At 34.9% G+C, this 144,179-nt stretch overlaps 4 protein-coding genes across 6 annotated transcripts in view; 2 read left to right on the top strand and 2 right to left on the bottom strand.

Annotated features, from left to right (window-relative positions):
• The window catches only part of LOC136029867 (rho GTPase-activating protein 21-B-like), a gene marked incomplete in the record, with an annotated part of 199,960 nt that extends 179,193 nt beyond the window's left edge, over window positions 1-20,767 (top strand). The window contains 6 exon segments of the mRNA XM_065708329.1: window positions 384-662; window positions 3,061-3,208; window positions 9,600-10,153; window positions 13,060-13,156; window positions 14,409-14,515; window positions 16,359-20,767. Coding sequence (XP_065564401.1) covers window positions 384-662; window positions 3,061-3,208; window positions 9,600-10,153; window positions 13,060-13,156; window positions 14,409-14,515; window positions 16,359-16,853 — 1,680 coding nt within the window.
• Window positions 20,768-37,493: 16,726 nt separating this feature from the next.
• LOC136029866 (uncharacterized) lies at window positions 37,494-70,690 on the bottom strand. Its single transcript, XM_065708328.1, has 7 exons — window positions 70,634-70,690; window positions 64,463-64,513; window positions 58,012-58,186; window positions 52,058-52,217; window positions 47,296-47,497; window positions 42,918-43,044; window positions 37,494-37,833 (listed from the first exon to the last, which is right to left on the bottom strand). The coding sequence occupies exons 1-7, from the start codon at window positions 70,644-70,646 to the stop codon at window positions 37,647-37,649; spliced, it is 915 nt and encodes a 304-aa protein (XP_065564400.1). The 5' UTR covers window positions 70,647-70,690; the 3' UTR covers window positions 37,494-37,646.
• Window positions 70,691-70,693: 3 nt separating this feature from the next.
• On the top strand, window positions 70,694-113,826 carry LOC136029865 (U6 snRNA-associated Sm-like protein LSm4). 2 transcript variants are annotated; one of them, XM_065708327.1, is made up of 5 exons: window positions 70,694-70,808; window positions 92,349-92,390; window positions 98,335-98,433; window positions 101,232-101,418; window positions 113,673-113,826. In XM_065708327.1, exons 1-5 carry the CDS (start codon window positions 70,806-70,808, stop codon window positions 113,753-113,755), a joined length of 414 nt encoding a protein of 137 aa, XP_065564399.1. In that variant the 5' UTR covers window positions 70,694-70,805; the 3' UTR covers window positions 113,756-113,826. The 2 variants fall into 2 exon arrangements, with proteins under 2 accessions (XP_065564399.1, XP_065564398.1); XM_065708326.1 differs by lacking the exons at window positions 92,349-92,390; window positions 98,335-98,433; window positions 101,232-101,418; window positions 113,673-113,826 and adding an exon at window positions 80,591-82,434 and having other exon boundaries at window positions 70,731-70,808.
• Window positions 113,827-131,700: 17,874 nt separating this feature from the next.
• LOC136029859 (uncharacterized) overlaps window positions 131,701-144,179 on the bottom strand; it is a 57,462-nt gene continuing 44,983 nt past the window's right edge. For both annotated transcript variants that reach the window (XM_065708314.1, XM_065708315.1), the window contains 3 exons: window positions 142,550-142,740; window positions 137,711-137,895; window positions 131,701-136,515 (listed from right to left, as the gene is read on the bottom strand). In XM_065708314.1, coding sequence (XP_065564386.1) covers window positions 135,504-136,515; window positions 137,711-137,895; window positions 142,550-142,740 — 1,388 coding nt within the window. In that variant the 3' untranslated portion in view covers window positions 131,701-135,503. The remainder of the gene's footprint in view (window positions 136,516-137,710; window positions 137,896-142,549; window positions 142,741-144,179) is intronic.

Genomic DNA, 144,179 nt, shown 5'->3' with positions numbered 1-144,179 from the left:
AATTTTTTTTAAAAGTTTTCCCTTGGGGACATAGTAACTGAAAATTTAAAAACCCGTTTAAAAAAAGCCATCAAGTGTGGAAAAATCACCACGAAGCTGATTCAGGAATTTTAACTATTAGTTTGATTAAACTTGATGATGAAGTTTTATGTGAAAACAAATTTGTTGGAATTTAAAAAATAATAGCCTGAAACCCCACAAAAATAGTGTCGAATTAAATTGGAGACAGTAAGTTTAGAATCGTAGCCACATAGCCACCTTTTTTACATGGGATGTAGAGGTTTGCCTTTTTTTCCAATTGCTGCTAGTGGGGCGCTGAAACATCATAAAGAGGTGTTTTAGCCTTTTTTAGTATTCATAACATATTTTTATTCGTTTTCCAGCTACTTGACGATAAACGTAGGTCATCAGTATCGAGCACTCAAAGTAGCTCAACTGGTACTGGTCATGGTAGTGTACAGTCTCTCCCTGAATCTGCAATATCTACATTGGTTGGAAGTACAACGAAATCTTCTCAGATCAGTGGAACGGGCTCGATATCTTCGAGGAAAGAAGGCTCCGTAGCGCGAATATCACAGCTCTTAGCCTGGGAGTTTGCCCAGGGTCAGAATCTTTCGGCTATGACTTCGAACAAGCTGAAGAAACATGAGGCGGATCTCAAGGTTTTTCTCTTGACATCTTTTTATTTGAATTACCAACTGATTACCAACTTAATTAGAATTACGAGCTTCATTAGAATTGCCAACTTAATTAACAAAGAAACATGACGTGGATCTCAAGGTTTTCACTTGACATCTTATTATTTTAATTACCAACTTAATTACCACTATCAACTTGAAAACCGATTAACTACCAAGTTAATTACCAAAAAAAATATGAAACAGATTTCAAGGTCTTTTTCATGACATATTTTTATTTTATTTACCAACTGATTATCAACTTAATTACCTTTACCATCTTAATTACCTAAGAAACATAAAGTGAATCTCAAGGTTCTTCTCTAGACATCTTATTATTTTAATTACCCACTGATTACCAACTTAATTACCACTACCAACATAAAAACCAATTAATTACCAAGTTAATTACCAAAGAAACATAAGGCAGATCTAAAGGGTTTTTTTTTTGTTTTTTTTTTTAATTCCAAGTATTCTTGTTTTATTATATTAAGTTGACTGTTTGATTCAAAGAAAGGAAGGGTTTTTAAAAAAAGAGGCAAATACGATTTGCTTTATTTTTTTATTACAGAAAACAAAAGATATGCAGAAATGCAGATCTCTGCCATATATCCAACATTCCTTATCAGAAAAAAAACTGAATAAAATGTAAAAATTACTTACAATTAAAAATTAATTCCATAATACTACAAATTAGCAGAATTGTTGCAAGGAAATTTTGTCCATGGGGATGCAAGTGCTACCAAGAGTTTTGTTTTCTATCCAAGATGATTACCATTACCAAAAGAGCGTTTTTCATTTCTCCTTTTGGATTTCTTTTTTTATCTCCTTATCTCCCAGGGAGTTACCTGGATACGCTCGGTTAATTGTAGTACAACCATAATTTAATGATAAAGAATTTTAGTAGTTAATCACATTTTTGCCTCCTGAGAATATTTACATTTCTCACAGTTCTTGCTCAATTACTTTCGCAGCCTCCATCCCTGTCGCAACTTAGGAGAGTTTTAATCTTTTTGTTATTATAATATCCCTAACGTACACGAGGTGATGGAGAAACACATAAAAAAAGAAATTTTTAACAAAACAAAATTTGGCCTAAAATCACTTACACTTCTCAGTTGTTTTTTTCAAAGTGTATCATATATATATATATATATATATATATATATATATATATATATATATATATATATATATATATATATATATATATATATATATATATATATATATATATATATATATATATATATATATATATATATTATATATATATATATATATATATATATATATATATATATATATATATATATTATATAATATATATATATATATATATATATATATATATATATTATATATATATATATATATATATATATATATATATATATATATATATATATATATATATATAATCTGGTGCAGCAAAAACAAATAAAAAAGATAAATACAAAAAAATAACAATCTGCGATAAAGAAAAAGAATCGACCAAGACAAAATAAAAATATTAACTTGAACATTTTACTTTGTTTATACATTAATTCAAATATGACCCAAATCTGGTGTCAATGTACTTGTAAATATTTGCAAAACCTAGACTTTTTTAACAGAAGAAATCAAATCATCGTTATTTATGGCATTGTTGCCCTCACCCCTCATCCCCTTTAATATCCTACCTAACATGCTACTATGCAAATTCGGTAGCAGAGTGATCTAGATGGCAGTTATGCTTCTTTTATAAGTTTAAGCTCCTTTTCACCTTCCTACTACATTTTATCTTTAGTTTTCTTATGATAAATAGGCAATTTGGCTTTTGTGCTGTTGTCAGGGGATTAGATTATGGAAATATATGCTGACGATTACGATGGTGATGACCGATATTCTTGCTGCACATTTTCAACATCTAAGATTGAAGCATCAGAAAATTTTCTTATGGGGGTAGGGGTATCGAAACCACCAAAAAGTGGAGTCATGGAGGATTTATAATGTTTCAAGAGAGAATGGGTCCTCTGGAACCTGTTTGGACCATATTTCTTGAACAGTTGCCTTAAACAACCTGTAACAGAAAAGTGAGATATCGCAAGCGAAGCTAGGATCATATTTAAAGAGGGTCAGATTTCTTGGGATGTGGCTGAAAAAGTGTTGGGTTTCTGAGCAATCTACCAATCCAGTTTAAGATTCCTGCGATAACAGGAGACGCGTACAAAAAAACGTAGACTGCTATGAAAGAAATCGTTACCATGTTTGGAATGAGAGGGGGGAAGGGGGCTCCAATGAATCTACCTGCCTTAGTACCTAGCTCACATCTATGCTATTTAACCGTTTCATTGTAAATAAAAAGGGTTTTTCATGGGGGAATAAACTTTTCGTATTGTAGGCTGCCTTAGAAAGTGAGCTTGAGCGTCAGAAAAAAGGCGCCGAATTGCGTTTACTTGAAAAAAAGCAGATAGAAGAAGCTTTTGAAAAAGCTAAAATGGATATGGAATCAGAGGACTACTTAGATGTCATTGCTGATGACCCTGCAGGTAAATATCTACGTTTAATATTTCTCATTCTTTATTTCTCCTTTCTTTACATCGTCTTCTTTTTTTATCTCCCACTCTTTCTCTCTTTCTAGTAACTTATTATTGGAATGTTTATTCCAAAGGAAAGAGATATATTTTACCCTGGGTGAAAGCCTATTGACTCTCTCTACGTGACATGTCTTATACCTTGCTTAAATGCAGGATGAAATGGAATTATATCACTTTAAGGATTATTTATTACTGTAGAGTGCATTATAATATATATTGTACCCCTAGTTTTCTATACGATAAATTAAAAGGGGGTGCTCCACCTGGGAACGAACCTTTTGATTTTTGCATTCTATCGTCTAATTCAAATTATTGCATTGAAGTGTTTGCCTGTGAAATATCAGCAATTCATAGCTGAAGGTCCTGTCTATGAGCGACTTTGTTTAGTAGAATTAGGATTTCGAATCGCTTAGTCAAAACAGCTGTAATAAACACAAAGAAAGTGGAATGGAGTAAATGTAAATTACTAAATGTAATTAAAGTAAATGTAATAAAGTGTAAATGTAAAGTCTAAATGTAAATTTAAATAAAGTGGAATGTAAAGTAAATGGAGCGTTGTTTTTACAACTACATCGTAGAATATTTCATTAACTTGTTATAAACACTTTAAAAAATGCAACCAAAGAGTTACTGAATCTCTTCATGCAATTATTTGGCGAATCGGCAATGAATAGTTATAGAATACAGAAATTTACTGTGAAAAAAATAGAAAAAAAATATAAACAAAAAAAATAGAAAAAAAAACTTTAACGATGGAATTGGTGCTTTATCACGCACACCAGCTTCCAGATTAAAAAAAGATTGTAAAATAAGATTTTACAAACCTAGTCCCTCATTATCACTGAAATTCTCCAAACAAATTTCTACGTACGAGTCTATATATATAAAATCACTTCGCTTCTAAAATAAGATTTTACAAACCTAGTCCCTCATTATCACTGAAATTCTCCAAACAAATTTCTACGTACGAGTCTATATATATAAAATCACTTCGCTTCTAAAAGTTTGATTTTGACTGGCTTAACGCACAGGCCTAGCTTCAACTTTAAATCCCTCCAAATGATAAAATTCTGTGATTTAAAATAATTTGTATTAAAATAATATATAATAATAAAAAATATATACGAACTTGATTGCCTGAATCCAATGTCCAAAATAAAAAATAAACATTAAAAGATCAAAATGCACACAATTATTCATGAAGGCTAGAAAGCAGACGGAATTAAGCAAGTCACTTACATATAACGTATATCTTCAGATATGAAAACTATTTCCTCCTTTTTGGCATTGGTTGGGGATTTAAGATTCTTGAAAGTTTGTCGCTCATTTTTGGAACATACACTCAAAGATTGAAGTTCTTCTTATCAGCCTTTAAAGGGATACTATCGACTGGACATGTGAGGCTAATGCATCTTTAAAAAAGCAACCTAATTTCTTCATGGAGTATGCATCTGACTTTAGTTTGTTTTTATGTTTTCTCTCTTTCGAGTGTCCACACGGGATGACAGGTGGTAGTAATATACGATATTGCGAACTTAAGCAAAAATTGGCCAAAGTAGACCAACAGCTGTAATCAGATCTCACTTAACCAGAACAAAGTCCTGGTTGAACTTCGTTGAAGTAAGGATACTAGGGCTGTTTTAATTTTTTTTTTTTTTTTTGAAACATTTTAAGTTTTAATTTTCACATTTTGATGTATATATTTATATATATATATATATATATATATATATATATATATATATATATATATATATATATATATATATATATATTTCTGGTGTTATGCTGAAGACGCCCCTTGGACATAGAGCCGAAATATTCACTGAATTGAATTCCACTGTCTTGTCAATATTTCAGTTAAGAGTCAAGCTAAATGCAAAATTACTATGCCATCTATTAGATGGTGTTAATGCAAAGGTGGGGTTGTGATTTTTTCAGTAGTTGTCAGTTAGTTAATATATTCTTGTTCGGGTCGCTGGGTAGTGTAACTCATATTAACCTGACAGAATAGGGAAAAATCTCTTCAAACAAAAATCATGGAAAGGCGTGATTCTGGTTGGTATATCTACCTAGAATTGAATTATTGAAGCGAAAACTGCATATATCTTAAAACGTACATTAAGAATTATCTCGTGTACAGAATTTGCAGATGTAGAAAATTGGAGATGTGAGAAATTGGAAAGGAATAAAATCAAAATAGTCAAATTAAAACCCCCCTAGTTCTTAGACTAGAAATGTCCAATAATTGTTGCAGTAATTATTTTTAATCTCTTCGCTTCATAAGTACAGAAATCATTCCCATTTGATTTTGAGAAGAATCCTAGTCACCTTTTTTCTTAAGAAGCAACAATAACGGAAACTCTTTTCTCATAGTTTTCGGTCAAGTTTCTAAATTTTGAACTTGCCCCCTCCCCTCGACCCTATTGACATTTCTGTTTGGAGAACCCATTCAATGCTGCATTTAGTCTTTTTGAGAAGTTCAGCGTCATCCATGTTAGCTACAGCCTTACCAATCACGTCTTTGATTTTGATTATTATTCAGCCATAGGTTCTAGTTCCCTTATTCTTGTATTTTTGCATTTATTTTCTGGCTGTTCAAACATACATATGGGTGTGATTGCTGCCTAAAATGTGTTTTCTTATGTTTTTTATTTTCAAATTGTTTCCCCTCCTTCTTTTTATTACGGATAATTTTTAAAATTCCCAATTTTAGTTGAATGGTCTCCACACCGATTTTCTTGTTAAAGATCGTGATGTGATGCTAAAAGGTGAAGAGGAGCGTCTTATGATGAAATATTTGTTTTCTTTTATTATTTCATGATGCGGTTTCCCCATGGTTTCTTGGGATTTCTGGAAAAAGTAGGACATTTATTAAGAATCTAGATACATGTGTGAAGCCTTTTTCGGGGGATTTTACAGCATGCAATTATCCGGTCAAGTCACTGCCCAATTATTAACCCATTTTCTGTCTAACATTTTACCCTCTTTGAAGTAATTAGCAATTGTACTGTTTTTTTTTTTTTTTTTTTTTTTTTTTTTTTTTTTTTTTTTTTTTTTTTTTTTTTTTTTTTTTTTTTTTTTTTTTTTTTTTTTTTTTTGTAAAGAGAGTTTGCTTTCCACAGCAAAATAGAATTATTTTTGATATTAGGGCGTTTATCCTCCCTTTTCAGGATAAAGTACAGCTTTTAATGGATCAATTTTGGAAACTATCATTTGTCATTAAAATCTACGTTTTTGCAATAGAAGAACTATCCCCCACAGCACCCATATTGTACTGTTGACCCTAAAATTTCTCTTTCAGTGGGAAATAATGGATTAATCACTGGTTCTAAATTGCTATGCACATAACCTGAGCCTAAAACGTACTTTTGAGGCTTCAGTCTTCTTCCCTCCATCCGCTACAATACTAAAGATTAAAGTTAATCTGTATTTTCCGATATATGTGGTTTTTGCATTACTAAATAAAAAAAAAGTGTTACTTTATATCTGCTGTTTCGAGGGTATTGCCCCCCCCCCCGAAAAAAATTTATATATATATATATATATATATATACTCCCATCATATATATATATATAAATATTATATATATATATATATATATATATATATATATATATATATATATATATATATATATATATATATATATATATATATATATATATGCTGGCTATAGTTTATGAAATGGGAGTTTTTTTTTTGTTTTGTTTTTTAAATATAGGTATATAAAGTCAGAATATTCGTCAGGTTTTATACATTATCTATACAAATAAGATTCTTTGCTAAGTCCACTATTTTATTAAAAGTTTCGCCCTTTTTCCAGTTTTTTATTTAATTTTTATTGCAAATTGAAAGGCAGCGTTGTATAAGGAATTATTTAGTCTAGTGGCATTCTTTTCAGTTCGTCTAGCGTATTATTTCATTTCCAATCTGTGTTCGTACTTGGTAGGGAGGAAGAGGTGAATGTCCAACTGTAGGAATTTCAGTCCAAATTATATGGCAACAAAGTAATTAATTAATGTTTCCTTATTTTTAGGCTAGAAACTTATCATCCACACTCATATAATCTTTACTCATTGGAATTCTTTTATTTCTATTTAGGACGAATTGTAACGCATTTATCTTTTGGCCAAAAGTAATAAAAGTGCTTCGATTCCGGCTGTATGATATACTTTTATTCTTTAAGCACGAAATGAAAGCTATAAACCCAACTAATATACTTATAATGTGTCTTGTGTTTTGTCCATTGTGAAAGTTTGACATTGTGATTCATCTTGCTTGGGATCGTTCAAAAGGTTTTGTGTAAGATTTTTTGGAAAAGTCATATTAACATCGCATCCTCTCAAATAAAGCATGTTTTAATTGTTTGAATTCGTTTGCTACTTTCTTTCTTGGTTTCAAAGATATTTCGAATTTTTGTTTTTGTTGTTTTTTTTTCCAATACGCGTCCCTTTTTTCTCAGTTACAGGAAAAGTTATAAATCGGATTTTTTATTTATTGTTTATTAGCTGTCTAATAAAACCTTCCTTTTAAAAATAAATCCATCACAATAAGAGTTTAAAAAAAAATGCCCTTTAAAAATATAGCTTGCGTAACATACCGTCTTTTCAATAATCGCTGCGAATTTTGAGAGGCTTAACCTAATGTTAGCTACATCTTCTGAAAAACTGTTGCATGTAGAGCAATCACGAACCAGCTTAAATTATTATTCTGGTATAAATATGCAATTTGTGTGCCGGCATCATTTTAATTACTATGAGCATATCGATTTTATTGTAATTTTATGATCCAAATTTCACAATGCAGTTTTTATTATCAGACCTGAAGAGCCTTTTTTTGTTCCCAATTCAAATGCTCCAAAGATCTCAGGAAACCTTTGCTTGTTAAATACATAAAGCTTGTGAAAACGCGTGCTGTCTGTAGTCTGGTTAAAATTAAAATATCAAATTGTAACAACGTTTTGTTGTTCGTTTCTTTGAAGAAACAGATACAGTCATTCACGTATAATTCATCTTAAAATGAACACTTCATGAGACATATTTCTTTAAAAAAAAATGTGCCTGTATGGTAGAGGCTAATGACAGATATATATATATATATATATATATATATATATATATATATATAAATATATATAATATATATTTATATATATATATATTTATATATATATATTTATATATATATATATATATATATATAAATATACATAATATAAATATATTAAATATATAAATATATATATATATATATATATAAATATATATATATATATATATATATATATATAATAATAATATAAAAAATATAAAAGTGACATAATAAACGTAAAATATAAATATGTTATAAAATGAGGTTAAAAAATGACATTATATAACAATGGACTCTCGAGTTCTGAAATAGATCCGGGTTTAAATTATGCAGTTTAGATTATCCAACCAGACAAATCTATTTTGGCTCAGGTGCTTTAGATGCCGTAGGAAACCTTTGCTTGTGTCACATGAAAAGAGGATGGAGCTTGAGAAAATGCGTACTGCCTCTGGTTTATTATAACATAACAGGTATGTGGCTCAAATGAAGAGGATTAGAATAAAGCCAAACTTAACAGGGATTTTTTTCTGCAGTTCGTATTTTTTATAAACCTTTAATAGCGCATGTAAATATACAGATTAAAGTAATTCCTCTTTTTCACTTTGGTTAAGCTATGTTTAGACTTATATACAACTTTATATAGGCTTATATAGAGACTAAAGATTAAAAATAGATTATTATCATAGTTTATATTATAGTGTTTAGTGTAAAGAGTAAAAGAGAGAGCACTTTTCCCTGGTAAAAAGTTTTCTTTCATCGGTTTTTGTCTGGGACATTTTGTTAGCCAGTCACAATATTCCTTAAGTGCACCCCCGAAAAAAGGGCCAAGAACCCTGTCCCTTTGAGATCTAATTGGTTAGCAACTAATAAGGATGAAAAAAAAAACTAAAAGTGTCACAAGATTTTTTTTTGGAAGTAAACTCTGCTTTACCGTGCTAAGTGCATATCGATTCTTAAAGTGCATATCGATTCTCTGTTGATTTGTCTCATTTTGTATTGATGACAAATATAATCAAATTTTCATTTCGATTTATTTTTAAGAGAAATTAATTTTCGTCGGATCAATTTATTATTCATGAAAAAAAAATTGAATTTTATAAAATTTTATTTTTCCTAGCTCCTGTGAATCGATCAGCGAAATCAGAAAAAGATTAACAGAAATAGGAACGAAACAACAAATACATGATTTACTTGTTATCTTGTTTATGCTTGGTTTTTCCTGTATTTATTGTCTTTATTATTTTTCAGCTGTGAGGGTAGCAGCACCTGACTTTACCCAGGGCCTGAAAAGTCTGAGCCTTCAAAGTGACGAGGACAACCCGCCAACCACCACCCAGTCGTCCTCACAATCTGACTCCTTTCACTTCTCAGATAATTTAAAAATTCCGGATAAGTTCAGCCAATCCGCAGATCAAGTGATGCTCTACATCGATGAAGATCTGTCAGAGAAACGTAACCAACCGTCACCAGCAAATTCTTGCCCATTGTTGTCCCCAAATGTGATTCCTGATAGTCGTTATACCCCAGTGCGTAACATTGGATCCTTTCGTTTTTGCCCGAACGACCAATCAACGCCTGTGGAAAAAGAGAACGTTGTCTCACCGAAGAGATCTCAAATACCAGTGCAAAGCAGAAGTGGCCCTCGGAGAGTGGTTGAGACTAGAATGATGTCTACCAGTCTACCCCAGCCTTTGAGGACATCACAGCTGCGAAGGACTACCACAGCGCCTTTATTAGACAGAGTTTGTGCAGATAGCAGCTCTAGTTCTCTCTCAGCTGCAGCATCGCCCTTGTCATCCAAGGTAATTTATAGCAAATATTTTCTCCTCTTGTTTTGCTGACTGTTTCATGATAAGCAGAAAAGAGAGTGCAGTGTAGATGTAAAAAGTAGGGTAAACGCAGATGTAAAGAAAATTTGTTAGATGTTTTTCAGGGGAACTGACTAGGATAATTTTATGGACTGGTTCCACTAACCCTATTAGAGCCAACGCTGTAGCGTTGGCTCTATTAAAGAGCCATAAGCCTTCAATGTATGTTTTTCTGAGAGCCACTTTGTGTGGATAAGGTGGTCGTAAAAAACTTCGGAGGGAGCTCATTCGACTTGAAATTGAAAATTTGTGTGCCATTTTTGACAGTCAGAAGTGATGGAAGGGTGATTATACTCCCTCCCTCGCCATTGTTATTCCGGTCCCCCCTCCTTCTCTATAACTTCCGAAGACATTACGTCAAAGTTGAGATAGCCATTTGGTTCAAAACCATCGAAAGTTCCAATGGAATGTATATGGGAATGACATAATCCTCCACAAGCCCTGCAGTAAGAGCCGTAAATAATGCAAATTGTCAATTATTTAAACATTTGTTTTATTATGGAAAAGGGAACTGGTGCTATGTTTAAGAAACTTCTAAGGGTAATAAGTTGAAACTGACAACATCTAGGTTGTCAAAAGGATACATCTGCAGTATGTCAGGTACAGTTACGGGTATTAAGTTGAAACTGTCAGTGGCTGTTGACAGAAACGTTGAACTGAATTAAAAGACGCTGTATCCAAGCAGGGTGTCAAAAGATCGTATCTGCAATACCTCAGGAGAAGCTACGGGTATTAAGTTGAAGCTTGGTGAGAATGTTGAAGGGGATGTTGAACTAAATCGAAAGACATTATATGCCTCCATTGTGTTTTTGTATTTTTAGTATCTCAGGAATAGCCAAGGATATTAAGTGGAAACTTTAGGAAAAGTTGAGGTGGATGTTGAACTTAATTAAAAGATATTATGTGCGTCCAGGTTTTTAAAAGGCTTTATCTGCAATATGTCAGGACTGTAAGGAACACAGTTTGACATAGTCTCTTCTAAAGTCCAAGGACTGATATGCCTTCGTAAAATGTATTACGATTTTTAAAATTTATTAATTCCATATAAACATTATCGCCTTCTACTTCTATATTGCCCCAAAGCAGACGTCCTCAATGAACCATCATCTCTTACCCAAATAAAGTCGCAAAAACTTAACTGTCTTAACAATTTATAGAGTTCTTAAATCCTGGTATTTTTCGGCTTAGATATATATATATATATATATATATATATATATATATATATATGATAATGTTTTCATCTGTCCTTGAACTCCTTTTTCTGCCTGAATAAGTTCCCCCTGTGGCTTTAGAACATAAGTCTTTTACAGTCCTATGCTCTCTGAATTTCGTAACCCAACTAACAATCGTTGATTTTGGTGGAAAATTGCGACAATGGAAACGTTTTCGAAACTGAATCTGTACACTGGTATGATTTTGTCGCAAAACAGGTCTTCAGGGAGAATAACCTCTGCTGATTTGTCGAAGACATTTTGCACCTATAGCTGCAAACAATCATCCATAGGTTTCACCTTTCACGTCCTGCAACAGAAAAGACATTCGTAAAAAATGGATTTTTTATCGAATAAAATCTAGGTACGCATCTTTTTGGTGTATATATATATATATATATATATATATATATATATATATATATATATATATATATATATATATATATATATATATATATATATATATATATATATTTCAAGAGTGGCTTCGCCGCCGGGCCTTGGCACTCGGCGCGTGCCAGGCTTCTGTGTATGGACTCTCATTTTCGCTTGTTTTCTAACCGCAAACAATTTGAGACAATTTGCTGTCTTTTTATACTGATTCTATTCTTATATATTTGATTGTACAAGCAAGTGCGATTTCTAACAACAATATTTACTAAACTTCAAACTTTTGGCTTTCTTTATTAAGGTTTATAAATTGTTGTAATCTCATGTTAAAATAGATACAAATATTTTTGCAATTACCAGCCGCCTGACCCCGACACTCGGCACGCAGCAAGCTTCTATATATGGATTATCATTGTCGCTTGTCTTCTAACCGCAGTTGATTTGGTGTCTTTTCATACAAAAGTCTTTTCAAAGATATTTGTTTATTAAATCAAGCTTTGTTTCTAACAACGATATCTACTAAGCTTCAAACTTTTGATTTTCTTTTTTAAGGTTTTTCTAATTGTTGTAATCCCTTGTTAAAATATATACAAATATTTTTGCCATTACCAGTGTTTTGCTCTTTACGCAATTTAATGTCTTTTCGTACTATAATCTATTCAAAGAAGTTTGATTATTACCACAAGTCCGATTTCTAACAATGATTTCTATTAAGCTTCAAACTTTTGTTTTCTTTTATAAGGTTTTTGAATTGTTGTAATCGCTTGTCAAAATATATGCGAAAATTTTTGCAATTAAAAGTTTTTTGCTCTTTAAGCAATTTATTATAAACTTCTCCATACATGAAAATCTTGTCAAAACATCTTGTGAAAATCTTGTCATATATATATATATATATATATATATATATATATATATATATATATATATATATATATATATATATATATATATATATATATATATATATCCTTAAACTATGGCTGACTTAGGTAGACTTTTAGGAAAGACTAAGCGCTGCACGGTTAAGGTCCAAGACACTCACACATAGGCGCCCAATCCGACGTGGTGTATACACATTGAACATTTTAGGGTCTTCGCATTGCATTAAATAATAATTCCATCTGTAGTATAGGCTGAAGGGGGAGGCTGGTGTGGTAATGGATTGGCTTGTCTGAAAGAAATATGTCCGTAGGGTCATTAAAGTGTTTCTAAATGCTTTTATGATTTCAGATTGTGAGGCAAAGCACTTTCGATTCTGCAAAAGTTACTGGTGCATCTCAAGACAAAGATTTTGCTTCCAAAGACGATTGTAGTCCCTCCGGAAAAGGTCAGTTCTATTTTATTTCTTTTTAATTGGCATTTTTCCCATTCCGTAGGGTATTTTTCACCCTTAAATGTCCAAAGGTAGAATAAAATAATTGCATAGTGTATATGTTTTTTGTGGACCCGTCGAGAGGAGCTAATAAAGAAAAAGAAGACTGGATCGAATGACGTTTAAAAAGAGGCTAGAATAAAATTGCTTATTTGTAATATTGACAATATCTACAGTTGGATCTTAAAGTAAGCCAAGTCCTAAAAAAGCTAAATAATTTCTAAATGAGGCAAAGTTTCAGCATTTAATCAGCGCTAGTTCAAACTCATTCTTAGGCCATATTGAATGAATATTGGGTCATACAGGGTTTGAGTTAAATGAGGTTGGGTTGAACGGGGGTTGAATTGCATGGAGCTTGAGTTGAATGGGGATTGAGTTATACGTGAATTAGGTTAAACTGGCTAGATCAGTTGAGGTGAACGGGGTTGAGTTACACACATAACAAACACGAAACAAATCGATTAAGAATTGGCTATTATAAACTAATCGTAGTGCTAAATCGGTTGAGGTCGAATGTAGGGTGACCTTTTTAGCCAGCATAAGTAATACTGCGCAATAAGAAAAGACTTTTTTAATTTTTTTTTACATTTCTTTATATATATATTTCCATCCCACTGTGTCCTGCCTATCGTCTTTTATCTCTGGAAGGAAAAGATCTTAGTCAACATCGAACAAGCAATTTATGAGTTCTTTTACATTTGTGCTTTCATTTGTTGTTTGTACGAATAAATTCTGAAGAATAATATACTATTACAAACTTTTCATAGGGTTAGATAACCCAAGATTGACACACAAACTAACTCTCCTCTGCTCCACCCTAATGCCTCGCAATATGTTTTCAATCTTTTTAAGTATTTTCTATAGTCTCTCCAAGCCCAATAAAGGACACCCTTGCTCTTATCATCGTGTGGAAGAAATACATCTTATTCAGCAAACTTCTGAGAATAGCCTAGGATTACGTCCAGGCATTATGAGGAGGGGGCGTCCGAGATACAATTAAATTGGAAGCCACTCGGTAAATCCAGTGGATAGGGATTTTTGAATGAAGTTAGATTTTGTTATTATAGTATTTAGTTCATAACAGGACATACGTTCGACTATCAGCTATTACCCTTTCAATATAAAGGCTACACAGTTGATGAATATGTTAGGATTTTTCTTCTTTTTTTATTATTTGCGGAACAATGATTATATCTTTGTTTTTTAGGAGAAAAATTTTATGGAGAAAAAGAGCTGATCGTCCGTCAAATAGAGACATCTCATCAACAACCTGTTCTCGAAACGAGTTTAGATGAAAAACTATCTTCCTACAAGGTAATGTATTTATCCTTAAATGAAAGCAATGCTGTTGCTAGGGTGCTTATATTCTTAAGGATCCAGAGAGTGCATCCTTGTACATGGTATGCGATTATTTATGGAGAATCTAGTGTGAGGGTATTTAGAAAGATGTTTTAAAGATCCAACTATTAAGAATGGAAACAGGCGCTAGTGTAGAAAAGAACAATCACGGGGCAATTGTTGCGTAGGTTAAATAAAGCAGAATTCTGTCGCTTATCTACTATGTTCATGCTGGATTTTGACTTAAAATTATTCTTAAAAACCAAAAAAGAATAATGATTTCATTATTACAAAGATATTTAAACTTTTATTTAATGTTTTTGGAAATTTTTGTTTAATGAAATCGCCAGACACTACTCGGTCAGTGGCGGCATTAGTTTTTGATCTATTACTATTCATAAATAACCATGATCTAGCGTTTCTTGTTCTTTGCAACATGTACATGTATAGCAGCTTGACGTTCTCCTTGTCAATAATACTTCAGAAGCACAAGGTAATCTTCTCTTTATAACATTACTGTGTAATGACAGTATGAAGAAATAACGACAAGTTCCGCTCAAAGAAATTAAGGAGAGTAAAAAAAGACAGACAGAGAGAAAGAGAGAGAGAGAGAGAGAGAGAGAGAGAGAGAGAGAGAGAGAGAGAGAGAGAGAGACAGACAGACAGACAGAGACGTGGAGGGCCTAGTACGAGCATATTTTAAAGATATTATACCGAGTTGATGTAAAGCTCTGTTTGTGAATTACTCTTAGTAAGTACAAGAGTTTCAAACATTTCTTTTAGTATTGCTTTGTAATGGCATTATAAAAAGGTTTTTATAAGATAGATTTGATAGAAACAAGGAGTGGAAGAGAAAAAAAAGTTTGCTCTTGAAAACTATAAATTTTTGACAGCAAATTCTTTCTAAAAGCTCTTGATGGTAAAGTGCCAACTCTGTTTGGCTGTTCTGTATTGGTTGTTTTATTTACCTCTCATTCTTAGAAGGGGGTTGTCAGGGCTCTTGAGAGCTTGTAAACTTATTTAATGGGTCCCTTTTCTATCTTGTTTGCAACGGCAGTTTCTGTTTGTTCTCAGGGAAAAAACAATATAAAAATATTTAATGAAACAGGTCAATTTGATCAGTAGTTTGTCCTGTTCATATGCTTTAAGTTTTTTTTTAGTCACCTTGAATCATATTTCCCAGAATGAAAGATGCAGCCCCTGTGGGAATTAAAGTTGTTGCATGGAACAGTAGTACTCTTGACATAAGTGTCCATGTGGCTAGGGCAGATCGTACTTTCCTGACCCCCCCTCCTCCTTTTCGTAAATAGGTTCTATTCATGCCTATTGCTGTAATTTCTGTGTGTTCTATTTTTTACTATTTTTTTAGTCCCGCCTTTATTCCACTCAGCAATGTTATATTCGTGTTTTAAATTTATTATTTTTAGCGTCTAAGAAAAAAGAGCTATTTGGCTCTATGATTCCTTTCAACCACATAAAAACCTCTTCTTGGGGTTCATCATTACCCCTTCATTTTATTCAAGAAAGAGAAAATATTGAACTCTTTCTTCTTGGAAACGCTCCTTTTTGGTAATTATTTGGTAAAATCGTGCCTCATTCATAAGAATATTTGGATCACATAGCATGTAGATGGTTTCTTTTTGTCATTCCTAGAAAACCAAAAATCCTCACTAGCCTACCTCCTTCCTCTCCCAATATGTCAATTCTATTTGCACCCATGATGGCAATAATGGTCATTTTCAATTTGTTTAAAAAAAATATGTAAATCATATAAGCATGATTATATAACCCTCGGTCAAAAATGTTTCTTTTTTTGTAGGAAAACCAAGATCCCGACCAAACTCTGTTGAAATGTCTTTCTCTGTCAGAAGATCGTCGACGACTAAACGACGTCCGAAATCGAGACCCAAAAGTTCGACGTTCCAATTCTTTAACAAAAGATGAAAAAACAGAATCGAACAATAAAGCTCGTGAGTATCACCGGCGCACCGACTCAAACCGATTGCACGAAAATCGACACTCCCGCAGTCTAAGAGTCCGTGGTACAAGGGACTCAGGTCTAAAACGCAGACACACAGTGGGTGGAACTCGGGACTTCGATAAGGTTCGGTTTCGTTGGATGGTTTACGAAAAGCCTAATACGGAGGAAAAAGTTTCTGCCTGGGATCAACTTCAACCTTTAGTGAACGATGAGGATTTGAATATCGATCGGACTCTTCGGGCTTGGATGAGAAAAGAGAGGTTAAGGACTAGTAGCCCTGAACTTATGAGAAAATCGGACACAATTGTACCAGAGCCGTCAGCTGAAAGCTAGTTCGTTTATCTTTTTTTTTTAAGTGTGCAATAATCTTTGATTTTACGGATGACAGCACTTATTTTGTTGCAATTTTTAACTGCGAAATCATGGTGGTCTATAGTTTTAAAGCGATTTTTTTTTCTTTTATATGTTGGCCGGGAAACATAGTAACGTATGTAATATGGTATTGAAAAAAAAAACAACAACACAGAATTGACTAATAAAAAAAATGTTAAAGTTTAAAACTTATATTACAATTTTATATAAATGGTAGTTATCACATGGGTTGTATCCATTTTAATAAACTAATGTTTGAACAAAATTGCTGAGGGGGTGGCATCTCTCTAAAAAACCACAAGAGAGTCTACTCCATCCAATTACTTCCAGATCTTGTTTATTAGTTAAATTTGCTAATTTCAATTAATGGCTCCCGTTACTATATATATATATATATATATGTATATATATATATATATATATATATATATATATATATATATATATATATATATATATATATATATATATATATATATATATATATATATATATATATATATAACATTAAATGTTAACGCCAATGGCGTTAACATTTGGCGTTAAATGTTATGGCGTTTTGCAACGCCACTTAAAGAAGTGACGTTGCAAAAAAAGGAAAAATTTGAAATTTGGGAGGTTATTTTTGAAATTTTAATATTGTTTTATATGACCTTGTTACTAACATGGTTGCCCAACATATCTGAAGAAAATTCTTTTTAAGTTCTTAAAAAAGTCATTATCATAAGTGTATGTAAGTCTTTTTCTTTGAATTTTTTTTACTCCAGGAGGCTAGAGGTCATAATTGTGACCGTCTGTGCAAGTAAAGGCTACTCTTGATAAGTTAGGATAATTTTGTCATTTATGCAACACTCATTAATAATATCTATTTTAATTATATTTCTTATTGTTCTAATACCTTGTAAAATGCCTTACTCTTTTGAGGCATTTTGTTTTTATATTATACATCTTTTTTGGAATTGACCTGCAAATCAGGGAATAAACCAGAAAAAAAGAATCTTGAGTATGGAAAAGAGTGGGACTCCAGGGCATTTCAAAGAGGTCAAGCTTTAGTTCGGCTTCTTCAGGTGAGTGTCGTTACTGACAGATGGCTGACATGGTAGGAGAAGAATCGTGGATAGTGACCCCCCCCCATTCTCATTGAAAAGTAATTTTTTCCAGTTGAGATATCCAAATTAAATGGAAAATTTTAGAACTAATTGCCCTTGGCAGGATTGGAACCCATCAGACATAGGGTGTCTATCCTTAGACTAGAACAGACGACTCCTGGCCATTTTCCGGAGCGTTTTAATGTAGACTTTGCCGTCCACAAAATAAAAGAATCAGTAAGTTGGGATCTGTTTTATATGGCTTTATCGCCACTCATCTTCTCCTTGGAATATCGAGATTTTTAAGTTTTTTCAGTAATTCTTCTATGTTTCTATTCTTCTATCTGTGTTAATTTCCTTCTATAATTTGTTAATTTTCGGTTTTGTGCTCTCCATCCTTCCATCAGAGGTGATTATTAGGGAGAAAGGAGGAGTAAGTGTCCTTTGGATTTAAAAAGAAAATACTTCTTGTATTCTCGTTAAAAGTATCGAAAAAAATCCTCCCTATATTAAAAAAAGAACCCTTTTTTGTATCCTCAATAAAAAATTTCTAACCACATCCCTTCACTTTAGTGAATTGTTACCTCTGTCCCACCTGAAAGTAAACTCTGGCAAAAATTTCTTATCAGGTGTCTGAAAGGCTAAGTCGAGTTTCTCTAGAGATTGCTGACTGAATGAATACATGAAAAGAAAGGCTTTCACTTCGATTCTGGAAAAGAAAGGCTTTGAAGAGAGTTATCGGGCTGTAGGGAATTCAAGTTGTGCCCTGATTCGGGGAAGACTGGGTAATATATGGCATATTTCTACAGATTTGTTAAGAACAGAATGAGAGATTTAAAAACAGTTGAGTTCTGTGTTTTTCAAAGTTTAATTGATGAGTCATTAAAGTATAATCAATATTTACCTGATTAAAGTCAGTAATTTAGAATTACATAAAGAGCTAGGAATTACAGCTAATTAATCAAAGCTACTAATATTACATTACATACAAATTTAAACTAAAGTGAATTGCAATTAATAAAGTATAAATAAAGAGTATTTAAAGTTTGCTTTTGGCTAAGATTGTAGTATTGAATGCCATTTTGTCAAATACAGCTTTTCCAAGACTTAATTATTTTTTTTCACTAGATGTTTGCTAAAATACATTTTTGTTACTTTACGGTATTTTTTGTCAATATACGGGGGGGGAAGGGTTACCCACTCTGTCACCGAGTGTAGGTTTCGATGTGTCTCTTGTTCCCCCCGATGTGGCGCGTTTCCGCCATGCCACGTCTCTCTGGGCTATGCATGGCGCACTTTTCGCCACTCATGGCACGTACCACGAAATATACACGATCTTCGAAAGTGTGTCACGCCTCGGTTTTTGTCAGGTTTAGAAGCTGCTGTGGTGATAATTTTTATTTCAAGATTAGCCAAACTTTGCTCTTGGCATTTGGCTAAAAATATCATGACAATTAAGAATAATTAGTTTTTTTTTTCTCTTACATTTATTTTGATTGTTATTCATTGTAGATAGTATTTTTTATTCATTGTTATTCATTGTAGATAATTATTTAGACTTGGAGTTTCATAAGCCAAACTGCTTAAAACTTTTATTTTTGTATATTTTTAAAGTGGTTTTGTAAGAAAAGAAAGAAATGAACTCTTTGGTAAAAAAAAAAGGTATATTTTTCTTACTGTCTCTTATTAAATAGTCGGGAAATGATTTGATTAGCGAAATAGATCTTTTTTTTTAATCTGGCTTAGATAATAAGAAGTCATCAGAAAATGTGGATGAAAATTAATTGAACGCCAAAATGATGTTACAAAAAAAACTTTGATAATTTTAGTTTAATTTCTTGCTATAAAAAATGTTAAACGCAAAAGCAATGCTTAGAAGAATACAGTTTTACTTCAAAACAAATATGCAATAACACAGGCTATAGAATGATAAAGGCGAAATAGATGATGAAAACTAATAAATTTATTCGTGTTGTGTTGAATGTGTTGAAATTTCCCCTTTGCCAAATCAATATTCCATTTATTACCCGAGACTTGTTATGTCTGACTGGTATTCTAGCTTAAGAAAACTACCATTTTGAATTGTCTTCGCAAGAAAAAAGTGCAAAATCTCTTTGTTTTAGTGAAGAATGATGGTTTTTCCTTGGCTATATGTTAGCGAAAAAATTTCCGCTAAAGAAAATTTGCAAAACCTCTTAGTTTTAGTGAAGGATGGTGGTTTCACCTTGCCTATTTGTCCTTTGTCCTGCCATTTATATTCAAGCTGATGATTAAACCACAGAGAAATAGAGAGACTACTTGCAAAGAATCCCGTAACGCAAAAACTTTATTTTTCTACTTGCTTAAAACTTCTGTTTTTAAACCAGTCAGGTTTTTGAAAGCTGAGGTTATTTGTCCCTTTAGTAGTAAGAAATAATGGGATTGGCTTACAAAAGTCCGTCACAGATGTAAACCAATGAAATTAAAGCACTCCTTTTACCGCGGAATTATACAAAAATAATCTCTCTGTTTCTCTTTGCTTAGGCCATTGACTGTGTGCTGAGTTTCCGGTGTTTTTTAGCATTCCAGCTTATTTTATTTTTGTTTCATTGTATATATAGAAAATGTTTGAACTTGCAATTCGTATGAGCAAACTGTGATTTTGAATTTCGTTTTAAAGTGGTTATTGCTCGTACATTGCCCATTAGCCCTCAGCCTATGTATGGCTTATTACAAGCCTTTTATTATTATTTTGTCTTTGTAAATAGCTCTCATTTTTGCCGTCCAAATAAAGAGCGTTTTTTGAAACCTGTTAGAAATAGATTCGTTAGCTTATTGTTTTGATTTGTTTTGTCGGGTCTTACTTTCGAAATTTATTGTTTTGATTTTGCCAAAGTGTGGGTCGAACAACAGATATAAAAAAATGAAAAGAAATGTCTTTGCGCAATCTCTTTTGTGAAATCAGAGTGAAAACTTCTGGCACCCTTCCTCAAAAAACGAGATTATAAGCCCCCTCCCCCCCGTTAAAATTAACTAAGGTATGCTTACCAAACAATGTGTAAAATTCGTTGCCTTTTAATGAAGTCTACTGAATGTACGCAATAACTATAGTAAGACCTACTCTCTTGCCTGCAAGCAAAAAAATTTTAGTCTCTCATGACAATCAGAAACCAGATGATCCTGATAGCAAAAGTGATTCAGAAAGATATTGGTTTCAGCACACCGCTGTTTTATGGCCGTTCCTAGCATTTGTGGCGCCTATTACAAAATTATTTGTGTTGCCCTATTCCCGAATCAAACATAATAAAAAACTAGAAGGCCCATTTGCAACCTCCCCTTTGAACGGTCCTGGCTGTATAATCTCATGTGATTGACCAGATGTGTCTGACAATTACAAATTATATATAGTTAAACTCACTTGTAGAATTACTTATCATTAGTTAACTCTATTTATCTACCTTTTGCGTTTTTTGGGTGGGGTGGGGGGTTCAAACCCCTGTGTGTATTGGGATAAAAAGTAAGCGAATGGCGTTATCTTTGGATAGATTAAAAACTGTTTTTCTCCTTTTTTTTGTCCACTTCTTTAAAAAAATTGTTATCTTATATTTTATTGTCAATTCGTTTGACCGGCTCTCCAGAAAGTTTTATTAAAAGCAAAGAATACCAAGTCCTTCAAAAAAAAGTATGAATAATAATTTTATTAATGTTTGTTTTTCTGTGATCTAGCAAATAATTTTTACTAGTAATTTCTAGTGATGATTTGAAACGTTGTCGAAAAAAAAACTTGATAAATTTTTAGTGAATAATTTGAATATTTTTATAGCCAAAAACTTCCTATTTAAGTAATAATTTCACAGGCCTTTTGTATGCTATAGCTCGGCATTGCATTTTAAGCTTCTTTGGAAGTTTGAAGTGCTGTTTAAATCTTTTAACTTTTAATTTTTGCTCATTAATACCTTTCTGCAAATTATTAGTGATAAATATTTGTATTTCAGTGAGCTAACAGAAAAGTATTAGTAACAATTGGGATGGGAGACCAGGCCCATAAAACAGAGCTTACACAGCTGCAAGTGTAAATGAGAGGCAGAGACAATTATTTTGTTGTTGATTGTCGTACTTTCACTAAATTTGTGGTCTTTATAGTTCAGACGATATTTCAAAAACACGCTGAAGTTGACTTATTTTACCATCAACGATAACTCTTAGATTCAAGCTACAGAAAAACCTATTGTGAAACGAAATAAATGTTGTAAAATGTAATAGATTGTCTTTCGAGATGGAAATTCGAGCCGTTCTAGACGAATGGTTATCGCACTTACTCCTGCCGTTTACCCGTGCCAAATTAACCAAACACTCGGAAAACTATAGGTTCCATCACTATATTAGCTAACGCCAAATTAACCAAACTAACGCCAAATTAACCAAACTAACGCCAAATTAACCAAACACTCGGAAAACTATAGGTTCCATCACTATATTAGCTAACGCCAAATTAATCAAACTAACGCCAAATTAACCAAACACTCGGAAAACTATAGGTTCCATCACTATATTAGCTAACGCCAAATTAACCAAACACTCGGAAAACTATAGGTTCCATCACTATATTAGGTAACGCCAAATTAACCAAACTAACGCCAAATTAACCAAACTAACGCCAAATTAACCAAACACTCGGAAAACTATAGGTTCCATCACTATATTAGCTAACGCCAAATTAACCAAACTAACGCCAAATTAACCAAACTAACGCCAAATTAACCAAACACTCGGAAAACTATAGGTTCCATCACTATATTAGCTCTATAACTACCTACCTTGGTTCTACTGCCCTATCAATGACGCATGGATGGATAATGGATAGACATATCTATTAACAAATGAAATAACATCATTTTTAAACAATCCTAATAAGGGGGGTGTTAATGCCAGGTTTGCTTCTCACTCAATTGGACTATCTGTCTTGGCTTTTTCTTCAATTAGCCATCACTTGATGACCACAACTATTCCATTTTAATTCAAATTATCCATTATATATTAAATGTTATTAAATGTAATAGATAGTCTTAGAAAATCGAGCCGTTCTAGCCGAGTGGTTAGTGCATTGGACTTGAAATCGTGAGATCAGGGTTTCGAATCCTTGTGCCGCTGGCTATTTGGTTTGGAACGGGGATCAATGGTGTGAATGTGTAAGTTCAGCCAAACTCAACCCAGCTATAAATGGATACCTGTAGAAATCTCTGGAGAAAACACGTGAAACGTTGGATGATTTGCCCCCAACCCGGCCGAAGGCATTGAATCTGGAGATTCAATCAAGCAACGTCGATCATTGGTCAGCATGCGAAAAAGTTTAAATGGTGTCTTGGAAATAACCATCCAGAATGGAAAAGCAACACAAAAATAGATAGCCTACTATAATCATAAAAGCATGGGAGAAAGAATTATAAGATTAGGCGGAAATCGACCAGATTAGCATGTTACCCATAGGCTACATCCCTCTTGAAATTACCTAAAACTTGAAATTTTTTTATTTGAAGTAAGCTTTGGAACACATTTTATGCTGTCGTCGAAATCTCCCACAAAGAGCCCCGGATAATAAAGCGGCTCTAGCAACTATTATTCTATGCCATTACGTGCGCAACCTTTTCAATGGTGTCAATATCAAAACTTTTTTGAGGGGTGGATAGAGCCTTTTTTGTCCAAAAATTATATATTTCAAAGCTAAAATATCATATATTCCTAGTTTTCCGAGATAATTGAAATGGCTAATACTCTCCCGCGGAGGCAAATGGTTCCTGTAAATTTCTGTTATTTCAAAATTTGGGTTTTCCAATTTTGTTTTCTATTAATATGACTATTATAAAAGGGCGCATATTTCCACTAGCAATGGGCCATATTGAATTTTTAAGAGTTGGCATAAGTTCACCTTGGGTATTATATGATTGTAGATAGGATTGATTATGTAGTGAAAATACGATGGCAGGTAGATAAAGTTTATCATTTTTTAAGCACTGTCTATCAAAGTGGTATTATGATTTCAGGAGAAAATATACAAATTCAACAAATTTCTATAAATTCCTTTGTAATTTGCGTTACTCTTTAAGAAGAATCATAATTAGTTTTGCTGCAAAGTTTTAAAATAATATTAGGCTACTTGTAATTCAATAAATGTGACTGCTAATCTTCAAAGCAAGACAAAATTCAGTTGAAATGTTCCGACCACTTTATAGTTCAATCTCAAAACGATATAGGATTCTTCCTGAGAACCACAGTCAAATTGAAAATTTGTGGAGCGATTAATTAATTGATCTACTAATGATATAACGGTTCATGTTAAAATAACAAAGAAATGTGATCCCAGAAATGTATATTTGAAGTTTCGTGCTCTACTAATGAGAATTAAAACTGATTGACTGCTAAAAAAGACACAGATAACTTCGAAGACCCCACTGCCTTTCCATGACAAAAGTAAAACAGTTCAAAATAGGAATGATACCTTTTTATTGACAGTGAATAGATATAAAATTATTTAACTGTATATTTCGAACACATGTACAGTGTTCATCATCAGCAGTGGTCGCGAGTACACTGTATATGTGTTCGAAATATCCAGTTAAATAATTTTATATCTATTCACTGTCAATAAAAAGGTTTCATCCCTATTTTGAACTGTTTTACTTTCGTTAAGAAAGACACGTTGCTTCTTATGGCTAGAAAAGCAGAAGCTAGAAATTTCCACACTTTTTTTTAAAGGAAAATTCACTGCTAAGACTGAGTCCCTACATTGCCGAAGATTTTGACTGAAACAAGCCAAATGGCTGTCGGGCGACAAAATTAGCGCAAGACTTAAAGGCGGTTTTTGCGACTTAGAAAGTAGATCTTGAATCACTTCCCATATGTTACCGCGGATGAAGAGAGACAGGAATAACTTTCCATTGGGGTTTTTGCGAAAAGGAATCAAGACATGTCATAGAAAGTGGAGCTGGAAACCACATAAGGCAATTTTCAAACAGGCCAAAGAACCTAGCTACATTTGTGAAAAACATTTTTGAAGAACGAATGAAGAGGGCCAGTACCTGCTCCAAAGTACAGGTAAGCTAGATATCCCATAGCAAAGGTACTCCAGTAGTTTTCATACCCTGAGCACTGTCTTGGCTTTCCACTTTCTCATCATTGCTTTTCAAGGGTGTTTGAGACCTGCAACCGAGCAGTAGAGTGTTTCTGGGAATATCACAAAAACCACCCTTTGAAAAATAAATGCTGAAACCTATCACAAAAACCACCCTTTGAAAAATAAATGCTGAAACCTGAATTTATGTGTTGTGGTAATGTAAGATTTCAAAGAGGCATTCAACAGTTTTGTATCCGTGTCCTTATAGTTTTGCTCATCATTCTGGAAGCAGAAATTAGGTAATGGCAAATCTATGACAAGAGACAAGCATCGGAATCGTAGACAAGAGAGTTGAAAGTTAATCAAAGGAAATTGCGGAAAAAAATAGAAGAATTATAATGTTCAAGGGCGGGAAAGAGGAGTGGGAGTATACTGGAAGCCTGCCCTTCACAGAAATGCTAAACAGATGTCAGTAATATTGAAAAAACAATTTAAGAAAAAGTCTGACCTCTGCAGCGTGAAAAACGAATAAGAGTCAATAAGTAAAGCCACACCTTCACAAAAAAAGGTAATACCACCTTATATTACATATGAAAATTAAAATAACTCATTTCAAAATTACACACCTTAAAAATCTCTCCCTTTACTCAACGGCTATTTAACATTTTCCCCCATCTGTCTTATCGTCCCAAAATCTATGCCGTTCGGTAAACGTTGAGAAATCTCAGCCTCTCTATCTAATACGCCGAAGGGCTCAAACCTGAGCTCCTTCGAGTCTTTGCAAATACCGACTGACTTAAAAGACCTCCATCATCATTCGCACACGTCCAGCGTGAATATAGACCTTCACTATGACGATCTTTATTCAGGTTTTTTTTCTATCCCCAATGAGAAGAAAGGTAGTTCTTAATGCCACATCCTCTCTTTGGTACTTTATATCCATTCCTGTTTTAAAATAAATTTGTTTTCATCAAACATTTTTACCCAGCAATATGGCCATAAAGATGTCAAATTTGTTGGATTACTCTACTTTTTTTGTGATTCTTGTCCAATTGAAAACCATATACGTTTTCTTCGTGTTAGCGAAATTATATTCAATAAAATGGTTATTTCTGTGCTATATTACGCATTTGAAGGTTGGCTACCCAAAGTTTCAAAAGCATAGAGACCTGGATAGGTTCTACTGCAAGTGCCTTCGGTATACTGTCGAAGGTCATACGATAGAAACTTATTATGAATGGTACGTCTGAAATGGAGCAATGTTGGAAGAGTTCTTTAGTTTTTTTTTTCTTTCCAATTGTATCAGTAGAGATTTATATATATTCAAGTTTTAGTATGCTAAAAGTCCATTGGAGGTGGCTCAGGATCAACTACGCCCGGATAACTTTATTTGGGGTGAAGGGAAAAAATTTGATAAAAGGATTAAAATCGGTGAATTAAATGGAACTTTTGACTAATATAACTGCTGACAGCTTGTTGCATCGCCGAACATCTGAGGCTCGCATACCTACGTACACTTTTTCTCCATCTCACTCAGTTCAGAACTTCAATTTTTACTCTTTCTCATAACTTTCCTACTTCTTTTAAAGATTTTCTTATTACATCGCGCCATGTTAATCGACCTTCTGCTTCTCACTTGGCCCTAGCTAGATTATCCAAAAAATTTCCACGATCTATCATCGTTCATCTGTAAAATGTGACATAACAAATTTAGCTTTCTTGCGCAATAGCCCTGGCAGACAGCACACACTCTCATACGGAACGTATGATGATGGAGAAAACTTTATGGATCTTGGGAGGTGGCAAGTCCCAAATTTTGTGTCATGCCTTTTCTGTGTACGTGCGCAAACTTATAGGAAGGTTAAAGGGGTCATAAAAGAAGTTTTTCGCGGGAAATGTGATTTTTTTTTTATAGAACAAAATAAATGCTTAACTTTGCTTAGTCATTTTCTCCTCCTCTGTTATTTGCATATTTTTCACAGAAATTACAATTTTTGTTTTATAGAAAACAGTAAAAAAGCACCAGTTTTATCTCTGAAAAGTTGGAAAACTGCAAATTTCACTTTAGTTTCGAAAAAAAAATTCAGACAATAATTTCGCTTCGATGCCTGCTTTATCATGAAATAAATTACAAAGTAGGATCCGACTGCTATCAATTTTTGGGGTCTGATACCGTACCGGTATATCAGTAGCGTACCGATACGATATAGTCTGCCAATAAATTCTCCTCCGGAAAAAACCCTACCAAAAGTTTAAAGCCCCCATTCTCTGCCCATGTTCATACTCACTTGTTTCTTCCTGGTCTGTTACTTACCAAAGAACAGTCTCAATAATTCACCGTGGATTTCAAAATTAGCCCATTAAACAAATACCGTTCGATCTTCTTCTGATTAACAACTGCCGAGAAGAGTTCTGGGTTCTGAGTTCTGAGTTCTTTATTTAACATTAAAATCCATAAACAAAAAATTACTTCAAGACAATCTCCCCCATAAGGCTCCATGACCGGGAAAGAACAGGGGAGAAAAAAATACCAACAACAAAAAAATATAAACAAAAACCAAAAAACAAAATTGAGTCGCCCACCTTAATAATCTCCAAAAACTGACAAGCTAGGCAGGGGGCAGCACATGATTTCACCAACTCAATTAAATATCTAACTCAATCCAGAGACATCAACTCCAAGGGAAACCAGAATAAAAAATAAAGAGACAAAAAACAAAAAAAGAAAAACAAAAAACAACAAACAAACAAAATTATTTACTAGCTAGAAAATCTCTAACATATTTTTTGAACATACCAAACGAGTGGCAGTTTCGTACGAACTCTGGGAGCGTTTTCCAGATCCTGTTGCAAGCTGTCAGAGGGTTGAAGTCAGACCTCACTGACGGTGTGTGAAGAACCAGTAAATTGTTGGAAGTGCGGAGATGATAAGTCGATTGATCAGAAACAAAAGATATATTATTACATAGGACAGCAGGAAGATGGCCGTGCAACTGTAAAAAAAAACGAAAGAAGAACAAGAAAGAAAATAGAGAGATTTCAAATCAAGCAAGGGTTTAAGTGAAAAATGGTTAGTTTCCTGAATAAGAGTCCTTGCTTTATCATAAAGTTTTGAAAGTGGCTTCAGAGACGAGGGAAAAGTTGACATCCAAATAACAGAACAATATGAAACATAAGACTGAACTAGGCTGCAGAACAAGAGTCTAAGAATCGACCCTGGAAATATATATTTGAGCTTTCTAAGGATTCCGAGACTCCTGGAGACTTTCATTTTAATCAGGTCAATATGATGCTTGAACGAAAGATTTTCGTCAAGCAAGACGCCTAGGAATCGAACGTAACGATCCTTAGGTCTACTTAGAGAACCTCTTGATACATTTATTTCATTTAAATCAGGACAAGCCTTTGAGACTCTGGAGAAAATGAGAAAACATGACTTTTCGACATTTAAGGCAAGATAATTTACATCAAACCACTGGATCACTCTTTCAAAAAGGGCTATCATCCTTGAACGAAGATCAGACTCAGTTCTACCAGCTGCGCAAAGAGTACTGTCATCAGAAAAAGCAATAAGTGTATCCGGTAAGGACAAACTCTTGTCACAGCTAGTGACGGATACTGGTTGACAAAGACGACAGCAAATGTTAGGTTTTAAATTTTTAACCGCATTAATAAGGTCATTGACGTAGATTAAAAAGAGTATCGGCCCAATGACAGATCCTTGTGGAACACCAGACTCTATTCCAGAAGGATTAGAAAGGTCCGGATGAACCGAGATGACTCGACCAGATAAATATGATAGAAAAAATGAATAAGCATTCCCTCTTATACCAATATGGAACATTTTCAGAGGAAGAATCTTGTGTGTTAATGAGTCAAACGCTTTTCGAACATCAAGAAAAAGAGCAGCAGGTATCAAACCCGAGTCAAGAGCTGAATTTAAATAATTCAAGAGAGTTGCACATGCATGCTCAGTTGAATGTTTCACCCTAAAACCAAACTGAAAATCATGAAAAAAGTGTTTAGAATTAAGAAAATCAAGAAGTCGAGAAAGCATAGCTTTTTCAAAAATTTTACTAAACACTGATAAAAGAGATATGGGACGATAATTTGTAGGATCATTCCTTGATCCACCTTTAAAAAGGATGATAACACGAGCACGCTTTAGAGCACTTGGGAAGACACCATTTTCAAAAGAAATATTGACAAGTCTCGTGAGGGCACACACAATGACAGGAAGAATGAACTTGACAAGCTTAGTCGGAATACGGTCTGGGCCAGAGGATGAAGAACCCCTCAAACAATTGACGAGCTCCATTGAAAGAGCTCCATTGATTACCGAAGTTATATATGAGAATGCCATCTCTGTGGTTCTCCCCTTCCTGAAGCCAAATTGAATTGGATTTAACAGATTATGCAGTTCCAAATGATCGTAAACTCTAGTGTTAATACACTTTTCCAGCACACGAGAAATAACAGGTAAGACTGAGATAGGCCGATAATTTCCAAGATCATTCTTATTACCGCCTTTAAAAACAGGGGTAATCTTAGCAATTTTCAAGCAATCAGGAAACGTTCCCCGTTTCAAGCACAAATTAATGAGGGAAGTAAGAATATCAGCAACAATAAGGAAACGCTATTTTTAACACCAGAAGATTGAGTGAATCACTACCTGCCGATGTATTTTTCATCCCAAAGATAATTTTCTTAAATTTTTAACCGCATTAATAAGGTCATTGACGTAGATTAAAAAGAGTATCGGCCCAATGACAGATCCTTGTGGAACACCAGACTCTATTCCAGAAGGATTAGAAAGGTCCGGATGAACCGAGATGACTCGACCAGATAAATATGATAGAAAAAATGAATAAGCATTCCCTCTTATACCAATATGGAACATTTTCAGAGGAAGAATCTTGTGTGTTAATGAGTCAAACGCTTTTCGAACATCAAGAAAAAGAGCAGCAGGTATCAAACCAGAGTCAAGAGCTGAATTTAAATAATTCAAGAGAGTTGCACATGCATGCTCAGTTGAATGTTTCACCCTAAAACCAAACTGAAAATCATGAAAAAAGTGTTTAGAATTAAGAAAATCAAGAAGTCGAGAAAGCATAGCTTTTTCAAAAATTTTACTAAACACTGATAAAAGAGATATGGGACGATAATTTGTAGGATCATTCCTTGATCCACCTTTAAAAAGGATGATAACACGAGCACGCTTTAGAGCACTTGGGAAGACACCATTTTCAAAAGAAATATTGACAAGTCTCGTGAGGGCACACACAATGACAGGAAGAATGAACTTGACAAGCTTAGTCGGAATACGGTCTGGGCCAGAGGATGAAGAACCCCTCAAACAATTGACGAGCTCCATTGAAAGAGCTCCATTGATTACCGAAGTTATATATGAGAATGCCATCTCTGTGGTTCTCCCCTTCCTGAAGCCAAATTGAATTGGATTTAACAGATTATGCAGTTCCAAATGATCGTAAACTCTAGTGTTAATACACTTTTCCAGCACACGAGAAATAACAGGTAAGACTGAGATAGGCCGATAATTTCCAAGATCATTCTTATTACCGCCTTTAAAAACAGGGGTAATCTTAGCAATTTTCAAGCAATCAGGAAACGTTCCCCGTTTCAAGCACAAATTAATGAGGGAAGTAAGAATATCAGCAACAATAAGGAAACGCTATTTTTAACACCAGAAGATTGAGTGAATCACTACCTGCCGATGTATTTTTCATCCCAAAGATAATTTTCTTAAATTTTTAACCGCATTAATAAGGTCATTGACGTAGATTAAAAAGAGTATCGGCCCAATGACAGATCCTTGTGGAACACCAGACTCTATTCCAGAAGGATTAGAAAGGTCCGGATGAACCGAGATGACTCGACCAGATAAATATGATAGAAAAAATGAATAAGCATTCCCTCTTATACCAATATGGAACATTTTCAGAGGAAGAATCTTGTGTGTTAATGAGTCAAACGCTTTTCGAACATCAAGAAAAAGAGCAGCAGGTATCAAACCAGAGTCAAGAGCTGAATTTAAATAATTCAAGAGAGTTGCACATGCATGCTCAGTTGAATGTTTCACCCTAAAACCAAACTGAAAATCATGAAAAAAGTGTTTAGAATTAAGAAAATCAAGAAGTCGAGAAAGCATAGCTTTTTCAAAAATTTTACTAAACACTGATAAAAGAGATATGGGACGATAATTTGTAGGATCATTCCTTGATCCACCTTTAAAAAGGATGATAACACGAGCACGCTTTAGAGCACTTGGGAAGACACCATTTTCAAAAGAAATATTGACAAGTCTCGTGAGGGCACACACAATGACAGGAAGAATGAACTTGACAAGCTTAGTCGGAATACGGTCTGGGCCAGAGGATGAAGAACCCCTCAAACAATTGACGAGCTCCATTGAAAGAGCTCCATTGATTACCGAAGTTATATATGATAATGCCAACTTTGTGCTTCTCCCCTTCCTGAAGCCAAATTGAATTGGATTTAACAGATTATGCAGTTCCAAATGATCGTAAACTCTAGTGTTAATACACTTTTCCAGCACACGAGAAATAACAGGTAAGACTGAGATAGGCCGATAATTTCCAAGATCATTCTTATTACCGCCTTTAAAAACAGGGGTAATCTTAGCAATTTTCAAGCAATCAGGAAACGTTCCCCGTTTCAAGCACAAATTAATGAGGGAAGTAAGAATATCAGCAACAATAAGGAAACGCTATTTTTAACACCAGAAGATTGAGTGAATCACTACCTGCCGATGTATTTTTCATCCCAAAGATAATTTTCTCTACTTCACCACGAGAGAAGGGTCTCATATACATAGAAATATCAATTGGAGTCTTCATAAAAAAAACTCCAAGGGAGGATCATCATCAGAAGCTACTATACGGGAAGAATAAATCTACGCCAATATTAGCAAAATGTTTAGAAACAGCATTACATATCTCTTCGGGTTTCTTCGTTGGTAGGCCATTCTGCATTACTACTTAATCGGTAATAATAGGGTTCTCTGTCGATATTACACTTCTAATTATTTTCCATGTTTTTGCAGGGTTATCACAAGTCTCAGTGAATTTATTTACGAAATATTTTTTTTTTTTTTTACATTTCTCAGTAATTTGTTCAGGGCATTTCTATAATTTTTATAAATTCTTAAGCAAATCGCTTCGTTTCCATTATTTATGGAATTCTTATAAAGTTTATCTCTTTTATTAATACAGCGCAACAAGCTAGGCGACATCCATGGTTTCTTAGGGTTATTTTTCCTTGATGGCGAACGAACCATTATACATGCTTTTGTCACTAACAAAATTAGTTTATCGTAAAATCTTTGAAAACTCGTATTTATATCATCCGTAAGGTCTATTAAATTATTCCAATCAACTTCTGCAATTGCCTGCTTAAATTTTTGAAGGTTACTCTGGCTAAACACTTGTATTGGACTCTTGGGAATTATTGGTGCTGGCCTTTGGGGAATACAGAGATCAAATCTTGTTGAAATCTCAAAATGATCGGATACATCTGTAATAATAACTCTTGGAGCTGAAAAAAACAAATTTGAAAATCTATTGTCAATTAGCTTTGATGATGAGGTGGTTACTCGTCTGCATATATTTATAGTTGGAAACAAACCATAGAACATAAAAAGCTGCAATAAATCCATAGAAACACTCGCATCAAGCTCATTAAGGTCAATATTAAAATCCCCAAGCATTATAAATGGATATGAACCAGTTGCTAGTTTCTCCAGCTGCTTATCCAAAAGATGCATAAAGATTGGTATGGAGCCAGATGGCGGCCTATACAATATAATAACAAATGCATCTTTACGTTTCAGCCTAAGCTGAAGAATAAATGGTTCAAAAACCATTTCTTGGTATACTACTAAGTCATTTCTTACCAAAACCTCAATATCGCTTCGAATATATGCACCGTTTCCTCCATGTTGCCTAAACAGTCGATTCCTATTGTAGAATCTATATCCTGGAATATTTAAAACAGCGGAGTTGTGGTCATTCAGCCAGGTTTCAGTAAGACCGATAACATGAAAAACCGAAATATCACATACCTCATTTAAAAAATTAAACGAAGAATTTGGCCCTTAGCAATTAAGAGGGAAAACATTGGGGCCTCTCGCATCTCCATACTCAGATTGGATTCCATCTTTAAACAAATATTTGGAACTAATAGATTTATATTGCCCTGCTATCCCAATGTCATAGCTCCGATGCAGCTGCTCCGTAAATATACCCCCAAAATCTACATTAGAAGCTTCCAAAGTATTAAGACGGCTACTGCTCCGGGAATCACGATCATAATTATCCATTGTCATTAAAAACAAAATAAACCTCGGTACATGGTTTCAATAAAGATAACAAACAGACACAAAAAAGAAAAACAAAAATGATCCACTTAATAACACTAATAAAAAAAAGAACAGGCCATGAAAATATTGCCTGTAACCCGTTCATGTAAAGCTCAAGCTAACGCAACGGCTCACAACTTAATAATAACCACAAATCACAACTTCGTAAGAATACTTTAAAACTAACTTAACAAAACTTCAATAAGACTTGATCATCAAAATACACAAATTACGGTATCAACAGATCCTTTGCATTGTACCGAAACACTTTAGCTACAGTGTTATCTTTTTTTACACAAATAACAGGGGGTAAGGTAGGGGGTACCCAGCATTCCACTCCTTTATCTACTAGACATTTACGGATGGCCAGGAGTTCCTTGCGTACAATACGCACACGAGGCGTAACGTCATCACCAATAAAAACATTATTATAAGTGCTGAATTTTTTTCCTTTAAGTTTCTTCGCATTTTTCAGAAAAGAAAATCGAACTTGTGTATTGTCTACTTTAATTTTAACAAACTTTATAGAGCACTGGATAACACTAAACGACGGCAAATTTTCGCTATTTAATGATAATCCATGCACCATCACTTCTTTAATCAGAGCCTCAGCATCCTCGAATGGTACTTCATTCAATCCTCAAAATAATACATTGCACATTCTACTACGATTTTCCTCCACAAAAGATTGGCTGACTACCGAATTTATTTCCTCTTTACTTTTATTAATAATATCCGTTTGGCCCTCCACAATATTCTTCAAAATCCGAAGTTTCGATTTAACTGTTACAAGTTCATTCTCCGGCATATTATTTTTATTTAATTTTTAATTTTATTAAATAATTATTAAATTATTTATTTTTATTTAAATTTATTTTTATTTTTATAAAATAAAAATTTTTATTTTTAAAAATTATATATAATTATATAATTATATATATAATTTTATAAATTATAAAAATAAATAAAATTATTAAATAAAAATAAAATTAAATAAAAATTCTCCAATAAAAATATTATTTTTTATTTTCAATCGTTGTAACACGATTAGTCACTGCACTAATATCTGATTTTAACTCCAAGAAATTATGTTGGAGCGCCTCAATGTTTGTATTTATGGATTGGACCATTTCCAGTATTTTAATAATATTTTCAGCATTAGTTCTCTGACAGTCAGTGAGAACGCTACCATCAGAATTATTTGTCGAATTCATCACAGGGTCCGATAAGTCCGCTTCGGTTCTGTTACGTTTACCGCTGCCTTTCTTTCCCATGTAACAGTATGAAAATAAGACTATTCGCCTACCTTTATATGAACTATATTTACCCACGCTAGTTCCTAGCGTGCAATGAACATATGCGTTAAAAAGGAACGTCTTATACCAAAAGATATTTACAAAAATATGTTTCTTAAAACAGAAATCGCTGGCCAAAAATTACAGGAAGAAACTCCTTCTTATCCAATTATCATTTAAAGTTATCTCATGCTATCACGAATATTCACAGAGTCAAAACATTACATAGCATTCGTTGCGTTAGTTTCAATGCAGTCAAACAAGTTCACTCATTGACTGCTGAATGAGAACAGATTGAATCTTGGATCTTTCTCCCACGCAAGTGAACATTCATTAAACAATAGCGTGTGGTTTATAGTATTCTTTTTGGTCGCTTTGTACGTTCTTAAAGTCACCATATATTTAGAACTATTGCTACACCGGGTGTGTATTGACAATTATTTACTACAACTATACTTTGACTTTATTTGACTCACCTCTGCCGCTCTCTCCACCGTGGTCAGACTTAGCTGGTGGCTCTGTTCCCAAAGACTGGGAAAGCAAAAATTACGTGAGGAAATCTGGTGCCGTCTTCTGGACGAGTTGCGCCGAAAAGAAAAAATATATCGACAGATACCGATATTTTTTCCCGTTACCCGATAATGACACTGATCCTCATATTAGCCTAATAATATCGATTTCCGATGTATCGGCCGGGCCCTAATACAAAGTTCGATATTTTCGGCCGCAGTTGAAGTAGAAGACCATTTCATACAGCCCTGTAGAAAATACTGGATCGAAACAAAAACTTGTCCTTAAAGCCGTCTCAGCCGAGTGGCTGGCTCACTAGTTTTGAAATATTTTGTCCTTGAAAACAGGGGTTCGAGTCCTGGTGTCACTAGTTATTGGTTTGGAATGAGGATCAGTGGTGTGACTCTGTAACCTCAGTAAGAGTTTGCCCAGCTCTAAAAGATTACCTGGTGAATTCTGGTGAATTCTGGGGAAGTTGATATCAGACTCCTCGCAAGAGTCAATTGATTTCTGTTGCATTTATAGACACAAGTTGTACCACCGTTCCTTTTCTCTTATTAAATAAAAAAACAGTTTTTTCAACTGAAAGTAAGGAGCAACATTAAAACTTAAATCGAACAGAAATTATTACGTATGTGAGGGGGTTCGCTCCCTCATCAATACTCTGCTCTTTATGCTAAAGTTAGAACTTTCTCCAATTCTGTATGAATGACCCCTGAATCACAAACACCATTTAATTAGAATAAATAGCCCTTTTGAAATTACTAAAACCACTTTAGCGTAATGAGCGAGTTATTGACGAGGAGAAGAACCCCCTCATGTACATAATAATTTCTTTTTGTTCGTTTTAAGTCTTAATGTGGCTCCTTACTTTCAGCTGAATTTTTTTTATTTAATTTCTGATTTACATATCATGGAAATTCACCTCACATGAAAAATTTCCCCATGGGAAGATCGCCCGACGTAACCCCCTTCCCCGCACCCTCCCCCTCCACCAGGAAAATCCCTCCTGAAAACGTCTGTATACTTCCCAATATCTAATACTATATGCGTGGGCAAAGTTCATAACTTGCAACTCTTCCCCCGGGGACTGTGGGGAATGAAGTCATCCTCAAAGACATAGTTAATAGATTTTCTGACTATGCTGAATAAAATGGCTATCTAAAAATTTTGATCCGGTGACCTTGGAAAAAATGACCGATGGAGGGGGCCTAGTTGCCTTCCGATTTTTTTGGTCACTTAAAAAGGGCACTACAACTTTTAATTTCCATTCGAATGACCCTCTCCCGACATTCTAGGACCACTAGGTCCTATAATGACCTAGAAACCTAGGTCACCCCTGGGAAAAAGAAACAAATAAACACGCATCCGTGATGTTTCTTCTGGCAAAACAAAATACAAAATTCCACATTTCTGCAGATAGGAGATAGAAACCTCTACAGTAGGGCTCTATGATACGCTCAATCTGATGGTATGATTTTCATTAATATTCTATGACTTTTAAGGGATGTTTTCCCCTTTTTTTGAAAATAAGGAAAATTTTCTCAGGCTCATAACTTTTGATGGGTAAGACTAAACTTGATGAAACGGTTGATAATTTTGACAAGGGTTTTCTGATATGCTGAATCTGATGATGGGATTTTAATTAAAATTCTACGAATTTTAAGGGGTGTTTCCCCTTTTTCAAAAATCAGGCAAATATTCTTAGGCTCTTAGCCTTTAATAGGCAAGACTAAACTTATTGAAACTTATATATTAGAATTAACATAAAAATTGAATTCTTTTGATGTATCTATTGGTATCAAAATTCCGTTTTTTAGAGTTTCGATTACTATTGAGCCGTGCCACTTCTTACTTACAGTTCGTTACCACGAACTGTTTGATTACAGGCTAGCTCCCTGCACAATGTTCAGAACGAACAAAGTACTTTAACTGATATTCGTGTAAATTTTCACTTGTTCAAAATGTACCATTAATTTGAAGAAAAAAAAACTATCATTTTTTTAAGTTGGTATTAATTTGAATAAATAAAAAAAATATTTATTTTTGGGTAAGAAAAACTTTAGGAAGGTGGACTGCGTTTAAAGATTTTTTTTTTTTTGAAGAGAATAGTGACTTTTTAGAAAGAAAATAAGAACATCTCTGTATCTAACCATTCCCGCCTCATTTTCTCTTTTCATTGCCACCAATACGAGTATTAAATTGAATAGCGAACAGTAATAACAGCAACAAATTTATTTCCAAAAACTTGGGGTAAATAACAGAGATCTTTCAGAAGTCCAAACTAATGTCGAATTGGTATAAAACAAAATATTGAAACTCCAAAGAAAAACAAACAAAAAAACAAAAACAAGAAGCGACAAAAATATAACACTATTCAAGAACTGTTTTAATAATACACCCAGAAAGGACAGCAAAGTCATTAGGCTCAATGCCAACTGTTTGCCATAGTGACTTTTCAATTGAATCAGCCAGCCTGGGTTTAACCGTCATCGCCGACGCATGAATCACACCAGAGGCCATCAAAAAATGATCACGAATCACAACTTCAAAACTTTCCCTAAAAAAAAGAATTTAAGACAGAAAAAAACGGGTACAATTTAAATAAAACATAAGAAAAAACAAAAAGAAGCAAATTTACAGAAAGAAAGCAAAGGTTCGAAAGGTTAAATCAATATCAAATTACTGAGTCCAATGTATGTTACACCAACACATCTTTTTAATGTGAGAACTCTGAAGAGCAAAGACATACTAAAGCTATACAGATAGCCGTCAATTGTTTTTTATATTCGCGGGATTGGGACTTAATTTACTCTTATGAACAAATAAACGTTCAAATGGTGATAAGTCTGTTTATTTAGAAAGTGAAAACGGGTACAAAAGTCATATATATTTTTATCACATATACAGCAATCGTCATCAGCAGAAATACTAACGTGTTAAGATATAAACTAACATATTTATAAAAACAAAAAAATTAACTTCTGGATCATTGAGTAAATTTTTCGGAGAGTTCAAAAACATGGCTCATTCAAAGTCTTGCGATATAAATTGAGATGTAAAGCATATCTTTATATTTTATTATAAATAAAATATAATGTATATAATATTTATTTATATCTTATTTAAGGTATTACGCCGAGATTTCCTCTTTTCTGATACCAAAATATTTTCACTGGACAACGAAAGTAATTGTGATAAAACTAAATACTATCGAGATTCAGAAAAGAATCAGATTTCTATGTTCTTATCTACATGTTAAGATATCCCCCCTTACTCCAGTCAGTCCCCCCCCCCTCCTGTGCCTGCGCATTTGTTCTAGAAAAAATATTAGAAGCAAAAAGTCCAACTTTAGCATAAAGAGAGAAGAGTCGATGTTATTTAATTAATGTTGTTTTTTAATACTGTACCAAAGGTTACCCTAAATGTTAGGAGAGCAATCGCTCCCTCAAACCTCGTTCTTTACAGTAAATTCTAACTTCTGCAGAAAAATGGTTCGCGGAAAAAAAATGTCATTCATTGTATTTGTTTCTTAAAACAAAGTATAATTTTCCGAAATAAAACTAAAGTCTGCAATAAGAGAGGAGCTTACGCCACCTCAACACCCGTATTGCACACTTCATCCTTTATTCATATAAATATTTTTACCAAAGAGGAGAGGTCAGAGGCAAAGTTTGTAATCATTTCAATATTCATTCGATTCAACTGAGGCAAATCTCACAGAAAGTTAAAGAAAAATGTCAAAAATATTTTTTGAGGACCCCTCTGCTCATGAAAGAATCTGTTGGCCAATATCCCAATAGATGATGTGCATCTATGCAATACTCTATAACCGTACATTTGTATGCAGTGTATACATGCTAGGGGACCTGTGGTATAAGGTACGCCAGTATGGCTTCTGAAACTAGAGAGCTATATAAGTGCCCTCTTAGTAGTTCTTAGAATACTTGACCAGTAATACTTGGGCCCTCTTCAGGACAAATTACTGTTTCACAGAGCAAAATATACAATTAATTACTTTTCTGTCGTGAGATCTCTTTTTACTTAAAAAATGAATCATATCTTAAAATTGTAACTTAAATGGGCTTTCCTTCATTAATCTACGTTTGCCCCTTCTATACAATCATCCCTCTGAAGAAAAAAAGCCACCCCCAAAAACCATTCCAAACCCTACTTCTCTGGTAAAACAAGTAATTTCATAACTTGTAGATAGTGGATTTCGGATCCCCGTCGAATTTTATCGTGGAATTTTGATCAATATTACCTCCCTGTTTGGAAGAGTTCACAGCTTTTTCTAAAATTGCCCTTATTTTCACACACTAATATTGAATGAAATTTCAATAACTAATAAATATTGGGCATTCAGGATGGGCATAAACAACATATCTGCTGTGGTGTATATTATTTATACATATGTGTCGTATTATATGTGGCGTATACATATGTGGCGTATTTATGGCGTCTGTATTATGGCGTAAGTTTTATTATCAAAACTTTGTTCTTTAGAGTTAGGTTTCTTCTTTAGGGAAATTCTGTTGCTACAAGTTGTTTGTTCCAAGGCTATCTTAAATTCTAATTACTCGAGCCGTCCTAGCCGAGTAGTTAGCACTCCAGAATGGAAATTCGAGGGTCGGGATTCGAGAACCGGTGTCTCTAGTTATTTCATTTAAAACAGGGTCAATGGTGTGACTCTGTAAGCTCAGCCAGAGTCAATCCAGCTTTAAATGGGTACCTAGAGAAAGCTGAGGGGAAAACACGGTAAACGTCGCATGATTTGCCCCCAGCCCCGCATTGCACTCTCGACCGAAGTCACTGAATCAGGAGACCTTTCCGGTGCAACACTAACAATGGTCAGAATGTGAAAAAGAAATTAAGTAAATTATCTTAAATTCGAAGGTGGCTAACACTCACTCCTTGAATCCCGTATTTTTTTCAAGTTGAACAGTTGTACAAAAACATGTCGAGAATGATAATCACCCCTAAAACATTGGAACCTTTGAACGTTCTTCAGAGAGGAGAGGTAGGGTAGGCTAGGTCCAAAAAATGGGTTTTCAAATTATTATTTCCACGGTTTTTTCAAATAGATGTTCTTTATAGCAATTTCAAACCACCCCTCTCCCTTTTAGGAAGATAAGAATATGAAAGAAAACTTATGTTCATTTGAAATACTTTTGCGATAAGAGGGAAAGTATCACCTCCTATCCCCTCATCACAAGCTTAGTCCAAAAGTTTTCATCAGAATGAAAGGAGACTGGAGATAACAATCCCCCCCCCCCCTGTTTTATAAGAATATGAAAGAAAACTTATGTTCATTTGAAATACTTTTGCGATAAGAGGGAAAGTATCACCTCCTATCCCCTCATCACAAGCTTAGTCCAAAAGTTTTCATCAGAATGAAGGGAGACTAAAGATAACAATCCCCCCCTCCTGTTTTTTTTATATTTATCTTAAGATCCAATGAAAGTTAGAAAAGTTAGTGAACAAGATACACATTTTAAGGTTTCCCAAATCTACCCAGCCACACATAGAGAAAGACCTAATAGATCCGCTTTCCAGGAGCTGATGCCCTATTTACATACCAACGTACGTTGTTTTATGGAAGGTGATCCTCATATTTTTGTAACGAATTACACAGAAATGAACCTCTTTTTTCTCGAGGTCCTGTTATCCAAAAGTTATACTTGTTCAGTCTTGTTATACAAATTTAAACTTGTCAAGTCTTGTTATACAAAAGTTAAACCTGTTAAGTATTGTAATACAAAAGTTAAACTTATTAAGTATTGTTATACAAAAGTTAAACTTGTTAAATCTTGTTATACAAAAGTTAAACCTGTTAAGTCTTGTTATATACAAGTTAAACTTTAGTGTAATGATGAGGACATTGAGGAGGACGGCAGCTACTTCCTACTTACAAGAATCCTGAATATGAACTTAAAACAAACATGGAAAAATTACTGAAATGTAAACAGTTAGCGAGATTACAACTTGAAACGAACAAAATGATCCTGTATATAGCCTAAGGGAGGGGGAGGGGCTACAACACCATCAACTATCTAGTCTTTAAGCCAAAGCTTGACTTTAGCCCCAATACAACATGTATTTTTGCATAAGAGCAATATGACAAAAACATAGTTGTTTTTTTTTTTTTTACAAAATTTCCTAAAAATCAAAGGGGTGATTTATTCACCTTTTCTTTAAACGACACAGTTTTTTGGTTCACATGTTTTGACATTCCATCGGCAAATAAAACAATTACAATAACCAACCAAACTAAAATGCTTTCAGTAAAGCATAGGTCAAACTTTAGCATAAAGAGCTGAGGGCACCAGTCCTCCCCATATTGCAGAATAGTTTTAATCTTAAGAATAGTTTTAAGTTTTACAGTCAAGCTTTACTCTCATTTGAAAAAAAAATACTTGAAAAAACTGAAGTAAAAGAATAACCAGGTAGAAAAGTAAAATGCTTTTTTTCTATAACAAATTCCTCATTACTATTTATATTTTTTTATTATATCAGCCGTAAAGTTACTATTACTTCATTAACATTGTGTGTTAGCCCTTTTTTGTTCTTTCAATTATTTCGTTGTATTGCAATTACTAATTACCTTCAGGTATCTATATTGTTCGTTTTTTTTCATTTGATCTATGAAATCCCCATTTCAATTATGTCATATCCTTTATTATTTCAGTTTATCAAGTATTTCATTATCATAAATATTCTTTTCAGTTTATCAAGTATTTCATTATCATAAATATTCTATTTAATTCAGGTAAATAGATCTGGAGCAGATCCTAAAGAAAAAATATACATAACCTTTTACCAATTAACACAATGATAGTAAGCGGTACAAGATGTATGTTTCTGAGTGTCATTAAAGAAACCCCATTAGAAGCAAAATCGGTATCACTTTGACACCTTGAACAATATATACGGCAAAATACGATCTCGATAACTTTCAGCTTTATTTGATTTAAGGTCATTTACTTCGTTCTTTCACAAATTTTCCACGTTATTTCGCGAGTTTTATATTTCCAATCAAATTGTTAGTAATTGTTTATATTTTAGAGCACGAAGTTAAATTAGATTGAACTTAAGAAATAAACTTTTTGCATGCTGACCACTGGTCTGCGTTGCACCGGTCCCGATCTTCTGACTCATTGCCTTCGGCCGGGAGTGCAATGTGTGACTGGGGGTAAATCCTCCAACGCTTCTCGTGTTTTCCCACCGGATTTTTCCAGGGTACCCATTTAGAGCTTAGTCGACTCAGGGTGAACTTACATAGTCACACCATTGACTCCCGTTACAAACCAAAACACAGGAGATGGCAGGAACCTAACTCCTGTAAAATTAAATTGGCTTTGGTATTATTTACAATCCTTGAATTTTTCGGAGAAGTCAGATAAAATCTATTTGATATGATGGAAATTGTTCTGAAGGTCACTGGCTGGTAGTTTGTATTTTATAAATTATATAGAAACAGACCTACCAAACGATATTTGTATAAGTGATTTTTTGTTCAGACTTAGACCTTTAGTTTTGTAGTCATGTACATTCTTAACAAAAATGCCTATTAGTAAAAAAAAAAAACTGACTGTAAACACAAATAAAATCGACATGATAGTTTCAAAGAAACATTATCCTTACTTAGCTTCTTGACTGGGTTCAACGCCTTCCCCAACTAGCTCGGAAAAGAAGTCACGGTAGATCTTACTCTTCTGAAATTGCACCGAATCTAAATACTCTACACCCATGTTATAAATCTCCTTCAAGTCTGAAATATTCAAGCGAAAAATTACAAAGAAGAACTCTTAATGAAGCGATCTTCACTACCTATTCTTGGATCATAGACTTATAGTTAACCACCAAGGCTTCATTCAATTTTAGCATTAGAGGAAGGAGGGGAGGGCAGGTAATCGAAACGATAAAACATGAAAAGAAAAATTTGATGTTTTTGCTAGTTTTAAAAAAGCATTCAAACGAAAAAAGGTTATGATACAAAGACAATACAATATATAAAACACACATACAGGACAAGCCACGAGACGCTTCTAAGGTCCAAAGAATAAAGGCCATTATCATAAATAATCAAAAAAAAAATTTATTTATAGAAAACATATTGACTGCAACTTTAGATTTGTCGTCAAATTGGTATTTGAGGTTAAGGAACTTGTGCTAAGCACATTTGGAAGAGCTGTCTCCCCAATTTACCAATGGTGTCAGAGGGAATAGGTACCGGATAGACATTACCTTAGACCTTAGTTCTATCTGTGCCGCAAGGGGCACCCTGGGCATCGAGTAAGAGCCTCTAATCATTCCATTGGTTTGCTGCAACTGACACATCCTCACACTCGGGTTAGATAAAAGTGTTAAGGCTGCGTAGATCAGTCTAGATAATTATGACTGATAGAGCTAGACTAGAATCTTTGGTTCCTATTCAAAACATGAATAGGAACCAAAGGAACCAACTTTGGTTCCTTAAGCTGTAAGAGCTAGCTCCATCTTCCTGGAAGTGAAATTAGACTTTAAGCAACCATAATTAGCATTTCAGCAAGCCCCATTGGATATGTCAAAGGATCGTCGCCACTTCGGCAAAGACAATTCCCTTATGACAGGTGCCCATTAGTTGCCAGTGAAAGATCATTTTCAGAAGTCACTGGCCATCCATTCGTAGGATATGTCCTACGTTTCTCCATCTAAGCACCCTGATGGTGTTGATCACAAGTGGTTGTGTAGTGACGTCTCGTATTGACTAGTCTGTAACTTTCTAGGTCCAAGTGATATTGAAAATCCTTTGGAGGCACGTATTTTAAAATGCTTGAATTCGTCTTTCTTGTTGTTGGTTTAGGTGGCAGGTCTCCAAAGCATAAAAGAGTGCAAGCAGTACTTTGCTGAAAGCCAAAGTTTCAGGCGGAGAGAGAGATTTTGAGACCGCCATACTTTTCGAAGTCTGTTAAAAGCGCCACTTTCCTGTTCAATTTTTGCCGAGACTTCTTGTGCCATTGAGCCAGTATTTCTGACCAGTGACATTTAACAATTTGAATTTTAAGCTGGAGGATATAATTGTAGAGGGTAAGGTCCGACAATTGGCAGGATATATGATATGGATGAGTAAAGTTGTCACTAGTCTCCAATTAGTTGTTTCTTTGTTATTTTTTTTTTGGGGGGGGGTGTGTTAAAGCAAAGGGCCCTTGTGGCCTGAGCTTCAGCTGAGTTTGGTGAGTCCGCCCTAGCAATAATAATTTCAGCCCATTAGCTTGAGAAAAGTGTTATATATCATATCGCTGGCGGAAAAAAGTTAGGAATTTGTGCTGATGATAAGAAAATTGCATTTTACAATACCTCAATCTTAGAAAACCCTTATTTGTACTAACGGCTGCTAGTCTCTAATAACAGTTGAAAGACCCAAATTTATTTTACTCTTCTCTTTCTGCACTGGGCTCTGCAGTTACCATCAATAAAGCGCCTTTTATCACTAAGGAATTGAAGCTTATGATAGGAATAATACATTTTACCATACCATAGTCTTGAAAAACCATCCTTGTAATTGCAAATGATCTTTTCAAAGACATTAATACATTTTGCATTCCCACCACTCTATCTTGAAGAATTTCCATTATGCACGAAATTGTGTTTTACTGTCCATTAATTTTTCTTTCTTAAGCATAATTTTTTGCAAATAAAAGCCTCAAAAAAACTTATAACTAAGTATTCCTACAAAGCACGAGATCGACGTCACACACTGCTGCACCACACTAGCTTTAATACCGGTCATAGATTCTGGGGAGGCACAAACATATACATACACTACACACATTCAGGGAAATAAGCAAAACTTTTTGGATTCCCCATTTCCTTACTATAACTCGTTAAACAAATGCTTGTTAAATCATTACTGAATCCTGAATTCAGGAACGATCCTCATCCTTATCAAATCAGGAACCTCGTATTTGTATTTCTTTCATAGCGAACTCTTTGTAATTAGATAAATACCTTTACATGACACTACTGGGAAAAATTCTGTAAACCATCCCTAAATAGTACATGATTAATTTTTTTTTCTTCTTGTTTTTACTCCGAGTTACAGGAAATTGAAATATAATCTTTGCACACCATCTTCTGAGTTACCACGGACATTGTTATTTTCTTATGACCCCCTTCACAGCACTAATTCGCGTTGAATCTAGGAGCTTTTACGCCGCTGATTAACTTCCTTGCATTCAGGATTTTCTTCTAGGGACGCACCAATTCTATTTCCTCTGGAAGAAATCAGCAAACAATTTCTGAGGAACGAAGTAAACACTTCTAAGACCACACTGGATGTACATGGAGCTTGATAAAATGTATTTCTTTGTCTCGTTACAGCCTAATGATTTTTGTTTTTTTGTTTGTTTTTGGTTGAGTCCCGAGGACGACTTGACGGAGATCCTTGATAAAATACGTAGTTTGCTTGAAATCACCCTCGTTTCTTGGTTGCTTAATTTTTTTTTTTCGTTTTTTATCAAGCTTTAAAGGATGAAGTTTGTTGGAGGACCATTCCAAGTCTGACTAACCCGTTTTGCAAATACTCAGTGCGGGATATCTCCTCTTAGAGATAGTATAAGCCTGTCTCTTCTTATAGGCCTAATTTCATCCTCTAGAACGTTGTAGCTTTATTACTGAATGACACATATTTAAGTAGCAGCAGATAGAAGAGGCAAAATGAAAACATAATTGAAATTTATGAAAAAATCATAAGGTCTCAAGGGGGTTAGGATCTAAGGAGATTGGCTGCTGAATAATGAATATGGCCCAAATTTTGAGAAAAAGTTGCCCTGATAAACTAGCAAACTCCATCGATTCAAATATAAAATACAAGTTCACTAGTCAATTCAGAAAAATCATTTCTTTTCAATAAAATTTCCAATCTTGAATTAGCCACACACAAAGAGTGCTCAAGTCTGGAAGACCCGATCATCCCGAAACTTAACAGTTTTTTTTTATTTAAGTATTAATCCAAACTAAATTGCCTGTGATTACTGCTCTAACGATACTGTTGTAATTTAAAATCTATGTATATATACAAAAAAGTTGTATGTTTGTTTGTTTGTACGCATATGAGGTCGTTTTAAGTATATAAACCTTTCTATATGACGTCATTATAAGTATATAAGGGGGCGATTCAAAGAGAAATTTCAGTATAAATCCTACAATGGCAGAAGACACAGCCGAGGAAGCTGCTCAAAGAGTTAATTCAAAGAGAAATTTTAGTATAAATCCTACAATGGCAGAAGAAACAGCCGAGGAAGCTGCTCAAAGAGTTAATGCCAAAAGGCTAAGGACACGGGGAATATAAATGACGACACTCAAAGAGTGTCAGCATCAACAAAGCTCAAGGGCAATCGTTAGAAAAATGCAGTATAGATCTGAATACGGATTGTTTTTCCTATGGACAATTATATGTTGTATGTTCGAGAGTCAGTAAAGCTGACATTCTATTTATATGCACAGACAATGGGACAGCAAAGAATGTTGTATATTCGCAAGTTTTACGTAGTTAAAAACATATATATATCTATCTATAATCACAGGTGGGACACAGGGACACAACTACAATGGTGCGTAAATAATATGGCGCGTAACGACTTACGCGCGCGGGGGGGGCTTGGGGGGCGCGAAGTGCCACACCAACAGCTAGAACCGGGTATAATTTTGAGAGTCAAGATTTTTTCAACAATGGTAGAATAAGGTTTAATAAACTTTTATCAAAAATCTATCCATAGAAAATAAAATAAAAAGCATACAAAGGAATAGAATGCCAACAAATAAAACAATATTGCGTTGAGATACAACTTTTTATTTAGGTACGCTATATTTTTTTTCGTTTTATATAAGCGTTTTTTTTATACGATAATTTTTTTTTCAGCTAATTATAAAAATCTAACTTATAAAAAAACTCTTTTACGGCCAAGTATTAGCAAACACTAGAATCCAAAAAAAACTTGGCAAAGACGACACATTTAAAAAAAAAATCAATCAGAAATACCGTTAGAAGTGACTCCACCAAGATTTTCCATTTGCATAGCAACAGCACCAAAAGTGATATCATAAAAATCTAGGAGTGATGGAGCTTTCAGCTTAAACTTGAGCGTTTCTAATACTCTGATCTCAGATTTGCCAATCGATGCCATTTGAAACTGCTTGGGACCTTTATTCACTATACTCAGAGCATCCGCTTTTGTAACACACTAAAAATAATAACGTAAGCTTTTCTAAGAATTCTCAATGATATTTCCACCATTTATATCAAATATTTAATTTGTTGGCAGATTAGATGTCAACATAAGGGAGATACTTCTGCTACTGGGCAAATGTTCAAAGGCCATTATTTATCTATAAAATGGTAAATTTTGCCATGTTTTATAACCTTTTTCGTAACAAACCTTTCAATATCTTTTCATTTTCACCTTTTAATTTTCTAAATTTACTTTCAAATTCACTAATCTAGGCTTCAGACATAAAAAAATGTCACATCTCTAGATACAGTTTCAAATTCACTAATTAATTAGTTACTTTCAAATTCACTAATCTAGGCTTCAGACATAAAAAAATGTCACAACTCTAGATACAGTTTCAAATTCACTAATTAATTAGTTACTTTCAAATTCACTAATCTAGGCTTCAGACATAAAAAAATGTCACAACTCTAGATACAGTTTCAAATTCACTAATTAATTAGTTACTTTCAAATTCACTAATCTAGGCTTCAGACATAAAAAAATGTCACAACTCTAGATACAGTTTCAAATTCACTAATTAATTAGTTACTTTCAAATTCACTAATCTAGGCTTCAGACATAAAAAAATGTCACAACTCTAGATACAGTTTCAAATTCACTAATTAATTAGTTACTTTCAAATTCACTAATCTAGGCTTCAGACATAAAAAAATGTCACAACTCTAGATACAGTTTCAAATTCACTAATTAATTAGTTACTTTCAAATTCACTAATCTAGGCTTCAGACATAAAAAAATGTCACAACTCTAGATACAGTTTCAAATTCACTAATTAATTAGTTACTTTCAAATTCACTAATCTAGGCTTCAGACATAAAAAAATGTCACAACTCTAGATACAGTTTCAAATTCACTAATTAATTAGTTACTTTCAAATTCACTAATCTAGGCTTCAGACATAAAAAAATGTCACAACTCTAGATACAGTTTCAAATTCACTAATTAATTAGTTACTTTCAAATTCACTAATCTAGGCTTCAGACATAAAAAAATGTCACAACTCTAGATACAGTTTCAAATTCACTAATTAATTAGTTACTTTCAAATTCACTAATCTAGGCTTCAGACATAAAAAAATGTCACAACTCTAGATACAGTTTCAAATTCACTAATTAATTAGTTACTTTCAAATTCACTAATCTAGGCTTCAGACATAAAAAAATGTCACAACTCTAGATACAGTTTCAAATTCACTAATTAATTAGTTACTTTCAAATTCACTAATCTAGGCTTCAGACATAAAAAAATGTCACAACTCTAGATACAGTTTCAAATTCACTAATTAATTAGTTACTTTCAAATTCACTAATCTAGGCTTCAGACATAAAAAAATGTCACAACTCTAGATACAGTTTCAAATTCACTAATTAATTAGTTACTTTCAAATTCACTAATCTAGGCTTCAGACATAAAAAAATGTCACAACTCTAGATACAGTTTCAAATTCACTAATTAATTAGTTACTTTCAAATTCACTAATCTAGGCTTCAGACATAAAAAAATGTCACAACTCTAGATACAGTTTCAAATTAACTAATTAATTAGTTACTTTCAAATTCACTAATCTAGGCTTCAGACATAAAAAAATGTCACATCTCTAGATACAGTATAAAAGGATAAGATTGTCAAATATACCAATTTGAGGACAAGCAAACTGGCATTAAAATGTAAAGGTTTAATTTTTACAAGAAAAAAGGCGAAAAGGATCAACACCATTGTAATAACAATAAAAATAGAATATTTAAAGTAGAGTTTTGAGCTGCTTGAAATTTTCGTTAACTCCTCGAACGTTAAGGGCACATCTCCCTCTTCAGACTGTGATGTGGCTAGACCTATTAAAGATTCTATCATATATTACTCTTCGCTAAATGTTACCTTTTCCCTAAATCTGAATAATGACCAGAATTTAGCTTTTGTGGAAAATGTGGAGCAGATCAGATGGAGCAAAGTAGATCAGAATGTGGAGCAGACCCGGGACTAGGGTTAATATAGTTGCAAAATCCGTAGCTTCTATTGAAAAACCACTTTAAAACCACTTTAGAGTCAGCAAAAAGTAAAATAGCTCAAATAAAATGCTTAAGACAGTTAGTACAGTTTTGCAGAAAGCAGCCAATCCTCCTCCAGCTAAAAGGAATTAAAATCATCATCTTTTTTGCTGCGTTGATTTTAATTATGCACTAAACATTCAATCTCGATGTGAGTCATTTAAATTTTTATGATGAAACATTCTAACCACAAAATGAAAACTGACTCATCTTAATTTTTACTTTATACTAACTTTTCAAGAAACTGGACAACGTCTCGCCTGGCCCAGCATCCATAGTTTGGCAGTCTTCTTCGGTGTCAATTTGCTCTGTAAAATGATATCAGCATGGCAAAATCAGCAGTGGGTTTTCGTCACATTTAAGCCCCAACAATTTGGCCTGATATAAGCCTTGATCCTAGGCCATCAATTTTCCTTACTGCCACCTGGGCCGAGCTGGCTGGATTTAGAATCCTTTGTCCGAGAGGGCGAGGATTCGAATCCTAGCGTACCCAATTATTTAGTTTGGGACGGGGTCAGTGGCGTGACTCTGTAAGCTAAACCAGAGTCGACTAAGCTATAAACGGGTACCTAGAGAAATCTGAGAAAGGTAAACAGGAAGGGTGTGCAAAAGCACAGACTGGATGCCCCCCCCCCATTGCACTTCCTGGCTGAAGAGCCAAGAAACGGAAACAGCACCGCCGGTAGGGACTGTGAAGTCCAATGCCGTGTTCTTTACCTTTTTACCACCTGACCATCACTTGCAGTTGAAGAGTGGTCTAGCCTCGAGCAAAGTCATGAACTAGGTTAAGGCCCTTCTAGGAGCACAATTTTGCTTCAGTACTCATTGTTCATATTGGCCGATGAAAAAAATGTCTTCTTATGAGTAAATAGTGAGTTCTCCATCAGCAAAGTTTTTCAACTGAGTTCAATCATATAGACGGTATTTGGAGCTTCCTGTTTACAACGTGACTCAAATGTTCTATTTGTAGTGTTTTAGGATAGGTAATCAAAGGAGTCTTTTGTTCACAACAAGTGTCCAGGAAGAATTTAGAAATGTCTTTTTCAACTAGAAATACCTGCCAGGATTCTATAGTGACATCGATTGGTTATCTTTCTTTACACCTTTACCGTCTTCCGTATTAACTTGGCCTTAGTGAGGATGTCATTCTTTTTACGATGAATGCCTCCAAGACAGGGGGTGGAGTTATACTATCTCAGATATCACACATTTCCATCAAATTTCAACCAGACATACCAGTAAAAATTAACGTAGCAACATTGATTGGTCATTTACACTTCGCAATTTATCGACTTTTGCAAAAACTTTGGCAGGGCTATTAATATGTCAAGTGTCTGCTTTCCAAGACCTTATCCTTATTCTATCGATAAACAATTGCTGTCATCAATTGCACTGAACTAAACACTAATTTATCCTAACCAATTTGCGCTAATGATGGTGCTAATACCGTTTTTCTAAAACGGATAAATGACCATTGCCTAGTTATTTCTGTCCCTATTATTTTGTATTTTTGCAGTTGCTTGACTTGTATATTTCTGAGCTAAGTATAGTTATTGGTTAAAATTTATATTTCATCTTTTCAATCAAAGGTTGCCTAAGATTATTTATGAGGTTATAGAAAGGAAACATCATGTCACTAGAGACTAGAACCCCTGAGAAAACACATGAAAAAAAAACAAAAAAAAACAAGACCTGGGTATTTAAAGTCAGACAAATTGTATCAAGAGCCTATTTTATTCTCATTGAAGGAACAACTAGATTCTGAGTATAAGAAATATTATAACTTGGAGCCGTAGTATATTGTGCCACCATGGAAGATAGCATACGTCTTTTAAGTCTGAAGTCATCAATTCAGGAAAAGGTGTATGATACACCCCCTGCAGCTCAAGAAGTGAAATTAGGTTAATCCTAATAAAATATACCTAACTACGATAAAAATATAATACTTTGGAAATAAATATGGGCTATACATTTGCACATTAGGGGGTGGGGGTGGGGGGTCGGGTAAAGTACAGCGGGTCTGCATGCAAAATGTGTTAGCTACAATTATTCTGATACTATGAAGTAAGAATTGTTTTCTGACTTAACACAGTCCAAATACTTTACCCCCCCCCCTAATGTGCAAATAAATAGTCCAAATTATATTTTCCCATCTATTCTGTCATTTCTCTTTGTCTTTTCTCACGCTAAGTTGGAAGAAACTAGAGGAAGAAACCGGTTTACAGTGCGTCAATGCATGAACAACTTGAGCTGCAAGGGGTACATCATACAAGTACCCACGAAAATGCCGGGTAGAGGAGGGGGGCAAATTTGTTTTTCTTCGATTTTAGTCAATGGTGATCCAAAGAAAAAAGAACAATTTTGTAATCTAATGAGGGGGAGGGGCAAAATCTTAGGGGACTATTGCCCCTCCCCAGATTGGCGCTGGTAGCATAAAAAATTACAAACATAAAAATACATTTACCCGAGAAGTGCAGTTCATTTTCGATGCTATTTGGACACACGAAACTATCCTTAATAGCGTTTGCTCTTGGCTTTTGCAAATGATATTCCTCCATTCTTCTTTCTTGCAACTTGAACTCTGAACATGGGCATTTAAAGTTATATATAATTCTGACATGAACCTAAAAAAAGGAGGGAATCTGTTAGAAAAGAATTAAAGTTGACACAAATATGAGATATGCTTTCCCTAGGGGAGCAGCCTGTAGGACAGGGGAGGAGCAAATGTGTCGCCTTCTGTCAAAACGTAGCTTTAAGTTCGTCTTAGAGGATTTTTCGAAAGAGCAATAAGTTTTACAAAACTCATTGCATGAATTTAATAAAAAGAAGAAGTCTGTGTTTTGATGGCCATTACCAGAAATTGAATTCCCCCTATAGAAGTACAGTTTGCATATTAAATAATATACAAATATCACCTAAAATTGAATATTTTCACAAAGAGCTGCTAAGAAAGCTTGGGATCGGAGTTAATCCTTTTTGTTTACAAATTTAAGCGTTGGAGCAACATACACGTTAAATCACAGAAATCCAAATGATTTTGATCTTTTTCGAGTCCTGCTTCCTCCCTCCAAGTCAGAACCTAAACACGATAATAGATATCATTATATTTCAAGATATTCCCTGTTTCCCAAATCTTCTGAACCTTATTTTTACCCTCCCCTCGGTCTTTCGACCGGATTGATTTTTAATTTAAATACTGAATACCAATTTTAAAATATTTTAAATCCCTATGTGCATCTTTGGATTTTTTTTTAATTCTTTCGTCTTTCCAGCAGCATAATCCACCAAAACCTCATATTTTGAAGAAATTTATCTCCGGACTTGATTTTTTTTTGCAACAATTATATATTAAAGCATGTATACATGAATCAGGAAGGGGGTAGGGGAATTGGAAAAAGCACAAAAAGAATCGAATTATATCAACAATACATGGTTATGAGGGGGGGTAGGATTTCAAAAATCTTGAGATTTTGTGTAGGCGCTGATTCAAAGGCATACCCCCAGAAAACATACTAGTCATCGAGTATTTTGTCTCGGCTAAACCATATACTGACTGTTGCTTTCCATAGCTAATGCAACTGCTGGATTCTAGTTTCCCGAACTATAATATAACTAATACTACTGCTACTAATAACTCACTGCAGCACCAAGCCGCCTGAGGCCAACACAGCTACGCACGCTCCTCCTCCAACCTAATCTATTTAAAGCCTCCCTCTTTACACCCTCCCAAGAAGTTCCCCTTGCATTTAAATCTTTATTTATGACATCCTCCCAACCCAGACAAGGACGACCTGCTTTCCGTGTAGCACTAGATGGTTGGCCAAAAAGGACAATCTTCGGTAATCTGTCATCCTTCATCCGTAGAACGTGGCCTAGCCATCTCAACCTTTCTTTCATTATAGCCCCAGAAAGCGGGATTGAACCACACTTTTCGTACAACCTACTGTTTGAAATACGGTCAGTCAGCCGGGTACCCAGAACAATCCGTAAGCGATTTCTCTGGAAAACATCTAGTAAATTTTCATCTGCTTTTCGGAGTGCCCATGCTTCAGAGCCATATTTGACCACTGTCATCACTGTAGCTTCCAATATTCTAATCTTGGTTTGTAGACTTATCTTTCTATTCTTCCAAACTTTTTTTAACTGTGAAAAAACACCCTGAGCTTTAGCTATTCTACTTTTAACATCTTCACTGCTCCCACCATCTTTACTAATAATACTACCAAGGTAACTGAAGCTCCCAACCTGATCAATCTTTTCGTTACCTAATGTCACCTGTTCATCTTCACTTATTCCTAGCCTTAGTGACTTAGTCTTCTCAACATTAATTTTCAAGCCTATTTTAGCACCCTGAACTCGTAAAACCTATAAAAATTCATTCATTTTGCTCACACTTTCATCTAATATGCTTACATCATCAGCATAATTTAAGTCCAGGAGCGTTCTTCCTCCCCATTTGATTCCATGGTCTCCAATTGCCTTTCCTGTGCTCCTTAAGACGAAGTCCATCAAAATGATCCATATAAAGGGGGATAGAACACAAACCTGCTTAACTCCTGATTAATACAAAACCAGTTGCTAACCTCATTTCCTACCTTAACCGAAGCAGTATTATTCTCGTACATAGCGCAAATCACTTTAATGTATTTTTCTGGTATACCATATAACGATAAGACCTTTGTTAATGCTGTTCTATCAACAGAATCGAAAGCTTGCTCATAATCGATAAAACTAAGGACCAAAGGTGTTTGACAACGAAGGGACTTCTCATTTATTAACCTAAGAGCGAAAACATGGTCGAGACATCCTCTACCTTTTCTAAAACCGCATTGTTCTTCCCTTAAAACTTTGTCTCAGCATCTCTCAGTCTAAAAAGTATCATATTACTAAGTAATTTGCTACCTACTGAGACAAGACTAATGCCTCGATAATAACGACACTCACTCTTGTCACCTTTCTTATACAGTGGTTTTAATTAAGGTTTTCCTAAATCATTGGGTACTTCCCCTTTTTCAAAAATCATGTTCATAATCTTCAGTAGCTTATTCCTAACCTCAGAGCCACCATATTTAAGAAACTCATTAATCATACTATCAGCACCTGGGGCCTTATTATTTTTTAATCCTTTTAGAACTGTCGCTAATTCTTCCTCACTAAACAAATCTTCCTTCACATCCAAGGTATCACAAACTTTTTCATTTTCATCTATATCTTTTCCTGCAACTGTATCTCGGTTTAGCACATTCTCAAAATGTTCCACCCATCTTTCTTTAACTTTTTCCTTATCACTAATTGTGGCCTCATTTCTATCTTTAACTGGGACTAGTCCGGATTGGCTACTCCCTTTTAATTTATTAACATGCCAGTATAATATTTTACTATTATGCCGTCTAGCCGCATCTTCCAGATCCTCAGCAATTTTATCCATGGCCTCCACTTCACATCTCCTTAGTTCATATTTTAATGCTTTCTCCACTTTCTTTACATTCCTTTTGTTTTCATACGACCTATCACTCAGATAATTCTTATACAAACCCCTTCTACTCTCTATTAAACCTAAAGCTTTTTCACTAATATTCCTAGTTGCAGTCTTAGCACTCTTCCCTAGGACACCATCAGCAACTTCACAAATTGTTTTTCTGAAATTATTCCATCCATCTTCCACATTGTCAAATTTTAAACCCTCAAGTTTAGTACTCAACTGTTCCTGGAGTTTTTTTTCTCAAATTTTCATCCTGAAGTCTACCAACATCATAGCTTTCCGGGAAGGAGTTACCCTTCCGAAATTTCAGCTTTAAATTAACCTTAGACACTAGTAGATGGTTATCTTTACTTTTAACATCAATAACGGCACTCCTATACACCCTAGTATCTTGTATTGATCCTGCTAGTCTTCTGTTTACAATAACATAATCAATAAGGTTTGCTGTCTTACCTTCACGTGAATGGTATAAGTGTCAACTTATGGGCCATTTTGTGACCAAACACCGTATTGGTTATAACTAGGTTGTTATACCTAAAAAATTGCAAAAGCCTATAGCCATTACTGTTTTCTTTTCCTACACCAAATTTACCTAGACTAGGATACCATCTATCCCTATTTCTACCAACCTGGGCATTAAAATCTCCTAGCAAAAACACCATATTTCTACCTGGTACCCTGTCTATTTGCTCCTGTAACTGTAAGTAAAATTCATCTGAGTCACTAGTATCTCCATCAGTTGGTTCAATGGGGGCATATACTACTATAACTGATACCCTAAACTTTTTAGTCATAAAATGAGCAATTAGTATTCTATTATTAATACCTTCCCAGAACTGGTATTATATAACTCCCAGATAGTTACAATATAACTATCTGAGCAGAACTGTTATCACAAACTACTCCCTCCTTCGAACCCAAAAATTTTAATATTAAAATAAATGACAATGATAAAAAGTTCCCTTTCCTATATTGGACTGTAAAATTTCATAAGAATCCCCCTAAACCACGGTTTATTGCTGGAGTAGCTAAATGTCCAACCCACATTGCTGCTACTGACCTCTTTTTAATTTTAAAGGAAATTGTAAATAAACTTAAAACCTATTGTTCTGGTATTAAAAAGTTTTCGAATTTTAATCCATATTGGAGTGTTAATAATTCACTGCAGGTGATAGATTCTTTAACAATGGTTTCAGCTAAAAGAATTGAGTCTTTCGATTTTGCGACAATTTATACTAATTTATCACTTGATGTAGTGTTAGATAATTTAACAATTGTCATCAAGAAATCTTTCCTCTTATCTAGTAAAAGGTTCTTAAAAATAGACACTTATAATAAAAAAGCTATATGGACAAATTGCTTTAATACCACAGTTAACTTGAGATGTTCCAGCTTGGATATGATTTTTGAGTTATTAGAATTTGTTTTATACAATACTTATATAAGATTTGGTGGTGATTTGTACAAGCAAATCGTGGGAATTCCCATGGGGGGGAATGCCAGCCCATTTATAGCTGACTTGTTTTTAAGTCAACTAGAATATAAATATATGATGGATAAGAATAATCCAAATAATTTAAAACACGTTTTGTCGAATAATAAAAGATATTTAGATGATATTTTGGTCTTATATTGTAAGGATTTCATTGATATTTCCAAAAACATGTATCCATCAGAGCTTACTCTTGAACCTAGTCATGGCGCTGGTCATGAAGATCATTTCTTAGATTTGAATATTAATATTTGTGATAATAATAAATTAAGTTTTAAAATGTATAATAAAACGGATGATTTTGATTTTGAAGTGATTAGTTTCCCATTCCCTGAAAGTATTATACACTCAAATATCACGTATTCGGCGTTTTTCTCACAGTTACTCCGTTATGCAAGGATTTGTAGTAAATATATTGATTTTAAAAATAGATGTAAAATCTTAAGCCAAAAATTGATATCAAGAGGTTTTTCTGCAAATAAATTAACTTGGCAATTTAAAAAATTTAGTTTTCATTATAATGAACTTTTAAATAAATATCAAAAGAATTATCTGGAAATACTTAAAGAAATTTTCAATTAATTTCGGAGGTTCGACAAATGATGATGCAGCGCCATTTATTTTGAATTGTGTTTCTAATAGAGCGGATTTTTTTTAAAAATAGCCACATGGTAAAGATGAATTCTATAATTGTTTAGTTCATTCAATTTTTTATTTTGCAATGTGTTAATATTTGTGATTTGGTAAAATTTATCATATTTAGTTACCTATTGTTGCTAAAAAGAAGGATATATTAACAGGATAAGCTTGTTTTGGTGTTACTTGGTTGTTTTACATTTGCTGTTTTTTTTTTCAATGGCATGTATTTTGGGGGTGATACCTGACACGGGGATGCCACGGATATTCTGTGGTAGCCACAACACTTGGCTGGGTAGAGAATTTAAAGTGGCGAAACCCTATAGGCAAGTGCATTCTCCTGATGAGCCCTTGTGTTGGGTTGTTGCCTCTGAATTAATTGTCTTTATTATTTTTTCTATTGTTTGGTAACTGACGACTTATACTTATTGACGACATGACTGCCTGTCCATGGATTATTCTTTATGGTTGATTGTGTATGGCTATGCTTTTTGACCTATGTGATTGTATGGATGAGTAGGGTTAACGCCTCATTCAAGTGCTGGTCTATAGTAATCACTAATTTAGGAAAACAGTCTTCCTTTTCTCCTTCTGTCTCTCTCTTTTTTTTTTTTCTTTTTATGTGTTTGTGCTGCTGCATTGGTGATTTCTCTTTTCATGATATATATATATATATATATATATATATATATATATATATATATATATATATATATATATATATATATATATATATATATATATATAGAAGAATAGCAATCTCCTTTTTCACTTTGGTTCAACTACAATCTCCTAAGGCCATTTTTACCTTTCATATATCTCCAAAGTTTGATACCATACATCTCTGGGCTGCTTCAATCTATCACATACAGCGCAAATGAGCTTAGAAAGATCGTCAGTATTGTCAAAACGTAATTGGTTTTTCTGCTGTTCGTCAGAGATTTGCTTCCATAAGGATACAATCCAGTCGTCAATGTAATCACCTAAATGAATTGCTCAGGACAATAATGGATACTAATCGCAAGCCTAGGTGAACAAAGCATAAATATTATTTAAGAAGCAATTGACCATTAAGTGAATCAACAAGTGGCTACTCAAGAAGCTTTGAAGACAGACGGCTATAAAAATCAACGTCCACTAACTTGACTAAATAATTAAAAAAACTCAAAATTCCAAGATCAATTTCTCATGTCAGACAGAAATCGACCCATCGACCCATGTGGTTCAAAGTTTTATGGTTAAATTCCACCATTTTTTTCTGTGTACCAAAATATTTATAAGTAAAATTCAGAGGTATTAGAACAAAAAAGACTTTTGATTAATATTTGAGTTCCGCATCTTTAAATTTGATTTCCTCAGCGTTTATAATACACATCTGACACCTTTGAAAGTTTTCACCAGATTCGGTTAAAAGACTTCATGCGAGGGGTTGGTACAACGGTACATAGCTTAGAGATCCCTGATAGGCCTACAACTCTAATTCTCATGGATGCAGTCGTTTTTACAAAACATATGCAGAAAAAATACTGATTTATTTGCATTAAATTTGGTTGTTCAGAACATTTAAAGGCTTGCAGAGGAAAAAATAAAAAAAGTGCAATGTTAAGAATAAATAAACTAGCCAATGTCGCTTCGAGTGTTCTTCCTTTTTTAAGGAGAGAATAACAAGAGAGAAAACCTGCTAAGTCGTGCTGAAGTACTGAAGCAGCAGTAAGAGTAATAAACAAACAGTACTGAAGGCAGGGTAGTCTACTACTTAACAGTCCTAAAGACAGATGAATGTTTTCAATTTTTCCAGGGAATTTAATTGAGGGGGGACAACCCCCTCTTAGATCCACAAAAATACCTCTTTCAGCACTTTAATAAAAAAAAACTCGCCCCATCCCCATATTAATACCCTCCTTCCCCCTCTCCCTCCTACATTCCCGTGAATCAACAATCCCACAACTTCCTATTTGGAATTTTGGATACATTTATGTTGATGACACCAAATTACATGCAACTAAATTTTCAGCCAAGATTTGAGTACAACAAAGGTATGCTGCAACATTGGAATTATTCAATTGTTTCATGGGCCACCTGACAAGGAAGACACCAGGAAACCCCCCTTGGACTAGACTTTTCCGGAAGAACCCTTTCTCATGTAAAACCTGTGGAAGGTGTAGCAATAGTGAGAGACGCACTTCTTCGATTAACCACAGTACTTCAGTCCTTGTCTAAGAGAATTTTGAAAGATTTGTCCTCAAACCGTTTAGGATAAGATCAGAATTATTTTTATTGACAGAAAGAGACTGAACATCAGGCTCCCAAAATTTTAGAAGTACCCTCCCAGGATGTTAAAGTCATCTATAACTTCACTTACCTAAGGTTGATAGTCTGCTCTGATGGTTCACTAAATTTTGATATTACAACCCTTATTTCCAAGGTGTAAGATCTATTCTCTCACTTCTTCAGAAGGATTTGGTATCATCCCTGCATTTTTTGAGCAACTAAGGACCAAATATATAGAATAATGCCTCAGTCGCTAGCATGATAAATAGGCACGTCTGAGACACGATCATTGAAGCCCTTGTTATGCAAAGGATAGACTTACATTGGCAGTAAGATTGACTTGGAACTTCTGAAGTATTGTGTCTTACCAAAGCAGCTCCATTCACAAGGGGCCATCTCCACGCGTTACCTCTGTTGGTAACACTATCTCACGCGTGTTCAGAGCAGGCTCCAAATAGAGTGATCTACGACTGCAATAAAGCCCAGCAGGAATAGACATCACTTAGGGAGGTGTTCTCACGCAAGATAGAACGAGTATGCCAAGAAACAAAAGCTGAATCATGAAATCCACCCTCAAGACGCTCAAATCCTATCAATTTATCATAAAGACTAAAGACAACGAACGATGCATAAACCTCTCTACGTCAGTGGTCTACCATAACAGAAGGAGGGTCAAGCCAGGGTACCACAAAATTGCAGAGGACCCACTAAAGCACAAGACAATAAATGCCTCAAATAATGTTGAAACATCAATCAGTCACTTCATAAAAGCCTGCTGAGCAGGAATTTGAAGCCTAGGAAGTCTCTTTGAATATGAAAAAAGTTCTTTTAATCACCAATTTATGCGTGAAGCTTCGGACCATCTTTGAAGTCTGGAGCTGCAACCTTTACCTTTACTAACCTATGCATCTTCTTAACCTTATCTGTAAAATTAAATGGAAACCAGACTGAAGTATTCTATTCAAAAATATACTGAGACAAGGTATTTAGAATTCTAGAAAAACCAGAGCTAAGAGCTCATATGGCCCTTGTGACGAGGCAAGAGAGCTAAGAGCCAAGAGCTCATATGGTATGAGCTCTAACAAAATTCTAAGAATCATTAGATTGATTTAAAAGGAAAATCAGAGGCTTAATGCCGGTCAGGATTTAAAATAAGAGCTCTGAGTCACGATGTCCTTCTAAATATCAAAATTCATTAAGATCCGATCACCAACTCGTAAGTTATAAATACCTCATTTTTTCTGATTTTTCCTCTCCCTTTAGCCCCCCAGATGGTCGAATCTGGGAAAACGACTTTATCAAGTCAATTTGTGCAGCTCCCTGACACGCCTACCAATTTTCATCGTCCTAGCACGTCCAGAAGCACCAAACTCGCAAAATCACTGAACGCCTCCCCCCAACTCCCCCAAAGAGAGCGAATCCAGTACGGTTACGTCAATCACGTATCAAGGACATTTGCTTATTCTATCCACCAAGCTTCATCCCGATTCCTCCACTCCAAGTGTTTTCCAAGATTTCCCCCTCCAGCTCCCCCCACCATGTCAAAAGATCTGGTCGGGATTTGAAATAAGAGCTCTAAGACATGAATTCCCTCTAAATATCAAATTTCATTAAGATCTGGTCACCCTTTCGTAAGTTACAAATACCTCATTTTTCAAAATTACCCCTCCCCCAACTCCACAAAAGAGAGCAGATCCGGTCTGGTTATGTCAGTCACGTATCTTAGACAGGTTTTTATTCTTCCCATCCAGTTTCATCCTGATATCTCTGCTTTAAGTATTTTCTAAGATTTCGCCCCCCCCCCCGCCAATGACGCTGGATCCGGTTGAAATTTAAAATAAGAGATCTTAGTTGCAAGGTCCTTCTAAATATGAAGTTTCATGAAGATCCGAACACTCCTTCGTAAGTTAAAAATACGTCATTTTTTTTCTAATTTTTCAGAATTAACCCTCCCCCCAACTAATCAAAATGAGCGAATCCGTTCCGGTTATGTCAATCATGTTTCTAGGACTTGTGCTTATTTTTCCCACCAAGTTTCATCCCGATCCCTCCACTCTAAGTGTTTTCCAATATTTTAGATTCCCACCCCCCCAATGTCACCAGATCCGGTCGGGATTTAAAATAACAGCTCTGAGACATGATATCCTTCCAAATATCAAATTTCATTAAAATCCGATCACCCATTCGTAAGTTAAAAATACTTCATTTTTTCTATTTTTTTCCAAATTAACGGACCCCCCCCCCCCAGATGGTCAAATCGGAAAAACAACTATTTCTTATTTAATCTAGTTCGGTCCCTGATACGCCTGCCAAATACCCCTAGCTTACCTGGAAGTGCCTAAAGTAGCAAAACCAGGACCAACAGACAGACCGACAGACTGACAGAATTTGCAACTGCTATATGTCACTTGGTTAATACCCTTCAAAGTTAAAAATTTAAACATGAAAATGTCAAACTTAATGAAATACATTTTCAAAGTTAATAGGTAAAAACTTAAAAGTTAACGAATGCACTGGAAAGAAAATAACAAAGCACTGAACAGCATTTGTTAGCATCATGGAGAGCTTCCATAAGCATAGAAAACCGATTTATAGGCAAAACATTTTAGAAGCATGAACCAAAAGTAAAAATTAAACAAAAAAATCAAACACTCAGGTCTTAAGACAAAAAAAGAAAAAAAGCTCAAAATTACATCCCGCTGATAACCTTATATTAATATTAAATAAAAAAAAACAAGTTTTTTTAACTGAAAATAAGGAGCGACATTAAAACTTAAAAGGCACAGAAATTACTTCGTATATGAAAGAGGCTGCTTCCTCATCAACGCCCCGCTCTTTACGCTAAAGTTTGACTCTTTCTCTCAATTCTTCTTTTTAAAACAGTAAAAAACTTTAACGTAAAGAGCGGGGCGTTGATGAGGAAGCAGCCTCTTTCATATACGAAGTAATTTCTGTGCGTTTTAAGTTTTAATGTCGCTCCTTACTTTCAGTTAAAAAAACTTTTTTTTTTTATTTAATTTCTGAACGTTTTGAATCAATGCATGTTTTGATTTTGGCTCTCCGCAGAGGAATAATCAAAACGAAATTTGCATATTTTTTTTTGGCTCAATGGCTTTCTCATAATTTTGATCGAATGATTTTGAGAAAAAAAGAGCGGGGGACGAAGCCTAGTTGCCCCCCGATTTTTTGGTTAATTAAAAAGGCAACTAGAACTTTTAATTTTTTACGAATCTTTTTATTGGTAAAAGATTTACGTAACTTATAAATTAGCTTACGTAAAGAACTTTTGTATTCTCATGTTTTTATTACATATATGAGGGGATTCGCCCCATCGTCAGTACCTCGCTCTTTACACTAAAGCTTAAATTTTATCCCAATTCATTAAGAATGACCCCCTGAATCACAAAAGCCGTAGAATAAGTAGTTGAAATTACTGAAAATACTTTAGCGTAAAGAGCGAGGTATTAGAAGGAGGTGAGCCCCTCATATGGGTAAAAATTTCTGTTTGTTTTAAGTTTTATTGCTGTTCCTTACTTCCAGCTGAAAAACCTTTTTCACTTTTATTTTTTAATTGTTTTTTTTAAATAATGCTGGTAAATCCTGCTCTCCCTTCATGGAAATTTTCTTCTCCCATTACAAATTCTCGAAGGAAAGTTCCCCCAGCATATCCCCCTCTTCTCAACCCCTCCCCCAAACCAAAAAAATCCTCCTGAAAACGCCTGTATACTTCCCAATAACCATTACTATGTGTAAGCACAGGTCAAAGTTTGTAACTTGTTGCCCCTCCCACGGGGACTGTGGGGGAGTAAGTCGTCCCCAAAGACATAGTTATAAGGTTTTTCGACTACGCTGAATAAAATGGCTATCTCAGAATTTTGATCCGTAGACTTTGGGAAAATAATTAGCGTGGGAGTGGGCCTAGGTACCCTCCAATTTTTTTGGTCACTTAAAAAGGGCACTAGAACTTTTCATTTCCGTTAGAATGAGCCCTCTTGCAACATTCTAGGACAACTGGGTCGATACGATCACCCCTGGGAAAAAAAAAAAAATAAAAAAAAAAAAAATAAAAAAATAAACACGCATCCGTGATCTGCCTTCTGGCAAAAAATGCAAAATTCCACATTTTTGTAGATAGGAGCTCGAAACTTCTACAGTAGGGTTCTCTGATACGCTGAATCTGATGGTGTGATTTTCGTTAAGATTCTATGACTTTTAGGGGGCGTTTACCCCTATTTTCTAAAATAGCGCAAATTTTCTCAGGCTCGTAACTTTTGATGGGTAAGACTAAACTTGATGAAACTTATATATTTAAAACCAGCATTAAAATGCGATTCTTTTGATGTAGCTATTGGTATCAAAATTCCATTTTTTTAGAGTTTCGGTTACTTTTGAGCCTGGTTGCCGTTTACTACAGTTCGTTACCACAAACTGTTTGACAATCGTTACCACGAACTGTTTGACAATTACAATCTAGAAGTTATATGTCCAGATGGCCATTTTCAGTAGACTATATTACTTGAAAAAGATATTCCTTAAAGTCACTTTGTTAAAGAGTGTAACTTAGTTAATGATAATTCTAGTCTCCTATGCTGAATAATTTCATTTTTTGCTGTTCTGTCTAGTTGAAGAGTATAGCTATGAAACTTGCCTTTTTAATAATGGAATTTTCCTAGTTTATATCTCTTTTTATTACTAATTAAGTCTTTTGAGGAGGAAACATTTTTTGCTACTTTTAGGTAATTATCTATAACAAAAAGCTTGGCAATTACTAGTGGTGGCTGTACCCCTTTGTAATTGAATAATTTCTGTTTATGTAGAAAATTTATGATTATTATAGTTCCTGTTTTTCTTAAATTTGTGAATACATTCAAACAGAAAAATTTGTTCTTCTTATTTTTAGCTTTTCTGGAACTGTCATACATGAGCATATTAGAATAATAGAAATAAGAGATGAAAAAATTATAAGAGCATAGGAGAAATATGCATACCATAATCCCTGTATTTCTTCCAGCTTAATGACTCATTCCAACTTTTTGAACCTAAAATCACAAGAAAAACTAAGTCAAATTTTGCATTAACACAAATGGTTCATACACCAGGTAAAAACAATTATACCTGCTTTTTTTATACCATGGGCTCAATCTTGTTAACTCTAATCTGCTCCAATTATCATTGAAATTACTATAAATCTGGAGAAGACAAAGGTTGTACATTCAATTTGACTGCCAAAGCTTCACCTTATAAATATGTATATTTGTAATTTCTATAAATATGTATAGAAATGAGCAAGTTTAATCATTAGTATTGTCTGCCTTGGAAGCCTACTTTTTTCAACTGATAACAACAGACATGCTCTTAAAAATCCTTCCAGAGATCAATGTTGCCCTTCAAAACAAGTATATTTGAAAAAAAAAACTATGGCTACTGTAGTTTTACCTAAGCTTTCTTATATCTCCGCTTGCGAGTCCTGGATTTCAGAGATCAAGGACAGACACAAAACCCTGTATTTTAACCAATACCCTGACATCTTTAAAATCAAATTTTGATGGAAATTAAACAGCATTTGTGAAATAGTGCATAATGTTTTTTGACGTCAGACAATGATACAACAATCTTTGTTAACCTAAATGATTCAATTTGAACATTCAGGCAAATTCTTCAAATGACACTTGCTTGATAATAAGTCAGATTTTTCAAAAGACTCTCTTTAGATTCATCAACAATACAGATTCAAATAATTATTTGACTGTGCTTTCAAAAATGCATGTCTACCTTTTTCTATTATAGTGAATATTTGAGACAGAAATAATATATATATATATATATGTATATATATATATATATATATATATATATATATATATATATATATATATATATATATATATATATATATATATATACATTATGTGCATATATACATTATTTGTGTCTCAAATATTCACTGTAATAGAAAAAGGTGGACATGCACTTTTGAAAACACAGTCATACAATTATTTTTATAAAAATTATAATTTATAAAATAATAAACGCCCGTGAAAATTATAATCTATTTATATCTAAGTAGCAAGAAAAAAAACAAAAAAACTATTGGGTATCTGGTTACCAAAATATTACATCAGCAATGTTTTAGGCACAGCAACCTATATCTAGCTGAAAATTTCAAGGATGAGGGGGGGGGGTGAAACGACCAAAAATTTCGACTTAAGGAGCAGGACAGAGATACAAGCGCCTAACAGATATACAATGCCTTCATGGTTAAGAAGCAAGGTAAAAGGAGAGACACAATGTTTAGCTGGATGACCAAAACAGCATATCTACAATATCCAGGGAACAGCTTAGGTTATCAAGTTGAAACTATCAAGGAGCGTTGGAGGGGGGTGGCGTGCATGAGTATATTATGGTCTCCAGTCTGTATAAATTATTGGCATTATAAGACCCTGTTAAACTTGGTACCAAGATTATCAAAACAGCATATCTGCATTATCTTAGGAGCAGCCTAGATAGGCTGAATTAAAATTTTCCGGTGTTTGAGGGCTAAGGGGACATCGAATTTGAATGAACTGAGAGGAGGGGCAGAGGCTAATCAAAAGAAGCCATGTATCCAGGTTATCAAAATGATATATCTGCAACATCTTGGGAAGAACTTGTAGGGATTGGACTGAAACTTGTAAATGGAAAGGATGACTGAGATTTTCAAATCTTTTGGGAAAGTCTGGCAGCAGCTGGCTTGCAAACCAAATTGGGGGGAAGCCTTGTAAATCTCAGGTGAAATGCTGTCCTCACCAGGAGACTTGTCTTTTGAAGTTCCAGATGGCTTTGATGGTTTCATCAAGGTCTGACAGAGACTTGTTCATGTTGTGAGGCTCTTTTGAGACACATGTTAGAGTGTTTTCCAACTCAACTGGTGCAATCACATTAGATTTAGAAGGTCAATAAAATGTATTTCCCATTGTTCCACTTTTTGCCCACAGTCTGCTATGGTAATCTCTTGTTGATCTTTGATAGTGCTGAAGACACTCAACTTCTTTAAGTATTTGATATGTGTTGTGAGATTCATTCTTCTCTTTGGGGCCACTTTCCTTTTCATATTGACAAAGAAGGGTCTTTGCTCCAAAAAGGGTATGGTTGCTTCCTGCTCTGGAAGCAACCATACCACTTCCTGCTCTTCCTGCCCGCTTTTGTGTTGGAAAAAAGAGTTTGTAACCACAAATTTGTGGTTGTGGTTGTGAGCAAACTAGATGTTTGCTTGCTGTTTTTGCATTCCTGTCTGTATGTGTAGCACCCAATGATGTCATGTACTAATTGTTTAATAGGTCCAACATGGCCATTCCTATCTCTTGCTGCTATGAGCTAGCCTTGCATTTGGCATCTCTTCATTATTTGTTTAAGCTCCATGTAGAATAGGTCTTTCTAGGCTTCAGCAGCCTCACAAGTTGGAGAATATACTGCAATGATAATAATATTGAAAAGTCTACACTTTAAACAGGTGACAGCAATTCTTGGGCTAATAGGGTCCCACACAAGAAGCACATGTTGAGCTGTAGTACTCACCATAAGCCCCACTCTGTGAAGCCGAGAACCTTAGTGTACTTCAGAGTTCAAAAATTGGTATAGTACTTCTCATCTGATTCTGCTATCGATATCTCTTTGAACAGGATACCTCTGATCCTTGTTTCAGAAGGCAAATCATATCTCCCTTATATTTGTACAATTCCTAAGCTATGACTTGTCAGGTTGTCTCTGCTTTCATTGATCTTACATTCTGGAAGAATACTCCAAAAACCTTTTTCATCCAACCGATGTGGACTGTAATGGTTTTCTCATTTATCAGCCTCACCACCATTCATAACAGTGAGGGCACATCACCTAAAGCTGGGAACATCATAGTTAAGATAATTTGCTCATTTATTGGCCTTGCCACCATCCTGATAAGTGAGGACATGCTGCTTAAAGCTGGGGACACCATAATACATGACAAATTCATTTTTCATTTGTAAGTAAAATGGGAATTTCTTTTACTGTAAGCTCCCCAGATTCATGACACCCTGTGTGTGTTAGCATTTGACTGTGCCAGGCATGTGGCTTGTCAAAAGTTCCACTAATCTACCCCTTTGAGGTACAAAACTTGGACTTCCTGTTAATGGTTAAGGATGGAAGAGCTTGACCAATAGCTTGGAGTACCTCACAACCAGGACTGTTTGTCTTCTTTTCAGTCTGTTTGGACCCCTTTGATCCTAGCCTAACCATCTCTGGATTCAAACTGTTCTGTCTTTTTTTTTCTTTGTTGGCAACAGGACACTGAATAATTATAAATAGGTGTTTAAGGCCTTGAATAACAGCTGATTTTCATACCTAATTAGTTTTTGATGCATATTTCCAATTAACATCATTGTCTAAAAACTATAGGCTGTATAAAATAACAAAGTTACCTTTCAAGGCCTCATTAAGGGCTCAAAATAGAACTTGTTGCAGAAGCAATTATTGAATTTGGAAAAGATTATTTGCTTTCTTTCCAGCTAAATTATGTAAATATTTAGCCTACTCTATCAGGCCAGAATTTACCAATAGGCCCACTAAGCCTGGTCCTATGGATGCAAAATGCCAGAGGAACAAATCACTGAGCAATTTTTTTCTTAACAAAACTGGACTGAGGTGTTTTACTGTTAAAGTGCCAGGTGCACTCCACTGCTGTGCAGATCGACATCCCAGAAATTAGAAAGCATGCAAGTGAGCTATTTAGTTTTTATCATAAAAATTCTATAACCATTGATTGTAGAAGAAAGCTTACATTTGAAACCCTTCTTGGTGAAAAACACTGATGAAGAAAAAAAAAATGAGTCTAACTGATGTTAGCAGGGCTTTGCATCATTTTAATGCAGTTGACATATATCTAAACATTGACATTGTCCTAAGAATGGTAGTTCTTCACCCATTGTTGGGTGAAGAACTACTTAGATCTTCAAATAGCCACAATAGATTGACATCATTATCCCAGCTCTCTATTGAGGAAAAGCTGACTCAAGAGATAATGTACAATGACATCATAGACACCTTCACATAAAATAAAGCAAAGAGGAAGGCTTTATCAATTCTCTTTGAAGATAGAAACTCCTACTTACAAAACAATGTATAATACACACATGTATTTATGTGATGCTATCTGACCAATGAATACTTATTTCCAACCAATACCTTGTTTAATTATCTAATTTACTTAATACCCCAATGCACAAATATTTGATTATCAAATAATTATTGTAAGTGATCTTATTTTAGTAGCATCCTGCCAAGCTTGCATGCTTATTGGTTTAGTGTTGGTTTTGTTATGTGCTTATGTTGTTATATTTACAGGCGCTTGGGTCATACTAAAGAGCTAAATCAACTTGAGATTTACAAATTCTACAATTTTGTAATAAAATAAAGATTGTTAATGTTTGATGTATTAAATAAAGATTATTTTCTTAAGGAAAATTTACCATCCCTTCTATAATACAAATATGGAGTGTCAAAAACAGGTGGGCCAGAAGCATCAAAGCTTTAAATCTGGCTCTTTAGTGTATCAACTGCTTGTATTTAGTTTTTTAATATCTGGTTTTGTCCACCATAACAGAAAAGAACTTCATTTCCATAGCCTCCTCAATAATATGGTGCCATATCTTACTTTCCACCATAGAAATAAAGTCATTTTTGTGGTCTGGACTTGAATGATACCTAAGCCTACCTTCTTTCTAGCTTAAGTAATCAGGTTCAATCTATTTGAGATGCAACAATAAGTTAATTCTCCAGAAGCTTTTATTATTTTCACTTCTATCACTTTGACTATACCCATTTTTTGAAAAAAATTTGAATATTTTTTGTTTACACAACTTTTTTTTCACTTGTAGGCTAGGCTATTAGGATAATCGGCTATAAATACTGACTGGGCTCCTGATTTGATACACCTCCTGAAATGAGGGTTAAGACAGCACTAAGAAGATCACTCCTAGTAAATGACACCAGTGGTGTTGAATAGGGATATATTAGTAGCCTACTTTTTTGTCAGGCCTAGGCCTATAGTAGACCTATTGTGTTTGTTTATTTTGAACTGTTTGAAGTCAACAAAAGCAAGTAAAATAGCATCACTGTGCCATCAAATGGTAATTTTTAGTTAGAAAATTAATCAAGCCTGGTAAAAATTTGACACTTGTCTTTGATAAATGAGGACCATTTATTTAGACCTAGCACCTATTCTAGCCTACTTAAAAAAAGGAAAAGCTTCATGTATGAAATTTCTGAGATCTATCTAAATACAAATATTTCTGGTAAAATTCTAGTTAATTGACTTCTTGTTATCTCAGAAAGGGTTTAGGTTAGGAGAATGAAACTTTTAGGGATAAATCTACTGACTAAAGTATGTCCCAGGAAAGTATTTTGAAGCAACTACCTCTACTCCTTCTCCCTCTTGAGGGCCCTGACCTTTGATGACTTTAAACATATGTGTGTTATAAAAATGAAACCTTGCAAAATAGATCTTCTGCTTAATTGAAGTACAACAAAATTGTTTTCAGCTTCACAACTTTGCTCAATCCCAATTTATAAGGTTTTAAAGATATGCAGTTACATTTCCTAAATTTTGGAAAAAAATCATTAATATGGCTCAAAATTCTGCTCAAATAACAGGAATTGCATTTTCATAGCTAAAGGCAGAGAAAAAGCAACTAGTAACTGAAAATTAAGGTAAATGTTGTTTTGTCAAAATTTCAATAGGTATATACATGTCACGTAGGCAAAGTTCTGTGCCCTCTAGAGGGAGAAGAAGTGGAAGTGGGTACTTTAAAATACCTTCCCGGGACATACTTTAGCCTGTAGACTCATCCCTGAAAGTTTCATTTTCCTAACCTAAACCCTTTCTAAGATATCAAGAAGTAAATTAACTAGAATTTTACCATATTTCTAAATGTGAAGAATTAATTTCCTTTGCTCAACAGCATTTCTTTAAAAATGTCAAAAAAAAATAATTCTGAAAAGCAATCGTTTATGCTAGCCTAAGTTAACAAATCAATTTTAGTAAGACTGGTGCAAAGAAAAACTAAGGGAATCACTAAGACAGCGTATAATATTAAAGAGCTAATCAATTATATAAAGGTGAGTAGGATTAACATGTAGGCTATACTGACTTCTAAAGCTCATTTTTTTTAATTTGAAAATGTCGCCTCTATGTTACCTGACAGAAATAGCTAATGCTCTCTATGAAAAAATTCTTCGGCTGCACTAATTTACATAAAATATTGTCTGCAAAGTTCTATTTGAATTGGCTCCAGAATTTTTCGAGTAACTTGGGCCTTAAAAATGGTAAGTCATGCAGTATATCCATTTTATGAATATCACTTGAAAAAATATAGGGTCTCTTTTCAATAGAATGGCTGTTAAATTTATATCCACCTTCCATTCTTACGAAAACAACCTGTGTTACATTGTGTTTCTCAATCCAGCTCTAGGCATAGCCTAGGCCTATAGGCTATTCAACAAGCTTACCCTTGCTGAATCTTGATTTTTAAGGCTTTTAAAGATTATGAACTGAAAAAATATGGTAAGTTTGAAGTTTGCAACATAATTTAGTGGTAAAGATGGAATAATTTACATTACTGACATATGCTACAAATGAGATGAACATAGACCTAGCCTACCACTTGATGGCTTTTTTTATGCCCTTTCTAAATATAATTATTGGTTTACTCAGAAATTCAATTTTAGGCACAGAATGGACCCTTGAAGAGGATACATTTTTTATTATTTTTTGCTTTGTAAAAGAGTTAGGCCTAAAACATTGGTTAAAAAACTTAGGCCTACTATTTGATTTTTGCTAATGTTATGTAATCCACAGGTATTGATTTATTATGCTCCAAGTGAACAAATTTTAGGCCTGGCCGATTAACTAAGTAGGCTACTTAGATAGCTCAGAAACAAACCTATCCCTATAATCATAATTTCATCCTGTTGATTCTTTATTTTGTCACCATCAACTCAATTTCGGCCTATACATAAACCAGTTTCAACCAGATTCATACTAACACAGTTATATAAAGAGATAAATACATTGGTAAAATTCTTATTGAGTGACTTCTTGCTATCTCAGAAAGGGGTATGGTTAGGAAAGTGAAACTTTCAGGGATGGGTCTACAGGCTAAAGTATATCCTGGGAAGGTATTTTAAAGTACCCACCTCCACTCCTCCTTCTAGAGATGCCAGAAATTTGCCTACATGACAGGTCTATACCTATTAAAATTTTGACAAAACGATACCTTAATTTTCAGCATCACTCTTGTTTATACTTGTGTACCTGTAAATTGAATTGACTGATAAAGTCACAAGTCACAACCCAGAAAAGACAGAGGAAATATATAATTCATGCTATATTTGCACATAGGGGGGGGGGGTTAAGGGTAATATATTTTTGAGTTGTAGTTGAAATCTGTTAACTGCAATTATTCTGGATGTACTGAAGTAAGAATTATTGTTCTAAACCCTTTTGTATAGTCAAAATTACAAGGAAAATGTTAATCTTTGAGGGTCCTAAAGGGCTTAACAATGGAATTTTCCAAGTACAACAACTAAAATGTTTAAAAAGAGCATAAAAAGGCATCAAATGGTACAGGCTACTACTTTGTATGTCATTAATGTAAACTGCTCTGTCTTTACCACTTTAGTTAGGATAAAAAATAGATATGAATGATATCCATACTTTTTGTTCATTTCCAATGTTTTTTTGAACAATTTTATTGTAATCACTGAAGCTGAACTGAGTTTCATCAAGTAAAAAAAAAAGCTACTCGTTACCTGACAATATGGAAAACAACAAAGAAAATATGATTAAGGTTATATATGGGACCATAAGAGGGAGGGAAGTATTTTGTGAAATGTGACTAGGAATAGCAAAATAGAGTGAATGCCCAAGAGCTCTTTTTGAGGCCCTGCATGTAGCCCCCTTAATGTTGTAATATAGCATAGGGTTTAGTTCATAATCCAGTGAGCACAGTTTTAGGCCAGGTTTGCTCCTAAGTTTCATTAGTGGTAAGTATAAGTTTTTGGTTTACAAAAATGTTCTTAATTAAAAGAAAGTGAAAAATGTTTGCTAAAAGATGTGCAATTTCACTAAAGTTTATCCAAGTATCATACCAAATTTTTGTCCATTAGATTCAATGCATGAGTCATAGCCTTTTGTGCTTCTGCTCATTGGTGTATTTAGAAAGGGGGAGAAGTCAGGGGATCTGGCCTATCCTATCTTCTCTTAGAATTAGCATAAGAGTCAAATGAAATATGAAACATGGCTTACAATTATTTAGCAATGAAGGTTACAAGAGTTGAAAACCCATCTTGTAACTTAAGGCTATGAAATATTGTTAAGTTTTGATAAAATGCAAGAATATGAATTGGGTTATTTTTTGGTCATGATATGAGAAAAAGGCATCCAAATCCCTGTGTAAAAAAAAAAAATATGATTAGTAGAAAGAGAAGAGGAGATAGGAGGAAGGCCTATGGCTATTTTAAACAGAAAACACAACTAACAGAGCCAGACAAAACACCTAATAGTCACCAGATTGAAAAATCTTCTATTTGGCATTCCTCTAAAAAATATTCAAATTTTTCAGTTCAAAAATTTATAAATTAAATCAAATTTCAAGGTAATTTGCCTAAGACATTAGAACAACTTCTAAGCCAAAACACTAATAATCCGTTTCATGACATTGACCAACATTCAGAAGTCACCTCAGCCACTGCATCCATAATCACCTTGCTTGACATTTGTCTGGAGTCCTCTGATAACTACAGCCAGATTTCTGATGCTTGAAAGCTGGACTTGATGTATAGGCACTGGAAAGCAGGAAAAGATTATGAATTTCCTGAAGTAGTTAACTAGAATGTTGAAGGTGTAGTGACAACACATCATTGTTTTCAAAAGACATGGTTCCAAAGTTATCCATTGTAGGTTTTCAACCCAACCAAAAAGGTGAATTCTATAAACATTGCTTCCTATTTGGAAGATCTGTAAAGACCAGTAAAGGTTCACAACAGGTGCTTGGAAGCCTAGTTTTGAAGCCATATAACCTTAAATATGCTGTCATTGACTTCGAGTTTCATGGTATTTTAGTAGAAAAATGTTTATAAAAAAACAAGAAGGAAAAAGCATTCCATTTGACCAGCAATTGATTTTTGAAGATTGTAAATAGAATATTAAAACCAAAGAAGTGTTAAAACCAATTAGCCAGGATATTCTATTTTGTGGTTTTCATGAACTAGCCCTATGGGGCCTTTGTGAAAAAAAAGTTATCTCCTTGCAAAGAGTTTTGAAAATGAAGAGATATTCACAGTATTGTTGTAATTGATGATGGATTGCAGAGCCACATATTTGTGAGAGCACTTTGAATGATCTTCTAATAGTCCAAAATATACATCTCCTCTAGTGATAAATGATATTGTTGATAGTGTAGGTATTGTCATTTGGAACACAATTTTGAATAGAGCAAATTGCAGTGTTATTTGATATTGGTTGATGAGTTGATGTTAACTTGTGAGTGATGTTACCTCAAAAGAACAGCTTGTTCTTGTTGCCGATTTCTATTATGGCTATCAAATAGATTTTTTTTTATTTCAACACTGTGAATGACTTACCTGGTATAGGTCTTGCAAAGTAAATTATCAGACTCTGAAAATTATCAGTTTAGAAAAATGGAAATTATCAGGAAATTATTAGTTAAATTGTCAGTTTAGATTAGACATGAACAAGTTAGTTGAAATCAGCTTTGATGGAAGTAGTGCCTTGTCCAGTTTGTGCAATAGCAGCCCAGACAGCTGAAAGTGTTGAACTCTGATCACACCAAATCAAGTCCTTTAAATTAATATAGTAAGAATTCTGCTATCTTGCTGTTAGAAAATCTGGAAAAGCCAGAGAATATTGATTTTTTTATGTAAAAAAATAAAATCAGAATTCTGTTGCAAAAGCCAAAAAGAAATAGACAGAATTTCTGTCAACAAGGTAATGACAATTGTTCTTGTATAATCTGAAGCAGTACTTGTAGCTGACTTTTAAAGGTATAAAAACTGCTATTGATGCTATTGTGTAGAAGATTTGGAGAAACTGAGAACAGAATTAGTTGAAAGGCCTTCAAGGAAGCTCCATTATGGAATCTTCTTCTATTACAACAATGCGCTGATGCATTCATCATGTGCTGCAAAGAAGTTTTTAGCCCAAACCAAGTCCCATCTGACTTTTGAAAATGCCTTATTTTTACAGGATGTATCTGTACTTTTTGGCCTTTTTTCTCCTTTCAAGCAATTTGTGGTAAATAACTGTAAGTAAGGAGCAACACAGCTAAATAGTAAGCAAGACTTTAAAAAGTGGAATTTTGATATCAATAGATACATCAAAAGAATTGGCTTATTGTGCTGATTCAAAATCTATAAGATTTGTCAAGTTTAGTTTTACCCATTGAAGGCTATGAGTCTGAGAAGATTTGCCTGATTTTGGAAAAAAAGAGGAAACACTCCCTTAAAGTCAATACATGTTAATGAAAATCACAACACCAGATTTAATATATCAGAGAATCCTACCTTAGAGATTTCAAGCTCCAATCATCAAAAACGTGGAAACCAAAAAGAATGGAGATCCCCTGAAGCCCCTGGGGAAAGGTCCCTATGAAATTTGCCCATTTTATACATATATCATTTGTTATTGGGAAGTATGCATATATTCTTTTAGGTGGGGGAGGATGAATTTTCTGCTTGGTGGATTCTCTAAAGGGATAATTTTCCATTAGAATTGAAATTTTCAGGGGGGAGTGAAGTTTTCAGTGAAACTGCACTAGGGGAATTGCCAGAATACAAAATTCTTTTTATTAATCATACTTTCTCTTTGTTGACTAAATTTTACATGTGGAGATGTTATTTCTAATTTTCTGGGATTCAATTGCCTGGAGCTTCTTCCTTTGGAGAGGAAGCCAGATTTACCAGTGCTATTTAAAGAATGATCAGCAATTAAGTAAGAAAAATAAGTTTTTTCAACTAAAAGTAAGGAACAATGTTTAAACTTGAAACAACATAAATTATTACATAGGCCTATATGAGGATATTAAGTAGGAGGGGGGGTACCTCCCTCATATACATAATAATTTCCATTCGTTTTAAGTTTTAATGCTGCTCTGTACTTTTGGTGGAAAAACTTGTTTTTTTTTTATATTTAATTTATTAAAAGGGTCAGATTTTTTTCATTCTGTTAATGCCTTTGTAAGCTGCTGTTAATTTGAATAAAATTTATAAAAATAAAACATTCCACCTGCTATGCAGAGTATAAAAAATATAGTCAATCTCATAAGGGTTAGAGCCTGGCACATTAATAAAACAAACTACAATACCACTAAGTACAAATAGCAAAAACTAGATAAAAATAGATAGACAGGAACTATAATGATTAAAAAAAAGAATTAAGAGAAAGTGTGACCTTTTAATACTGTTCAATATAATTAGATATGACAAAAAAAAAGTTTAAAATCTTCAGTAAAGACTTAAATCCTCTAAAAATCTGTTAAATCTACTGTGCCTAAGCATCTTAAATCTACGTATCCAAAGACAAGCTGCTCTTCTAAAAAAAAGCCGCAATAAATGGATTCCAATCTGAATATCAGCATTGAAATAATGCCAAAATTCTAGTTTCACCCCAATGTCTTTGTTTCAATAAAATTGGAAGTTTGTTTCAATAATATATATATATATATATATATATATATATATATATATATATATATATATATATATATATATATATATATACATATATATATATATATATATATATATATATATATATATATATATATATATATACATATATATACATATATATATATATATATATATATATACATATATATACATATATAAATATATATACATTTATACATATATATACATTCAACAATCTAGATAGGTCAGAAGTTTTAGAAAATTTGTTAAGAGCCTCAATTCTAGAAGAAAAGAAATCTATGGAGTGATGTCATTTTTATATACATCAATATTGCAACATCAATGTCACACTTCTGTGGAAAAATTGAAGATTTTTGTGCATGGAGAAGTTTACATTAAAGTGCTTAAAGAGCAAAAAAACTGGTATTTAAAAAAAAAAATATTTAAATCTATTTTAACAAGGGATAACACCAATTCAAAAATCTTAAAAAAGACAACAAAAAATTTGAAATTTCGTAAAATCACTCTTAAAAATTGGACTTGGTTTAATAATCAAATATATTTGAGAAGATACGCTATGAAAAGACATTAAATTGCATAAAGAGCAAACAACTGGTAATTGCAATAGTATTTGTATATAATTTAACAAGGGTTTACACAATTCAAAGACCTTAAAAAAGAAAACGAAAAGTTTGAAGCTTAGCAGAAATCATTAGAAAAACAACATTACCGAATTTCTGATACAAGTAAACGCAGCGTCTTTTTATGTCACTTGGTATTAATAAAGTGACATACAGCAATCGCAAATTCTGTCGGTCTGTCTGTCTATCAGTCTGTCGGTCTGTCTATCAGTCTGTCGGTCCTGGTTTTGCTAGTTTAGACACTTCCAGATAAGCTAGGACAATGAAATTTGACAGGTGTATCAGGGACCCAACAACAATAAATTAGAAATAGTCGTCTCCCCGATTCGACCATCATGGGAGTGGTGGGGGGACGGTTAATTTGAAAAAGAATTAGAAAAAACGAGGTATTTTTAACTTACAAACGGGCAATCAGACCTTAAAGAAATTAAATATCTAGAAGGGTATTGTGTCTCAGAGCTCTTATTTTAAATCCTGACCAGATCTTGTGACATTGAGGGAGTTGGAGGGAGAAAAATAAGCACGAGTCCTAGATACATGATTGACATAACTGGAAAGGACCTGCTCTCTTTGGGGGAGTTGGGTTAATTTTGAAAAACTAAAAAAAGCGGTATTTTTAAATTACAAAGGAGTGATTGGATCGTAATAAAATTTCATATTTAGAAGGACCTAGTAACTCGGATCTCTTATTTTAAATCCTGACTGGGTCAAGTGTCTTTTGGGAGAGTTGGGATATATATATATATATATATATATATATATATATATATATATATATATATATATATATATATATATATATATATATATAATATATTGAATGCAAAATTAATAATCACAAGACTTTAGGTAGCCACATCAAGTGATAAAATTGGTATTAAAAAACATTCTAAAACACTTGTTGACTAGTAATCATTTTTTTTTGTTTTTAAATTTCCATTTTAAAAACTAATAATGAAAAACGTGCTCAAAAGGAAAGCTAATTTTCATCAGCGGTATAATTAGGAGGAGCTCAAACAAAGGACTGTAACCTAGAGGACTGTATTTTGTAACTTTCTTGCAGTAAACTTTCTTATTTCTAATGCTTAAATGCGGTGGCGGTTTTTGGCCTTAGCAGGGGGCGGGGCAGTCCCAGTTTTTCTTACAGCTGACAGCTCTTTTTATTTATATTTTTACACTCATGTGGCACACCTTACCCCCCCCCCCCCACCCAGATTGTAGGGCCTTAAACTGCTCTTGCTGAAATGAACTGTTTCTTCTGGTTATTTTATTGGCCTTTGTATTTAACTGCTCTAATGGATTCTAAGTACAATTTAATTCTATTCGAATTCTAAGTTTAAATACCAGCGAGGGCGGGGCAACCCTTCTTGAAGATGGACAATCTGTGAAAGAGTTCAAGAGATTATGTTTTCTAGTTTAAGAGCTGGAGATTCAGAACATCTATTTTACTGGTCATCATCTTTCCCCAGCTACCTTCCATCAGCTCAAGATGACTGTAGATATAAGAAAATTTTAAATATTGGTAATAAGGTTCTCTGATATGTTTAATCAGATGGTGTAATTTTCATTCAAAATCACTCTTTTTTTTTAGATGTTTTGCCCTTTTTTTTAAATTAGCATTTTTTTTGCACCCACAACTTTTGATGGGTAATTTTGAACTTAATGAAATTTACTCTTCTCGAATGATGAAAAAAACTGATTTTTTTCGCATATATTATTCTCTGTTTTGTATAGTTTTTATTGCTTCTAAGCATGAGTCACTCTTTACTCACAGTTCTTTGACATAAACTTTTTGAACAGTTTTTGTAATCATTGCATATTTTCTTGTATAACAGGCCTATTAAAATTGCCAAATTTAGATTTGACATGTTAATATACAATCAGGGACAAAGAAAGAAAACTAGGACCTCTAGGAAAGCAATTCTAGAATTTTGAGATTTCTTTAGGTTTTCCTCCAATATATTGTATTTTCCATATATTTTGCCCATCTTTAAAAATTGTGTCCCATTTTTAGATATATGCCCCTCTAAGAAGAATTTTTACATGTTTCCCCATTTGTAGCTGTGGAATGTTCCACTAAAGAAAAATAAGCTAACGTGTAATCAAGATACATACGAAAAATAAAGATTCTTATAGATTCTTTGATTATATAAGTCGATATTCCATACTCTTTACTATCTCTCACTCGCTTTCCAGTTTTTAAGTACTGCTAAGCAATGAACTAGATGCTGGTGTGAAAATGGAGCTTGATGCTATTTCAAGTAAATTTCAGTATTATTTTATTTATTAAAAAGATTTGACCTGACCATTGATGTTTATGGGTCATTAGTTCAAGCCAAAAATCAGTGAGAGAGAAAGATGGGTTTATTAATATAAATAACAAAACAAAACAAGCAAATGGCCCGAAGCAAAGCTTGTTTGGGCTTACAAACCCAATACACATACAAATAAAAACAATCCGAAAAAGAAGAAGAAAACAAAAAAGAAAAGAAAAGGAAAAGAAAAAAGAAAAGAAAAGAAGAAGAAAAAAATTCAATTACCCTGCATTTCAATCGATATGGAATTACACTTCAAAAAAGACAAAACAAAAAGAAACTAAAACCACTTGACCAGTATTGCCTAAAACAAAGCAAACATCTTGGCTCCACTTGAGGTCCACTCAACTATCAAAACCAAAAATATTAAGGCAAAATAGCTTTAATTCCCGCCGAAATTCAAGAAAACTATGAATTTTTCTCAAAGTCGTAGATAAAACAATTCCATGCATGAGGTCCTAGATGCCGAATAGAAAACTGAGATCTACGGGTAATAGCAAGCGGACGACGAATTATATCGGACTGTCTTGTAGAATGTGTATGAATATCACTTCCTAATTCAAACATACTTTTAAAACATATTGGTAAACAATTTTGAAAATATTTATGTATAGACAGGCTTCGATAAAAAGTAATAAGTCCTTCTAAATGCAAGATTTTGCAATCTATATACCTCTTTTGTGCTGAGTCCTTAAAAGCTACACCACATAACACTCGAAGTGCTTTATTATGCAAAACTCGAATATGATGGAGATGAGAAGGAAATGTAATACCCCAAACATTACCACAATATAGCAGATAAGGATGAATTAAGGAATAATACAGTGTTCTTAAAATATCGCTTGGAAAAATATACTTCAACTTTCTTAAAATGCCTTATAATAAATTTTATTATAATAAATAATAAGAAAAGTGATCTTTATTTTGGTCCAATACTTACCTAGTAAGGTGAAAATGCAATTGCTTCAGTTTTTCCTATTTGAAAAAAAAACTAGTCTAATTCAAACAATAGATGGACACAGTCATGTCCAGAAGGTGTCTCATGCTGTTTTATTCTATTATCATAAGGTCAAAATGCAATTGAGTCTTCTTTGCCCATTCCGCAAAACAGACCTAGCTTAATTACAAAAACAATATATCCAAATTCACAATCTAAAAAGCATCAAGGAGAAAAAAACTATCTGTGTCTCTAATCCTAGTATCGACATTTCTGCCTACATTTTATATCGGTTTTGCAAAATTTTCAGAGGGGGGGTTTAAGGTGTTTGGAGAATGTATTCTTCTTTTGTTTTGATTGTTGGCGTGATCCAGCCTATAGTTCTGTAAAATTCTATTTAGAATGCTTTTGGTCAATATTTGTAATGCTGTGTTCCTATGTTTGAGTGTATGTTGTTGCATTGCTTCGAAATACAGTCGTGACTTTCGTGGATTCATCTTTCAGGCAACATTTCATGAAGATTTTGATGACTTTAATACAAATAGTAAAGAGTGGCAAAAATATGGAGGAGGGTGTATTTCATCATTGTATAATAACCTTGGATCAGACGCTGAGACTTTTGTTCAATGCAAAGATAATAAAGAACAGTATACGAGGTTTTTGCAATGTCACGATGCTTGGTATCCAGTTCCTGAACTGTCTTTTCAAGAAAAGTCCTTGGAAGAAGCTGAACAATACAAGTCTATTGGAAATAGCTATTTTGCCAAAGGTGCGTATGAAGATGCCCTTGGCTTGTATAAACAGAGTATATTAAATGCCCCTAAAAAGTCTGAAACTTTGGCAATTAGCTATGCCAATAGAAGCGCAGTATTTTTCAAATTGGAAAAATTTGAGTATGCCCTGCTGGATATTGAAGCTGCAATAAAAGAAGATTATCCTGAGGATAAACTTGACAAACTTCTATTAAGAAAAGAAATGTGTTTAAAAGTAATTTCAGCAAGGAAACCTATAAAGAAAAGCTTTGATAAGTATGAGGACCCAAAGGTAACTAGAGCAAACTTAATGTGTCCTGCATTAAGTGATAAGGTACAAGTTCAAGTTTCTGAAAAAGCTGGACGGTATCTAATTGCAAAAGAGGATATCCCTGTTGGTGAAATCATTTTAGTGGAAGAACCCTTTGTGCTTGTCCAAATACGAAGCCTTTATCGTATAACTTGCCACTATTGTAGTTCTTTAATTGAAAGAGCAGTCCCGTGTGATCTTTGCGCCAAAATAGCATTTTGTTCCGAGAATTGTAAAAATTCAGCCACATTTCATAGTTACGAATGTCAACTGCTGGATTTACTGTTTGATAGTGGCTTAGGAAAAGATGCGTTCATTGGATTAAGGCTTATGACACGCTATAGCCCAGATCGAGTCATGAATGCCTTAAAAGATGGCGTATATTCGGCCATCTTGGAAGCTGAATATCATCCTGAATTTAAAGAAAGAACAGAGGAAGCAAGAATTGTTATCACCTCAAAGTTTTTAACTGATGTTCTGAAAAAAGTTAATTTTCTCAAAGACAATGATGAAATACATGTTGCACCTCTAATTATGCAGTTCTTAAGGTCCATTCGTTTTAATAAATTGACAGTTGATAAATTTCTAAGCCATGATCCAGAGGAAGAGATGTATGACGTTGCTGTAGGTATGTACAACACGTTCAATCTGATTAATCACTCATGTGACCCAAACGTCTTCAACTATTTTCTACGAAATAATGTGATTTTAGTTGCAAAACGACCTATAAAAGCTGGAGATGAAGTTGCATTTTGTTATGGACCAAGATACCCAGCTGTGCCAAAAGATGAACGGAGAAAGGAACTACAACGCGACTTCCAGTTTTTTTGTGAATGTGCTGTTTGTACGAAAGATCCAGATGTCAAAATAGTTCAAAATCTGAATTTGAAATCCTTCACTCAGAGAAGGCTTTTCTGTTGTCCTTCTTGTTACAAACTTGGACTCCGAATAAAGCAGGACTCAAGGACATCAATATGTAAAGAATGCAATAATAGTATTAATCCAAAGGCATTACTTCATCAGTGTCAGAATCTTATTAAAAAGATTGAAGGGGTGAATACTAGAATTGGGGATGTTTTTGATTTTAAGGATGTGCCAGTCTTGCTTTCTTTAGTTAAAGATTTCGGTGATGTTGCCGGTTGGCCCTCAGAATATGGACTAAAAGCTGAAGAAATAGTGATGTATCTAATCCGGAGACTTGGAAGTAGTCAGGAAATCAGTGCATCTGATATTAATTAAAAATTTTGTGTCTAGAAAGAAAATAATAGATTGAAATGTTTTAATAATGTCTGTATACTATAGTATAAAGGTGTGCATGGCTTTAAACCTAATAAATGGGGAGGGTACTTCTCCAAAGAAGCAGAATTGAAAAACTCCTGAAAAGTGTATTTTTGGGACAATATTTATATAGGGGAAATTAAATATTTTTTGAAGGGGGGGGGGGATTAAATATAGCTTGTATGCCCGAATAGCTTGAGGTCTTTTTCTGTTTTTTTTTTTGAATTTCTTATTACCGAAACCTACTAAAAAATTTTTTGTGTTTTTAGTTGCTTCCGGAATCTATTTGCCAGGATACCTGTAAAAATACTGTAATTTTTTACTTGTCATGGTACTGACTAGTATATTACTGTTTATTTTATAAAAACGTGTGGCTTATTTGCTGATTAATTTTAAGTTATTACATTATGTAGATGTATGAATATATAGTTGTTGAAAGAACATTTTTTTTACATTCGTTCGGCTTTCTTTTTTTTTTCTTTTTTTTTGGCCGAACAAATTTTCTCAACAGACATAACACGTTGTGTTGTTCAAAAGTATATGTTAAATCAATGTCATTTATCAGGAAACTCCGCGTAGAAATTGTACCTCTTTATTGGGATTTATCAGGAAACCTCATCATTCTTGTCATTTATCGGGAAACTCCGCGGAGAAATGATACTTCTTTATTGGGATTTGTCAGGAAACTTCATCATGCTTGTCATTTATCAGAAACTCCGCGTAAAAATTATACCTCTTTATTGGGATTTATCGGGAAATTAAATAAAAAAACAAGTTTTTTTAAATGCAAGTAAGGAGCAACATTAAAACTTAAAACGAACAGAAATTACTCCGTATGTGAATGGGGCTTTACCTCCTCAACGCCCCGCTCTTTACGCTAAAGTTTGACTCTGTCTCTTAACTCTATTTTTAAAACAATAAGAAACCCAAAAACACAAACAAATATGTAACTTGAATTGCCAATAACGTTCCTGCAAATTGAACACCCTTCACCAGAGTCTGTATAATAGGAGTGACTAGGGTCATAATGGGGTAATGGTGAGCTTACCAGGAAAGATACAGTAAATCCCAGAATTTGAATCTTACCTTTTTGCCACTGGTGTCATTTAGGGGTACTGGCCTAGGGGGGACCCACCATGATTTTAGGAAGGACCTCAAATCAGTTGTCACAATTTATATTGATTTAATTTGAAGTTTGGAAAAACATTGTGTAAAAAAGTTTCCTCAGTTAAAACAAATATGTTTCTCATAGAGCTTTACTTTCCAACAATATATTGTGAGCTTCATTCCCAACCAACTTTCATTATAATAAAGTAATTGACCCGGGATCCGTAATAAAATGATGCATGTTAGTTACGTGATTCTGAAGCAGTGATCCCCTCTATATATATATATGTACTATGTACTGTATATTTCTTTGAGTCTGTTTATGTGTTCTAACTCTTTTCGAATTTGTGTGTGACACCAGCCTTCTCTGGTTTTTGGATTTTGCACGTTTTGTACGACAATGGTCTTTTTGCATACCTAGTAGCCATTGACATATTATTGTTAATATACGCCAGATCGTATGGAATTTCACAAGTTCCTTGTGCTTTTTCTTTTTTGCTTCCAGTCAACATGCTGAATTTGAAATTTGATTTCATTCAAAATGGTTGTTTCATGAATTTTTTTTTTTAATTGTAACAAAATCTAGCTTCTTTAATTTTGAAAAGATCAGTGTGAATTTAAGACCAATTATTTTTTTAGATTTCAGGAATGATAAGAAAGATGGGAGAAATATATTATATAAAAGGACAACTCAAAGGATCAATAAAAATCTTGAAGTAAGGTACTTAATCTCACACACGAGAGATTATAACAAAATGAGAATATGGAGAAGGACAAGATTTATTAATAAGAGAGTTAAAAGAAATTGTACCAGCAATCAATTACCAAATATTTCAACTTCATAAACGAAAGGCTTTATCAACGAGGGGGTGGGGGCTTAGCTTAAACCACCTTATAAAAAAGAGTGAGAAAAACATGAAAAAAACATAGCAAATAAGAGTTATAAAAAAAACCCTGAGCATTAAAAAAACTCAGACCTAATAATTGGTGTCAACTCAAGAAACTTCAGAATGGAGGGGGGAGGGACAAATTTACTGTTAAAAATCCAGAGTGATGCTGAAAATTTGTTGTTTGTTGAATTTATCTATGAAAATACCAAGCCAGTGTCATGAGCGGCCACTTTTCAGATGGGCAAGCGTTGTAACTAGTAAAATTTATCAAGGTAAAACTGGGTATTTTGCAGTAGTTTTACAAGCCTCCGTAAAATTTGGATTTTACCTAATTTACCTGTTTTACGTATTTTATCGGTATTTTACATATTTATGGCACTTGGTATTAACCAAGTGACATATAGCAATCGCCAATTCTGTCGGTCTGTCTGTCGGTCCCGGTTTTGCTACTTTAGGCACTTCCAGGTAAGCTAGGACGATGAAATTTGGCAGGCGTATCATGGACATGACCAGCTTAAATTAGAAATAGTCGTTTTTGACCATCTGGGGGGGAGTTGGGGGCTGGTTAATTCGTAAAAAATAGAAAAAATGAAGTATTTTTAACTTATGAGCGGGTGATGGGATCTTAATGAAATTTAATGTTTGGAATGATATTGTGTCTCAGAGCTCTTATTTTAAATCCCGACCGGATCTGATGTTACTGGGGGTAGCTGGAGGGGGGGGGAAACCTAAAATCTTGGAAAACACTTAGAGTGGAGGGATCGGATGAAACTTGATGGGAAAAATAAGCACAAGTCCCAGATACATGATTGACATAATCGGAACGGATCCGCTCTCTTTGGGTTAGTTGGGGGGGGGGGTAATTCTGAAAAATTAGGAAAAATGGGGTATTTTTAACTTACGAACGGGTGAACGGATCTCAATGAAATTTGATGTTTAGAAGGATATTGTGTCTTAGAGCTCTTATTTTAAAGCTTGACCGGATCTGGCGACATTGGGGGGGGGGGTTGGGAGGGGGAAACCTAAAACTTGGAAAACACTTAGAGTGGAGGGATCGGGATGAAACTTGGTGGGAAAAATAAACACAAGTCCTAGATACATGATTGACATAAACGGAACGGGTCCGCTCTCTTTGGGGTAGTTGGGGGGGGGGGGGTTAATTCTGAAAAATAAGAAAAAATGACGTTTTTTAACTTACGAAGGAGTGATCGGATCTTCATGAAACTTCATATTTAGAAGGACTTCGTAACTCAGATCTCTTATTTTAAATCTCAACCGGATCAAGCGTAATTGGGGGGGGGGGGGGCAGTTGGGGGGCTGGAAATCTTAGAAAATACTTAAAGCGGTGAGATCAGGATGAAACTGGATGGGAAGAATAGAAACCTGTCTAAGATACGTAACTGACATAACTGGACCGGATCTGCTCTCTTTGGTGGAATTGGGGGGGGGGGGGGGTAATTTTGAAAATTGAGGTATGTGTAACTTAGAAAGGGTGACCAGATCTTAATGAAATTTGATATTTAGAAGGATCTTGTGCTTTAAAGTTCGAATTTTAAATTCCGACCAGATCCTGCGACATTGGGGGGGAGTTGGAGGGGGAAACCGGAATTTTTGGAAAACGTGAAAATTGGGGTATTTTTATCTTACGAATAGATGATCGGATCTTAATGAAATTTGATTTTTAGAGGAATTCATGTCTCAGAACTCTTATTTCAAATCCCGACGAGATCTTTTGACATTGGGGGGAGTTGGAGGGGGAAATCTTGGAAAAACACTTGGAGTGGAGGAATCGGGATGAAGCTTGGTGGATAGAATAAAAAAATGTCCTTGATACGTGATTGACAGAATCGTACTGGATTCGCTCTCTTTGGGGGAGTTGGGGGGAGGGGTTCAGTGATTTGGCGAGTTTGGTGCTTCTGGGCGTGCTAGGACGATGAAAATTGGTAGGCGTGGCAGGGAGCTGCACAATTTGACTTGATAAAGTCGTTTTCCCAGATTCGACCATCTGGGGGGCTAAAGGGAGAGGAAAAATTAGAAAAAATTAGGTATTTATAACTTACGGGTGGGTGATCGGATCTTAATGGATTTTGATATTTAGAAGGACATCGTGACTCAGAGCTCTTATTTTAAATCCTGACCGGCATTAAGCCTTTTATTTTCCTGTTTAAATCAATCTATTGATTCTTAGAATTTTGTTAGAGCTCATACCATATGCTCTCTTGGCTCTTAGCTCTTCTCGCCTTGTCACAAGTGCCATATGAGCTCTTAGCTCTTGTTTATTGGTATCTTACATATTTACGAGGGCGTGCAATTTTCACAGCACAAAAGCGCAAAGAGGCTGGCAGTAACAAGTTTGGATACGATTTTGTTCTGCGTATAGCTGTGTTGCCCAGTTTAAGAGGGCGTCTGTCTGACTTCAGTCTCTTGTCAGAGCAATAAAATCTATCATAATACTGGTAATAATAATTCTGAAATGGTGCAATAGTAGCTGAAACAAAATTATATTAGTTCTTTGAGCTGTTAAAACAGAAAGGGTTTTAGGAAGGATTAACACATGACAACCAATAAAAAATAATAGAATTAAATAGCCGAGGAAAATGAGGGTAATGTATGCCAGTGGACAAAAGAAAGCGATAGAATTAAGCGAAAATGATAGAATTAAATATTTCGTCAGGGACTTTAGCCCAACCGTCTTCAGTGCTCAAAACAAGAAGGAAAATTAACCTTTTGAAGTCATTTTTAACAAAGCAGAAAGAAGAATGAATCAAACAAACCATAATAAATGAAAAGTAATAAATAAAGTCATAATAAATAATAATAAAGCCATAATAAATGAAAGACTACTCAACAATAAGATTGGGCAAGAATTCTCTGCTTAGAGATTGATTAGGAAATCCGGCTCCCCCTTCTCTCCCTTCCCTCGTGAAAAATTCACCCACAGAAAAATCATCCCACATGCCCCCCACCACTCCCCTCACCTGACAAGAAGCTTGTCTACTGACCTAATTTCACTAAAAGTTTGGTCAGACGATCTTAATTTAAAAATGTCATTTGAATCTTTTAATTTTAAGTTATTTTAAATTGGGTTTATAGGAATATATTCAGTATCGAACAGTTCGTTTCGTTTTAACGAACTGTTAGTAAGGAACGACCCGGCTCAATAGTAGCCGAGACTCTAAAAACCGTAATTTGGATGTAAATAGATATATCAAAAGATTCGGCTTATTATGCTGATTTCAATTATTTAAGTTTTATTAAGTTTAGTCTTACCCATCAAAGGCTACGAGCCTAAGAATATTTGCCTGATTTTCAAAAAAAGGGGGAAACACCCCCTAAAAGTCATATAATCTTAATTAAAATCCCACCATCAAATTTAGCGTATCAGAAAACCATACTGCAGAGGTTTTAAGCTCCTATCTGAAAAAATGTGGGATTTGTATATTTTTTTTTTGCCAGAAGAAAGACAGCGGATGCGTGTTTATTTTTTATATATATTTTTTTGTTTCTCCCAGGGGTGACCACATCATGAAGATGGTCCTAGAATATCGGAAAGGGCTCATTCTAACGGAAATTAAAAGTTTAGTGCCCTTTTTAAGTCACCAAAAAGATTGAAGGGCAACTATGTCCCCCTCTCCCGCCCCCTTTTCCCCAAAACCGTCCAATCAAAATTTTGAGATAGCCGTTTTGTTCATCATAGTTGAAAGACCAAATAACTATGCTTTTGGATACAACAGCCCCAGGGGATAAATCTTTAATTTTAAAAAATGCTCATTGTTTACGCATAGTATTTGTTATTTGAAAGTATGTATGTGTTTTTCGGGTTGGGGGACGAACTTTCTTCTGGGGGTTTCCAACAGATTTCAGGGATATACTTGTTATGAGAAATTATACACTGAGGGAACTTGGCAGAATTCCTAAACAATATTATTTTTTTATGTCTTTGTTTCTCTTTTCCGTCTTAGTCTTACGCCTGGAGTTGTTAAAGGTAATTTTCCGGGATGAATTTTCACCGGGATTGAATTGTTTAGAGGATATTTTTGTGGGGATGGGGATTTCTCCGTGGAGGTGGGGCAGATTTCTTTGTATCATGTAATAAACGATCAAAAATGTTTTACAAAAACAAGTTTTTTCAACTGATAGTAAGGAGCAACATTGAAACTTAAAACGAACATAAATTTTACATATATGAAGGGGATTACCCCCTCCTCAACTCCTAGATTTTACGCTAATGTTTGAATGTTGTCCCAAATCTTTACGAACGACTCCTAATACAAAAGGGAAGTTTAATTAGAACAATAAGAAGCTTTTTTTTTAAGTGCTAAAAAACTTTAGTGTGACGAGTGAGGTGTCGAAGAGGTGCCAATCCCTTTAATATACGTAGTAATTTCTGTGCGTTTAAAGTTTTAATGTTGTTCTTACTTTCAATTGAAAAAGCTTTTCAGTTTTTTTTCAAAACTTTCAGTTTCTTTTTATTTAATGTCAATTTAAAGCAAGGTCTCTACTCTGAGATTTCTTTAATTTTAATTACCATCCTAAAAGAATGTGGGAAGCCATTTGCTTCAGATATTGAAGTCGCCTCACCACAAAGAACTAAATGATTTGGATTTTCAATGACGTGGAGGGCTAAAGCAAAGTCAATACCCTCATTTTTATTTTAATTTTCAAATCCCTGAGAAATTTTGTGTTCATGCCGTCATTCCCGGGAGCTGACAATTGCCCTTCTCTCCAGAAAATACCTTGGTAGAATTCCCCCTCCCCCACGGAAATCCCCCATTATCATCCGTATAATTTCATATCTTCATTAGAAGGAAAATTGAAATTTCTACTCTTCTGTTGAAGTCAGAGGCAATTCTGTAGCATTGCCTATAGTAAAGAAATGTAAGTGTTCAAAATATTAATATTTGATCATTACTGTTTTTTCAAAGGCTTTTCATGGGGAAGGGGTGGTCGAATAGATTTTGGAAGAGGCTCAGTCAATTCGAAATCGAAAGTTCCAATGTCCTTTTCTAAGAGTTTGCCTGCTTTTCATCCAATTGTTACCGAATGTGTTGTTACTTACTACAGTGTCTTAAAGAAATTCCTATTCTAGTTTGACGGCCCTTGTGTTTCAGCAGTTGTTTTGAAACTGTCTTCAGACAATCACAGAATTAGTTCTAAGGGAGTGACGATAGGAAGTTTCAGGTAGAACTTGATATGTTATCCTCAGGGCCGTATCCAGGACTTTCGTTGGAGGGGGGGGGGGCTTCTGAACAGACACAGTTATCTGAACCAGAATCTAAGTCTTATAAAGAGGAGCTAGATTTGCCAGTAGATTATGTTGAAGACGGTCGTAATGACTGAAAGTTCTGCTTTTATGATCCAGCGCTTAGTTAATCAAAGTGTTACAAACCACTTCTTTTCTTCAATATGGTGCTTTATAAACAAATGAATAATAGCATGTATATGATATGAAAAAGGTGACTGAATGCGGCTATTTAAAAATGTAAGGTTGTTAGGATAGCGTTTCGTAAGTTTAAATGCAGAAATAAAATTGCTTATGTGATTTTAATCTCAAATAATGGTATTTTTAAATATACAAAATGGATGTCCAGAATCAGGCACTGTCCAAGTACCGACGTATTAATCTAGGCACAAGATTACTAAAAGGATAAACTATACTATTAATTAAATTGTTGAAACCCCAGATAAAGGGGCATTACCTTTTTTAAGCCCAGGAAAATCAGAATCATCAAAATATTTGATTAAAATATAAAAGTGATGGTTAAAAACAAAGGCTCAACTGGTCTTATAGCTACAGGGCAACTCTAAATCACCAATTTAACCATATATTTCCTAAGGAATATAAAATTTTACGGTAATTTTACAGTCGCAAGATTGTGTGAAAGCAATTGCACTGCATGTAATTTATATTAATTGTCATACTCATAGACGCATCAAGAGCTGTATTGTTTCATTGCAAATAGTAATATACGCTACCACCTGTTTGTTACTGCTCAGAAAGCCACTGGCATAACTGTTCTTCATCTGGAGAAATCTTCTACTATAAAATGGTTATCCTGGAATAGATTGGTGAACGAAGTACTGACATGTATTTCGGCCGTTTTATCAAACACCAGAACATTTAGTGACGGAGATCGGCAGCTCAGGCCCCAGACATTTGAATTTATATTTATAAAAAAAACGTGGCGAAAAAAAAAAAAATTCTGCTGGGAATTCTGTCTGAGCCACTGCATGAGGTAGACCTAGTTTTCTCTAGAAGTACTGATCTTATTGCAGGTACACGAGATAAAATCAGAGACTTACCAACAGATGATGATTTTGATGAAATTTTTCATAAAACAAAGCGTTTTCTTGTGAGTGCGGCCTCACTAAAGGCATTTTGCAAATTTTTCAGAATTCTGATTCCTCATGTGAAAGACCAAAGCATGCATAGCCAGTAGGTTCCTCCTTACATGACTTTGTAACCATGTCGACTTTGGGAAAAAGAAAGCTTGCTGAAGTGAAAGAATCAGCTAAAATGCTTTCAGATGGGGATATTTTTCTCATAGTGCTCTTTCACTGTTTGGAGACAATCTCTGCGTTAGATGTGACTAGCTAGTGCAGCTGCGCATTACAAAGAAGCTTATATTGACACAATTCTACTGGCCTAACAAATGGATCTTGTGAGAAGATATATATATTCTTTAGCCAATAAGCCTAAAGATTTTTTAACTTTGCGATTGTCTGAAGGCAATGTTAATACTGTATTCCAAAGTTTTGAAAATTACGCAAGTTTCCATTGCTCTGTCTATCACAACAGGTAGTAATGAGAGATTCTTTTCTACACTAAGTCTGATTAAAACCTATTTAAGATCAACAATGGGCGACGAAAGGTTCAGTAATCTGATGTTGATAAAAAAAAAAACAGTTGTGAAAATGTTGGATTTTGATGCTATAGTATGTTTGGGAAAAATGGGACCTTGTCAATTCCCAATGTTGCAATAAAATTGTAATTGCTTCTTACTATTATTAGTTGATTTTGAGAAAGGTCAGTGCTAACCACTGAAGAAATATTGCTCTTCAACAACTTTGAGTCGGCCACTTTAGGGGACCCACAGAGTTGCCGAGTCCCCCCTCTTAGCTCAGAATGAAATGACGCCGCTGCTTTTTGCTACCGTCAACACTGGAAAGTTGGAATTATTTTTGATTTACAATGCTACACCACGTCAAAAGTACAGATGAGGCTCCGAATGAGTCTATTGAGCAATAAGAACTTCCGGAATAGTTGCTGAAACTTCCTGGAGTATAGTTAAAGAATACCATATATATAGAATAATTTATCAAATTCATATTTTTCAAAATACCAGAGGAAACTATAAATGAAGTAAAATATTGCTGGAATTACACATTTTTAATGGTTTTCGGAAAATTACTTACAAGGTGAACATACTGTATGAATGGGAGAGGGGCACAGGGGCATTTCCCGTCAAAATTGTCGGAAGACATCCTAAGGAAAATTTGACAACTTCGACGTTAAAACGCATGTAGTGGGGTTTAATATCCCTGAAAATATTTTTTATTTCCCTATTTGCTGTATGATGAAGACGAAGTGGTAATGCGTCCCCTTTTATCTGTTTCGCGAGGTATTGCAAACATGTTTAAATGAAGTGTGAAAGAAAGGTTGTTTTCTTTCAGTGCCCACTATTTATTGCTTTTACAAAACAGAAGCACAGATCCCTTTGAAATATGGGCTCCATAAATTTTAGTATTTTCTGGGAGAACTAATTCCAAGGAAAGGTATTACTCACCTAACCCCCTCCCCCCTGCCCTATTATTTTTACTTGGATTTTGTGTTCGTATTGACATTTTCAAAGTTTTGTTTTAAAACCAAGGGGGAGAGTTTGACACTAAAATAATCAAATTAATCCTCCTTTCTTTCTTTGCAGTTACCCCTGTCTCTTCTCAAGGCAGCGCAAAATCATCCAATGGTAAGTAATTCAAATGATTAGCGTCAATCTTCAGTGGCATAAAAATAGAAAAGAATATGATATGTTCTTCACGTCTGTAAGAGTTTGAAATATTCAATTTTCTTCTAAATACACTTACTATGTAGAAAAATTCAAAATTTGCGAGAGATGGGGAAAAAGTAATTGTTCTCTCAATCATCTGTTTATAATGCATTTGAAAAGGAATTTTTCTCTAGAACATGTAAGGACAAAGGCTAATCGGAGCGAGTTGATGATGTGAAAAGGATCAAACAGTGAAAAGGTAAAAGGTAAAAAGGATCAAACAGTGAAAAGGAAAAGGTGTGAAAAGGTAACCAACTGTAGTAAGGAGCGACCCGGCTCAATAGTAACCGAAACTCTAAAAAATGGAATTTTGATACCAATAGTTACATCAAAAGAATCGTATATTAATGCTAATTTTAAATATATAAGTTTCATCAAGATTAGTCTTACCCATCAAAAGTTAGGAGCCTGAGAAAAGTTGCCTCATTTTAGAAAATAGGGAGAAACACCTCTTAAAAGCCATACAATCTTAACGAAAATCACACCATCAGATTCAGCGCATCAGAGAACCTTATTGTAGAAGTTTCAAGCTCCTATCTACAAAAATGTAGAATTTCGCATTTTTTGCCAGAAGACAGATCACGGATGCGTGTTTTTTTGTTTTTTTTTCCAGAGGTGATCGTATCGACTCAGTAGTCCTAGAATGTCGCGAGAAGGCTCATTCTAACGGAAATGAAAAGTTCTAGTGCCTTTTTTAAGTGACCAAAAATATTGGAGGGCACCTAGGCCCCCTCCCACGCTCATTTTTCCCCAAAGTCACCGGATCAAAATTCTGAGATAGACATTTTATTCACCATAGTCGAAAAACCTAATAACTATGTCTTTGGGTGCTACTTACTCCCCCACATTCCCCGTGGGAGGGGCTGCAAGTTACAAAGTTTGACCTGTGTTAGGCTTATTGTAATGGTTATTGGGAAGTGTATAGACGCTTTCAGGTAGATTTTTTGGTTTGGGGGGAAGCGTTGAGGAGGGGGTCACGTGGGAGGATCTTTCCATGGAGGAATATGTCATGGGGGAAGAGAATTTCAATGAAGGGGGTGCAGGATTTTCTAGCATTATTTAAAAAAAACAATGAAAAAAAATGTGAAAAGTTTTTTCTACTGAAAGTAAGGAGCAACATTAAAACTTAAAACGAACAGAAATTATTAAGCATATGAGGGGTTTACCTCCTCGTAATACCTCGCTCTTTACGCTAAAGTATTTTTAGTATTTTCAACTGTTTATTCTACGGCCTTTGTGATTCAGGGGTCATTCTTAAGGAATTGGGACAAAATGTAAGATTTAATGTAAAGAGCGAGGTATCGACGAGGGGTGAACCTCTTCATATACGCAATAAAAACATACGAATATAGAGGTTCGTTACGTAAGTAAATTCGTAAGTTACGTATATTTTTTACTAATGAAAACGTTCGCAAAAAATTAAAAGTTCTAGTTGCCTTTTTAAGTAATTAAATAAAAAAAACAAGTTTTTTTTTAACTGAAAGTAAGGAGCGACATTAAAACTTAAAACGAACAGAAATTACTTCGTATATGAAAGAGGCTGCTTCCTCATCAACGCCCCGCTCTTTACGCTAAAGTTTGACTCTTTCTCTCAATTCTTCTTTTTAAAACAGTAAAAAACTTTAGCGTAAAGAGCGGGGCGTTGATGAGGAAGCATTCTCTTTCATATGCGAAGTAATTTCTGTTCGTTTTAAGTTTTAATGTCGCTCCTTACTCTCAGTTAAAAAAAACTTTGTTTTTTTTATTTAATTTCTGAACGTTTTTGAATCTATGCATGTTTTGATTTTGGCTCTCCGCAGAGGAATAATTAAAAAGAAATTTGCATTTTTTTTGGCTAAATGGCTTTCTCATAATTTTGATCGAATGATTTTGAGAAAAAAGAGCGGGGGGGGGGAAGCCTAGTTGCCCTCCGATTTTTTGGTTAATTAAAAAGGCAACTAGAACTTTTAATTTTTTACGAATCTTTTTATTAGTAAAAGATTTACGTAACTTATAAATTAGCTTACGCAAAGAACTTTTGTATTCCCATGTTTTTATTACATATATGAGGGGGTTCGCCCCCTCGTCAGTACCTCGCTCTTTACACTAAAGCTTAAATTTTGTCCCAATTCATTAAGAATGACCCCTGAATCACAAAAGCCGTAGAATAAATAGTTGAAATTACTAAAAAATACTTTAGCGTAAAGAGCGAGGTATTAGGAGGAGTTGAGCCCCTCATATGGGTAATAATTTCTGTTTGTTTCAAGTTTTAATTCTGTTGCTTACTTCCAGCTGAGAAAAACTTTTTCATATTTATTTTTTCATTGTTTTTTTAAATAATGCTAGTAAATCCTGCGCTCCCTTCATGGAAATTTTCTTCCCCCATGACAAATTCTCGATGGAAAGTTCCCCCAGCATATCCCCCTCTTGTCAACCCCTCCCCCCAACCAAAAAATCCTTCTGAAAACGCCTGTACACTTCCCAATAACCATTACTGTATGTAAGCACTGGTCAAAGCTTGTAACTTGTTGCCCCTCCCACGGGGACTGTGGGGGAGTAAGTCGTCCCCAAAGACATAGTTATAAGTTTTTCGACTACGCTGAATAAAATGGCTATCTCAGAATTTTGATCCGTTGACTTTGGGAAAATAATTAGCATGGGAGGGGGCCTAGGTGCGCTCCAATTTTTTTGGTCACTTAAAAAGGACACTAGAACTTTTCATTTCCGTTAGAATGAGCCCTCTTGCAACATTCTAGGACAACTGGGTCGATACGATCACCCCTGGAAAAAAAAACAACAAACAAACAAATAAACACGCATCCGTGATCTGCCTTCTGGCAAAAAATACAAAATTCCACATTTTTGTAGATAGGAGCTTGAAACATCTACAGTAGGGTTCTCTGATACGCTGAATCTGATGGTGTAATTTTTGTTAAAATTATATGGCTTTTAGGGGGTGTTTCCCCCTATTTTCTAAAATAACACAAATTTTCTTAGGCTCGTAACTTTTGATGGGTAAAACTAAACTTGATGAAACTTATATATTTAAAATCAGCATTAAAATGCGACTCTTTTGATGTAGCTATTGGTATCAAAATTCCATTTTTTAGAGTTTTGGTTACTATTGAGCCGGGTCGCTCCTTACTACAGTTCGTTACCACGAACTGTTTGATCAAAAAGTTGGATGGCAACTAGGCCTGCTCCCTCGCTGCTTTTTTCTTAAAATGTTCCGATTAAAACTATGGGAAAGCCATTTAGCCAAATAAAGTTAATATGCAAATTTCGTTTTAATTATTTATGTGCGGAGAGCCAAGATCAAAACATGCATTAATTCATTAATAAGTTACATTAATATTACTTTAATATTACTTGCAACTTGATGAAAAAATTATGCCCGACATATCATCGCATACGATGGGTGCCTGTGAAGACCCCTTTATCACGATATAAATGCTCGGCGAGTGATTGTGGCGCCTTACTTTGCAGTTGAAACATGAAACTTGTCCATTGATCTGTTTAATTAAGAGAAGATAAAGTTTTATTTTTAAATTGGCGTGCACTAGCAAACTTCGCAAGATTTGTATGTTTTGTGAAAACAAAATTAATGTGATAAAAGTATTAGTTGTATTTGGTAGCAAAATACACAAAATCAAAAGAAAACAATATTAAAGATCAGTAAACTAAAATTAATGCGACAAGAACTAAAAAATTTGCAAAAAAGAAACAAAAGGTCTGTTTAAGATAAAGATTGTTGAAGGTGAGATATCAACTAACAGTTAGAGAATGTATAGATTTAAGAGGAGGTAAAAGCAATTTCAAGTCATATATTAAGGCATATTGTACTATTGCTCACTTATAAGGTAAATTAGAAGCAGATATAAGAGATGATGTCCGTTAGCAAGTTTCAGGAAGATCATTGGTCAATGTTGCCATCAACTCCATGTGGCCATCAGAACAGCTCCATATCCTTAGAACTAATATCCTAGGGAGTGTTCATACGTCATCCTGGTAAATCACCGTGAAAATGTCTTTTTAACTTTTGAAGTGGCTGCTCAGAGACAGAGTAAGCTTTTTGTAGCAGAGTAAAAGAGGGTTTGTATTGCAATGTGTACAGTGGTTTCATACATGATAATGTACAAGGTAGTGGCCGTTAAAAATATTGTTTTGACTTTGAATAAGTAAATGCGGGATATTTCGAAAATGCACAGTTTCAATTTAAGCAATATCACCATCCCAGTTTTAATATTCCCAAATTTGTAAAAGAAAAATTTTTTTCAATAGAAATTTTATATATCTATGTTCTAATTTCTTAAGCTATACATACATTTTAAAATGTTTTAATTTATATCCATTTTGAATTTTAAATATAAACCAGAGAAACCAAATTTTAGAAAAAGATGAGTTGTGAAAAGTCAAGACGTCACTATGTTTTCGTCATACACGCTGCGTATATAAGTTATTTTTCAAATTGTTTTCAGTTCCGTTTCGTGTAGTCACTATTGTAAAAAAAAGAGGACAAAACACTATATCTTCGGTTCTCACAGACGTGTCTTTTCTCTGACGCAACACCGTCCAGTTTTAATTTAGACAAAGAAAGAGCAAACTGTTTTAGTTGAACGGTGTGTTACACCCTTTAGCTGAAACTATGGAAATGATGCTGTAATAAGAAGGAAGACGAAAAACAGGAAAAATAAACCTTTAAATTCTTTTGGTGTGATCAATAGGATTTGTTGTAGATAATATAATAGTGTTGTAGTTTTACCCCTTTTCTTTTTGTGTTCTTCAGAAAAATGACCCCTCTTCCTTTCTTAATTATATTTGCCTAAAGTATTATTTCAAAAGACAATTTAAAGTCTCGTTGCCAGGGCAGTCACTTCGCAATAAGTAAACTTTTGGGATAAAATCTGGTTCTGTCTGTCTAGACTTGGCCATTGATAGCTAATTTTGTTCAAAAACTTTTTGATTTTGAAGCTCTCATTTATAGAATTGGCCAGGAAAAATCTATGGTTTACCCCTACACCAGGTTTCTTGTGGAAGAATAGTGATTTTGTTTTTAATCCGTTTTCGGAGTTTGTTTAGTTTGTTCCTAGACCTTAAAGTCTACGTTATAGAGTTGAGAGTGCATGTTTTGTTGAAGTTGACACTTGGAGGAATAAAAGTGAGCTATTTTCTCCAACTGAGTAAGATTATTTTTCCCTGAACCTAGGCAGGATAGGAAAAGAGTTTGCGAGAAGTACCGTCAGTAAAATATAGACAGGTGGGTCCGTTTACCCTCCAAAGAGATAGTTAGAGAGATATCAGTGGTGGCACAGAGTGTGGTACCCTTGGCCAATAATTTGGCCCTTTAAAAGATAGTATACATTTCAAATGCACACTGGTTGCAATTTTAGTGTCCAAAGAAACTGTAGATCTCTTATTTAATTGCTCGATCACGTACTAGACTCAAGCGACACCGCCAGCGGCTGTGTTAGAGATCAAATAGCTGGTAGCCCCAAGGCATCCGGTACAAATAGTGGGGGCTCACGACCATCCCACATCAAACAGTGGTACCAGCGGTGGTCCCATCTTTCCACAAATCAAATTAGTGTTTTTATTATCAAATGTAAACGTTTGCACATTTTTAAATCCGTGTGTTCTTTAGCGGCTCCGCTAAAAAGTGTATATATTGATCGTTATGATGAACAAACTGTATACATTTTTGCAAGAAAATAGACCTCTGTTGACCGAGGAATACGGTGATAAAAATGATAATTATTACGTACTCAGAAAATAAAAGGAAGGGGTTAAAGAGAAGCTCGTATTCTGTTACACTGTTGCATAGGCTATTCTTTTTGGTTTTCCTTACACATTATATCTTCTTTCTCTTTTATTTATTTTTTTTCAGCTTGTTGAGCTTAAAAATGGCGAAACATACAATGGTCATTTAGTCAGCTGCGATAACTGGATGAATATCTGCCTTAGAGAAGTAATTTGTACATCTAAGGTAAGTTTTTTCTTCTTTTTTTAAACTGTTTGATATGTAGCCTCTTAGGTATGTACACGAATATTATAATAAATGAATAACTAATATTCTTCTCTAGTAGGTTAATAATGCAGTTTCTCAATGTTTTAGTAGCTCTCAACCAAAATCCCTATAATTTGCCTAGTAATCACTTGTACCTTTTAAATCTGTTCTCAAAAGGCAGCAAGCTATTATCTTGTCTAAATTATTTTCTTTTCTTGCCAGGGGGGTGGGATCGAAAGTTTCATATTTCAGAAGGGAAACTAACTCAGGAGGATTTGGGTATAAGACCAGACATAAGTCTAACGGTTTGATCTACCATTTCCATTAACAAGATTCTTCTTTTTTCTTCAACCTTATGCAGTTTTTACGGCCATTCACCGTCCTCCTACTTAGGACTCTCCAGAAGGATCCTGTCCCAAAATCAAAACTTGAAAATCTTGGTCTAAAGGAGGAAATATTTACCTTTAAGATCATCCCCCCCCGTCATATCCACCCTTCCCGCGAAAAGTCCGCAACTTTGAGTTTTATCTCTGTGAAGGGAATCTTGCCAGTATCTTTACTGATTTATATGGGCAATATAAATATTATCTGCAGGTTAGGTTATAGTTACAGGTCGGTCCAACAAATTTCGCGGTAGCCGCTAGTGCAAAATTTGTTCATTATCTCTAGGATATTCCTCGTGACTGATTTAGATGCCAGCCATGTATAAGCCGGAAGATTCACTAATTTTAAGAGTTGCAAGGACTGTTGAATACATGAATAAGTAAGGACTAGACTTAGTAGTCATTTAGGATACAGTCACACACCTCTTCCCCCCTCTAAAAAACGAAGTTGAAAAGACGTAGAAAAACGGGGATTATTTGATGACAAAGAGGGAGTTATGGTTTTGTCCAACTCCCTCCCCTAAAAAAAACCTCAGATACCCCATGAAATCTGGCAATATGAACGTTGGTGCTGATCTCCAATGCTTGACGAAATTTTGACGGGCAAAAAAAAATTCAGATTTTTTTTGTTTACAATGCAGACGAGCTTACTGTATCAACCTTTGACACCACTGATAGCTGCTGCCATCTGTTAAAATCTGTTTTGAAACGACTGCTTCCACTAACAACTTGCCGCAGCACCAAGCTGCCTGAGGCCAACACAGCTACGCACGCTCCTCCTCCATCCCAATCTATTCAAAGTCTCCATCTTTACAGTCACCCGGGAAGGTTCCATCTCCCTTAAATCTTTCTATATGACATCGTCCTACCCCGAGTGCGGACAACCTGCTTTTCCGTTTAGCCCTAGAAGGTTGGCCGAAAGAGATAATCTTCGGTGATCTGTCATCCTTCATTCGCAGAATGGGCCCTAGACTTCTCAATCTTTCTCTCATTATAGCCCTAGAAAACGTTTCGTACAGCCTACTGTTTGAAATACGAAACGATTTGTTGAATTTATTTAAAAAAGCAATAGAAATTGCTAAAGAACTTTTTCATTGATGAACTAGCTTTGCCTTGGATCGTAGGGATATCGCGGGAAATAAGAATTCAGACGATCCAGATTGCAGTTTTACTGCAACACTCTGATTGTTCCTGAAGTTCTGATTGTTCTGATGTTCTGATTGTTCTGAAGTTCTGAAGTTCTGATGTTCTGATGTTCTGATGTTCTGATGTTCTGATTGTTGCTGATATTTTGCCATTTCACTGACATTTTGGTTAATTTTGAAATAAAATCAATCATTTTCGCAATGTCTCTCTAACACAAGAATTTAACTACCTTGCATTTTCAGTCTAAAGCGCTTGTGTCGCCATATTAGAAAAACATTGATTTTTTCAGTAAAACCTTAGCGTTTTCTGACCAATCTGTTTGATTACGATGTTAATACTGTCTTTATTAGGATTGTGCGACCATCCGGTGTGTGTTAAATCGTGTGTCAGATAACCTTATGGCGTTTAATGTATAGATTACATGATTATGAGGATTAATTAGGAATAGAAGATCTCGTAGGATTAAGTTGCAGGATTTGTATAGATGAATCTTTAGTGAAAATGGGAATTCCGTGGTAGTATTCTAAATGAATAAGATCCTAAGTTTGGGATTGCTTCAAATTACTATAGAGATTAAATGAAGATCAATTGTATACTCCACAGTTCAGGAACTATTTATGGACCCCAAGACCGAATTCAGGACCACAATTCATTCACATTTCCGCAATCATTCCACAATCCACAATTCCGTGGTAGTATTCTAAATGGATAAGACCCTAAGTTTGGGATTGCTCCAAATTGCTATAGAGATTAAATGAAGATCAATTATCTACTCCACAGTTCAGGAACTATTTATGGACCCCAAGACCGAATTCTGGACCAAAATTCATTGTTTCTATTAGTTCAACAACCCGTGATTCTTCATTAAAGCTGTAATGCTTTTATTATGAAGCGTTTCACGAAAGGAAAAAAAAGAACATTTCCTTTCAAGAATTGGTGTAATCTCTGATAAACCCCCTCCTCTACTTCGAATTTCGCTTAAACCCATCTTTATCTCTCATGACTAGAAAGAAGAAAAAAACTTGCTTATTGAATAATTGATGTATATTTTTCCGCACTTCATAATCCTGGATTTAATTGAAGTTAATAATAGACAAGAAATTAAGAGAAAACGTGGAATGCTTGCTGAGATTGGCAACTCTAAAGAGCAGTATCAAATAAAACATTGCCTTGGAGGCGGGAAAGGACCCCTCCTTTTCATTTTTTCTTTATGCCGTTATGTATTTCTCAGCTGACAATCTTTTCCAGGATGGAGATAGATTTTGGCGAATTCCTGAATGCTATATCCGAGGTAGTACTGTCAAATATATGAGGATACCTGACGAGGTAATAGACTCAGTTAAAGATGAAGTAGTTGCTGCCAAAAAAGCCCGAATGGAGGCCAAAGGAACCAGAGGAGGTCGAGGTGGAAGAGGAGGGCAGAGAGGAGGCCGTGGTAACTATTTTATTTGTTTTTTTTCTTAGCGATTTTAAGGCAGAAATTAATTTATGATGTAAGGGGTTATGAAGTAAGGACTTTGTGAAGTAAATGTCCTAAAGTAAGGGCAAAGAAAAAGGAATTTCATTCACAGAGAACTGCGAAAGAAAAAAAAATATATGAAATTAGTAGTTGTTAGTTGCTGAATAAATACATTCCTCGGTTCCATTCCAAATCATCAGTATCATCAACAGCAGCTACGAGGCAAAGAAAGCAAAATAATTATTTATCTGCTGCTCTACTGAATACGATGTGTCTTCTTTTCTACCTCGTCGCTTTATGTCTATATATTTAGTCTTTATAAAAATAATGCTTTTAGATTGTTATTATTATAATTAATAATATAGGCTTCAAACAGATAAACTTGCCGATAAATAATAAGAGACAACATTGCTCCAAAAACATTAAATCGACCACAGCCCTTTTTTTGCTAGTTTGTTTTTTTACTTTTAAGATATGATATTTATTAACATATTGTCCATCATAATTCCAAACAGGCCAAATTCAGATTTTGGAGTCAAGTTAGAAAAAGATTAAATAAGAAAAACTATTTTTTTAACTGCAAGTAAGGTGACATTAAAACTTAAAACGAACAGAAATTATTCCGTATATGAAAGGGGTTGTCCCCTCCTCAACGCCCCGCTCTTTACGCTAAAGTTTGACTCTTTGTCACAACTCTTCTTTTTAAAACAATTAAAAAACTTTAGCGTAGAGAGCGAGGCGTTTAGGAGGGGACAATCCTTTCATATACGGAATAATTTTTATTCGTCTTATGTTTTAATGTCGCTCCTTACTTGCAGTTAAAAAACTTTGTTTTTTTATTTAATTTCTGAACGTTTTTGAATTAATGCATGTTTTGATTTTGGCTTACCGCACATGAATAAATAAAACGAAATTTGCATTTTTTTTTTTTTTTTTTTTTTTGCTAAATGGCTTTATCATAGTTTTGATCGGACGATTTTGATAAAAAAAAGGGGGTGGGGGAGGAGGTCTAGTTGCCCTCCAATTTTTAGCTACTTAAAAATGCCACTTAATTTTTTATTTTTTTACGAACGTTTTCGTTAGTAATAAACATACGTACCTTACGAATTACCTTACGTAACGAACTTCTATATTTGTATATTTACATTACGTATATGAGGGGGTTTGCTCCCTCGTCAGTAACTCACTCTTTTCATTAAAGCTTGAATTTTGTCCCAAATCTTTAAGAATGTCCTCTGAATCACAAAGGCCGTAGAATAAATAGTTGAAATTACTAAAAATAATTTAGCGTAAAGAGCAAGGTAATGTGGAGGAGACGAACCCCCTTATATACGTAATATTTTATGTTCGTTTTAAGTTTTAATGCTGCTCATAACTTCCAGTTGAAAAAAGAAATTGTTTATTTTCTCATTTTTTTTTATAATGCTAGAAAATCCTGCACCCCCTTCATAGAAATTCTCTTCCCTTATGAAAAATTCCTTCAAGGAAAGATGCTCCCACGTAACCCCCTCCGCCGATCCACCCCCAGCCCAACGTGAAAAAGTCGTACACTTCATAATAACCATTACTATATGTAAACAGTGGTCAAAGTTTGTAACTTGCAGCCTCTCTCCCGGTGTCTGTGGGGGATTAAGTCGTCCCCAAAGACATAGTTATTAGGTTTAGTCGCCCCCTCCCTAGGGAGGGGGACTAGGTGCCCTCCAATTTTTTCGTCACTTAAAAAGGGCACTAGAACTTTTGATTCCCGTTAGAAAGAACCCTCTCGTGACGTTCTAGGACCACTGGGTCGATACGATCACCCCTGGGAAAAAAAACAAACAAACAAATAAACACGCATCCGTGATCTGTCTTCTGGCAAAAAATACAAAATTCCACATTTTTGTAGATAGGAACTTGAAACTTCCACAGTAAAGTTCTCTGATACGTTGAATCTGATGGTGTGATTTTCGTTAAGATTCTTTGACTCTTAGGGGGTATTTCCCCCTATTTTCTAAAATAAGGCAAATTTTCTCAGGTTCGTAACTTTTTATGGGTAAGGCTAGATTTGATGAAACTTACATATTTAAAATTAGCATTAAAATGCCATTTTGTTGATGTAACTATTGGTATCAAAATTCCGTTTTTTAGAGTTTCGTTTACTATTGAGCCGGGGTGCTCCTTACTACAGTTCGTTACCACGAACTGTTTGAAACACAGCACAATGAATTGAAGAGAAGAGAAAACAATTTGTAAGAAAAAGTTTGAATATTAGGTAAAACCTTCGTTTGGAAAGGTTGGCCTGAAAAATCAAATACTTGAGTCATAATATGTAAAAAAAAATTATTAAACTAGTGGAATTTATAAGGATATTGAAAAAGTCGATAAAAGCACAGGGAGGGAGTAAATAGGGGAAGTGATGTAGATAGCAAAGAAAAGGGAAAACTATTGGGATGGTTAATAATTTTTAAAGTAATGTAGAGGACATTTTTTTTTAAATCTTGAAGTAAAGCAGCTAACTAAGCATTCGAGGTGCAGCCTGAGCAACAGGATGGGGTGAGTAGAATAGGATGGGACGTGTTTTGGGGAAAATGTACTCCCAAGGGTTTAATACTGATTTTTTTTTTAAACAGAGGCACTACGACCTACGTCTTATTCAATTAAGCCCTTCTAAGCAGAGACTTTGGGGCTTTATCCTCTTGAAAAATAATTTACTGGGCTCTATTTTGGATGAATTCAATTTCGTTCCTGCAGGGGAGAATAGCAAGGGGGTCAAGGGAGGAATAGCAGGGGGTTTCCCTGTTATTCCTCCTTGAAATACCAGGACACCAAACAGGACAAGCATATTCGAGCAGAGAGCTAACAAAGCCGGTTGAAATCCTTTTAGAATGAGAAGGAGGGACACTAAATCTGTTACGGAGTTTAAGGAATCGATTGAAATATCAACTTTATGAATGATATTTTTACATGGATATTCGACTTGAACTTGAAATCAATCGCGACGCCAATTAATTTCAAGGAAGGCGCAGAAATTTCTGGAGTTGGAGTCCGGAAGAAAAGAGTTGAACTTTGACTCTCATGTCCAAGTCCAAGGCATCATGTGCGAATTCGTATATAGAATTTTCATAGGATTGCTTGTAAAGTTTATATGGTGATTTTTAAGACCATTAGGCCATAGAAAAAATTTCAGCTGTAGTGAAATCCCTCAGTGAGGGTGTCAGTCATAAATGGAAGAAAGGAGGTGACCTAGGAGAGTCCCTTGGGGCACTCTCCATTTTGGAAAGGGAGAAGAGTAGACTAATAATGGAATGTTTGACTACTCGCGATCACAGCCAGTATTGAATTCAGGGACAAAGTTCTTGAATTCAGCTTGACAAGGTCAAATGCTTTTTAGCCATCGACTGGAATCAACTTAGCCAAGCACTCCAATTTTTTCCGATGGAGTTATAGATGGACAAGGTAGTGGGAAATTGAAGTGGTTTTTATACAGAATCAAAAACAGAACTGCTCGCCATACAAAACCAGTTCCTGGCTGGTGGGCTTAAAAGCGTCATAATTAATTCACCTATTGTCCACTAAACATATTCTCTCTCATTAACTACCTTGTCGCTTTATTTCTAGAATGTTAATCTCGCAATCAAATTTCTATCATTGTCATGATAGAAAACATGATACAAATAGAAAAGTATGCTTAGAAGCTTTCAAGAGAAAAAGTTATTTTAAAGGATGATAGACGAAAAACAACCAGTTTTTTTTTCATTTTGTTTCTTTATTTATGCAATTAGAGTAAAGGAAAAACTCTTATATTCCTAACCTGGTTGGTTATTGGCTCTTACATTGTAACAGAGAACGGCTAAGCAAGCTCAAGGATGTTTGAGTTCTATTCCTTTCGATTTTTTTTTTTGGAAACTTCTTTTTGTGGTAATCCTGGTTTTCAATTTCACCATTTCAACGACGCTACGAAGGTTTCTTTGAAAATGGTTAGATAAGGCCAAACTACCGGACTGTCCTTTAGTTCTTAGAAGCTGCTCCTGAAATACTTCACCATAGTTCGGCAAAAATGGAATCCAGGTATACTCTCTGGACGCAAGGATTATTTTATCCATATACCTAAATTATTTTGGGTTTTGAAAGTGCAGTATATCTAATAACTCAGCGAAGGTGTTCGTAAAATAAAATTGATTAAAGAAGAAAAATCAAATTATATTTCAGATGCAACCTAAGACAAAACCTCTTTGAAAACCATTTGAGTTGGTAAAATTACCCGATTTTTAAATCGATAAAATCACCCAAGAACCTGAACACAGAATTCAGGCTCTCTAAGGGGTAATTTTGTAAATTTTGAATATAAAAGAAAAACCTGGGCAAGGAGCAATGAAAAAAAAATTGTTGCCAGGACCAACTAGACAAAATATTGACGTACTAGCCAAAGAGCCTACCGGACAATACGCATGAAAAAGAAAAAACATCTTAGTTTAGAATTGTTTCTGAGGATCAGTGAAAAATGCCTCTCCCTCCCCAATACAAAATTCAAAGTCTTCTGACAACGGTTATCCCCACCTTCAACAAAACTGACCCTGAAAGTTTTAACTCGATCTATAACTTTGGAAATGACTATGTACCAAGATAAATGATCCCCACCTTCCCTTTAATTGAATTCTCTATCTATCCCCACGTGTAAAATGGTCTAATATCGATGTTTTTCTCTGCAAATACAGTTTTAAAAGAAAAGCAATTAATATTTTTTGAAATACCAGCGCCAGTGCCCGAAGAAATGATCTGGGAGTCTAGTGTTAGGTTTCTATTTGGCAGAAGCTTGTTACTACTGTAAAAAGTCGGTTGATTCGTAAGCAGACGTTTATTCAATACTTGTAGAACCCAGGTCAACTGGAATAGAAAAGGCAAGTCAGACTGTTACATCCTTCCTCTTTTCCAAACTAGTGAGCTGGTACAAAAACCATACTATTACCAACAAATAACACTATTCCATAATCAATCCACCCCACTTTAATCGGGCATGCATCACCATACCAATTCCTTCGATTAGTGGTCTTCACTCTTAGAATACGAAAAGGCGCTTGGCTCACTTCTCTAACACTTTTCGTTCTCTCATACATGCTTCATAATACGATAAGGCACTTGGATCACTTCTCTAATTCACCTCTACGATTAGCGGTCTTAACTCTTAGAATACGAGAAGGCGCTTGGCTCACTTCTCTAACACTTTTCGTACTCTCATACATACTTCATATACGATAAGGCACTTGGATCACTTCTCTAGTTCACCTCTACTACACTCACTCTAAGGTTTCTTTACATTTACAGGTTAAGTTTCTTTACAGGCTTTACGCATCGACCTGAACGGGTTGAATACGGAGCACCCTGTAGATCCGCGTGGGTCGTGCGACTTGTGCTTGGTACAGGTATTGGCGTATGGAATGCTGGACTAAGATCATGGGAAGCCGGCCGTGAGTTTAGATCAGACGTTTTAGGTGGAGGGGTGAGAGCAGCAAACGCAGTTATGGGTGACGAGGTAAGAGCTTCGGCATGTGGGTTTCCCATAGATTCACCGTGTGGGGTTTCCAGGGCTTCAGCAGCATCAGGTGACCTGTTTGAATGGCAGAGCACCTTTATGTGACGCCCGTTTCGCCGATAGGTTCCTCCTTCGTTCGTCTCGATTATGTATGATCTGGGATGCTTGTCTGCTCTCGCGATTGTGCCAGACTGCCATGTCTTACCCTGGATTTGGGCTTGAATTGGTTGGTCGTCTTGCAGGGGTTTTAGTTCTTTTGACTGCCTGTCGTGGTATTTCCTTTGGCGTGATTGTTGCTTTTTTTGGTTCTGCACGAACTCGCCATGATGAACGATTTTTGGGGAGAGTAGTTCTCCAGTGCAAGGAACTATCGATCTCAAGTTTCTGCTCATCTGCATCTGGGCTGGGGATGCCAGTCCATCGACCGGTGTGTTCCTGTATTCGAGCATAGCCAACTCGAAATCGTCTCCTGTGAGATCAGTCTTAGTAAGGATATCCTTGGCTGTTTGTACTGTCCTTTCCGCAAGTCCGTTTGACTGCGGAAAGTTTGGCGATGAAGTCTTGTGAGCTATTTCCAAGTCTTTTATGAACTTCTGAAATAGAGTTGATGTGAATTGCGGACGATTATCGGAGACGAGGACGCTAGGGATTCCATACCGCGCAAATTGTTTTTTCAAACATGATACGATTTGATGGGCGTATGCATTGCTACCGACTCTATCAACCTCGAAAAACCGGCTGTAATAGTTGGTGTTGATGAGGTAATATTCTCCACTCTTGTAGAACAGATCACAACCGATCTTCTCCCAAGGTACGCGAGGGATATCATGAGGTAACAACGGCTCCTTTTGATTCGAGTTTTGATATTTGGTACACGCATAGCAGTGTCTGATATGTTCTTCAGCATCCTTTGTCATACCTAGCCAGAACACAATAGAGCTCGTTGCTTAGTCTTTTCAATTCCCAGGTGTGATGAATGGATGCGGTCTAGGATGTTCTTGCGGGAATTTTTTGGAATGACCAAACGATCGCCTTTCAATGTGATCTGGTCTATGACTGTTAACTCGTGTCTGACGTTCCAAAATGGGAGTATGTTTGTGGGGACGGACCTTTTAGATTCGGGCCAGCCACTTTGGATAGTCTTAGTGAGCTCAACCAATTGATGATCTGCTGCTGTCTCTTCTTTTAGCTTTTTAAGCCTGTCCGGGCTTACTGGGAGAAGCGTCATCACAGATTGCACGTACGATTCGATCTCCATTTGCGTTTCTGTATCCTCTTCAGGGAGATATAAGCGGGATAGGGCGTCGGCAACAGGAATTTCTTTACCGGGGCGAAATATCTCTGTAAAATCATATGGCTGGATTTTCAGTAACATCCGCTGCAGCCTAGGTGACGACTTCGAAATTGGGCGGTTTAGGACGACTTGCAGAGGTTTGTGGTCGGACACAACGATGAATTTCTGACCATACAGGTACTGATGATAATGCAGGCAGCCGAAGAGGGTAGCGTATAATTCTTTTTCTATCTGTGAATAATTCTGCTCGGTGCGATTAAGCGATCTCGATGCGAAGGATACAGTTTTTCCATTCTGAAGAATGGTAGCCCCAAGGACGAACTTCGAAGCATCGACTTGGAGCTCGATGTTTTCTGATGTTGGATCAAGGAATGATAATGATTCACAAATCGATTTTTTGATGTTTGTGAATGCCGAGTTGTGCTCTTCTTCCCACTTGAACTCTCGCTGGTTTGCCAGTTCGCGAAGTGGTTGGTTCAGTGAGGAAAGATTGGGTATATACCTTGCCAGATAGTTCATCATTCCCAAGACGGTCTGAAGTTCATCTTTAGTCGATGGGATGCGCATTTCCTTTAGTGCTCGAACCTTCCGTTGATCTGGATGGATGCCAGCTTCCGATATTATGTGTCCAAAGTACGGGGTGCTATCACTTTTGAACACGCATTTTTGAAGGTTGAGCTTCACGCATTTCTCGCGGGCTCTTATAAGCGCGCTGCGCACATTAGAATCGTGCTCTTCATCGGTTCGGCCGGATATGATGATGTCATCCACTATGACTGAAAAACCTTTGATACCTTCAAAGGCCTCCTCCATGCGGCGCTGGAATTCGTCTTGCGCCGAGATTAGGCCGAACGGCATCCGTTTGAACTTGTATCGGCCATATGGTGTGTTGAACGTTGTTAATTCGGACGACTCCTCGTCAAGTTCAAGCGACCAATATCCATGGCGAGCGTCAAGTTTTGTGAAGTACTTAGCGCCGGCATGTTTCAAAACAGCTTCGTCGAATGTAGGCATTGGATGATGGAGTCGTTTGATGGCCATATTCAAGTCGTGGGGGTCGATGCAGACCCGAAGACTCTTGTCAGGCTTTTAAATTACAACTGCAGCGTTGACCCAATCTGTGGGGTGGGAGACTTTTTCTATGACCCCAAGGCTTTCCATTCTATCGAGTTCCTTCTTAAAGCTGTCTTGGAGGGATATCGGGACGCGTCTAGCTGGTACTGCTTTTGGTTCAGCTCCTTCTTTCAGCGTAATGTGGCACTTTCCTTCGAGCTGACCAATACCTTGGAAGAGGTCTTGGAATTCTTCGACAAATGGAGTTGATTTCTGGACCTTTAAGCTCTCGACTGTGAGGACCAGCTTGACTAAGTTGAGTTTCCTGCTAGTATCGAAGCCAAGGATTGGTATGGGGGCATCTTTTACATTGAAGAAGGGCTGAGTTTCACTGCTGCCGTTTGTGTATGTACATGTCAGGTTGCAGACTCCAAGCGTATGTATTTTCTGGCCGCCGAAACTAGTAAGAATCTGTAGCGTTTCACGTACTACAGGCTTTGGCTTGAGGGTCTTGAAATTCCTTTCTGGAATGATGTTTGCTTGGGCGCCAGTGTCGATTTTGAAAGTGATTCTGGCTTGTCCATTCACCATAAGCTTCACACAGGGTTGGTCCTCACCTTTGTCCATGTTAACAGAATCAATAATGTTCACTGTATCGATCATCGTCTTTATTTCGACATGCTTCCTGGTTTATGAGGTTTACTGTTTTTCTGTTGCTTTTGCAAACTTTCGCAAAATGATTTAGCTTGTCGCAATTGCTACATGCTTTTCCTTTGGCAGGGCGTTTGTGCAGGGGGGAGTACTCTTTGCCACAGAAATAATATTGTTTATAAGCTTGTGCACTCTGGTTCGTCTTCTTGCCTTTTCGAATGAAGTCAACTTCTTGTTTAATGTATGCATCCTGGCCTCCGTGGGTGCTGCTCGAGCCAGGTTGCGACATTGTTCTAAGTCGCACCTTGGTTTCTACATGTGCCCTCGATATAGTAACTGCTTGTGACAGGGTCAGATTTGAACCTGCCTGTAGGAGCTTCTCTCTGACTCTCGCTGAGGAGATACCACATACAAGTCTGTCTCTTATCATTTCCTTTTTCAAGTCTCTTGTGGAGTATTCACATTCCCGAGCCAATAACTTTAATTCTGTGATGTACTGATCGATTGTTTCACCATCACGTTGGTCTCTTTTGTGAAAGAGGTATCTTGAGAACACCGTGTTTGACTGGGGGCTGAAATATTCACTGAATTTGGATATGTATGCTCCAATTTTGTCTGTTTCTTCAGCAGATATTGTAAATGTACTGAAAATGTCTCTCCCTTTTTCTCCTAGCCAGATCAGCAAGAACGCACACTGGATTTTTTTTAGTCTTTCCACTAAGGGGTCCTTGGAACATGAGGGTTGCATGTGTTTGGAATGTCGACCATGCCTCTTTGAGGTTGTCGCTTGACCAGTCCATTGTGGGGTATGGTACGTTGGCTTCGGTGACTTTTAGAGGGGCTCTGACACCATGTAAAAAGTCGGTTGATTCGTAAGCAGACCTTTATTCAATACTTGTAGAACCCAGGTCAACTGGAATAGAAAAGGTAAGTCAGAATGTTACACTACCATCTATTATCATTTAATCATAGATGACAGTGTAATTTCTCAAATAGAAACAATTGGATTCCTGTACCAACAGGAGTCTAGAACCGAAAAGTCATATGCTTATGAAATATACCCAAGAAAAATGATCATTGACGAATAAAAACTAAAGTGTAGCCTACGTTTATAGAGCTTCAATAATATAGTGGAAAAAGTCCAGAAAGGGATTTTCAAGACAGGACCTGAGTGGAACTGACTAGAATTGAATGTCATACTTTCGGTTAAATGTGTGTATGCTAAGTTGACATTTACCAGACCAATTTTTATTAGACCAATTTATTACACCAGCTTTTATGAGCTGGACGTGTAAGATATTCTGTTTACACCTTTTGTGTATTCACATGTACACATAAACGGGTTCCCCTAAACAGTTGCTCTTACTTACTCTACCAATTACATTTATTAAATCCCCCCCCCCCCAATTGTCCGTCCAGTAAATATACAGTAAAAGCAAATGAAAGCCAAATTGTCGTCTCAGTTTTTCCACTGATATGCACCCTAACCATGAGGAAATTGAGCTAGTAAAGAGGAAAACAACAGCCCACTGTAATAAGAAATTTCAAAACGCATAAAAAAATTAGTGGGAAAAATTTGTCTTTCAATGCTGATTCAAGGATGGTAACTTATTTCATTTCGTCTTAGGAGTAAAAGTTCATTGCGAAAATAAGTTAATGGGAATTTCTCGAAACTGCTTGAAAGCCTTAAAAAGTGGCTCCGGATCGAAATCAAAAGTGTATCAAATATGGGCGGAAATCTGCCTAAGACCGTAGGTCTTCAGTCCCCCATTTTAAAATCTGAGAAAATCATAGTTTAGCCTTGTTAGAACTAACTTGCCTTTTTTTCCTTTTTTTTTTCTCTGCCGCTGATGCCGCACTGGAAAATCGCAGAGAGCTGTGTAAGGTATTATTTGAAAGCTAATGCCCATATCCACGAGCTTCTGAGTAAATATATCTTGGTAAAACTAAAATAATATGCAATAGTTAACGAAAACTGTATTTTCAACTACAAGACGATAGAGAACTCAGGGTTGGTAGAGGATTATAAAACCAAATTTTACAGTTTATTCTGAATTACAGTGTATTTATTAATTAGTTTTGGTAGATGCTGCAAAACAGCAGTTAAAGTATTTATTATCATGTAAAAATTTCCGTACTTTGTTCATTGTGCTGTAAGAAAAGACTTTTTTTCTTTTTGAATTGGCTTTCCATTTCGGTCTAACTCTTTCTGATATCCATAATTTTCCATCTGTATTATATTGGTCTTTCGAAGACCGCAGACATTATGTTGGTATTTTCAAAGACCATACTGCATTTCTATGACGTACAAATAACAGTTCAAATAGAGACAAATCCTTTTATTAAACAGTGAAAAACAATAATAAAAAAATATATGCTGATGAAGGCCGCTGTGTATGTGATCGAATTATCCAGAATTATTTACCACTGTTTTTCACTGCTTAGTAAAAGGATTTATCCTGATGTTAACTGTTGTTTTTACGTAACGTATTATGTGTCTTAATCATTTTCTGCGTTAGTATAGCAAGAATTATCAAATTCCCAATCTTGAAGAGTTTCAGAAGTTCGACTTATTTAAAAGCATTTAACCTATCCTGAATGGGGCATTAACCAGATGATCAGGAATATCACAAGGAATGTTTAAGCTCCATTTCTGGAAATCTAATTTTTCTATAAAATGAAGTGCTCCCAAGGTGATTTTACTTGATTTCTTTCAATTTTTGGAATGAGAGAAAACAAAAATTGGAAAGAAATTTTGAAAACAAGCTGGAATTTTTGATTGGGTAAACGACAAAGTAGGTATGAAAAAACATTAACCAACAGATAAAAGAGATCTTTTGTCTTTGGTTTTATCATAATTGACTATCTGCAAATGTATATTTTAGTCATAAATTTGGCTGTAAATGTAGTTTCCCTCGTCAGACAATTTTTTTTTTACGGAAAACCAACGAATTAGACGAAAATTATAGGAAATTTTGACAGGTCATAGAGCTTGGAAGGGATGGATCAATAGTCTAGTTTGTCGGTGGTAGGGGTACTTTCAATGGTGAATCTGAGTTTGAACTTAAACCATTATTGCAAATAAGTACTTAGTTTTACGTTTTTGACAAGTTTATCTGTAATAAAAGCGGTATTTGGAGTGAATTGATGTATGAAGAAATTTTTTCTTATTTGGGATTGTGCCATTTGTACATATCCAATCATTTCTGCATCCTATGCTTTGCATAAGACCCCCTCCCCCCGAATACATTCCTAGTTTAGTTTCATTTTTGCTATAACAACATGTAAAATGCAACCATTACAGATTTTCGTATAGATTTTGTTTAATTTGTTTGCGCTTCAAACTGTAATAAATTTCCTTTAATACTCGTTTCTGTTCCATAAATTTGATCCAGAAAATTAGGTTAAATACTTTTCTTCTTAGAAAGAGTGCTTAAAGAGGCTTCCTCTATTTGGCCAGTCGGACGTTTTCTAAAGTAAAGTGATAATAACTGATGATTGGATACAGACGTTAAACGTCACATTTGGTAAAATAGCCAAGTCATATTATCTTTAACGTTGATATCAATTGAGCTAGCTTAGCGACTGAATTTAAAGTTTATTAGTATCCAAAAGATTAGGCACCGTCTGATTAAACGAGTCAATCAGACTTTGTATAATCTAGCTTTATCGGATTCCTTTCTTTTACTTTCAGTTTTGTTTATGATATACCCTTTTTTCAAGGTGGCTTTGGAGCTCGAGGCGGAGGACATATGGGAGGACGTGGAGGCGGTCCTGGACGAGGTGCTGGAAGAGGTGGACATTAAGAGTGATCATGCTAAGCTTCAAGATTTATATTATACTTTGTCTTTAAATACACAAGCTTTTATAAATTTTATATTGGAATGTGTATGCTTCCCTGAAAACGACTGAATCATGTCGCATTTCCATAGAAAATTATTGAAAAAACAAATTAACCAAGAAGAAGATACTTTTGAAAATATTCTAAAGAATGTCCGTTCGTAAGTATATTGACAATAAATTATTGATAACCATATATTGTTTAAGCAGGTTTGAAATTTTAGAGATAAGTGTCTTTATTGTATTTTGAGAGAAAAAAAATTAAAGACAATCCATAAAAATGTAATATTAATTATTACAATTTCTGCAAAGTTCTTTTATATATATATATGTATATATATATATATATATATATATATATATATATATATATATATATATATATATATATATATATATATATATAATATATATATATATATATATATATATATATAATATATGTATGTTACTGGTTCAATTAGAACCAGGTTTGTTTTCCCGGAATAGGCTTGCAGAATAGAACTAGACCTCCGTTGCCTGTGCAACGGGAAGTGTTGCAGCAACTTTGCCCTGTTCCTTAGGGAACAGTTGCGGAGCAACACGTGCAACTGTGCCCTACGGGACACAGTTGCTATTTCCGGGAAATCTGAAAGAGATACGGAAATAACGTCTTATAGTTTTCTGCTTAACTTTTGATGGTCTAAACTAGGAAAATATAAAACAAACCAAATTCACCAAAAAATTTAAATTGCCCCGAGGGCATGACAAAACTTCCAAATAGAAAAACCCAAAGAAGGAATTTTATTTCGGAGAAACTATTGTAAGCTCCAGTTGTTAGGAGATCGAGACCTGTCGAACCGCGTTGGAAAAAAAATTCTAGCTGGTCCAGAACAGAAGTTACCTCTAGAACGTCGAAACTTCGGAAATTATTTCTTAGAGAACGAAGCAACTTGGTATATAGAACACTTCACTTCTTCTTGCATACTTTTCATAGCACTACTCGATAAAAATATAAGAAACATCAAATCGAAAATTTGAGAAAATTCCAAAAAAAATCGGAACGAGATGGACTTTTCCGGAATTATTTCCGGGAAATCTGTAAGAGCTACGGAATTTTGTGCTCCGGTTCTCGAAGACACAAATGAAAGTTCTACATGAGTTCAGCATAACTGTATTTCTAACAAGTTTATTTCCGAAGCTAGGGTCGTCTTAACTTGACGCCAAACATCGAACGCACAGTTTCTAAGAAAAAAACCGTTTTATTTTTTTTATGGAAAACTGTTAGAAATTTTAGGAACTTCTCTGGAACTTTTTTACTCTGTTTCACGTTTCCCTTCCCTCTGAAAAATCTCAAATTTTTAACTCTTACCACTTCGGAGCTACAGGTCGCTGATCACGGTGAAAAAAAAAAAAAAAAAAGTACGAAAGCAGTAGTGTTGCTCCGCAACACAATAAAGCAGTATGGTAACTGATAAAAAAAGAAAAAAAACTCAATCACATCTTTGAAAAATAAATCAACCATCGCCACCTAGAGCACAGAGAAAAATTGTAAATTAAATAAAAAAAAATGAGTTCTATTATTTTTTATAATTCCTTTTCTGCTCTTGCTTTATATTTGACCGAAAAAAAAATTACTCTAAAAATTACTAAAAATTAATGCTAGCCTAACCCTAAATAATAAATAATAAGCAGAAAACAATTGAAAGAAAAAATAAATATACCTTCTTTTTGAAGATTAAGGGTTGGATCCAGATTAACTTAGGTCTTTAATGGAAATCGAAATTCTGAAAAAAAATTTAATTAAGCTTCATTGGAGTTTTTCTCTTAGTTCTGCTCCATAATACTTTACTGTCATAACACTTTGCTATATATATATATATATATATATATATATATATATATATATATATATATATATATATATATATATATATATATATATATATATATATATATAAAGAGAGAGAAAGAGAGAGATCACCAGATAGTTAAACTAGTACATGAATAAAAAAGAAGCTCAAAATACAGAAAAATTTATTGAATTTAAATTTACATCAAGGAAAATGACTAAATGAATCTACATATTTCTAACCATTATTCTGTAAATTTTTCTACAACTGTTCGAAAGTCTGATTTCCTTGCGTCTTCAATTTCAGTCGACATATTTGCTAAACTATTCAATCTATCCTTATTCATTGTCGATATGAGATAGTTTATTATTAGTTTTAGCCTAAAAAATGAGCTCTCTTTCCAGAAGCAATCCATAGTGGAGTTGTTAAGAATAGTTCCCTATTGCGATTTTTTGTTTTCATTTTGATGGCAACGCAGGGCCCTTTCAAACGCGGGGTCCGATTGGGCCCAATCGTTCTTCATCTGGCCCTGCCAATATTAATCAAAACTTGAAAAACGGAATTTTGATAACAATAGATACCTAAAAAGAATTGACATTTCATGCTGATTCTAAATATATAAAATTTATTAAGTTTAATGTTACTAATCGAAAGCTACGAGCCTGAGAAAATCTGCCTGATTTTCAAAAAGGGTGGAAACACCCCTAAAAGGTCAAGCGATCCTAACAAAATCGTACGATCAGATTCAGCATATTCAGAGAACCTTACTGTTTAGGTTTCAACCTCCTTTCTACAAAAATCTGGAATTTCGTATTTTTTGGCAGAACAAAGATCAGGGATACGTGTTTATTTGTTTGTTTGTTTTTTCCCAGGGATGATTGTGTCGAACCAATGGTCGTAGAAAATTGGAAGTTAGCTCATTCGAACAAAATGAAAAGCTCTAGTGCCCTTTTTAGGCTACAAAAAAATTGGAGGGCAATTAGCCCTCTCCCACGTCTATTTTATCTCTAAACACATTTGATCAAAATTTTAAGATAGCCATTTGATTCAGCATAGTTGAAGGGTCCAATAATTATGATCTTGGTGATGACATGACCCTCCTTAGCCGTGGGGAAAGGGCTTTAAGTTTTGCAATTTCCTGTATTGTTCGCATGTAATATTTGTTATTATGAAATATACGAGACATTTTCGCGGTAATTTTCTACGGGCAGGGGGAGAGGGGATTTGTCGTGGAAATAAAAGTTTTTCCAGGAATTTTCCAGAAGAAATGTTACATGGGGAGGAGGAGGGAAGGGCATTTCTTAGCATGATTTAAAAACGGGTTAGAAGCTAAATAAAAGAGACAAGTTTTTTCAACTGAAAGTAAGGAGCAATATTAAAACTTAAAATGAACAGAAATTATTCTGTATACGAGGGAGCTGTCCTTTCCCCAAAATTCGCTCTCTACGCCAAAGTCTAATTTTTTATCCTGGTTCCTTGGTAAGGACTACTTAAACACAAGGATCATTGATTTCGAATGGGAAATATTTCGAAAGAACTTTCCAGCTTTAGCGTAAAGAGCAAGGGTCGAGAAAGGGACAGCCCCCTTCTTATACAGAATACTTTCGCTCGTTTTAAGTACTAATAGCACTCCTTACTTTTAGTTGGAGAAACTAGTTCCTTTTTTATTTAATTCGCGTTTAGAGTCGAACATTTAAATATAGTCAGACAGGACGTAGAAAAGCCAACAACAATAAAATGTAAAAAAAAACAACTTGCGACTTAATATAGGAAAACAGTTTGCTGAGGTGCATTCAAGGGCGGATCTGCAAGGAAAATGAAACTTTCAGGGATGAATCTACTGACTAAAGTATGCCCCAGGAAGATATTTTGAAGCAACTACCTCTGCTCCTTCTCCCTCTAGAGGGCCCTGACCTTTGATGACCTTTAAAAATATGTGTGTTATAAAGGTGAAACCTCGCGAAATAGATCTTCTGCTTAATTGAAGTACAACAAAATTGTTTTTAGGTTCATAACTTTGCTCAATCCCATTTTATAAGGTCTGCAAGGCGATGTATGTTCAATCACACTTCGATCCGCCTGATGTACATTACAGTTCTGATCCTTCCTTGAGAACAGTTTAGTAAATGGTTCCTGGCAATTACATCAAAAGTGTGAAATTCCCAGATACACCATTTAGGTGTAACAGAGACGTTGAAATGACTCTGAAAGAAGAAAAGGAGTCATCCAAACTTGTAAATACCATAAAACAGTTATAAAACATTAACATTAGTTTGAGAAGAATAGTTGAAGTAAAAACGGAAACGGTAAAGTGAAAAAGGGATGTAAAGTAAAAATGACGACGAAATGACTCTGAAAGAAGAAAAAGGAGTAATCTAAACTTATAAATACCATAAAACAGTTACAAAACATTAGCAATAGTTTGAGAAGAATAGTTGAAGTAAAAACGGAAACGATAAAGTAAAAATGACGACGGAATGACTCTGAAAGAAGAAAAAGGAGTAATCTAAACTTGTAAATACCATAAAACAGCTACAAAACATTAACAATAGTTAGAGGAGAATAGTTGAATTCAAAACGGGAACGGTAAAGTAAGTGTAAAGTGTCCTAAATAAAGAAAACTGCTTGAACACGTCACTGCTTGCACGGTAGTTCAACCCTAGCTCTGTTTTTTAAGAGACTTGAATTTAATATACTCTCGCCTCAATTATGATAGTGCTGTTGGGCAGTTTGTATATTATTTAGATGTATATATTTACTTGTTTCTTTACCTTATAAAAAATATCCCGTGTTTAATTATACTGTCAAGTTATTTGATTAATATTATGTGCTGGGGAATGAGGCTATTAAGAGCATCAAAAATGGGGCTTGAATTTCTCTTTCTAATCTTTGGGCTCTTACATAGAGCTTAGTGATGTTCTCAATGTCGGGGGTTTTCTTCATTTAAAAGTTGAATTATTAACTTTGTTTGTGACTTGTGCATGGAATCTTCAGTATGGGCTGATGGAAGGTAAATAGCCAAGCCAAAGGTCTGGATTCAGGTTCAAAATGTTTGTACGTATTCTATGTAATAATACATTTTCAGTTGTTTAAATATTTTTCATATTGAAATAATCTATTAAATTATAATTTTTCAAAAATGTATTATAATGAAAACTAGATCTACGTTGCATGGGGCAACGTGAGGTGTTGCGGCAACCTTTGCTCGGCTTCGCCGAGTAAAATGTTGCGAGAGCAACACTTTGGTTTTGTTTCCTCGCTGCGACTAAACGCTGAAGTTGTTAATCTGTAAGGATGCTAAAATACATACTAGGTACACCAACTCGCAAAAGTTGCAAACTCCTCATTGCTAAAGATGATTGTAGCCTTACAGCCGATTATTACTTACAAGTCCCCTACATGTCTTACCACTGGAACCAAATTGGTCTTACCATCAAATACAACGGAAACAAAAAATAGGTACACCAACTAGTAAGAGTTGCGAACCCCTCATTGCCGAGGATGATTATGAGCTAACAGCTGACTGTTGCTTACAACTCCCCTATATGTCTCACAATTGGTATCGGCCTATTTTTGGTTTCAGTGTGTACCTTACTACTGAAGTTGTCAACCCCTTTAAACTTTCAAACTGGTATATCTCATGAAGGAATTTTTGTACAAAAAAATGGATGGCATATCTTTGATCAGCTCATCAAAAGCTATCGACTGCCGTCGAAAAAAAAATCTATCTGTCTTAGTTCAAAAGTTGACTTTTTTGCCGTAGGCCAACTTTCTAACGTCATCACTTAGAAAGGAGCAAAGGATAAACTCTAATTTCTTTAGCAATGAGAGAACTTTTAAAGTTTAAGAGGCACATCTGATACCATTTCTCTACCGCAATCCCAAGTGCGAAAAACCGAATGATAAACTCAGCTGAAATCACGAACAGAAATGGGTAGAAACAATAGATGGCAGCACTTTCGGACCCGTGGGAAAATGCCGCTTTTTTGCTTCTCTAAATTTTTCTATTTATCACTCAAAGAAGATATATTGGCTGTGGGGCAGGGTAACTGTCGCATATATTTAACACTTATAGATTTTAGTCCATCTTCAATTTGAAACTGGTGCCTGCCTGCTTGCCTGCTAGAACGGAGCTTTCCACTCGAAAGCAGAAACATGGTTTGATGAAACGAAAGCTTGGCTGCATAACTTCAGATAGTCCTCTCTGACATAGGCTATACCACTCCTCTTCACTTCACACACTATAGGCTCTGGCTCAAGGACAAGCAAAAACCATCCTTTTTGGCCCCAGGCAAGAGTTCTACGAAGCTTTCCAAAATGTAAAGTCATATTCATCAATCCGGCCTAAGGTCCACACTTTCCGTAAAAACCGCAGAGGTTAGACCCTTACCACTTTCTAGGAATAAGCTGAAATCGGGGTGCTAGGAACAAAAAAAAAAAACCACGACAAAACCAAAGTGTTGCTCTCGCAACACAACTAGAGTTTTTTATATCACGCTGTTTGTCATAATAAATATAGATAAAATTGAACAGGAACTTTTTTATTAACGACAGTGAAAAGGGAGAAAATATAAAGCAAACATCTCCAACTTACATTGCAAATAAATTTTAAGCCACTTTTCTAAGCTGCTCGTATGAAACAAGATATTATATCAGTCACTAATTGCACATGTATATAAAAAAAAAAAAAAAAATGATTATTCCGTTAGGTAGCCGCAAACTATGGGATAAGCTGATTTTTCTATTTTGTGAACCAAGGTTGCGAATGATATAAAAAGCCTGAAAACCATCTCAAAATTTATTTATTTAATGAGTTTTAGCAATATTAAATCCATTTTTGCATATGTCAGTAAATGTAATGAAAAATTTCGAAGTTTGAAAATTAAGCATGGGAGAGATAATATTTCAAAACATATAAAAAATGCCTGGTCCAGCTGTGTTAAATATTTTTTTCAAAATTTTTTACTTGGGCTCAAACTGTTGTATTTGAAAAGATTTAATATTTTTTTTTTATAGTGGAAGTGATTCTAGGCTCGGGGGAATTGAGGGGCTCTGGCATCATCCTCATTTACGGTAATGAGATATTTTTGGGGTAATTACGGTACTTTTAAAGTTTAGCTTCATTGTTTGTTGTAATTTCTGTGCGTTTCTACTATTCGTTTCTTGTAATTCACGTCCGTTTTAGGTATCATCGTCATGCGAGCTAATTTTTGTTATTTTTACGTTGTAAGTTCACTCTGGAAAATCACTTTTTATATCTACTTTGTTGAAAATAAGATTGCTTTTCAAATCACGAACATGAAATATTAAACTGTCTTCTCTATAATTAAAATTTCAACCTGGTATCTTTACTACCTAATTGACATTCTGTTGAAACTACCAAAATTTAAAAAAATATGAAGTCCTCGCTTCAACCGAAAGAAATGAGATTCTATTTTTTCTATACAGGTATGTCCTTTTTTTTATTGCTCTTCTCTCGGCCAAAGCACAAAAGCTTTCTTTTAGACAGAAGGACATTTTTCTTCAACATGTTTCAAAAATTCTTATTGTAAAACATAATTGAAGTTTTTTTTTATTCATTTAAATAAAAAAACTAGTTTTTTTTAACTGAAAGTAAGGAGCGACATTAAAACTCAACACCCTGCTCTTTACGCTAAAGTTTCTTTCTCTTCTCTCAATTCTGCTTCATTAAACAGTAATTTTTCGTTTCATTTTCGTTAAGATTCTATGAATTTTAGGGGGCGTTTCCCCCTATTTTCCAAAATATGGCAAATTTTCTCAGGCTCGTAACTTTTGATGACAAAGACTAAATTTGATGAAATTTATATATTTAAAATCAGCATAAAAATCCAATTTTTTTTTATGTATCTATTAGTATCAAAATTCTGTTTTTTAGAGTTTCGTTTACTATTAAGCCGGGTCGATCCTTACTACAGTTCACTACCACGAACTGTTAGATGTTTGTCGTTTTTTCCTTCGTTTCAACAGATATATCATTAAGAAGATTTTTAAATTTCTCTTCTTGTTTTCACTTGGCATTCGAAAGCACGTTACTGCAATATAATTATTAAAACGAATAAGTAAGTCAAATAAGTCCCTAACTTTAAAAAAGTGTACATCATGTGTTGCTTCTGACTAAATTTTGCTGAGATTCAATTAACTCTTCTAGTTAATCCATTCCCTCCCCTAATAAGTTTGGATCGGGTCACGATCCCTAAGCGTATAACTACGAAATTATCTTTTACCTACCCCGGTTCTATTATGATCCGATAAACCCTTTGGGTAAATGTTCTGATGACAAAAAATAATGAGCCCTTTCCCCTTAGTAAATAAGTAAGTATAACGGCACTAGACCCTTAAGGTCTAAACTGGCGATGCTAATCTCTGTTTCGTGGCCCTTCAGCCAGGAAGTGCATTGGGGGGTTGGTAGACCAACCGTCATGTGCTTTTGCACACCCTTCCTGCTTACTTTCCCCAAATTTCTCTGGGTACCCATTTAGAGCTAAAAGACCTTTCCTCTTAACGAGGTTAAATCAAATAATTTCTATCCAGTTTTGTTGTGATTCGACCAGTTTATTCTGATAGATTTCGTGATTACAAGAACTATGTGACCCATCCTCACAACTCGATTAAACAGGGCCAGATTTAAAGCTTTGACGGTTCTAGGCCCGAATATTTTGTGCCTCTCTGTTTTTAGGAGATTTTCGGGGAAATTTCTAAAAATTCAGGGATAGTGGAAGCACTGAACAGAACCCAACTCATGAGCCAAAAATAATGGGAGAGAGAGGTGATTTAAAACTCTCAGCTACCATTCTTGAGAGACATCTGACAGTTTATAAGGGACCACGGAATTCCTGTGTTGTTTTAAAATCACTTTTCTGTGATTAGGCAGCACGGTGGTAAAGTGCACCTGGCACTTTGACGATAAATCTCATCAGTCCAGTTTTTGTTTAGAAAAAAATTACTCATTGATAATTTATTGCACTCCCTGGCATTATGCAACCCTAGACCCGGGCCTGGTTGGCGTATTGGTAAATCCTGCACATAAGTAAAAGCTCAAAAGACTCACAAAATTCAAAACTCAGATGGATCACAAAAAGGCTTAGTTAGGGCTCGTACTCTTAGTTCTGACCATTAACTGTTGATATCTGATTACCGATCGTTAGCTTAGACATACAGGGTGGGCTATCCTCGTATATAGGCTAGGTTTATTATATTTTTAAGTTTTTATATCGCTCTTTGCTTTTATTTGAATAAATCAATTTGTTTTTTATTTGTTTTGTCCGTTTCTAATATTGTATTGAGGGTTTAACTAGATATGAGAGGAGATAACACCTCGCTCTTTGCACTGAAGTTTAGCTTCTGAATAGCAATGTTTCAACCTGAAAATCCTCCCTAAAAAGGCCCATCTTTATTATATTCGTAATGCCAAAAATTGGCCTAGAATACCAAAACTGATTTTTCAGGTCTTGGTGTCTAAAAATTCGAATTGGAGAGCTATTTCTCTTAGGGGCTTCCCCTCCCTCCTGCCTTTGTGTGGGTAAGCATTTGAAAATGAGCCTGTATCTCAGACCAGAATTGATTTCTGCAATAAGAGGAGAGCTTTTCCCATCTTAGTAGCCATATTGCGTGCTTTGTTCGAACATAGTTTTCCAAATGAAGAGATGTTAGGCGACAAATCTTCCATATTGATCTGAAAGACCTCGAAAGTTGAAATAAAAATTTCTTGTATAATTTAAAAATTTTGCCATAAAATCTCCTTTGAGGCTTCAGGTACCCACATTTTACAGCAGCACCTTTTTCTTACTTAAAAAGGTCTAAAAAAATTTAATCTTCATTTGAATGAGGCCTCTCTGCGTATTCTACTACCTATTCCCCTGAGTAAAATACAGCAAAAGAATAAGTCAAACATATACTGGACCATCGTTCTAAAAAAAACATAATTTTGGGTTTTTCCATATAGTAACATGAAATTTTAAGTGTTGCATAGTTTTAAAAGCCTACATCATTTCTTGGTTAGGCCTGGGTATGATTTAGAAACGGTTAGGAATTAAATTAATAAATAAGTTTGGTAACATTCTAGTTTATTGACTTCTTGCTAAGTCAAAAAGGGTTTAGGTTAGGAAAATGAAACTTTCAGGGATGAATCTACAGACTAAAGTATGCCCCAGGAAGATATTTTGAAGCAACTATCTCCGCTCCTTCTCCCTCTAGAGGGCCCTGACCTTTGATGACCTTTAAAAATATATCTGTTATAAAGGTGAAACCTCGCGAAATAGATCTTCTGCTTAATTGAAGTACAACAAAATTGTTTTTAGGTTCATAACTTTGCTCAATTCCATTTTATAAGGTTCTAAAGATATGCAAATACATTTCCTAAATTTTGAAAAAAAAAACATTGATATGGCTCAAAATTCTACTCAAATAACAGGAATTGCATTTTCAGAACAAAAGGCAGAGAAAAAGCAACTAGTAACTGAAAATTAAGGTAAAATGGTGTTTTGTCAAAATTTCAAAGGGTATAGACCTGTCATGTAGGCAAATTTCAGGGTCCTCTAGAGGGAGAAGGAGTGGAGATGGGTACTTTAAAATACCTTCCTGGGACATACTTTACCCTGTAGACCCATCCCTGAAAGTTTCATTTTCCTAACCTAAACCCTTTCCGAGATAGCAATAAGTCAATTAACTAGAATTTTACCAATAAATTTTTTTCGAACTAAAAGTAAGGAGCAACAATATAACCTTAAATTTTCATGGGACATTTTAAAAAATAGAACGTGTAAATTTCCTTTGAGGATTAAGGCACCCACTCACAGCTCCAGTGAACTCTGTTTAATGCTATAGCACCTTTTTGTTTTTTTTTAAAAGTACCAGAAAATGTAAATCTACATTCGATGAGACCTTTTCTCATATTCAGTTACTATCGGCTTGATACGATACAAAATATGATCGGCTTGATACGCAAAAATACAAAAAAAATAGAACGTACATAGTTTCTCGAAAAAATGCGAAATTTTATGTTTTTGCAAATTGAAATATGAAAGTTTCGGTGTTGGGTCATTGCATATATTGAATTTTATGATGTAATTTTCATTAACGCCGCCTTTGTTTCATGGGGGAGGGGGCTTTTTATTATTTTCTAAAATCAAACTAAGCTTCTTATGCTAATGGACTTTGATGGATTACTTTGACTCCACAAAAACTGCACATTTAGACTCACCATGAAAGACACATTTGTTGGCTCAATATATCATTATAAAAATATTATTTTTTTAGTTTTGGTTTCTTCTGCCAAGCGTTGGTGTGTTGTGATAGCGTTTTGCATACAGCAGAAAAGTTTCGGTGTGATTATTTATCTTGTTGTTATGTAGACAAAGATTTGTGTTGATAAGAACGAAAAGATACACTTGGATTTTCAGTTTTACTAGCGCTAAGACAAAAAAAAAAGGCTTTGGACTTCGATAAGACTTATTGCCTAACCCCTAAAAAAACAGTCCTTTAGAAATCATAAATCGGACCATAATCAATTATTCATTTTCTAGCAAGCTTTACTTTTGAAATGTCAATCACTCGCAGATTAAACTTAAAGCTAATCAAGTGTCGAAATTGACGTCTCGCTAAAAGGGCTATTCAATAGAGATAGAACAAGGAATATAGACTAGATTCTCGCTAGTTAATATCATTTATTCCATTCCTCAATAAAAAGATTCCATTCTAGATGCATCGTGTTACACAGGGTTTCTGAGAAGAAAAGGCAACGAAGTATTTCAGTATCTGGCTTCTATTCTTTGTCCTATATCTGGGGGTCTATTCTTCGAATGTGCCTTGGGGAGGATCCCCTGCAGGAAGAAATGAAAGTGTGTCAGTTTTCTCAACGTACAGCTAATGGACCGGTTGTGAGCTCTTTAGCGAGGCGTTGCCTTCCAAATCTTGAGTCTCAGGGAAAAACTCTTTCCCATTACCAATCGATATACATCTCTTCTAAATCCTTACCCTGTATTCCCAGTCGCTATTCTCACCCCGAATGGAAATTGACACTAATTTCCTCCAAAAATCTTCCCTGAGCAATATATCCAAGTTTAATCTTCAACTGAAATCGATGTTTGTTCTTCATACGACTATCCCAGGGAGGGGACCCAGAAAAAATTGATATATAGTTCGCTCAAACTTTTACATGATTTCTATGTACCCCTTTCGTTTTCTTAGGCACTTTTATTTTCGACCATAGATGATATTAAATTATGCCACGAGGCAATTTGTGTTTTAATTTAAATGAGGCGTTGTTTTCACCGTTAGGAGGTTAAAAGGCTAGTTCAGCCAATCTTTTTGTAGGCTGGCTTCGTCGAATATACTAAAGCCTGATTCTGCGCGTCTCTCAAATGTAGATTCATGAGAGTGGGAAAATTTCTTCTGTAATCGGGTTACGCACAATTATTCTCCACAGATCTTGTGCATCTTTCCTTCTTCGAAATCCCAAACTTGATGTAAAGACATGCTGTAAAGACAGTAGCTTCGATTGGTTTGAAGGAGATACTGAATGGCAATGGAACCAAGACATGCGGATGGTATAGTAGTGGAACCTGTAGCCAACTGGTAGCTGTAGCGGAGATCCGCAAAAGAAAAAAAAAGAAGTGAAGACATTTAAGTTGGTGATTTTGAAGTTGGTGTTAAATATTTTACGTTTTGTGTTTTGTATGTTCTGGCCGATGGCGTGGTAGAGGTCATTTATCTTAGGAGGGAGGTGTTGGGACCTTTGGTCCCTTTTTATAAGATAAATGTCCTTTTTATAAATTTAACTAAATGTATCTTAATTGCAATATTTAAACCCTGGGCCAAGCTGTTACTATGAGGCATCTTGAAAGAATTCGCTAATTAATCCAAGCCTGGAAAATGTAGACGGGGACGATTTATGCAGGTCAAATTTAGTCTGCAAAGCCTGCAAAGGATACCGGGAAATTTCAATTTGAATCTGCCACTCGGCCGGAGGGTCACATCTCTGAGCCTGCCTCTGCGTGAGAAGTAACTTCGGAGGAGTGCGTTCGTTTTTAAACTAATTAAATAAAAAAAAAAAAAAAATTAGCTGAAAGTAAGGAGCGACATTAAAACTTAAAACGAACAAAATTACTCCGTATATAAAATGGTTTGTCCCCTCCGCAATGCCTCGCTCTTTACGCTAAAGCTTTTAATTGTTTTAAAAAGCAGAATTGTGGCAAAGAGTCAAGTTTTTAATTGTTTTAAAAAGTAGAATTGTGACAAAGAATCAAACTTTAGCGTAAAGAGCGAGGGATTGCGGAGGGGACAAACCATTTTATATACGGAGTAATTTATGTTCGTTTTAAGTTTTAATGTCGCTCCTTACTTTCAGCTAAAAAAATTAGTTTTTTTTATTTAATTTCTGAACGTTTTTGAATTAATGCATGTTTGGTTTTGGCTCTCCGTATATAAATTATTAAAATGAAATTTGTATATTAATTTTTTTTTTGGCTAAATGGCTTTCTCTTAGTTTTGATCAGACGATTTTGAGATATAAGGGGTGGAGAAGGACGCCTAGTTGCCCTCCAATTTTTCGGTTGCTTAAAAAGGCAACTAGAACTTTTAATTTTTAACGAACGCTTTTATTAGTAAAAATTATACATAACTTATAAATTAGCAACTTACTTAACAAACTTTCATAATCTTATATTTTTATTATGTATACAAGGGGGTTTGTATCCTCGTTAATACCTCGCTCTTTACACTAAATCTTAAGTTTTGTCCCAATTCTTTAAGAATGACCCCTGAATCAGAATGGCCGTAGAATAAATAGTTGAAATTACTAAAAATACTTTAGCATAAAGAGCGAGGTATTTATCTCCTCCTAAATACCTCGCTCTTTATGCTAAAGTATTTTCAGAACCCCTCATATGCGTTATAATCTCTGTTTGTTTTAAGTTTCAATGCTACTCCTTCCTTTCATTTGAAAAAACTTTTCATGTTTATTTTTCATTGTTTTCTTATAGTAACGCTAGAAAATCATGCGCCCTTTCCCTTGAATTTTTCTTCCCCCATGACAGATTCCTCCAAGGAAAGATCTTCCAACATAGCCCCCTCCCCTCAGCCCCACCCCCCAAACAAAATAAAATCCTCCTGAAAACGTCTGTACACTTCCCAATAACCATTACTATATGTAAACACTGGTCAAAGTTTGGAACTTGCAGCCCCTCCCCCAGGGATTGTGGGGGAGTAAATCATCCCCAAATACATAGTTATTATGGTTTTCGACTATGCTGAACAAAATGGCTATCTCAAAATTTTGACCCGTTGACATTGGGAAAAAAATGAGCGTGGGAGGGGGTCTAGATGCCCTCCAGTTTTTTGGTCACTTAAAAAGGGCACTAGAACTTTTCATTTCCGTTAGAATGAGCCCTCTTGCGACATTCTGGGACCAATTGGTCGACACGATGACCCCTGGAAAAAAAAAAAACAACAAAAAAACAAACAAATGAACACGCACCCGTGATTTGTCTTCTAGCAGAAAATACAAAATTCCACATTTTTGTAGATACGAGCTTGAAACTTCTACAGTAGGGTTCTCTGATACGCTAAATCTGATGGTGTGATTTTCGTTAAGATTATATGACTTTTAGGGTGTTTTCCCCTATTTTCTTAAATACGGCAAATTTTCTCAGGCTCGTAACTTTTGATAGGTAAGACTAAACTTGATGAAACTTATATATTTAAAATCAGCATTAACATGCAATTCTTTTGGTGTAGCTATTGATATCAAAATTCAATTTTTTAGAGTTTTGGTTACTATTGAGCCGGGTCGCTCCTTACTACAGTTCGTTTCCACGAACTGTTTGATTATGTTTCCGAGTTAGAAGCGTAAAGTTGTTAAATAATAAGGTTTTTTCTACTTTTTACTTTTTGAAGTCATTCACTAGCTATTGAAGAGTGAGCTCCTATAATCGGATTATTTTTTCAAGTTAAAAGGATTAAATGTGATATTGTTTTTGATTTTTCTATTGTGTAATTTGATGCAAGTATAGACATTTATCGTGCGGATTATAGCGTTTATTATGGCGGTCACTCAAGCAAAGTTTGATGAAGGAATGGAACGGCTTCAGGCGTCACTGGATAAAATATTAGCAGAGCAGAAAAGTTTTTCTGTCTCAATAGTTGCCATTCAAGACGAAGTTAGGCAAATATCAGCAGATAATGCTAATCTACCAGATGAGGCCAAAGGCTTCGAAATGATCTTGAGCAAGAAAATTGCGAAATAACGATTTGGAGATTAGGCTTTTGGATATCGAAGTGAGATAAAGGTGATTAAATTTGATTGTTCATGGTCTGCCTGCTGAAAAGCATAATCAATCAGTGACTAGCAACGTAATGTCTCTTCTTTCTGACAAATTGCAAGTTACCGAGGACATTTTTCGTACTAAGTGTTATCGCCTTACGATAAATAGCAGATCAAACATTACTAGTAGTAAAACTAGTGTTCGACCGGCCCCTGTTTTTATATCGCTAGACACGGATCGTAGAATTCAGTCGATTCCCAGTGAGGTAAATAAGTTGAAGGGTAGTGGAATTCGCATTTCCAGTGATCTCCCACCAAAGCTAAATTCTCTACGGAATGAGCTATTGTCTAAGGGAAAGGACATGCGTGAATCGGGTTCGGTTCATATTACGCGTATTAAACAAAAAGGGGGCAAATTATGGCTCGAATGTAAAAAGTCTCTGTCTTCGCAGTGGGTTAAGATTGACTAGTTACGGTGATTAATAATGATATTTCGTTTGGTAAGATTATTTTTATTACTTTACAATGTGTAATGTTTTTCTGTTCATACGATCCTATTTTTTCTTGTGCGATGTTTCGTCCCTCTGTAGCTTATTATGGGTTTGTTTTATGTCCTTTTTCTTTTTTTGTGTGTGTGTGTTTCTATTTATATGAAGTAATTGAGTGCAATAATTTTTCAGTATCCGCATTTGATCTTACAATAAATATGTTCCATTTCTTTCTCTTGTTTCTATTTATTTTCAAGCAGTTTATTTTTCTTTCATTATTTTCGAGTTCTCACTGGTTCAGTTGTCTTTGCTACTTTAAGACTTTGCGGAAGTTTCTGCTGGTTTGGATCATAACTCTGATTTTGTACATTAGATGATAATTGTATTGGGGATAGACTGAGATACCTTGAGTCTAACCCTTTTGATTTTTCTATATTCCAGAGCCATAATAACTTTGCTGGAAATGAGATAAATGATGGTGGGCTAATTAATTTTCCAAATTGTAAATATAAATTACCTTCCGAAGTTTCTAATCTTCCCAGTACTGGTGTTGTGAGAACAGGATTTTTAAATTGTAGGGGTCTGTTTAGTTCACAGGATGATCTTGTCGATGTAGTTCATAAATTATCTTGTCATGTCGTTGGATTCTGTGAGACTTTTCTTACAGACCTGACTCCTCAGGTTGTTTTTCCTGGATATCAATTTATTTTTAAAATTAGTTAAAGAAGGTATCATTTTTCGACGCCTTGCAAATCTGGAAGGTTCTCATGAGGAATTGCTTTTTGAAGTAATGGTGACTGAAATTAGTCTTGGAAAAAAAGATGTTTTTTTTTGCGTAGTATACCGACCGCCTTCTTCTCCAGTCAAGTCTTTCCTCTCTAAACTCCATGATTTTTTGCATCAACCTCATTTTCAAAGTAACGATGTTATCCTTTCCGGAGATGTCAATATTGACCTTCTAGAAGCTTCAAATGAATCTTCTGTTGAGTTATTGTCTTCTTGCTTTTCTGCGTATCTGCTTCCTACTTGCCTGATACCTACAAGAATTTCACCTAGTTCTGCTTCTCTCATTGATATTATTTTTATATCTTTACCAATTCAAGCAAATTTTGCTGTTTTAAGTGATATGTCGGATCATTTCCTGCTGGTTTCAGATTTAGCTTTTACTTATAAAATACGGCGGGTAAGTAAGGAACCTCAAGTACGGTTAATAAATAAAATAACATTAAACATGTCTTTTCATTCTGTGTCCTTTCAAAGATATTTGATTATTAAAGCAGATACAATTTCTAACAACGATTTGTGCTAAGCTTCAATTTTTTCGTTCTCTTTTTTAAGGTTTTTGATTTATTGTAAATCCCTTGTTAAAATATGCAAAAATATTTTTGCATTTATGAGTTTCTTGCTCTTTATGCAATTTCATGTCTTTTCATACTGCCCCTGTTGAAAGACATTTGATTATTGAAGCTATTCCGATTTTTAACAACTATATGTCCTAAGCTTCCAACTCTTGGTTTGCTTTTTATAGGTTTTTATAGGTTTTTTGAATTCTTGTAATCCCTTGCAAAATGGAAAATCATCATTTGTAATAATTGAAAATTTTCGCCTTTAGGGCCTTCCTACTGACATTATATAACTGTTTGCGTTGAAACCTGTAAGTTTAATGACTTAGCGAGTTGATTTTATCTTACAAAAATCAAACTAATTCTAAAATTTTCAGGCATTTCTCTAGTTTGAATTAAAACATTAAAATTATTGCTCAGGCGCCGTCAGTATTTATGCAGTTTACACATTAAATTTAGCGATTGTGAACTGAAATTAGAAAAATTTTCGACATTTTTTCATTTCTTGAAAAGACATTATACTTATAAGAAAAGAAATTTGGTAAAAATGTTGCTGATTGCAAGCAACAACTGCTTCTATATACTGGTTGATATATCGGTGAGGCCTTCTCCAGTCATAACACGGCTTGTGAACTTCGCACACATGGGTCTGACCAGGGAGACCAAGTTGGTTGGGATGCTAAAGCGAAGAAGGATGTGGCAGACCTCCAAATGAGGTCGAACGCTTATTCAAAGCGTACGGAGAATGATAGATACTGCAGTCAAGTTCAAGATATATTTCCATGATTTGACAGGCAGTAAACATCTGACCGAGTTTCGATCTTTTTGGTGGGAAATCCACAAGACCTTCTGGAATGATCACTGACCATATTGCACGGATGCGCCCAAGCATGATTCTTATCATTATTTTATACATATGTCTTATGTGCCAACTAGCTTAGAAAAAGACTTAAAAGTTAAATAATCATAAAACGTAATAGATGGGTTTATTCCGTGATTTAAACAAAAAATTCAGACAATTTCACAAAACATGGGGGAAAATTGAAACTTCTCAATGATATCACAGATTTGAGATAGTCTGTTGAACCACATAAACTATTAAATGAAGTACACTCAAAGATAAATGTCATCACTAGTAAAATCCAGTAAAAAATAATAAAAGCGACACACGACCAATAAAATATTAAACTTCAAAGGCACAGATAGCAGGCATAATAACCAACATAGTTTAGTTGTGAAAAACAAGCTGACAGTGATATTACAGACAATTTCAAAACCATTGCGGCACGGGGGAGAGAGTGGGGCAAATGGGTTTAAATTCTAACATAATAAAGGATTTTAAAAATCCTTCTTTACTTAAAAAAAATCACACAAAAATATGTCAATAAAGCTTATGTAGCCGCTAAATTAAATAGATGGACAAGTTACGAATTTAGGAGCGATCATAAGGGTTTTGAATAAAAGTAGGTATGCAATTTAAAACGCCCAAAAAGCGGACTTATACGTCAAAACATGGACATTTTACTGAGTTTCCTAACTTGTCACAATGGATTTTTTTTAATATATTGCGTCTGGACAACAGTAAACACAGTAATGAAACTACTTTTCGGAGTTTCCAACTGCCGGAGCGGTACTACGCCATTACCAGTACGGAGATGTCACAATCCACGCTCGCATTTGATTAATGGGATATATTTTGATTTGTGAATAACTAAAAAACACTTCTTAGTAAGAAAATCAAAATCTTCTATCAAGACGCTTATTGTAGCAAATAATGTGGCTAACAAAATTCTCACAAGCCTTACAAAGAAAAAAAATAAAACAAGATAATCCTTCTTGGTAAACATTGGATGTAAAAACGATTCTTAGTTAACATAAAAAAAGCATTTGTATGGAATATCAACACAAAATTAAGAAGAATATATAGAATGAAGCATTAGAAAATTTTCCAGGGGGGATGTGTCAATCACTTGGAAAAGAAAGTGCATTATGTTCGGGTGTTCGTGCATTCTACCATCATGATTTGGGTGGATTTCATTACAACCCTCTGTAGAGGACAACATCGCGCCCTCTTAATTGGGTACTAAATTCCGTACTTAATTGCGACATTGCGTACTAGCATTTTAAATTGCATCCGTAGATCTCCTATGCTCCAATAGTTGTGATTTTTTGGGTATGTATCTCTACCCTTCTTTTACCATAAAAAAAAACAAAGAAAAAACAGCTTAGCACAGCAGTAACCAAAATTATGCCGTCATTTTTATCTAGAAGTCGGGGACTTTCATTCCAAGAATAAATTTTACACGACAGTTTAATATCAATTTTTTTCTTTTTTTTATATTACAATTTTTCACATAAATTTTTTAATATATAATTTTTTTTGCGTCAATATTCAATTATTTTTTTGAACAGTAGAGTTTTTTTTAAGAAAAAACTAAAATTCGGCAATAAACACTGAAAATTACTTTTTGCTTCGAGAAAAGCAGAAAAGCTGAGCAACATAATGGAAACCAAAACAAACTTAAAACACGTACTCGCACCTCAAAGATCGCAGCCTATGATTAATGTGCCAAATGTGGTCCACGGACTATAGTCTGGAAGTCCGCTTTAGTGTCTAATTTCTTTTTTATGCCAAAAAAATATCTCGTTTTTAGTTGCTTTTAGCTTTATTTATATTTAAACTTGTTGTCGATTGTACTTGAAAATAAAATTTAATTCCAGGTTCACCCCATTTCCCGACGGGATGACAACCCAACTACTCAAAATATGTCAAACCAAGATTTGTTAGATTGGTGAAGATAGGCTGGTTTGATTTTACTTCCGATGAGAATTCACTGGAATACTGAAAGCTCTAAATTTGGCAGTAGCTTGAACTTGCAGGAGCAATACAAGATATTTTCATTGGCTGGGCTCAAGAAATATGTTCCCTCTGAAAAAAACCATTTTGTGACATGGCTGTAGTTGTAAAAGGGAAACAATACACCAGATTCATTAGTTTCAGATCTATCCATTCACTCAGCTAGAATTATGATATTACTAAGACCTTTTCTTTGAGAAAACAAGAAAGTTAAAAAAAACTGTCCTTTTCTTCAACAAACTTTTTGTCTAAAAAACATGATGCACCAAAGGGCCATGAAACGGAGATCAGCACCACTGGTTTGGACCTTAAGGTTCTAGGGCTGCCTTACTTACTTTTTTTTTACTTTTTATACCCCAAACTTCAAAAATCCAATTCAGTAGAGGGATAGAACTGAGCCTCAGCTATGAAACGATAGCCAAATTTTATCTTTTGTTAATATGTTAAAAGCACAAGACAAAAAAAAACAAAAAAAAAAAAAAAAAAAAAAAAAAAAAAAAAAAAAAAAAAAAAAAAAAACAGCAAAACTTGCACAGAGAACAAGCACGTCAATGAGTAAATAACTTGAAAAGTAGTAAACTGCTCTATTCACATTCATCTTAGAATTCACATCCTACAATACGTGGCTGTTGGCTTGGAAGGAGAAATAAATGCAGTCACCATATCACCTCATTTCATTCAGCTGATAGAAAAGCTTATTGAATACCCTATCCTTGTATGTTACATCAGATAAGTAAATTAGTGATTAGTGCTATGTATGAGATAAATATTGCCCTAGATATGATAGGAAGTTGGATTAGTTGTTAACTCGATGCGGAATACGAGGCTAAGCAGGGTTGCGCCCTAGGAAACACAAAGGCAATGAAACTCGCCTAGACTTAGATTACACAGATGTTTTGGGAGTTTAGATAAAAAATATTAGAGAAACGAATGAATTTTTGTAGGTTTTAAGAGTTTAGAGTGCAAGAATAGATCTGGAAATAAGAAGCTAAAATCGCTTGGACTAGGAATAAATGAGTGCTAAGAGCAGATGTTAGGTAACGAGAAAATCGATCAATTGAATGACCTCACTTCCCTCGGTAACATTAAAGACGATGGATGCAACTACAATGCAAAAAGTAGGATAAACAAAGTCATGGGTGTTTTTTCACAATTGAAGAAAATAGGAATTAAAAATTAGTTAAGACTGCAAACTAAGATTAGAATCTTGGAACCGTGGTAATGACTGTGATCAACTATTGCTCTGAAGCGTCATTGCTTTGAGAGGTTGAGGATGATTTATCAAATTATTGTTCGATTCATTGTCTAGAGCTATAAAAAAAAAGTTAGGATGGTCAGGCCATGTTTTTCGAACAAAAGATGACAAATAGCCACATATTGTGCTTTTCACGTCCATCAGAGGCAAAAAAAACATAAGTCATCCACAAATTGCCTGGGAAGGGGCCATAACGAAGTTAAAGGAAATTCACACTTCAAAGGATGGGGCAAATTACACTTTTGATGCATATGATAAAGGGAAAACATGAGAAGATATTGGTCAAAATAAAACTCATTTGTAGGTGTACTTAAAATAGCAAAACTCTTCTTTCATTGGACGGAGAGAAAGCCAGAAATTTTTACTTGGTAAATTTACTTTTTTATGTCAGAGCTTAGTTGCTTACTTGATTTTGAGGATTTTTTAGGGCTGTAATCAGTTTTCTCGAATACACCTGCGAATACAATATTCTCTAAAAATAGAAAAGACTTTGGGTAAAATAGATTAGAAATATGTTTCTTTTCCGGTCTTGCCCAAATAAAAAAGGAAAAAAAAATTCCTGTTCTGAGTCAAATGGGTACTTATGCTTATATAATTCAACGCGTAAGTTACTTGATTTAGAGAATTTTTCAGGGCTACAATCCCAGGAAAACTTGATACCTATGCAAAGGCAAAAAACATGAGCAAGATAATGGCAGTTAAAACAAAGCCCATATACATACTGACTCGGGGCTCACATATCGATTTCACAGTGTAGATTTCATCCCACACGGATGAATCTGTTTCGGGTGTATTTAAAGAAAGCAATACTCTTTGACTGGATCCAAAAGATAGGCTGAACTCACACTTTGTAGAGTTCACACACGTTTCAATTGGAGCAGTTACTTTGTACACAATTCTATCAATAGTGAATCTAGCACTCATCGGAGCATCATATCGTTCGTTGTCACTAGAAAAAATGAAATAATAATAATCGTCTTCTTGAACTGTGAATGAGACCGTATTTGAAGTTGGCTCGATTGGCTCCATACATTTTGGGTCAGAGTTGAGGAGCATATATTCAACAAATCCAGAGCACTTGAGCATAGCTTCCTCACTGCTTGAAAAAGAGGATCCTTCTTCAGAGTTGGAGTCAAGATTCCTGGTGAAATTTATGCCACCGTGGTCTTGAGCCATGCCATCATGGCGTTCCCTCCACTTCTTCGAAAACTCATTTGGGTCTTCGAATTCTCCCGAATTTTCTAGAAAAGCTTCCGTTCCCTCTTCCGAACTATCTTCAAGTCTGGGTATGTCAATGGTGCGCTCCAAGACACGACGTTTTTCCCTATGATTTTCCCCATTCAAAGAATACCATAACTTACTATTTGCCCCACTTTCATGATCTTTACTTTGTACTTTTTTGTAAATATTGTTGACTTCACTTAATAACGCCTCCTTAACGATACCAAATGTATTGATGGTAGAAGACTGAGAGTCTGCTCTTGATCCATTTTGCTCTGACAGTTCTTCTGATTGAACGGTTACGTTTAATCTGGGACTAAACTTTCTTGCCTCTCTTACCGCAACGGCTTCTTCAGATGAGTCATTATCCTCAGTGGATTCTTCACCAACATAGGCACAATATTGCAAATTCTGTCGACCACGAATAACGAGCAGAGTTGTTCCATATCGCCTATAAGTAAAAAATTTCAAATCACTAAAACATAAAGTAATAAATCAAACATTTTAGGAAATTTATGAGACTTGAAGCTCAAGGTAGTTTCTGATGGTAGACCATAAACATCCTGAAGCGACTCTTAGAGCTGTTGTCAGGTTATTACTCCAGCAATTGACACATGCATGTACTTACAGAGCTAGGACATCAAGACCTTTTATCAGCAATTTATAGAATAGAATTTTATTTGAATATTTTTTATCACAGCATGGTAGCCAATATTTTAAATATATATATATATATATATATATATATATATATATATATATATATATATATATATATATATATATATATATATATATATATATATTCCTGAATTTCTTGGTGCTTATTACACAAATTATGATTTTACTCGCCTGGAGCTGATAACACCTGCCAAGGTGACAGTAGAAAAGGAATAATTACTTTGGCTTAGAAACTACCACACAGGTAAAAACAGATATATACAGAAAAAAAGATGAAACGCCAAAATCATACTTCAACAAAAGTTCTTGAATTAGAAATGTAATCTTCCATAGCAGGAGACGCCATCCCAAAATTGTGTGATTCTTTTTTTAAGTTTCGATTTTGAACACTTTTGGGAGCAATACCTGTTATGCGTGTCAGATGAGGGATCTCCCTCCCAAAATGCTAGTGATTATTAAATTTTTCAAAATATTTCAATATGTTCAGTTGACTTAGCTGATTTGTTTGTTATTTTGTTCCCCCCCCCCAGGTATTCGTGACTGGCTCTCATAACCTAATAAAATGCTAACATAATTTCGCATCAGGTTTTTAACGTTCTAAACTTTTGCCCAGGAGAGACTCAACTAAAAAGACTCCTCTCCTAAACGTAATTAGACAATGTAGCCGTGTCAGGTCAGAGATCTTCCTCCCAAAAAGATAGTGATTATCACATTTTTCAAAATATCTCGACACGTCCAGATAACTTAGCTGATTTGTTTGTTATTTTGATACCCCCCCCCCAGGTATTCGTGACTGGCTCTCATAACCAATAAAATGCAAACGTAATTTCGAATCAGATTTTTAACGTTCTAAACTTTTACCCAGGAGAGGCTCAACTGAAAACACTCCTCTCCTAAACATAAGCAGAACATGTAGCCAAAATTTTAAGGAATATGAGGTGAATGAATGGAAGGTTTGAACTTACCCACTGCAGGATGAAACTGTAATTTTGGAGCCTTTCAGGAGATAAAAGCCCCAATATTCTTTGGTGTCGTCGGTTATAGTGAAATGGCGCAGCATAGAGACCTGATGCATGTCCACCTCACGTTCAGGCTTCGAGTCAATAAGATAGGCACTATATGAGGAAGCGTTTACCTCTAATACTTGTTTCTGCAATTAAACAAAATTAAATTATTAGAATAAAGAAATTTTGTATAATATTTGAAGTTAATTTTGTATGCATAACAGATAAATTCTGTCTAATATAAATATTATTTATAATAGATTTTTGGTACACAATACATGACAGAGACATAATTTAACATTTAATTACAATAAATAATAGAGTCAAACACAAAACGAGCAGATATTAACAAGATTAGGGCTCACAACCGCTTTGCCTTCTCAAAGCCAGAATATAATTTGCACTTGACTGAAAAAAAATACAAATGAAAGTGCATTGTCAGTTTAATATACACATGCTTATATTTATTCCATAAAATAATAATAACCTTTAATTTATTAAAGTAATAAAAGTGAAAACACTAGCTCTTTTTCAGTAGAGTGCTAATTATATTGAAGCCTCGAGAAGGCATAGGGGTTTGTGAGCCCTAATCATGTTAATTTTTGCTCGTTTTGAGTTTTGTTATTTCTTGTAATATCTGTTCGTTTGGGGCTTCATTTATTTATTAATGCCGATTCGTGGTAGTGTTGCGCATGGTAGATTATTTGATTCTATTTTTGCCTATTTTTGATTTAATGGAGTTCTTTATATTTCCTTGAAAACTTATTTTGAGGAAAATATTTTTTTAATTAATTTCTGTTCTATTTGTGCTTTAACCCCTTTTGACGCCTTTTCATCTTAATACTCCAAACCTTACAAGTTGTTGAAACTGAAGCAGTAGTTTGAGCAGTTTAGTAGCAGTAGTAGAATTAATAAAAGTAGTAGTGGTAATAGTGTTAGTAGTTACATGCATATATTACCTTTTGATCAATTGATCGTCCCCTTTAAGTATTCTCTGAAAGTTCCAACTTAATACCTTCATACGCTTAGCCTTAAATGTACTAGTATCATAGTAGTAGTGGTAGTAGTAGGAACAGTACTAGCAGTAATAGCACATAATTAGTAGTAGTACCAACAGTAGTAGCAGCAGCATTAATAGCAGTGGTAGCACGTACATTTTGCCTTTTGGTCAATTGGATATCCACCCATGATACCCTAGAAATTTCCTTTTGATGCGATAAGCCGTTCCAAAATATAGCTGATAGCCCATATTAGCAATCTGTATGCACATAATATACTTTAGTTTAGTTCAACTTTTCCCTCAATATTTTTTCAGATGTTTATTTCAATATCCTCAACCTTAGTAGTACCTACTACAGAGTAGTAGGTACTCTGTAGTGGGTACTTTCTGGTTAATTGATCATCTCCCTTATCATTTCCTGAAAATGCAAACTTGATATACTCACTCATTCCTGAGTTACACTATTTTGACAACCCCTACACACATAACATGCTTTGATTTAGTTCAACACTCCCATCAACATTTCTTAAAAGACTCAACTTAATGCCTTCTGTACTTGGGACCTTTTGTACTTGAGAGTAGTTGTCAAACATGCATACCTTTTCTCAATAATATATACTATATATAAACAATAACCAAATTGCCTAACTTACAGCCCTTGCCTTGAGGCCTGAGAGGGGTTGACATCCCCAAACGCAAAATTACTGAGCTTTCAACAATGCTGACAAAAATAGATGTCTCAAAACTTTGTTTGGATTTTTTTTTTCGGAAGAAATGATGGGCATGGGGGGGGCCTGGTTGCTCTCAAATGACTTTGACTCTTAAACGAGCATTATAGCTTCTAATTTAAGATCAAATGAGCCCCATCTGAAGTTTATACGACGGCCCATTCCATAAGAACCTAATATGCCCTCAAGGCACAACTCTGGGGGGTTGTGCCAACCCTGAAGGCGATGTTATATGTTCTTTGGACAATTCTGCTTTAAAATGGATATCTCACAATTTCAATCAGATGCGTTTCATGAAAAGAGGAGTAGTTAGGGGGGGGAGGCTAGTTGACCTGCATCACTTTTAACTCTTGAAATGGAAATAAAACTTCCAAGTTTCAACTAAATGAGCCACCTCTAACGTATACAACCATCCGTTCCATAAAAACTTCAAATGCCCAGGGGGGTATAACTTACAACCCTCGCCCCCAGGCTCTGATGGTTTGTAACAACCCAAAAAGTCTTGTTATATGATCTTTGGACTATTTTGAACAGAATGGCTATCTCAAAATTTCTATTGGATACATTTTGGGAAAACAAAACTTGTCGGGGAGGGGGGGGGGGGGGTAGTGGTCCTCTGATTACTTTGACTCTCAAAAGGGAACTAAAACTTCTGCTTAACAATCCAATGAGACCCTTAGAAGTATACACGACCACCCATTCTATAAAAACCTTATTTAGCCCCAGGGCATAACTTACAACCCATGCTCTGAGGGTTGTGGGGTGGCTGTCATCCTCAAAGACATTATTTCTGGACCCTTCAACTACGCTGAACATAATTGTTATCTCAAAATTTTTATTGGATATGTTTTGGGAAATGATGGGCGTGGAGTGAGGGGGTTGGTTACTCTCGAATCACTTCGAGCTCTTAAAAAGGGCACTATAACTTCCAATTTTAAAACAAATAAGCTGCATCAAAATTTTATACCATCGGACATCCCATAAAAACCTTATATACCCCCAGGGAGTAATTTACAACACTTTCCCCATGACTCTGGGGGGTGGTGCTAACCCTAGAGGCATTGTCATATATTCTTTCGACTATTTTGAACAAAATGGCTATCTCACAATTTCAATCAGATGCGGTTGGTGAAAACAGGGGTAGCCGGAGGGGGGGGGGCTAGTTGCCATCCATCACTTTTAACTATTGATTAAATAAGGCACTAGCCCCTTCCTATCCCAATCGAATGAGCCCTTTTTTGAAGTTTCTAGCGCTATTGCGCTGCCTATGGTACAGACCATGTAACTGAAGCTATCCATTTGATGGATTTCCTCGCTGCCAAACAGCACCTTTTCACCTTCATTTATTCCTAGTCGAAGGGTCCTAACATTAATCTTCAAACATATTCTTGCTCCCCGAGCTCTCAAAACCTCTAAAATTCACTCATTTTGCAAACATTTTTTTTTGGGACGACCAAATTGTCTGAATAATCTAAGTCTAGGAGAGGTTTTACCTTCACACTTGATTCCAAATTTGGCCATAGCCATTGCTATATTCCTTAGGACAAGGTCCATCAAAATAGAACATTTAAACGGGGATAGGACACAACCCTCCTGATTCAAGTTACTAACCTCACTTCATGCATAAACCGGGTCTAGGCGTTTGCTCTCTCCCGGGAAATTCCCTCCCCCCCATGGGAACTTCCTCCCCGGAATATTCCTCTTCATATTCCTCCTTGATGATTCCGGATGTTCATTAGAAGGGACATTGAAATTTCTACTTACCTGTTTAAGTAAGAAGCAATGGTACAGCTTTGGCATAAGAGAGCCGTGTCTTTTTTCTGTATGCGATTAACTTTGTTTCTTGTTTTACTTTTGCTGTTTTTCTTTTGTATTTACTCCACTTAACCTCTGTTTTGTGAAATGGGTGATATTGTTATTATTATAAACAGCAATCTTTGCTTCGCATATTTTATTATGACACTATACGCTAATTGAGGGGCCCTTAAATGCTGCATAAGAAATAAAACATTATTTAAGGACAATATTTTATAGGTAATTGGACTTATATCTGCAACTTTCTCAAAGATACCGGAGCTAATATACCTCTCGGCTCTTTACCTATTTGACAAGATTGCACATGTTTCGTGGGAAAGTTTAAGACAGGTAGGAAATAAATATTTAACACCCGGTAAAAAAAAAAAAAAAAATCGTATATTGGCTTCTTCAATTTACACATCTATGTAAGACTATAGTTTTTGGCACGATTTATTGTGTATATTTTAAATAAACTAAGAACGAACAAACGTTACTTTTTTTTAAAACTAAATTTTTCAAATAGAAGTAAAGACTGAAGATTAAAAATAAAACTAATAAAACTTATCGCATTGCAGTTTGCCCAGCTTATATGTAGAAAATTAGCTCTATTAAAATGACTCATGTTATTTCCTCATATTTTTAGCATATTATATAAATAGCACTAGCACTTGACAATTATAATTGTCAAGGCCATATACAGGGGGAGGGGTAACCTCCCCCCGAAATTTTTGTCGAAAATCTTGTATGTTACGTAAAAATGTTGCAAAAATACATATAAACAAATTTTTTATGCGTCATTAAAGCTTTTTTTTTATAAGCACCTCCCCCCCCCAGGAAAAAAAATATAAAACCATATAAATTAGTATTTTATTTTCTGGGGGTACTCAGGGGATGTTTAGCGCTTAAGAAAGTATCCAGTTTTTAGGGTAGGCTTTGTGTTTTTCAGTGAGGTGTTAATTTTCAGAATCCTATGGATATTGGTAAACATCTCGAGTCGCTTTATTTCAGCAAGACTTCTAGATATATAATGCGTAATCTGCAAAGCAATAACTTTCATTTGTTAAACTTTAACTTCGCTCTTTACTTCCGTAAGAAAAACTTCTACTAGATATACATAAAAAAAACCTCACAAAGTGATCTTAGTCTAACTTAGGCGATCAAACTGCTACTACTATGAGAGAGAAAGAGAGAGAGAAAGAGAGAGAGAGAGAGGGGAGGGTGGAAGGAAGAGAGGTTACAGAAGGAGCTGAGAAAAGCAATAGTGATGTAACTAACCTGACACCAAGCAGTTGAAATGTGTTTGTCCATAATTCTCATGTCAGATGCCGCTAATGGTATTTCCGATTCATAATAGGTTGCATATTTGGCATGCAAAGGTATTGATACACAGATTATAGGTAGAATTATGCCCAGTATACAACATCTTGCAAGCCGAAAGGACTTACCACACAGCTCTTTTTTCTCACCTGAAAAAGAAAAATTGCTTTTTAGAGAAATAGATGAATTACTGAAATGAACTGGGGGAAATTTCTTGTATCCCTGGTATTCCCAGGAGTTATATCAAATAACATGCCGAATAGACCTATAGATTAAAATAATCCTAAAATTGTACACTTCAGGCAGCAAATGCACTTTTTGGGATTTTCCTTCCCTGTCCTTCTTAAACCTCCAAATCTTAGCTTTAGGAGATAAGTGGTATTTAAGCACCGAATTACAGGGGATGGAGTTACCGACATTGTCTCACCGATGGCAGAGGCTCTTCCCTTAGGCTGCTATTTAAAACCTTGTTCTTAATTCTTCCGTGGTTCCATTCGGAGGGATCTAAAATTATTTCACGATCCATATCAGGTTCAACAAAATGATCTCACATCCTATTTACAAATGGCTAAAAGACTTTGCAGAAACACAACTTCATATGCATAAAGTATTTGGCAAGGGTAAAAAAATCTTAACCAAAATTAACTCGGCACCCACCCTCCTTTCCAAGGGGATAGAGGTGTTTCTTACATCGTGTTCAACAATATGATCTCGCATCCTATTTAGAATATGCTAAGAGATTCCGCAGAAACTCTTCTGCGATTAAACAATTCAAAAACCTTACATCGTGTTCAACAATATGATCTCGCATCCTATTTAGAATATGCTAAGAGATTTCGCAGAAACTCTTCTGGGATTAAAACAATTCAAAAACCTTAAAAAAGAAAACAAAAGTTTAAAGCTTAGTAAAAATCGTTGTTAGAAACCTAGCCTCAGTATGAAAAGACGTTAAATTACGTAAAGAGCAACAAACCGGTAATTGCAAAAATATTTGTATATATTTTAACAAGGGATTACAACAATTCAAAAACCTTAAAAAAAAAGTTTGAAGCTTAGTAGAAATCGTTGTTAGAAAAACATCGATACTGAATTTCTTTTCTTATAAGTATAAGTAATCTCTTTTAAGACACGAAAAAAAGTTGAAAAACTTTTTAAGTTCAGTTTAGAATCGCTAAAGATATTATGTAAACTGCAAAAAATAATCCTGCGCTCCCTTCATGAAAATTTTCTTCCCCCGTGACAAATTCCTCCAAGGAAAGTTCCCCCAACATATCCCCCTCTTCTCAACTTCTCCCCCCAACCTACAAACCCCCCTGAAAACGTCTGTACACTTCCCAATAAGCATTACTATATGTAAGCACTGGTCAAAGTTTGTAACTTGTAGCCCCTCCCACGGGGACTGTGGGGTAGTAAGTCGTCCCCAAAGACATAGTTATAAGGTTTTTTGACTACGCTGAATAAAATGGCTATCTCAGAATTTTGATCTGGTGACTTTGGGAAAATAATTAGCGTGGGAGGGGGCCTAGGTGCCCTCCAATTTTTGGTCACTTAAAAAGGGCACTAGAACTTTTCATTTCCGTTAGAATGA

This window comes from Artemia franciscana, chromosome 8, assembly GCF_032884065.1.
Source record: "Artemia franciscana chromosome 8, ASM3288406v1, whole genome shotgun sequence".
Lineage (NCBI taxonomy): Eukaryota > Metazoa > Arthropoda > Branchiopoda > Anostraca > Artemiidae > Artemia > Artemia franciscana.
This window is presented reverse-complemented; position numbering and strand designations above follow the sequence as displayed.

What these genes read in the sequence shown, in the direction of transcription:
- LOC136029866 (XM_065708328.1), bottom strand. An exon ending in GAAGAAATACAGGGATTATG is followed by an intron (nt 58,187 to 64,462) that starts GTATGCATATTT and finishes CAATTCATTTAG; the next exon opens with GTGATTACATTGACGACTGG. An exon ending in AAATGAACTGCACTTCTCGG is followed by an intron (nt 47,498 to 52,057) that starts GTAAATGTATTT and finishes TATTATTTTTAG; the next exon opens with TGTGTTACAAAAGCGGATGC.